This window comes from Melanotaenia boesemani, chromosome 1 (assembly GCF_017639745.1).
Source record: "Melanotaenia boesemani isolate fMelBoe1 chromosome 1, fMelBoe1.pri, whole genome shotgun sequence".
Taxonomy (NCBI): Eukaryota; Metazoa; Chordata; class Actinopteri; order Atheriniformes; family Melanotaeniidae; genus Melanotaenia; species Melanotaenia boesemani.
Window position 1 is genome coordinate 17467657 of NC_055682.1, and position 144179 is coordinate 17611835.

The 144179-nt window shown below is 39.5% G+C and overlaps 7 protein-coding genes across 10 annotated transcripts; 2 read left to right on the plus strand and 5 right to left on the minus strand.

Moving 5' to 3' along the window:
- The first annotated feature begins 427 nt into the window (after window positions 1-427).
- Window positions 428-21938, plus strand: cmtm4 (CKLF-like MARVEL transmembrane domain containing 4). Its single transcript, XM_041992226.1, has 4 exons — window positions 428-1127; window positions 12207-12383; window positions 21182-21280; window positions 21536-21938. Exons 1-4 carry the CDS (start codon window positions 942-944, stop codon window positions 21698-21700), a joined length of 627 nt encoding a protein of 208 aa, XP_041848160.1. The 5' UTR covers window positions 428-941; the 3' UTR covers window positions 21701-21938.
- A 2915-nt stretch (window positions 21939-24853) lies between these two features.
- On the minus strand, window positions 24854-32985 carry cmtm3 (CKLF-like MARVEL transmembrane domain containing 3). The gene is made up of 5 exons (XM_041991028.1): window positions 32690-32985; window positions 29500-29655; window positions 29294-29389; window positions 29015-29132; window positions 24854-26377 (listed from the first exon to the last, which is right to left on the minus strand). The coding sequence occupies exons 1-5, from the start codon at window positions 32804-32806 to the stop codon at window positions 26349-26351; spliced, it is 516 nt and encodes a 171-aa protein (XP_041846962.1). The 5' UTR covers window positions 32807-32985; the 3' UTR covers window positions 24854-26348.
- Window positions 32986-33052: 67 nt separating this feature from the next.
- LOC121643562 (proteolipid protein 2) lies at window positions 33053-35053 on the minus strand. Its single transcript, XM_041991040.1, has 4 exons — window positions 34851-35053; window positions 34335-34490; window positions 34155-34250; window positions 33053-33821 (listed from the first exon to the last, which is right to left on the minus strand). The coding sequence occupies exons 1-4, from the start codon at window positions 34938-34940 to the stop codon at window positions 33705-33707; spliced, it is 459 nt and encodes a 152-aa protein (XP_041846974.1). The 5' UTR covers window positions 34941-35053; the 3' UTR covers window positions 33053-33704.
- Window positions 35054-35550: 497 nt separating this feature from the next.
- On the minus strand, window positions 35551-58742 carry galns (galactosamine (N-acetyl)-6-sulfatase). The gene is made up of 14 exons (XM_041987366.1): window positions 58400-58742; window positions 58107-58230; window positions 56620-56694; window positions 56368-56470; window positions 55416-55559; window positions 54607-54673; window positions 52855-52982; window positions 52622-52761; window positions 52399-52502; window positions 49253-49395; window positions 48081-48183; window positions 42191-42312; window positions 38588-38705; window positions 35551-36657 (listed from the first exon to the last, which is right to left on the minus strand). Exons 1-14 carry the CDS (start codon window positions 58511-58513, stop codon window positions 36571-36573), a joined length of 1572 nt encoding a protein of 523 aa, XP_041843300.1. The 5' UTR covers window positions 58514-58742; the 3' UTR covers window positions 35551-36570.
- Window positions 58743-58952: 210 nt separating this feature from the next.
- Window positions 58953-61707, plus strand: trappc2l (trafficking protein particle complex subunit 2L). Its single transcript, XM_041980635.1, has 5 exons — window positions 58953-59022; window positions 59291-59463; window positions 59824-59911; window positions 61385-61464; window positions 61543-61707. Exons 1-5 carry the CDS (start codon window positions 58990-58992, stop codon window positions 61586-61588), a joined length of 420 nt encoding a protein of 139 aa, XP_041836569.1. The 5' UTR covers window positions 58953-58989; the 3' UTR covers window positions 61589-61707.
- Window position 61708: 1 nt separating this feature from the next.
- pabpn1l (PABPN1 like, cytoplasmic) lies at window positions 61709-66743 on the minus strand. Its single transcript, XM_041980623.1, has 6 exons — window positions 66459-66743; window positions 65719-65845; window positions 65107-65174; window positions 64900-65006; window positions 64706-64793; window positions 61709-62361 (listed from the first exon to the last, which is right to left on the minus strand). The coding sequence occupies exons 1-6, from the start codon at window positions 66528-66530 to the stop codon at window positions 62035-62037; spliced, it is 789 nt and encodes a 262-aa protein (XP_041836557.1). The 5' UTR covers window positions 66531-66743; the 3' UTR covers window positions 61709-62034.
- A 1203-nt stretch (window positions 66744-67946) lies between these two features.
- On the minus strand, window positions 67947-110420 carry cbfa2t3 (CBFA2/RUNX1 partner transcriptional co-repressor 3). Of its 4 annotated transcripts, none has more exons than XM_041980596.1 (12): window positions 109491-110420; window positions 85652-85807; window positions 83651-83892; window positions 83369-83458; window positions 81592-81773; window positions 79591-79874; window positions 78801-78883; window positions 77438-77720; window positions 76943-77011; window positions 76209-76262; window positions 74314-74504; window positions 67947-73303 (listed from the first exon to the last, which is right to left on the minus strand). In XM_041980596.1, exons 1-12 carry the CDS (start codon window positions 109693-109695, stop codon window positions 72917-72919), a joined length of 2226 nt encoding a protein of 741 aa, XP_041836530.1. In that variant the 5' UTR covers window positions 109696-110420; the 3' UTR covers window positions 67947-72916. The 4 variants fall into 4 exon arrangements, with proteins under 4 accessions (XP_041836530.1, XP_041836538.1, XP_041836521.1 ...); XM_041980604.1 differs by having other exon boundaries at window positions 77585-77720; window positions 78801-78886; XM_041980587.1 differs by having other exon boundaries at window positions 78801-78886.
- Window positions 110421-144179: the final 33759 nt, after the last annotated feature.

Genomic DNA, 144179 nt, shown 5'->3' on the forward strand with positions numbered 1-144179 from the left:
GCGATGGACCAGGAAGTTTAGTTCACTGGCAAAAACTAAGCCAAACCCTGGATTTGGCAGATTTAACTGATCTTTGCCGACTTTATTAGTATGAAGAATTTAGTTAAAAACATACAGGAAAAAAAGAGCATTTCGAACATATTTTCCTGGTAGTTGTCTTTCCAGAGGTTAAAACTTTTATCGCGTAAAAAACCTAACAAAAATAATAGCCACATGCATACGAATAATAAACTTTTTTGTGATCTAACGGATGACAAAGTATATATGAAGAACACCGACAGCTCAAAACAAAGAAGATCCAGAAAATGCAACTGAGCTCGGTTCTGTCGGCGTGGTTCCGGCTGGATTCATTTTACAGGCTGTTTGGGAATAAAACAGACTCCTTCTCAAGAATGTGCAGTTTTTAAAGGGGCGGGGACAAGCCTGCTTTCCATCCACACAGAGGGAAGCGGTGGCTAAAGGCTGCCTTACTGTACGCTGCTGTAATTAAGTTTACGGACAACAAGGACCTCTGGACTGTTCCAGGCGGCAATAGGTGGATGGTTTTCCAGTCGCATAGACGAGTCGCACAGACCAACAGACGTTTTGTGGCCTAAAAAAACAAGAATCGTAATGAAAGGTAAAGAGACACGAGGAATCGAACAAGTGACCCATCGAACATACAGCAATCAGAAGTGGAAGAGCGGCAAAACAGCAGATAGCAGGCTTATTTTCAACTTGGTCATGTTTGAGAGCATCGCCCGCTGCTGTTTCACCGTGGGGCGGCTATGAGAAGTGGACTGCCTGGGTCGTTTTCTCCGTCCACTTTACAGCCTGCAGGAAACAAAGTGTGCTTTCCGTCACGTTACCTGCGCATTTAAAGTAAATTCTGGTGCGTTGTCAGCGTGCGTTTTATATGCTGTAGTACTTGGTAGTGAAAGAGTCCAGCTTCTCCCGAAATCATGAGGACCACCGAGGAGACGGAGGGCTTTGACGGCGAGGCCTCCAACACTTCCATGATCTCCGGGGCCAGCAGTCCCTATCAGCCCACCACGGAGCCCGTTCATTCCCGGAACGTTTTGGGAGGAATGAGGTGCGACTTGGAGTACCTCAGGTCGTACTTTGGGATTTTAAAGGTGGTCGAAGTGGTAAGTGTAAGCGCATATTACTGCAATGTTGAAAGACACGCGTCTGTATTGGAGTAGACAAAGTAAAGCAAACTACAGCGCACAGTTGGGTTGTGCAAACCATGGAGATGATCAATAACATCAATTAAATATATCTGTTTCTAGGAAAGACGTAAAAAAGCTGTAATCATGAGAAGCATTAGCTTATTTATTATTCATATGTAATAAACCCAAAGAAAAAAGTGTCCTATATGTCATATAAAGACAAAGAGGTGAGGATATAAAGCATCAGCCCTCACAACTTAGTCTTTACACACATTACCAACCTTTTAACTGGCTTCAACAAACTGGGGTAGTATTTCATGATCTAGTTGTTCTGACTGTGCTTTCTGGTGTAGGATATTGTGATATAATGTGCTAATATTTCATTGGTTTAGGTTTTTTTCAGAATTATGCAGCTTTTTACCATTCCAGTCCTTAGATATGCCTAATTACTATGGATGCATCCACTAAAGCAGCTGCTGATACCTGTATATTTGTGAAGGGCATAAAGTTGTGCCTGGAAAACACGTTTTAAATCCGTATATGCCTACCAGATGTCTCAACAGGGAAAAAATCAACAACAAGGCAAAATGAAGGCTCCCAAAGATCTGATAACTCACCAGAGGAGGAAATATCTGTTAAGCTTTGGCTATTTCTCTTCTTCTGGTGCCAAATACACTCAACACGGAACTACACACTCATACACATGAAATGGTGTGTATCCCCAACAGGAAACGTGGGGTAGTAATTACCTCTGTCAGTGTTTATGGAAAATGAAAGCAACATAAAAAAATCTAAACGGTTGCTCTAGCCTTCAGTGCTCTGCTTTTAAAACTTGCTTTGCTTTAGAAAAAGTTTATAAAGGCTGTTAGAACTGGTTTGTTGCTCAGTCAGGCGCAGTCTGCCTGAGCTGCTGCACACACCTGTGATGTTTACCTCTGTGCATGTGGGAAGGAAGGATAGGTAGCCATCTGTCATCAGCGTGGGAGATGTTTGAAGCAGGCTGCTACTAAGATTCATATTTGCAGCCATTATATTTGCAGTAAATGCTAAAATATTGTGTTAGATTTGGGACTCAATGGCACAACAAATGATCATTTTATTTCCCTGCTTCACCACAGATAAATGTGATTAGAAATTCTATTCTTATAGTCCATCTGTAGTTCATCTTCATTTTTTAAATGTAATTACCCAGACATCCTCATTAAATTCATAGAGTATGATTCTCCTACAGCATCACATGATGTGGGCCCACAAGTAGAGCGGGTTAGCATTTAAAGTGGTTCATTCTTGTGTCACCAGAAGTAGTAATTCAACATTTTTTGGTACTGAATTACTACTAATTAAACATATTTCTCATTGAACAATATCAGGCAGAGTCCGTCAGTTTTTAGTGTTGTCTTGACTCAAGCAGCAACACATGTAGCAAACCAAACAAATCAAACTGGATTTGGTAAAGGATTTATTTGACAGAAGATCTAATCCTTGGAATGTTAAACAAAGCAATACTATTGTCATCGTCATGGAGACATTTTGCTCAGTATCAATAGGTTTAATACCTGGTTAACCCTGGATTCAAAACTAACACCAATACTTCCAAATGCAGAATATATTAAATGATGTATAACCCTGGAATAACCCATCCCTGTTCCTGGAACTTTCTAAATATTTCTAGGTAAATACTCTTAATGTGATGGCCATGGTAGAGCTCCATAAATAGATTGAATAAGCATTATCTTATATCCTATTACTAAACTTTTGTTTATACTGTCTCATTCATGTCAATGGTTTGTTCTGCTCTGATAGTGATTTTCCAGTTGAGATAGTCATATTTCTTCCCTGCAGACAAGGAGAGGACCAATGAAAGTCATCCAAGCTTACGCTCAGTATCTCAGAGGAGACTACAAGGCTTCCTGCCAGACTTTAATAGCTCCACTGGCTTTTATTTTTACTGCTCTGTCCTCTCATTATTTCAGTATCAGCCAGCCAAGGCAGTGTGATGACAATGTAGAACTAATAAGTAACAAACCAGAGCTGACGGCATGCAATGTGTTATAAAAGTACCTAATGTACCTCAGTCTTTGCATAAACACTCTCATTTATATGACAGGGTTAATGGAAAGTTGTTCCGGAGCTGAAAAGGCGGTTTTCATGCGTCGTTAATAAATAATCTTTGCACAGTTTTCAATTGTTAGAATTAATGATTACAGTTGGTGCAAATTGACTGACAATATATGTTGCATTGTTCAACAAGCCTTTTTACCCACATAGTGGAATAAAGGGTGTTGTTTAATAACTTGGATGTAAAAACATTTGATTTGTCAGTCATGTCATGTCAGTTTTGCAGATAATCACTGAAAGTGTTATGTGGTTTAGTGCTTCACCATCTGTCTTTCATGGACTACTTCCTAATGGCTTTTTTTTTTTTTTAGAACAAATGTTTATTATATTATGTCTACACCCAGGCTTTGTTTGCACAAGTTGTTTGAAGCCATTTTGACATTTGCAGTGACCCATGATTACAAACAATCCTGTGTTACCTGATATAAGCTAAAGTGTCACCTTGGATTATAAAATTTATCTGTGTCCTGAACAATTTTGGATAAATAACAAAAGCAATATGAGGAACGAGTCAGTCTCTCTAATGTTTTCTTTCCCTCTTAGAAGGGATGCGTTTCAAGAAAAACAAAGTTTGATTGATTATTTCTTTCCTAACTTAAAATTTGTTTTAAGAGTGTCTACATATATGCCAAACGTTAATTCATTTTTTTTTCTTTGTTTCTTTAATCAAACTTTTTAGACATTGCTGGGTTTATCCAGTAAATCAAATACTACAGCAGCTCATTATAAAGGAATATTTTATATACTTATTTATTTATTTAGGGTTTTTGGGCCCTGATGGTCTTTATTTAAAAGTTGCTTGACAGGAAAGGGTCATAAACTGAGACTTGACTCCAGGCCAACTGGGTCATTGAACTTCAGCCTTTGCATGATGCTCTATTAGTTGACCTACTTTTATCAAAAATTTTAATTTTGATGTGTTTAAAATGACTTTTTTCTAGGTAAAAGAAATAAAACATGATGACTGAAATCAATATTGCAGTCTGCTACTTGCATTTGCAGGCTAATGCTTGGTTTGTAGTTCTCGGTTAAGTCCATTCAGAGCTTATTAACACAACTACGTAAGTGGCTACATAAGCCATCATGAGCATTTATTCATGTGTGACAATGTCTGTGTGGTCTGCAGTCAGATCCCAAAGCACTCCCTGGCAATGGGCTTTCTATGCTTCAAACAAACAAATAGAAAGTCTAATTTGGGATGTAACACAAGTACTGAACTGCATTTTTATTAAAATTCACAGCTACATACAAGAGAAGTATAATGTCAGAGGGGATGATGTGTGCAATAATTAAACTGACTGAGCTTATACACAGATTGGGAGAGCTTTGAAACAAGTTAAATGGTGTATAGCTGCATGAGCCATTATGAAGAAACCAGCCTTTTTGCATTTTTGTTTCACAAAGGCAAATTTGAGCAAAGCTGTTGTATTTCAACCAGACGATAGCCGTGTAACTGTTAGATTTCTTGAAAGTTGCATGTAAGGCCATAGAGTTACTGCAAAGGGCACATGGTTGCAACGTCTGCCCCTCGATCGTTTGTTTAAGCCTCAGTGTAAAAATCTTTTATCTGGCCAGCACAATAGCTAACTGTCAATTACAACTCATCAAACTTATTCGAATTTTTAAAAAGACTGAAATCAGTAAAACCCTGAAAACCTGATGTTTAATATTAATATTTCTTTGCAGAACTTTTTTTATTTTAGCTTCTTTGTTACTTTTCCAGCGTCTAAACAGTGTGGCAACAAAACAGAGAAACAGATGCAGATTGGTCTGCAAGTTTGAAGCATTCATTTATTTACAAGTAGAATCTTATAACACCACGTTAGAAGTGACTTTGGTAATGGATCTTTTTTGTTTTCTAAATTTAATGTTAACTGTTATCTGCACCTGCCAGTGTTGTTGCTTGGTTAGCTTTGGTTTAGTCTGGCTCCAACTCCGGTCCTCGTGAGCTACTGTCCTGCAGGTTTTAGATGTCTCCTACAACAACACACCTCTGCACAAGCATGTTAATGACCCAGTGATTTGAATCAGGTGTGTTGCATCAGGGTATAATCCAAAACGTGCAGGACTGTAGCTCACGAGGACCGGAGTTGGAGATCCCTGGGCTAGAAAGTTGATCAGAATTTTTAAATGTAACAGTGAAGATTAGAAACAAAGAAGGGGAAAGGAAATAGACCCTACAGACTGTAAAATTTACAGTGTATTTACACTGATACTGTATGTTCAACCTTAAGTGGACCCTGGTCCACTTCCACAGATAGTCCGGTCCATTTGGAGCAGTGTGAACGTACTTTTGGACTCTGGTCCGCTTGAAAACCAGGGGTCTTGGTCCTCTTGCATGTAAGCATCACAAGTGACCTTTGGTTGGGGGATTAATAAAAACGTATGACTCAACGTACCGCAACATGTTAGATATCTCATTGTCTCTCCTGCTGCTCATACTGGCCAGATTCTTGTGAAGACTGAATTAGGTTTTAACATCAAAGTAAAAACAGAAACTGAATACAGTTATTGTCACTACATTGTTTACTTGTGGTGAACAAGCAGTTTTCAGCCCTGGCCAATCAATAAGCCCGATTTTCTTCTTGGTCAGTGATTGTTTTGGGGGCCACCTCCCCCCAGCAAGCAGCTGTTGTAACTTTATTGTTGTTGCAGTGTTAAAGCAAACAAAACCAAACAAAGGTGTGAAAATGTTCAGAATTCTCCATCCAATGAAACCGAGTCCTCCGGACTATCCTGGTTTGAATGCACCCTTCCCTAACTCTATGGTACTGCAGTTAATGAAATCAACTTAAATTCATATAACTCTATCTACTGTGTGTAAGATCAGCTAATTACCAAGCCAGTGTTGCGTTGAAATCTGTTTCTCCACAAAATCTGACTACCTTTTTGGCTTACATAATAAAGTAAACCAAGTATAGGGCTTTAAAATGCATACATTGTAATCAGTGGGGGTTATAAGACACTGAAGTATTAATAAATGATTTATATAATCTTGGAACTCAGTGGATGGATACATTCAACAATTTGTTGTGTTGAGCAGAAATAGAATAAGATTTTAAGAGGATGATATTAGAGGTTGTGCTGGACGTTAGCATGCTGGGTCCCAGCATACGTACAACAGTCTTGACTGCAATATCACATAAACAAACCATATTATCCCATATTAACCGTGGCCTCAACCTGAGATTAATTTTACATTTTCCAGAAAGAAGTTGACATAAAAAGCGTAAATAGTTATATATATTTATTTAAAAAAAACTGTGATAGAACCCAAGATGAGGAGAGCTAAGTGCTAATGGACTTACTGTGTAGTTGTGTCAGGCTGGAGCACTAAAATGCATCAGCACACTGGCTTTTACACAACCAGTCATTCGTTAGATGAATGTGCTGCTCCTGGCCCCCCATGGATCAGAAGCTACCCCCAGCAGGCTGTAACCTGAGCGAGGTATGTCTGTCCTGACGGCAGGTTTGCAGTGTTAGCCTCATGTCCCTCTACACGCCAACATCAATATTTTTGATCCTATCAAACTTGCTTTGTCTCCCATCAAGCTGTCGGCCTTCATGATGAAAAAGAGCTCATGTTAAACTGTACTTCCCTCCTCTTTTTTCTTTTTTTTTTCTTTTTTCTTTTTAGAAAAGAAATATTATTTTAACATTATAGTAATGATGTCTTTTCTGGTGATGTTGGGAAATTAAGCTAGCAGATGCTTCCAAATGTCAGCACACACTTCCTCCCCTGAGAGAAGTGCCACATGCTTCATTCTCATGTGGTTGAAGCGTTACTTATTCAGAGCTTGAAGCGACTTCTAAAAACAACAAAGATCTTCTGCTTGCACATAAGGAGACATGCATGCTGTTGTGTATGTGCAAAAACATACCTAACTTGCCTTTTGGGTAGAAATTTAACCCTCATTCAGGTTAAATTTTTCCACCTCATAGATGACTGTGGGCTCCTGCTGAGGCGTAATTTTGGGTATGTTTTTTTTTTGCATGCGGTTCTATAAAAGTGCAGCATATAATGTTGTGTAGCCTCCACAACCAGTCCTCTTTTCTCCTTGAATTCTCTATCCACAGCAGATGGCGCATAGGAAGTGGATCAGAGTCCAATATGCCTTTAAAGACAACTATTAGTGTGTTAAATCCCAAAGATTAGAATGTGCCAGCATGTAGGTGTGGTAAGAGAAAGAGTGTACATGTGCATGGCTATGCATGTGCACGCACAAGGAACAGGTTGCATAGGGTTGAAGGTTGACATAAAATCATCACTTACAAGATTATCCAGCAAGGTGCTTGTGATCCCCCACCTCCTCCTCTATGACTGCCTAACACCTGCTACACAGGGACCTTGTGGAAGCAATATGCTTTCCTCTAGAGACATGACATCATCTTTCAGCTCAAACAGCCCTCCGTTTCTCCTTGGGTGTAACCCTTTTTAGATATGTTGCAGCCACAGACCGACTGCTGTCCAACTACACTATCTAATAAGGCCTGAACAGCTGTGCTATGAAACCTTTGTCCTAATGATAGCTGGATCAGGAGGTTTGCTTTCTCTTCTCTTTGTTTTAAAGTGTCTTAATGGGGCTGCGGGACATACTGTATTCTTGTATTTTTATTTGTGGGCCAAAGATTTGCATGAATGGACAGTAGTCTCTTATAAAAAAAGGAGTTTTTCTCCACTCAGGCTTAATTAGTGCCAGTCACAAGACAATACTTCATTTGTTAGAAACAGAGCACACCCTGCTCATTAAAACAGATTGTGGGGTTGTCTTTTGAGCTGCTGAGAGCAAGAGGAGTGGAGGATGGGTCTTTTGTTTGGGTTTATTCAGCAGTGTCAACCAATGAGATGAAAACAGCTAAGTGTGAGATGGATGTATTTATTGGGTTTTACTGATGAATGCAAGTGTTATAGTATAAGTATATAAACTAGTGATGTGTTGATATGTTGGTATCAGATGATATTTAGCTTGTTAAAGGGTGAGAATCTCAGCAAATCACGTTTCAAGGGCTGCAATCAAATTATGAAATGATTAGTGATGCATCTTAATTCATCTTTTATTTCTGGGACTTATTTTTTACTCTATTTATAACAATCTTTTAAAACAAATGTGGCTAGTTGACTAGCGTTTGACTAGAGTTTTTAATTCACTTCCCTCTTTCCAAGTTGGATTCAAGCTTTGACTTCACTTGCTCGATGATCCTTTGTTTTAGCAACTACAACTGGGTGTTTTTCATCTTTTCCTGTCCAAAATATGACATTTGGTGTCTCATGTTTGTCTTGTTTCACAAATTAAAGTGCTTCAGGATAGTTGCTCCTTATTTTGTCCATAAGTTATATGCTAGTTCAGAGCTTTAGACAGAACTCCTCCTGAAAGGCTAAAAAAATAATTTACAAATGTTCCATCTTCAGAAAAAGTGTTACTGGAAAAGGTAAAGCTACTCACCAAGTTTTGGAATATTTGCCAAAGTTTGCAGTGAGTTGACAAAGACTGAAGCATCTAAGTCAGTTTTTGTCTTTTCCTCTTCAAAGATGGACCTTTTGTTATTTATAACCAATCTGCTTCGTTGCATTAACTGACTGTGAAAGTCATTGCTCTTCTTACACCTGCTATAAATGGAGCCCACTTTACACACACTGATGCACAGAAAGGATAAAAAAAACAACAAAAGAACAATAGCTGACAGTTTTTACTACATCTCCATTTTAATAGCTCCTTGATTATAGCTGTGCATGCAGAGCAGATGTGCAAAGGTCATTTTATATGGAAGCAAAACATTTGCAACAACAAACTGAGGAGTGTTTTTGAGTTTGGATGTTACAACTAGGGAGAATAAATAAAATGACATAGCATTAGGTCACATTTTTGTTTTTTGTTGAACACTTGGCACACAGCTCGGCCTTAGTCCACAGCTTTGATGCTTCAGAGTTTGTATTTTGCTTATGATTTGAGCAGCTATGTGATTGTTTCTCTAATGCTCAGTCTTCTCTTATTAACAACCAAAAATTTAAAGTTAGGGTAACCTAACCACATCTTATTCCTGTGCAATTCCCTCATCAGACTTGCCTTATGGCAGACAGGAAAATGTTATTGTCTGGGTTTAATTTAGATAAGAAAGTTGTCAGTGAAACTTGATGTAAGTTTAAATGTAAACACAGTTCGGCCAAGACTGAATTGGCTGTTTTGCCTGGAATAATCATTTTTAATATAACCTGTTCATTCTGCAACAGAGGAAGGAGGGGCTTCCTTCTTCAAGCTGACAAGAAACATTAAAACCTTATGAACCAGTTCCTTTTTTAAAAGACATCACCTTACCATAATCAGCTTTGCCAATAACTTTAAGAAGTGTATAAAAACAATTAGTGTCTTCACAGAGCAGAGCTTTACCACATAGCCCTGAAGGTTCATGAACGGTACGTGGCAAAGTAAGACATTTTTAAACCTGCTTGGATAAAGCTGCCATTAATCAGTCATCTGTTCAAAGAGCATATGACTAGTTAGCACTTATTAAAAACTGCAGTCCCATTCAGCATTTTTAAAATGTCTAGTGAATGAAATTGATTTTCCCAATAATGTTCATTAAGTCTGAAACAAAAAAATAAATCCAGGCAAACACAAAGTTTCTGATCTCATACAACACAATATTTTTATCTGTTTCATTCCACAGAGCTACTAATAACTCCTGGTTCTGGTCAAAGTAAGAGAAGCCTTAGATTTAACCTTCAACAAGCGTTTCTGTTAGCTGCAGGCCATTATTTAAGGTTCTTTGGACCATTCTTGCTCACAGACCTGCTTCATCTTAGGCATTTGTGCAGGGTCTGTGATAGCTCACTTGATGTCACTCTGCATTCTCATTATTGACTCTAAAAGATTGATTTTCCTCAACCCCTTTCCCACTGAAAACAATATAAACACCTACTAACATTTGCTGGTTATTTATTGAATCTGGCTCCAGTCAGTAGTTATAGAACCACGATTAGCAGAACACATTCTACACTGAGTACTGTGATGGACTGGTGACCTGTCCAGGGTTTACCCTGCCTATTGCCTAGTACCTGCTGGGATAGACTCTAGTCTCCCACGACCCTGCATTGGAATAGGCGAGTATAGAAAATGGTGGGATGTGTGATACACCTGGGCCAGCAAGAGTGAGACCACCCTTGCAATGAATTTTAAAACCACACATTTTGCATTTCAGAGCATCCTTCTCATGTAGATGCTCTAAGGTCATATGTATCAGAAACCACAGCCTGTAGGGTAATCAGAAACATCTTTCTTGTAATAGCCTTTATGGTTGCCCCTTGGACCAATAAATTAAAATAATGGTACCATCATATATCACAATTGAAATGATATTAGTCCTTTTTAACATTTAATTAGATGTTTAGATGTTTAGATGATAATGATGGTCATTCTGCTGCATTAGCTGTTTTTTTCTGAGCTTCAACTGGCAGCTACTGTGACATAATCCTCTAAGATGACAATGGAGACAAATAGTCCTAGCTCATAGGCAGGGTAGCAGCTCCTAACCATAATGCTCCCTCCGTTGTGCCCCTGCACTAGGAAGAGGATTTCATGTTGGTGTGTTTTTTTACTTTCTTTTCATCAGTTGAGAAATTATTTTCCCAGTAATGTTGTGGGGTGTCTAGGATCAAAACAGTGATCAAAAAAGTTTACAGTGATGTTTTGTACATCAGCTTCCTGTGTACATATTCACTGATTCTTTAGGTAGTTGAGTAATTTGGAGTTTTTTCCCTCTTTAACCATGTTCAACACTCTGCTTTGCTTTGACTGATAGAAAAAAATAGGCACCATACTTCGTTTGTCAGTACTGTATTCTGAGAAACATCTTTTTTTTTTATTTATATTGCAGCCATTGTTGTCTCTATAAAAAACCTTGCTCAATTCAGCACAGTTTTCTTGCTTGTGCTATGTGTATACACCTGATTATTGTATGTAGAAAACAAATGCAGATGATTCAAACTTGCTTTTTTCCTCTGCTGTACTTTGATGAGCTCAGTGGAAGCTGTAACAAATACTTTCAATATCACTTCACTGGCATTCCTCCATTCTTCAGAGAAAATATGTGATGTGTCAACAAAAAGCATTTTTTTCCATCTATTAATCTTTCCTATTTGGGTTATGATTACATACCATTTGCTCTTTTTATGTCTGTGCAGCACAAGATTTAGTTCATGTGAAATTACACAAACAGATCACATTAATCGTCTGGATACTTTGATGTAATTTGTTCAGTTAAAACTGGACCTTGCATCTTGCATGAACATCTCAATGGCAGAAGAACACCTCAAAAGCAGAATTCCTCCCATACTGTGGTTTGTTGATGGATGTTGGCTGAAGGCAAGCGTCATCACAGACTGCCAAGAGCAGGACTCATAAAGAGGGCTCATGGCCTCCGGTCTATTCACAGGACAATTACTTTGTAATCTGGGAAGTTTGGAATTTCACCACACTCACAGAGAATTGCAGAAGTGGCTTATTTACACTGACCTATTTGCTTCAGAGCAGTTAAACCACGGAGCAGTTTTTATATTATGATTTTATTTTCTAAAAACAAGAAAAAGACTAAAAGTGTGGTGGAACCTTGTTTACATAATCCAAAAATCTGAATTAAGTTAATTTATCAGACATTATCTAAAAAAGATTATATTGCAAACAGAAATAAGTCCAGCATGTTGAGAGTTAGACTGATCTGACTGATCACTTGGACTGGCCTGATTTGAATAATGAGCTCCTCTCCTGGATAATGTATGCCATTTGCTCATGTTGACCTACTTTTCCAGCCAAGAGAGATGATTCACTAATCAAGCTGATTATGTAACTTTTCTGGCAAACGCTGTACTACACAGTACACTCAATATGTCCTACTTTTCACACTCAAACCTTGTTTGTCTTGTCATTTTCCCTCCCACTCCAGGTGCTGTCACTCATTGGATTCATCTGCATTGAGACCATCATGATGTGCTCTCCCTGTGGAGGGGTCTACTTCTTTGAATTTGTCAGCTGCAGTTCCTTTGTGGTGACAGGAGTTCTCCTCCTGATCTTCAGTCTCAACCTCCACACCAAGGTTCCCCAGATCAATTGGAACCTCACGGTATGTACAAGGAGGTTAACAATCATGTGGAAAAAGCAAGGAAACCTTTTGAAACTTAAGATTTTATGAATGTATGAATGAATTTATTGTCATTGCACAACAGTTACATCAGCAATCATTGGCAGTGAAATTCTTAGATCCCAGGCTCTCCTAACAATACTGAAAAGAATATAAACCACAATAAAAATAGTCAAACACAAAAAGCAAGAATACTACAAATAAGTTATACAGTAAAATATATAATAAGCAATAAGAAGGTGCTATTATTTAAAGGTGGCGTTGCTCCTGAGAACATTTAGAAGTCTTATGGCCTGCGGTATAAAGCTTTCCCTGAACCTGGTGGTACGGGCTTGAATGCTGCAACTCGACTGGACGGACCGCTGTTAATTGGTCCGGGTCACTGGTGCGTGACACTTCAATTTCTGTCTATAGGAAGACAGCAGCAGAACTGAGGTGTGATCAGATTTCCCAAAAGGAGAGCGAGGGAGGACCTTATACGTGTTTGCGTAAGGGGTGTAAACATGATCGAGTGTGTTCTTGCCACAACAGCTGATGTGTTGGTGGTATCTCGGCCGGACTTTCCTCAGTTTGGTGCTGTTAAAATCCCCGGCTACAATAAACGCAGCCTAGAAATGCTATGCATTGTTCTTCACCTGAGGTTGTGTTTACCTCATTTTAAAGGTCCCATATTATGCAAAATTCCCTTTTTAATGGTTTTGGAACAGTCATACTGGTCCCCCCGCATGTGTAGGAGACCCGTAAGTGTGAAACTCTTTCAGGCGCTCTCTCTCCCCCCTGCTCCACCTCTAGGGAAGTAAGCGCTGAATTGAGCGAGTTTGAAAGCCTGTACGTTAAGACGTCATAAGGGACAATAACCACTCCCCACAGAGCGATGGACCCGCTTACCGGCTCTCAAAGCCCGCCCTCTAAAAATCACCTAGCGCCCAGTGTTTATCCTTTTCGGCAACCCTCGTTAGCGGACATGGCTAAGCGACAGAAGCACTGTTCTGTTTGTGGCTGCATAAATGAACACGAAAACGTTTTTTTACTTCCATCCACTGAACCCACGAGGACTGAGTGGATTAATTTTATTTTTGGAGGAAATGTACCCGGAAAACTTCCAAAGGTTTTGCATGTCTGTGGCCAGCATTTCAAAGAGGACTGTTTCCACAACATGGGGGCATGGAAAGCAGGCTTCGCCAACCGTTTGAAGCTGAAGCCAGGTTCAATACCAACTGTCCGTGACACAGCTGGAGAGGTAAGAGCTGGCAGTTATTTTATCGTTTCGGCCTTATTAGTCTGATAGCTTGAAAATATATTAGCACTGTTGTAAATGTAGCCAAGTCACTGTTTCTACTGTTTGAATCCGGTGCCATTGTGCATCAGATTGATGAGCGTAGCTAGCTGTGTTCTCCGTGCGTCGCGGTTTGGGTCGGTAATGGGGGCTTCAGGAATGGGTTCCGGTGTTCCGGCGTTTGTTTATCCTTCACTACGCTGTAATCAGCGTCTAGTTACCGCTAAGGCCTAACCTGTCAATCACCTCATGACGGGCGATGCGATGGGCGGAGCCAACAGCTGAGCTGCTCCACCAGGGTTCCGCCCACCATAAACGGCACATTTCTGAAGCTGCTAAAAAGAGGGAGGTGAAGAGAAGCCGCTGCACTCAAACTGAGGGTCGATTTGTCCATACCATGGCGGAAATATTTCATTTAGATATTAATGAATGGTCTCAGATTGGGAATAAAGTGTATAATATGGGACCTTTAAGACCTGGTGGGTTTATCATATCACATACTGATATGTAAAACATTAAAATTGAAAGAGAGTCTACACCACGCCTCAACGATGCAAGCTTTAGGTGAGTTATTGAAGTTGAGGTAAGGAGGATGTGGAGTAGGCATCTAGGGTGGTGTAATGACAACCCCGTGAGGGAGACTCAGAATGGGGGTGCCATCTCGGTTCTTCTGATTACCAGTTTTATGGACCCCCCCCCCCTCCAGATGGTACCTGAAAAGAAAGGTAAAAATGGAGAGGAAAAAAAGGAATGAGTGAGGCCAATACAAACGGGAGATGTAGAGGCAGGTGAGGAAAGAAAGAAAAAGAAGGCGATAGACAGAAGGACAAAGATAGATGGAAGGTGGAGGAAGAGATAAGGAAAACGAAAGGGGGTAAGGAACAGAGAGGAGGGATGGAAAGATAAGTAGAGATGAAAGACAGAGAATGGATGCAATAGTGAAGGCAAAATGGAAAATGTCAAGAACAGGGAACGAGAAAGTCAAGTAAGTATAACAAAACTTGCCAAGTGATTAAATGTGTGGTTGAGGCATGGCCCCGCTCCCGAACCCAAGTTAAGTTAACTTTGTTTGATGTATGTTTAGCTCCCTTTAAACATTGCAAGTTTCCAGTGATCTGATAGCTAATGTGTCAATTTTAAACCCTGGTAAGCACCCTGGTCCCCTAAAGCTGAGGTGTATACACAGTATTTAAACACAGCACTAATTCGTATGGCTTCAGTCACATTAATAGATAAGCATACACACAAATGATGGTTTATGATCTACTTTTCAGAGGAATTCAATGAGTGTATTATAAAGTAAATCAATGACTGCTCAGTTCAAACCTTCCTACCCCATGGTTTCTACTTACAAGGTTTAACACCAAAGTGGTTGGTTTCCCAGCACTTGTGAATATGCAAAAGTTGTGCTGAACATTCTCCACCCATACTTAGCCTAATGTTTTCTAGAGTGAACACAACTATACTGACTATTTTTGTTATTGCAAGAACAACGAGGCATTGACAAGTTGAAACTGTCAAGTTTAAACTAACATGTTGAGAAAGGATATTTCTGACTGGCTCTTTTAAGGTTATTATAAATATGTCAGACAAGTGGCATGTTTTGTTATGAAACCTCTTGCATCATACCTCATGTGATACGCTGTTCAATGTTGTGTAAATAAAAAGTGTTGTATTTGCATGGTGTCTCTCTCCATCACTATCTTGGGAATGTCTAAATGAAACCTAAAGCAACAAAAAATAAACCCCTGTCTAAATTAATAAATGCTGGTGCTTTAATAGATTCAAACCATATATTTTCCATAACTTCTGTCTGAGAATGCCTTTAGATAAATCTTGTTTTAGCTAAATAACTGAATTCTGCTATCTTGATATTTAGCTAAACAGTGTGTTATATTATCTGTGACTAGCCAACTCACTGATAATTGGAGGTTTGCTAGGAAAGGATTTCTCAGGTTTGAAGAGATCAACGTCACCAAAGTGTTTTTAATTATGAAAATACTTGTGTGCTATGAATAAATCAACATTTAGCTGTTTAAGTTAGCAAAACAGGTACATTTAAGAAAACTTCTCAGTCAGTCACAGTCAGCATCTTCAACAAGTTTCAGCGTAGCTCTATCTTCTACCTTCTTGGCATAAACTAAACTGCTCAAGTTCTGCCTAAACCTCTGTTAAAAAAAGCATTGGGTGGTAGTCTTGCATTCAGTATAACGGTAAAGCTTAACTCAGACTCATCATGGTGAGTGTGGAACTGTTTGGAAGAGCACATAGTTTCAGGATGTGCTTTGTCAGCTGTAAGCTGGTGGGTGTTCTCCAGCAGATGCTGGCTGGCTTCCTGTGCTTGCCTACACGGCTTTACACCAATGTGAGCTTGTTTATGTGCACATCTGTATTTTTTACAGGCAGGATTAGCAAAAATGTCTTCAACCAAATTTCCATGAACCATACAGCTCACAGTGCACATCACAGCAAAGCAGCGAGTTTCTAGCCAGAGGTCTGAATCCAACCACAGCGATCAGATTACTGTATGGTTTTTTTCTTGGTACAGGACTGCACCTCAAACATGAAGGGAAGGTGGGCCTCTGGCTTCTACTTTTGGCAGCACAACACCAAATGAAAACTTTTAATACTCTTGGAGATGCCAGAGTCAATTAAAAAGTGCTGATTTGGGAACTTTTAGTGGATATTTACAGTAGGATATAGAATATGAAATCTTTCTGTTTATTCTCTACTGAGCCATCTCAAAATTATTTGCATCTTACATAAATTACAATTTAATTTGTGTATTGTGTGCTTAAGCTTAAGATCCTGACTACAAGATGAAACTTCACTGAGCTGTAGTTTGGCTCACTGGATTTGATGCAATTTTTATGGACAAACTTAATCATATTTTATAAAACTATTGAATGAAGCCAGTCCCTGCTCTTCTGTTTTTACTTTTAATTGCAACCCATAGGTGCTTCTCTCCATATTCTGTAACTTTTGCTCTCATTCCAAGCTGTAGCTTACAAGCCAACAATGCTTGCTTGCGTTCCACAATATTGCCCCAACATCATGCTGTGCGAGTCTATCAAGTTCAAAGCTGCTCCAGTCACGCTGGGCCCCTGGTAAATTCACCACGAGTACACATTTCAGAGTGTTAACCAACAGTTAACCCTTCTGCTGACTTCCTCTGTTCCCCAGCTACAGACTGTGGACTGACACTGACGGTTACACAGCATGTAGGGAGTTGTTGAAGAAGAAAGGTTTTCAATCAAAGGGACAGTGTGCAACAGTTACTGACATCTAGTGGTCAAATTAGAGATAGCAACCATCTTAAATGTCAAGCACCAACCATTAACAGTTTCATCCATATTGGTTGGTGAAGTAACCTTTAGAAGAGAAAACAAACAACTTCAACAACACTACATACATTTATTTTTCATCATTGATTTCCATCTGGGTAAAGCTGCACCACTTTATTATCGGTTTCTGCCTTCTCTTATCCTAAATGTAGTTGTCCTTTTTTCTTTAAATTAAATGAAGTCAAGTTATGCCCCATTACCTGCTTTTTCTTATACATACTTTTCTCTACATATTAAATATGATCTTTCATTTCTCAAATATGTTCCATAAAACCTGAAACAGCATCTTTATTTGCTGTTTTCTCCATTTCTACACCCTCTGAACTTAACTTTCATCTATGTGCCCATTAAATTGACATAAATGGTTCGTTCTAATGTTATAAGAAGTTTCTTTCTCATAGATCTTTATTATTGTTACACACTTTAACTTTAAAAGATAACATATAAAGTCTTTAAATGGGCCACAAAAAAGAAGAAAGAAAAAGCTATAATAGAACAAACATCAGGTCCATATAAACAGCCATCCAATACATTAAGTTGTTTTACAACATTTCGATAGCAGTAAAGAGGACATCAAAATACACATACAGTATGCACATTGTTTCTTTTAAAGACTGTTTCTGTTGGATATGCTCAGTGCTTAGTGTTGTGGTTATTATCAGCTTCAGTCATTAATCTATCATCAATCCAAACCAGAGACCACTTAAGTTAAGTTTTATTTACTTCATCCAGAAGTGAAATCCAATATCTTTCTTGGTTTAGACAGCTTAAGTTTGCCACCCAAGTAGACAAAGGACACTAAATACTCAGTTGCTCTGTTTGTCTCTCGGAGAACCTGGCATATGTTAAAGTCAGAGAAAATGTTTTATGCCTGTATGAAGCTCAGAGGCCCTCTGTGGCTTGCTGCAACTGTCGACAGAATAGATTTTATTGTGAGTGTTGTGCCTCAGCCTTTCGGGTTTCCATAGTTACACTTCAATGAGTATCTCCACTTTCAAACTTGAGAGCACAGCAGAAACATAGAATAACATACAGCGACACAGAACTGCTAACAAGCAGTGCAGAAGAAATAGCCAGCCTTTTTTCTGCGCAAGCAAGAAGTATACACTCAAAATAGTTGGTGAGGCTGATTTAGCAAAGAAAGATGCCCACGGTGGCTTACGTGGGTGCTGCACCTTGAGTGTAACCTTTCATCTCATGTAGAAAACGTCCATGTGACATGAAGTTGTGTACAGGAGGTTCTGTAACGACGTTGAAACACTCAAAGGTTTGTTGTGACTTCACAGACTGGTCTACAAAATTGATCAGTAGTTAACATGCACAGTCTTCCTCTGTTCGTTCAATAAATTATGCTTCTTATTTTCTGATGTTTTAATGTCTGTGTAAAACACTTTGAATCATCCTGACATTCAGTTGTGCTATACAAATAAACCTGCCTTGTCTATGGAACATCTCCTTCATGGAGTCACCCAACAGCTACTGTCATAACTACATGTCCTGTATTTATCTGCATGCACATCTGCAGCTCAGCATAACCAGACTTAGAGTGGTCGATATTAAGGCTTTGAGTCTATTTTTATTAGTTGTATAAATTTGTTTGGCCTTACACTTTCTTTATTTGCTCTGATTACAATTTAATTGATGATAAATGTCGGATGGTATTTTTTTTGTCATGTTTGAACTGAAATATTTTTTCTCTCCTATTGCACGTGTTGTTGCATAATAAGCAAATTAACTATGAGTATCTTTCATATTTTTTTCAAATGTATTGATGGTTCAAACTTGAATTATGAGCTCTGAAGTTCCAGAAATCAAATGGTTTTAAAAGCAGAGCCACTTATTGCTATAAACAGTTTGAGAGAGGATAAATGATTTTTTTTTTTGTAATAAGCCAGCATGCCAGTGGTTTGGTTCAGCATGTGCTTGTGTTATTTAGGGTTTATGATGGCCTAGTTAAAATGGGATTTGTGGTAGAAAGTAAAGTGGAAAGGCTGAGGGTCATCTGAATTCCCTGTGGAGCTGACCCGACTGGATCCTGAGAGATCCTGGAATCAGAAAGTTGTGCTGAAGCATTTGTGCTAATGAAAAAAGGTCACTGGAAGGTTAATTTATAAAAGACAGTTTCCTGCTTAACCAGTTAGGCAAGAGTGATGGGAGTGTACGTGCAATGTGACCAATGTTTGTTGTGTGTTGAGACTCTGTAATGAGGTTGGTCAAAGGTTACTATCATAACTCTTGTGTAGATCAACTGTGCCAGTTAGCATGTGGTAATATGGTTCCATATTGATTACTGATTAAACAGCTGAACCGGTGGAATATTATCAGACTTTTCTTGCCCTGCTGAGTCGTGTGCTTCATTTGTTCTGCATGCTTGCACTTGTGTGTAACTGTATGTCTGGTCAGTGTTTGTGACTTCCCCATTGTATGTGCCCAGTGTGTCATATGAGAGACCATGTCTGCAATGATTACAATCATGCGTCTGATCACGGGGGCCGTGCCGGGCAGTTCACTGTTAACCCTTTCCCCATCGTCAGAAAGGAGAGTAAAACATGAGAGGGGGGTGTCTCTTTCATTCTCCTGCTCATGCATAAAAAGGTGGGGGATGGAGTTTGTGTGTACAGGGAGTGTATGTGTTTGTGTGTAATATGAGGTGCTCTTTGAATTCAAGTGTGTGTTGTTTTGGCCTTATTTCCCCCTGTGGTTTTACAGTGAAGCACCAGGATGCAGGCTGGCTGCTTAGAAGAGTGGAAACCAAACTCTTTATTTGTTCAGTAAGGAGGAACATTATCCAGGATGTATTTCTGAGGCAGATAGGAGTTTGAACTGTGTCAACAGGCCACAAATATTTTTGAATATGAGGAGATCTGCAGCAGCGTCAGCAGCCATCCTTACAGCTCCACTGTACTAATTTGAGCCATCTATTTTAATAAAGAAATACTCAAATGTCCTTACTTTCATACTTTCAATGATGTGTTTTAGAGTTACAAACATTTCATACGGGAGGAAAAGTGTTTGGTGTGAACTTAGAAGGCAGTTGTTGCAATTATGTTGCTTTAACTGGATTTAGTTGAATCAGTTTAGGAATACATATTTTTCATATATTTAGATAGTGTTGTTATTGCCCAAGCTTTTGTGAGGTAATACAACCATGAAGTCTTTCAGTAGGTTTTTATCCAGGTCAAGAAATGTAAACAACCCTAAATAGCAATACAAATTGAATCTTTAGCAATATGGTCCAAAACAAAAAAATAGAACAATGATCCTCACTCCCTATCATCATAGGCATCAAATGGAGACAAAGGAATATAATGAAAACAACACATGCCTGATCAGAAGTCAAGTCTCTTATGATCCATGGCCATTGTTTTTAATTTTGGTTTTAGTTGTTTTAGATTTCTGCCTTTAACTGGTAATGTTGCCTGTGTTTTAACTGATTATTCTTATAATCTGGTTTGTATTACTTCCTGTTTTATTTTGTAGAGCCTGTTCTTTTGTTGCTTTGGTTTTTTTTCCATCACCTGGTTTCTGTTAGCTTGTTATTAGTTCCCTCAGCATATATACCCCTTGGTTTCTCTTGTTTTTTGCCAGGTCCTCTTCATTGTTTTCCCCATTGTCACCCCTTGCATTCCCGGTTATCATTAGTCTGCTTCTTAGTTTTGGTTTCTTGCTTTTTCTACTCTTGTCATGTTATTCTATTATCCTGCCTGTGCAGTACCTTTTGTTTTCTTCAATCAGTTCTTACATCCTCCTGCCTCTTCACACTGCAGTTGGGTCCTTCATCCTCCACACACACTAACCGTGATGCTAAACAAGACAGTAAACATGGAGGAAAACAGAAAGAAAATATAAATGGATAAATTGACTTTAAATGTGGACCACTACTGAGACCACAGAGCCAAAAGGATGCATTACATGGGACATAACTTCACAAATATGGTGAATGTAGCTACTGTATATTTAATTCATGTCGTGAAAAATAAAAAGTAAATTTAGAACTGACTAGTTTTAAATGTATCCACATATAAAACAGACTTAGTAGTTGTGTACTAATGCATGATTTACCTCTAACAGCATTATAGTCCGTTTATTTTTCTACTATTACCTGCTATTATGCCCCTGAGCATCTATGTTGACTTACATATTTTTGTTTCTTTCTGCAGGACCTGGTTAACACTGCTGCAAGCACCTTGTTCTTTTTCTTGTCTTCTCTTGTACTGGCCTGCATCAACCACAACACTGGAGCTGAAATAGGAGCAGTGGTGCGTAATCAGAACCAACCGGCCATGTTTGTGTCTCTTTTTGCTCTCCAGTTGCATTGCCAAAAACAAAACAGATTAATTCTATCTAGTTTATGTATACTGATTTGTTTATAGCAACAGCAAATTTTACAACATCAGCCTTGAAAAATTACCACTGTTCAAGTTCAGGACTGAGTATTCACGGAGCATTAAGTTTCTGTTTGCCATTCAAATTCAGACATTGTTATTGTGCTTCCTGTTTCCACATGTATGCAGATCTTTGGCTTCCTGGTGACAGGTGTGTACAGCTTAAACACCTTCCTGGCGGTACGGAGGTGGCGCCGTGGCAGCGGGTGTCAGGGGGCAGCCCAGACCAGCGAATACATTCGAGCACGCACAGCATCTCGTGGAGAGATGGAGGCACGGCCAGAGCTGGCATGAGAGCTCAGACAATCAGACAGACTTAGAGAAAGTCACACTATAGGCAGCTGACTAAGATGGAAGATTGACTTCTGCAGCTTTGCCACCTAATTAAGTTTCATTCCACAGGCAGAGATGAGCTCCGTGACTTTGTTTAGCAGTTCGCTGTGAAAGGATGGGTCCGATTGAAGGTGTGCTTTGTAAATTCTTTTTAAACCATTATGAAGTACGACTTCTATGAAGAACCACAAAAGCAAAAGAAGAAGACTGACTTTGCTCCAGTTGTGCTTCAGCTCTTGTTCTGGGGTCTGTGTTGACTTGTTTAAAAGTTTGACTTTCACTATGAATGAAGCTTAGTTTGAATAGAAGGTCAACTATTGTACAGTTTGCTTATATCATGCCGGTGTCTGTGAAGTCTGTGGTAATGAATGTGATTGTGGATCCACAACATGCAGTAACCTGCACAACACACATCCCATCACTTTAACTATTTTACAGCCTTCGGCTCCTGCCTGTGAAAAAGGTTGATGATAGATTTTAAACCTGCTAACATGAAAATGATTTTTCTGTTGGTTTTATAACCTGACCTCAAGCCACTATTGAAACATTAGCTGTCAGCAGTCATACAGTAGCATGAAAGGGTCATTCCTAACTGCGAAACAGATGGGAAATAACGATGTGAAATATTTTGTTGCACATCCAATGAGTTTGATACAAAAAAATCCCAATAATTGACTCCATCTGTTTTGGCTCAGGTTGTGCACAGGCAATCCAAAATATTATATTTTCCAAAGTCTTAGCTTGATTTTGTCATAAGGTTTTGTGAAAGCTCCTTAGTTCTAGGGATGTTGTTTGATCCCATTGACACAAAGCAAAGATGGCCAAATGTTGCTGCTCAACATAGAGAACACTAAATTCATACAGGTGTAGAATGCCTGTCTAAAGACTATTAGTCTGAGTCTATTTAGATGTGAAAAAACACTAAAATTCCACAAAATCAGTGTCAGTTTTTTTGCAGGGTTGGGGGGGGGGGGGGGGCAGTATAGAGACAGCAAACAGTCCACATTGCTTCACTTTTCCAGAAACAATAATTCTGCAAGCAGCTTAAGGGGCTCCAAGTTGTCACTTTTTGTTTTGGGCTAAAATTCAGCAATTGCTGAAGCTTTCAACCTTAACACTCACATGTATGTGATTCTACATCAGCTCCCTTTAATAACTAATGCAATGCTTCTTCAGTTCCACTTACGGGCCTCCCCTGAAATTTTGGGAAGGTTTCTTCTCTCTTTGAAAGCCACTGTTTAAAATATTATGACACTTTAACCCATAAGAGCCCGACGTGACATATTTGTCACATACATTTTCTGAGACATTTTGCTTCAATTTATGGTATAAACTTTGCTCAAAATCCTGTTGAACACAATCTGATACTCGTCTTCTGTCCCAGAAAACAGCAGCAGAAAACCATATAATAATATTTTTAATATATCACATGGTAATACATGATAGATACCCCCCCCCCCCCAAAAAAATGTAAATTTTTTTGTTACGTTTTTTGAAAGGGCCAAATAAAGACCTCATATTTAAAAAAAAAATGGACTTTTCATACCACTTTTTTCATGGGTCGGGCCTTAACGTGTTAAAGTCTTTGTTCTTAAATGAGTGTTTTAAGTCAACACTATAAGGTAGTGTATCAACAATAAAATAACTGGTACCTTGTTGCCTTTGCACATATCCCAGGCTTCAAATAAGACAAATTAAAGATTCATGTCAAACCAAACATTAATGTAATAGTTGAGACCAGTGACCTTGGCCTACATCAGGGATGCCCAAGTCCGGTCCTCGAGATCTACCATCCTGCAACTTTTACGTGCAACCCTTCTCCCACACACCTAAATCAAATGTCATCTGCATGTCATTCAGCTGTGCAGAGGCCTGGAAACGAGCCAGGCATTTGATTCAGGTGTGTTGGAGAAGGGTTGCATCTAAAAGTTGCAGGATGGAAGATTTCGAGGACCGGATTTGGGCACCCCTTGCCTACATACTTTAACTCAGGTATTGACACTCCTTCCCCTCTTTAATTCTTAGAAAACATCTAAAATTAAATCACAGGATGCCTCGACCTGAATGCTGTTATTTCCTAATGCCTTCTTAATTATCAGTCATGGCAGTGTTGTGGTAGAAAATGAAAAATAATGTAATGAGAGAAAGTGGAGATGGTGAGCTGTAAACATGATCCAGTTTTCATTACACTTTGTTTAATTAAAATGTTCGGACTTGCATCAGGAGTATATATTACCACACAGCTTATATATTTTAATCACTCTATCATTCCACATTGCAGATATTTTACGGCTGAAGAGTTCAGAACTGATTTATTTTTTCTTTATTGTTTTTTATGTTTGTCCAGATTACTTGTAGCTAACAGGAAGATAAATTTGGAGAAGGATAAAGAAGGACACTTAATTTCTGGTGTTTTACATTATACTAATATATCGAATCAAACACTCAACACCTCATACCTCAGGAGGCTTTGGTAAATTTTCCTCTTTGCATGGTCTAAAAACGACTCCATGGCCCCACCTCCTGGTCTTCATATAAAAGATTTTTTTTTTGCTTAAATGCACAGCTAGATAATGACAGTTGTGTGTAAGAAGGAAGGGCCAGAAATGTGTTTGACTGTTAATTAAAATAAAATATAAATGCTCTATGGCTTTGGACATTTCTCATGTTTTATTTGAAATGTTTGCTCTTTCTCTTGGGTTTGTGGACTGAAGCAGTTGTATAAACAGACAATCAAATTTCTATTTATACCTTTGATTAATGGGTTTCTTTTTGAGTGATGCTATAAATATTTGTACAACAACAAATTCATATAAGTGAATAATTCTTTTTTTGTTAGAAATTCATCATATATTTGTGGAAAAACTACCAAGCTGCAACTTTTTCTCTCTGTACAAATTTGTTCTACAATATGTTATTAAGAATTTGTATTTATGAGATAAAACAAAGAAAACAGTGTCCGGGTTGTGCACTTCAATTTGATTTTGATTCAGTGTGCTTTTGATTATGAAGCCACAAGTGTTAAAAACATGGAACCATGTTTGGTTGCGTTTTTGTATTGAAACTATTTGAAATGAGTTTTGAGTGATGGTTTAAATAAAGTGACACTATTGGAAACAATTTTTTATTGAAACATCTTTGCACAAAAGGCCAAGAACAGCAGGAGAAAAAAAAATCCACATGCAAGAGTCTCATGTATTAAATGGTGCTTCTTAGGGTAAATAGATCACATAAATGTCCAAAATAGCTTTTTGTTCGTTTTTTTAATTCATGAAAACTTCATATTTCTTTGGTTGTTTTTTATGTTTTGCATTGCAGATCCATCAACATAAAGTTGTTAGCAGATACAGATCTGATCACCTTTGTTAAATCCAGTTTCTAAACCAGACCCTCTCAGATATTTCTACCTATAAATGCACTAGTTACTGAGAATGGCTGAAATTCAACATTCCAAATAATATCAACTAACTCCAATATTCGGTGTTGCTGTGACAATCATGTAGTCCAGTACATGTCACATAAACAGTCACTGAGGCGCTCTAGTGCAACAAAGTGGCAGTGGATGAACTAGAGGATCAAACATGTACAAACGGTCTGTCCACCAAAAACAAAACAATCAAGTTTATTCACACAGTTTAGATTGTCCTCACAGGATTGCTGACTAAATTAGCATTAGTATATTGTTGAGGCAGAGTACATGCAGCAAAATGAAACAAGCATAGAGAATCTCTCAAATTTTAGTTCAAAAGAAAAAGTTCTGTTGCATAAATTCATAAAATTCTTAAACATGTTTCTGAAAATTAAACAATGTCACACTGTGGAGGCATCTCACCAGACTTAAAAGGTTCAATTTAATAGACAATAAGCAAACATTATTCTCAGCTTATTAAAAAAAACAAACAAACAAAAAAAAAACAGACAGGTTGTAACCAGCCAACCAATTTCTCTTCTATACATAAAAATACTGCAACTGTATAAATGAAGGTCCTCGTGTCTTTTTGATTTGCACATCTTTGTTTAGTAAATCTTAATTATCAGTGCACTGGTTAATATTTATTCATTTAGGCCATTCATTTAGGGTTCTAATTGGCTGACACAGTCACAATAAATCTAAAAAATCTATATTAGTTATTATTTCAGAATTGGACATGTTCTCCCTCAGATTAATCAAACAGCCTCTAATAACTGAAACAAGGATTTCACAGCTTCACAATAGTATCAGATCATTTGGTAAAAACCTTAATCGTTCCATCAACCTAGGAGAAGAAGTGGATAAGACCCAGGAAATGAGTTTGAGAAGAAAAAAAAAGTTAAGATCAGAAACAGAAGATCAACAGTTTAAACTGGCACCACACGATTTATGTCAGAGCTGTGTAACAAAACAAACATATTCAGTTAAAACTCCCCCTTTTAATCTTAATTTCTGCAGCTACAGATGAAAACATGTAACTGGTGTGACCTTGTTGTGATTTAAGCCACACACAGTTTAAATGCAGCATTACTGAATGATGAAACACTTGCAGGTCTTTAAAGACGGCAGCTCAGCAGTGTTGACTTTTCCTCCAAGGGTTCAGACAAACCACACCTGCTGGTGAGGATCCCTGTGGTTTCAATCCGAGTCTGAGTCTGAAAAGTCTTCTAGAAAAGAAAAAAGCAGAAACACATCAATTGTGTGCTCTGTGTTTGTGCTTTCTGTGGAACAGTTACATTAATAAGTGAAACTTTGACATGGCCACAGCTCATTACAAGAGGACAACAAATGAATAAAACACAACACATTTGAAATTTGGATCAAGTAATAACATTGCAAAGGAAATTAAACAGATTTTGTTTTATTCAAATTTCATAGAATTAATCTTTGACATAAATACCATTCTTGAAATATGGAGTGGAAGACATTTGGCATAGCTCAGGTGTTTGCATTCATGAGGAAGAACTCCAAATATTAAAAAGAGACAAGAGTGTAAAAATGAAGATAATTTAACCAATGATTACGTATTTTGGACTTAGTAATGCCACAGAGTATGCTGTATCATAAATTGCACGTGTGGCATTAATAATAAAGCATAATAAAGTTCAGTTATAAACATATAAACCTGGCTTTACACACGTACTTGTGTGGAAAATGCAGCTGCTCTGTAACAAATATGCACTAATAGAGCTAGTAAATTTGTAACAAACTGATGAAAAGATACTCATAGGATGTGTCATGATCATGGGATATGTTTGGGTTTGTGTTAAGTTCTGTTATGATCATGTTTGTGTCATGTTTTAGTTGTCATGATTATGGTTTATAGTTTTGGTTTTTGTCAAGTTTAGTTTGTTAAGATCATAGTTTTTAGTTTTGTCTCATTTAGTTCAGTTTCCTGTTTGTAGCCTCCCTCATGTGCTCAGTTTTCTTTTCCTGGGTTGTTATTTCACTTGGTTTGATTTCTCATTCACTTCACCTGCTCCTAATTACTCCCTCTGTGTATATATGCCCCATTGTTTTCAGTTGTCTTTGTCAGATCCTTATGGTTTACTCCCTGTCGTATGTGGTTCACGGTCCTGAGTTTGAGGAAATAAAACTTTGTCACCTGCAATGTTCAGCAGACGGTATAATAACCCTGTTTGAATACTTCAGCCTTGAGGCTGCTAAACGCCTCCAGACTGCAGTGGACCCAGACCCAATATTCCCCGAGCCTCCTCCTACAAAATCCAGAAGGAGGAGGTCGTACAGGCGCCAGGGGCGGCGGCCCCCCGTGAGCATAACCTCGAGCAAACTGGTGGGACAGAGCCACTGAAATATCCAGAGAGGTCGCCATTCTGGGGATCCAGACTGGCGATAAGCCCTACGCCGCTTGGGTGGGCCATGTCTTGGGTGTCGCCACCAGCTCCAAGGTTCACGTCTCGGGTGATGCAACCACCTCCATGGTCCATGTCACGGGTAACACCACCGGCTCCAAGGTCCACACCTTAAGTGACACCACCAGTTCTAAGGTTCACGTCTCAGGCATTGCCACCAACTCCAATGTCCACGTCTTTGGTGACGCCACCAGCTCCAAGGTTCACATCTCGGGCATCGCTACTACCTCCAAGGTCCACGCCTCCAGTGTCGACACTGACTCCCTGCCCAGCTCTTCAGCATCGCACACTGGCACCCAGGTCCTGCCCAGCTCTTCAGCGTCCCTTACCAGTACCCAGGTCCTGCCCAGCTCTTCAGCGTCCCTTACCAGTACCCAGGTCCTGCCCAGCTCTTCAGCGTCCCACGCCAGTGCTCAGGTCTTCTCCCCTGTGCTGACACTAGCTCCACAGTCCATATCTCCAGCTCGAGTCCACGTTCCAGAGGGGGTCCCGGGATAGGACGCTCCTTACCCAGCTCAAGTCCATGTTCCCGAGGGGGTCCCGGGATTGGACGCTCCTCACCCAGCTCGAGTTTATGTTCCCAAGGGGGTCCCAGGATGGGACGTTCCTCACCCAGCTCGAATCCATGTTCACGAGGGGGTCTCAGGTCGAGACACTCCTCCCCTGCTCCTGGTTCCTGCTCCCGAGGAAGTCTTGCTTTTCCTTCGCTGCCCCTGGTCTACGCCGCCAAGGAAATCGCTCATCCTCCACTGCTTCTGATCTACGCCGCGGAGGAGATCACTCCTCTTCTGCTTCTGGTGGCTCATCATAATGTGGATACTGACCACTCCAGAAATCTAGTCTGCTCAGCCTCCTAAGCTCTGGGCTGTGCAGCCGCTACTCCAAAGCCTGCTGTTGGCTCAGTTTCAGGGCGGACCCCCTGAACCAACCTTACTGTCTACGCGGCCTCCAGGCCACCCCTTTGAACCACGTCTGCTGTCTACGCGGCCTCTGGGCCACCCCCCTGAACCACGTCTGCTGTTTGCGCAGCCTCCAGGCCGCCCCGCCCCTGAACCAACTTTACTGTCTACGCGGCCTCCAGGCCACCCCCTTGAACCACTCATGCTGTATGCGCACCTTCCAGGCCACCCTCCTGAACTTTGTTGCCCGGACTGTTTTGCTTTGGGCTGGCAGAGTACTGTTTATTCTAACTTGTGCACGTGTGGTTGCGTGAAAATGCAAGAACAGTCCTAAATGTTTTACTAACAAATAGATCATCATGCATCATTTCCGTCATTTTGGCATGAAATGTTTATGAATGAATGAATGAATAAATGAATGAATGAATGAATGAATGAATGAATCCTTTTATTGCTTTTGCACACAATGAAATTCCAGTGTCTGTCCTTAATAAACAACTTATCATATTGCTTCATTTTTTTGTGCTGTTACCTCGTTGGCCTGATGGTTCCTCATTGGACTCTCCTCCTTGTTTTAGGAAAGTGGCCAGCTCATTAAATATTAGATAAAAATCTAAAGCGAACACAATGGTGGCAACAAACCCAAATATCTGTGGAAAGAGAGATAGATATTTGATGAGAATACAGTGAAGAACTGTTGCAGAAATAACTGGTGAAGCTGTTGAACTGTGAGCCAAGTCTTTTCCATGAACTTAAAAACACATTTATGGTTGTGTTGACTATGATGTGACAGTTTCTAAGTTAACTTTACCCCAGCGGCCTTAGAGGAACCATCCGGGTATTTGGACACTGCCATTATGGAGATGATGAAAAAGATAATGGAGGCAGTCACACATCTCATGAAGTCCTTTGGGATTAGAGACATAATAAATTGTATTTAGCTGTTTTTTTTTTGTTTTTTTTTTTGTTATATACAAGAACATGCTGCTGTAACTTTAATAGGAAAACTCTTCTCACCGTAAGAGGCCAGCAGTAGCCTTTAAATCTCTCATTGAATTTGGTGGAGTAGGCAAACAACAAGAAGAGAGCAGCCAGAAACTCCAGCAGGGGAACAGTCACAAAGGCTGCAGCAATAGATGCCGCAAAACACACAAACGATATGAAGGAAAGAGCCTAAAAAGACAGGTAAGCAGAAAAAAAACAAGTTTATGTCTGGTCAATGTTTCAGACTAAAACCTGTTTTACATGTATGTGATCTATGACAAAGTTGGCTTGAATTTAGAGGCACATTTACATTTGTAAAATTTATCTTCCATTTTCTTCCCTCAAAATAATGTTATACTGCCTCACCGTAAGTCTACAGGCTCACTTCCTGTGACGAGATTCTGCTATTCGTGTTTATTCACACATTTTTGTGCAATGAACACACACAAACACACTTGTGCAAACACCCAGCAACACAAAACTGTAATAATGAAAGATGTGCAGTTAATCGCTATGCAAGTAGGTTGAATCTGTCCTTTCTTTGAAGCCCTCCATTAGAGAAGGTGGACACACCACTTTAGAGCAAATGAAAACAAGTCCAGACCCTGTAATCTCACACAACCCGCCCATCTTGTTTTGTCTCAGTGTCTCTGAGGGGAAGAATTCCCTTTGAATTAACCCAAACTGCTGCAGCTGCTCTTCTGTACAAATGTTGCTACTGAGCAGCAGTCTGAAGATGAGCTGTGACACTTATAAGATAAATTACTAAAACTTTTCTCTGAAACTCTGAATGCATTATCCCATATTTTTTATGAGCAGCAATGGAAAAAGAGAAGGACTAGATACATTTTCTTGTGGACAAGTAAATAAATGTTAATTCTGCTAACATCATTAACGGTCCTAATGAATTATATCAACAAATAAATAGACCATTCATTTATTTCCAATACCTGCTTAGCTGCTACGGACAAGGTACGGTGTCACACCAGTGTTCAAAAAGTCCAAAATATTCAATTTATAATTATATCCAAGTGTGTGAACACTGAATCAGAGTTGAAAATGTTTTTTTTTTCCTGCTCAATTAATTAATTGACAAGTCATTGACATTTGTCTTGAGGTGTTTGGATCATGTGTTCAGTCACGTGAACAGATGTAGGGAAATTTTCTGTGAGAGTGTAGCAAATGTTTTAAACCTTGAGGTTAGATAAAAAAAAATTACATTATGAGCTGGAAATCTAGACAATCCTCACTGTTTTAGTTTATATCACTCAGGAAAGAGGCGACACACTTTATAAACATTTAACACTCACACTGTTCTTTTTTTTAACTGTTTTTTTGGCCTCACGACTAACAGAGAAAATGTGGGTGGATATAATACTGCCTGTAAGCTTTCAGTTGTAACAAGATAACTAAACAGCATGGAAACAGATCATTCAGGTGAGAAGAACTTCTCAGCAAATACAAGGAAGTCCCTCACATGTATTCATTACAATCTGCACAACTCCAGAGTTGTTCAGTTTTCATGTAGCCTACAGGTGTGAACTTTTTGTAACTGAATTTTGGTATGTTTTTACAGTTAGTATCATATAAAATCTGTAAATTAGCATAAAAATGCTAATTTACACTTGCCACATGTACATCATGAAGACCAGACAGACATCCTCATTTCAAACGTGTCCATTTCTAAATGAATCCTTGAATGTCAAATGTATTTTTTCAATAACTTTTTTTTTATTTTTTTGTTATTCTCCTTTGGCAAGAGGGGGTCTTTGCTTTACATTAGATGCCATGTCTCACAGATGTCAACTTTTATTTTTCCCTTATCTGTAACAGGTGTGTATATTATGCACTTTAACCCACGTGTGGGGGAAACTATGGAAATTTTTAACACTGACAAAAATAGGTTATACTAACCCAAAGTCATGCAATTAAAAAAATAGATAATAAAAAATTAAGCATATTTTTTTTAAAAAAAAAGACATCAGGAAACATTTATTAATCCAATAATTTTCTATAACTGTGTGTGCCTATCCCAGCTGTCACTTGGACAAGAGGCAGCATGGCATAAATATGTTTTTTCAAATTATGTGTCCATGCATATGAACTGATGATTAAATGATTAGATTGCAGCAAATACAGACAGAAGCTGCTTATGATGTACAGATAAATCTTTGAAAGCTTATAATCATCTAAAATTTAAACAAGTAAAAAATAAAGAAAAAAATATTTCAGAAAGTTATTATACAGTATATCCTTTTTCTTCTTTTTTGTAGCAAACTCCATCATGGTGAATGTGTCTTTGCTTCTTCTCCACATACAGGAGACCTTACTGAGCATTGGCAGTGAGTATCCTCACGCCAGCAGTTGGATGAATTGAACAGGGTTACAATTACTTCCAGAATCCCCCACATGTCAGGACACACTAAAACAGATTTGCCCTTTAAAGGGTGTGTTACAGAAGGCCTTTGACCAGAGTCACACTGTGGCTGCACAAGATGCTTTGTTGTTTGTGTGTGTGTGTGTGTGTGTGTGTGTGTGTGTGTGTGTGTGTGTGTGTGTGTGTGTGTGTTAGCAGGGGGATGTGGCAATCTGCATTCACACTCTGAGGATGAGCTCCAGGCTTCATGTTTTAGCAACAAGAGACTGATATGTCTGAGAGGAAGATGACTGCTCTGTCACATGACACAAGTGTGTGGGATCACACTGCACTCTGAGCACAGTCTCTGCAACAAGACCCTTCCTGCTTGTACGACCATGATGCTGATGACCCCCACCCCTTCCATCTCTACCCAAGGCCCCCACCCCACCACTCAACACAGTTCCTGGTTTGTTGAAATCAACTTAAACTATCAATAAAAACTGCTACAAACTTGAACATTTGCAGTACGACTTGTCTGTACGTTCATCCAACAGCCTGAACACTCCGTTATTCTTGCTTGCCTGTTTAGAAATTCGTAATTTAATCTAGATTTTTAAACCTTTACACCAAAGTGGCTATAAATTCACTCTGCCCCCTTTTCAGTATACAGGGTGACAAAATGAACTCAAACAGAAAGCGATCGCTCAAAAAAGGACTGCTGGTCTTCCCTCCCCAAAGCAATGTGAGGCTGTACCAATAAAGACAAGTATCCAAAAACCAGCGAGCTCTGAAGTTTGCGCACATTGAGATGAAACAGCAATATCCTACACATTTGCTGGTATGACCGCTCTGGTCATTTCTTACCACTTCACCAATAAGCAGCATTCCTTTCCTGGAGGTGGCGAACTCTTTGCTCGGAAGAAAAGAGAGCAGGACAGCCTGACGCGGCTCGGTCGAGTCTGGAGTCTCGATGTCGCCCATTGTTGGAAGATTTACTCTCCTCAAACTTTTGATAGCCCTACGTTCAGCGGATCCAAGGCAATGCAAAACAACAAGAAAAAAAGAGGACTATATAGGCTATGTGGAGGCGTGAAGCTTCTTGGAGGTGGAAACGGAAACAATGACAGCGCGGAAACGCAGCTCCAAAAAAGCGCAACATCTGCTTTCTCCAGATGTGAAATGTGATGCCCCCAGCTGCACGCAAAAGCACTCCAGCTCATATCACAAAACAAAGAATATCTTTATTGATTTTTCGCAGTTTGCCTAGCAACAGCATCTGAAAGGGATATTTGAGAGAAAAAATAAAAATAAATAAAAAAAACTTGGGACGGGCTAAATCCAACAATGATCTGACATTTAATCATCTACTGTTCACATAAGCCTCTTCAGAAATGCTCTTTATGAACTACTGGTTGTCAAGAAGTCATTATAAAGTAAAGGAAACAGGGAAAAATATGTTTTATTATATAATAACTGGTGTGACAATTAGTGGCCACAGGTGTTATGGAGTAATAAATCCTATCTAGAGCCCAAACCTTAACATTATTGAAGCACTGTGGGATCCCCTTGACAGAGAAAAGAACAAGTCAGCCAGCATCCACAGGGGAGCATTAAAATGTCCTACAAGACACCTGAAGAACTACTCCTGAAAACTACACAATAAATTAGAAATGCAAAACTTTTGCTTTATGTATGTAAAAAAAACAAAAAACAAAAAAAAAACAATGTTTTTGGACACTGTACCAAATCTTAAATATGCACAGAGAGTTCAAGCTATCAAGGAGCAGAAAATTTTCAATGTATGCAAAACTATTGCTAAATATTGCATAGTAGAAGCATTTATTAATGGGATTATTTATCTGTAAGCTGTTTTAGTTAATTAACTTCTTTCATCAACTTGATTCTGGACTTCATTTCTTGGTTTGTTGAATGTGATGTTCTTGAAAAGAGTGAAGCTGTCCACACACAGCAGCCCAACAGAGATAAAACACACTATCTGTAAATACAGAGCAGAATAAATACATTATTTCACATCACATGTCAACACATCCAGTCCTGCTGTTGGTGGAAAATAAAATCTTTTTATATTGTGTGGAAACATTCCTCTGTGGGGGGGAAATTCAAGTTCAAGTTACATTTTCAGTGTGTAGGTTAGGTTTAGGGTTAGTCTCCAGGAAATTAATGTCTGAATGAAGCAGTCAATAAAATATCAAGAGGAAGCACGTCTGTGTCTACATGTACAATGAGAGGCCAAATCCTCAAGAAGGCTTCAAATTGGGCCGTTACACATGTACAGAGATAAAAAAAAAAAAAAGATAATATTTCTCACCCCTCCAACCAGTGCGCCTGTGACAGGATGTGAAGTCAAAGCCATCAGACTCAAGACAGTAAAGTAAACTGCTGCAAATATTGAATTGAAAAAATCCTGAAGAGATAGAAAAGAAACAAACTTAATAACAAATTTAATAAACACAGAAATTTCATTGCAACATCATAACAAAGCACTCACAATGAGAGGCCAAAAGAGGAAAGTCAGCCTTTTGTTGAGTTTCAAGAGGTATAGCAACAGCAGAAGTGAAGTGATCAGAAACTCCAGCACTGTGGCTACAGTGTACTTTGGTGTGGATGCTGCGGCAAAACACACAAAGGCAACAAGCAGAGTCACCTAAAGCAGGAAACAGGGAGTAAAACAAATACATAAGCAAAGACATTTTCACCAAACTGTGAAAAGAGGTTGTCTTCCTTCATGCAACACACTGCACACTTCAGTTCAGGTCTCAAACTGAGTTCTTGCTTTAGCATCTGAAAATAATTTTGTTAATGCTGCTCTACTATCAACAGAGATGTTAAAATGTATAACACTGTAAACTAAACTACACATTCTTATAATGCTGCTTTACTGCCACACATACTATTCCTCTTCCTCTTTTTTAACAAGTGCAGTGCAGTTTCAGTGCATCTTAGCTGCTTCCGATCTGCAGTAATATGACAAATGTTCCTTTAGAATGAAATAAATATATCTCACCAGCTCTGCTATTTTCACAACACCCCTCTTGGATTTGAGGAAAGCACAGTCAAAGTCCATGGTTGCAGTTTTGTTTTCATTCTCTGCCATGATGCGTGATTTCTTTAGAAAAAGTCAGTTGGGTCTATTTCCTGAAACACGCAATTTCCTTGAGCTGTAAAGGAAATGACTGTTACCAAGAATATTCACAGACTTTTTACACTAGCACAAACTATTTCTGTGCACAAACTGACAGCTGCCAGTGAGGGTATGTGTTGGTTTAGTATCTCAACTCTGGGCTTCTGAGTATAGTATATGAATTTTAGCATTTCTAGAGTCTTTAGCATGTCCTACCTTACTGTGCAGAAATCCATGGTTCAGCAAAAAGGTCAAACAGGTTATTTTTACAACTGCATTGCTTTTTAAATGAGTTAAGAGCCAGATAGCCCATATAAATGACACCTTCTAAAAGAGGCTCTAGATATTAGGAAATTCTGAACTGCTTATTACAACTAAAGAAGTCATCTAGTGTACAAAACTCTGCAACATTTATAAAAAAAAAACAACCAGTGATTTTCTTTTCATCAGCAGTTGTTTATTTAGGATGATCCTGCATTATAAGGTTTTAATCACTGCTGGAAATAAGAAAAACCTGCTTTCAGCAAAATCACAAGTGTGACTGTTTCTTCAGCATTATTGGCCATTTAACTTTGCACAGATGTCAAATTTGGGGATTTTATTGCCTCTTAATAACATGTAAACAGCTTGGGCAGACAAATATCACCCATATACAAGTTAAAAGTGACTGCACATAAAGACAGCGTTACAACAGCAGATGCTCTCATCCCAGCTCACGTTCCCACATTACTGAAAAATCCAACACTTTAGGATCTTCTTTGCATCACCTTGCTTTGTGTAACATAATTAGAGAACACTCCTTATTTGTTTGAATGTTCCTAAACAAAGCTGCATCTCATCTGGAAGCTTCTGGCAGAATCATTTTTCACCACCCTTCTTGGTAAAATTGGAGTTTACTTGAATGGCACATGTCTTGCCACATATCAAACTTTATTGGCTCACATATTTCAGGGCTAAGGGAGGCATTTCCAAAACACTGATATTCTCCTTTGTAAGCAGCTGTTTAGAGTTGCTGTTCTTTGTTAACATCTGAGGCCTTGGTGAGTTCAAAGAAAAACTTTGAACTTTTAGCACCACTGAATCAATCATGTAAGTGGGTGTATATCTATTTAAACACTGTCAAACTGATGCAACAAATTTATGTTTTTATTTAAATTAAAATTGAATGTGCAACCACAGTCCCACAAAAACAATATTTCAAAGAAATCCCTCTGAGCTTGTTACTGCTCTGACATTCATGCCAATGATAAACATGAGCTAACTTTTCTTCTTTTAGCTCCCAAAACATAATAAAACTCAATTTGATATGAAACATATATTTTGCAGAACCAAAGCTACATAATGTAACTTTTTATATTTTTTCACAGTACAGTGAGAATAAATACATAATAGAAGGTCAAATTTGTATTGATTTTAAGGATGTACATGTATCACTATGTCTACAAAACTGTTATGATGTCATACCAGTCCAGTTCCCTTAGTTTGATCCTTAATATTGTATACAAACGAATAAAAAGATTTTTTTTAAAAATGGGTTGTTGTTTTATAGTAAGGCACATTTTCAGGTTTTTCTGCCCTCTTCTTGACTTGTGTATTTCTGCTCTTAGTGTGGCCAGTCACATTTCCAGGGATTAGACTTCGGCCCTTTCAGACATTTTCCCAATTTCTCGCAGCCAGCAGGGGCCCAGTTCTGTAAAATAATATAAAAATCAAAGATATAATTGTCATTAGGATTATGTGTTTCTGTTTTGCTGGAATTCAGGTGTTACATTTGTTTAATTCAGTTTAGCTATTTAATGTAATTCATTACAGTCATGCTTTCAGAATGACCCTCAGTCAGAATATTTATGATAAAATTATTGAACTTTTCTCTTTTTACAAAAAAAACTTTACAAAAGGTAAAAATATCCAAGAAACTAAACCTTTATTAGCAGACAGTTCTGTGCAAAAGTCTAAAGCAGACAACAAATTTTTATACATTTCAATGAAAACAGGAAACACCTGAAGAAATTTACTGAAACACATGCAAGCACAACTAGAACTAAAGTGCATAAATATGACCAAAAAAATATTTTTAACCATTTTATGAGCCTTAAAGTCAATATTTGCAATGGTCACCTTGATCTTTCAAACATAGATATTTTAACAAACTTTCTTGTAATTGCTTCACATAGTCTTAAAAAATGACTCTCCAGGCTTCTTGAAGGACATTTTAAAGCTGTTTTTTTGGATATTGGACGCTTTTATTTCTGTTTTCCGTCAATACGATCCCACACTGCTTCAGTAATGTTGAGGTCTGGGCTCTGTGGAGGATTCGTCACTTCTGACATGTTGCTGCTGACATTTTTTAGTTCAATTCTTTATTAATTTGGATGACCTCAGGCTTTTTCTCTCTGTTTCGATTCCTCAAGAATGGTTTCTTCACAGTCATCCTTCCATGAAGACCTTTTTGTTGAGGCTTCAGTAACCTGTACACAGCTCAACTGAAGTTTTTCAGGTTTTCTGTCAGATCTGAACTGTTTTTCCCATTTATTAATATTGCTAGGACCTTGTTTAGGATTTTGTTTATCTGCTGTAGATAGCTTTATAGACCTGCCACTTCTTCTTTTGCTTTCTAGTTTCCTCATATTTAGTTAGGAATCAGCATGCATGCCATGCAAAGATATTCAAGGTTTTTATCTTATGTAAAATTCCTTTGAGAATCATCTTGCAGCTGCAAAAACAGTTAAATTACTGTTAAACTATGCTTATCTTTGGACCTTTTCAAATATGCAACTAATGAAATAGTAACAAATTATTATACAACAGACTGCCATTAACAAAGTGCCTAAAGATACAATTTGAGATAAAGTCTTTGCTGAGCTGTTTATGTGGAGACACAACACAGGTTTCCTCCTTGAGTTAAGCATCTTTGTTCTGCTCAAATTGTTCTTATATTACTGAACAACTGCTCAAACCCACTGTAACAAAAAAGTCTTGCTCCTTTCGAAGCAAAATATAAAGAAAATGAGGAGTCACTAAAGACAGTGCAGAAATATTATTTCATTCTGACCCTCCTTAAACCTGTATTTAACTTATTGACCACAAGGAGGCAGTGCTGCACCACAGATAATGTGAAGCAAAGCCATTAGCTGTCTTTGGTGCATGCAGAGGAGGACACACATTACCTCAGTTTTCTTAACAAAAACACTGATGCGCAACCACAGAAAAGATCCTAAATGAGCTGATGACTTCTTCAAATATGACGAAGCAAGTTAGTAAACAAACAATTCTACAACTACTTTTCCATCCATAGTAAAAAAAAAAAATTATTTCTTTTGGATAAGCTTCAATGTCTCATATTGATTAAATAACTAGGTGTCATACATATTGAAGCACACCAGGTAATTTTAAAGGTTGCATAATAAAAGACTGAAAAAAATGTCTTTTTATGGACATTGAGTGGTGCTGAGCTAAAAAAAAAAAGTGCTCTATGAAGACTACACCTGTCAACACCACTAGACCCACTTGAGTTAGCTGCAGCATACACCAAAGCTTAAATGTACAGAAAAAATTATTTAACAAAATCATAAATCAGTTTAAAGTAAAAGATATATTTGTTTGAGTAACGTGAATCTCACCATCACCGCCATGTCACACATGTTGAGCTGCGGCATGCCAGGTACCAAAGTATCTTTATGATGCTGCACGACTGCAGAGAACCTGATCAGAGCATCCTGGTACTCCCTACTCAAAACCCTACAAATACACACAAAATAAAGACAAGATATACATGCTTGCAAATTGGCTTAAAATGATCCAATATGTGTCAAAACAGCTTTTCAAACTTTTTAACTTTTGTCAGAATATTTTTGACACTAACAATAATATTTTTATGCTAAATATTACAGAAACACAGATAACTTAAACAATGTTATAAAACACATGAACCCAAAATTAATTTTTAAAGGACTCATTTGCCACACACATTTAGACAGTACCGTTTTTCTATTTCTATCTCTGATTCATGACAATGCCTTCTGCAAGGCTGCTTTGTTTTGTTTTATTTGTTGTTGTTTTTTTTATTGTGTACTACAAATGATGAAACCTAAAACACACACAATGAAAAAGCTTAACTCATTGTATCATTGTGGGAAAATGCTGTAGCATCAAAGAACAGAAACATTAACACAGTCTGGCCACCTCTGGTGAAACACAATCAGCAAAGTGAACTATGTCACCCCCATCACATCCCCTGTCTCTCAATTACTGCTGGCGGACACCAGTGAGCCTGTGCACCTCTGCGCATTATTATATTCAGAGTGTAAAACACAGGGGCCCTTAAGGCTTTCAAAGGAACGCTGCTCTCAATAGAACCTGTAGGGTTAATGGGCTGTGTGTGTGTGTTGGGGGGAGTGGGCGTCTGGTGGCGTGACACAGGGATAGACAAATATCAGCAGTGCAATTACACCCCTGATACATTCGCCGGCAGCACCTGTGTCAGCCTTCCATCCATCCCTCCATTGCAAAGCCAACCCTCTGATTGGCCTCTGGGGAACATGTGCATGTGTGTGAGGTGAAGTGTCAATTAGAGTAATAACCTCAGGCCCTGTCCAGCTCACCCCTACCCTCCCTCTTAGATCTCCCACAGGGCAGCAAGGCTTCCTCCATCAGCCCAGCACCTGCTCCTTTTCTTGATACTCACTCTTTACTTCCCCTACAATTACTTGACTGGTAGTGAGCTGACTACAATTAATCTCTCTGCTTGTGTGCCACATTTATCATAATGGATTGTGATCTGTGCTAACACAGAGAGAGGGAAAAAAGACTGGTTAAATATCAGACATTTAGATTAAATTACTTCAAGTTATCTACAGATCGCAAAGTCTGCTTTCGCTTGGTCTCGATCAGCATGAGGGATATTTCATTCTCTTCCAATCTGTGCCTGCAACTGATTGTTGCAATTCATTTTGTGATGAAGAGGCTTAACAGGAATAAATGTGAGGGAGATTGATCAGACTGCTGTAAGTATTCAATTTCTGCACGCAAGTGTGCAAACAAAGCATACAATGCACTGAGAAAGTTTTATGAAAAAAGTTTTCTGCTGTTTTGTTTATGCACTGAAAACCTTACAGAGCAGACCTCTAAATCAAAAACTAATAATATCACTTGTTTATGCCCCCTCTGCAAACAACTAATGAAAAGCTCACAGTCAGCACTGCTCATTATCATGATTATAACCCTTAGCTTACTTGTGTAGAGGCAAAATCTGGAATAATAAGCAGGCTCTATGCAAATGGAGTCTTTTGATTTATAATGTATGGCACCCAGGGGGGATGGGGGCATTGCTCAGGTGTGTCACCACTCTGATTACTGATTCATAACACTATTGCTGGAACACACACACATTTCCAAACAAGCACACAGTAGCATAAGGTGGGGGAATTGAGGAGACAATCAAATACATCTGTCCTGCCCACCCCTCCCCTTCACCATCTTCTCCACCCTGGTGGAAATTGAGCACTTCAGTGAGGACTATTGATTGGAGATGCAGGGAGCATGGTGGCAAGCAGCAGATGAGGCCAGACTGTGCAGGGCTGCCTGCAGTGTCAGGGCTGAGACTTCACTGTGGATGAGCAGGGAGCTCTGGGGACATGAGCTGAGGTGGGTGGTGAGAAAGTGGGATGTGTTAATCTCAGGGCATAAGGTCACAAAAATAGGCAGTTACTTCACTGTGTTAGGTAGCTGCAGACGTAGTCAGTGTCTGTCACTTACCCTGGACAGATGGAGCACATACATAGGGCTTTATATGCTCCACCTCCATTGTACCAGCCACATTAACCTATGCAAAAATCTTTTCTTAGATTGCATAAAAAAAACATTTTTTTCTTTACTAAACTGGTGATTGTGTGTGTGTGCGTGTGTGTCCTTTGCTATATCATAGGTTGCGACAGTAGTGAAGGTATGTGTGCAGACAGGCCCTACATCATCTTAAGTGGCTCTTTAGGTGGTGACAGAGATTAATGATGGCTAGGCAGCCAGTCCAGCTGGGGGACCTAAGAGTACACGGACAAAACGCACAAGTGAACACACAGATAGGTTTAAACAGGGTGGAGGAGAGCAGTCCCAGTGGATGCAGAGGGACATCTGCTGAGAGAACCAGGCAAAAGTTAGACAAAAGTTTGGAGACAACAGAGAACTTAAAGTGCAGAAAAGGACAAATAGAAGGAAGAGAGAGAATAAACAATAAAGAAAACATTCAGATTGCAGGAGGCGGTAACCTTGGAGACAAACTCACGCACCCCTCACTGCAGGAGTAAAAAATAAGTGGTCTGTGTGTGTGTGTACACGTGCAGCACTCAGTACAACACATGGCTGCATATTGATTGGTTCTTGCCTTTTTTTATTTTTCCGAGTGAATAGCACAGCTAAGAGGTGGGCAAATGAAAAACAACATAAATGTTTTATCATTCAATCTCACTGCAGGACTGAAAGGAGTTAGAGCTGGACGCAAAGGAATGGATGAGACCACAGCAAGAATGTAAAAAACAGCAGCAGAAGACAGAAAAGAAAGGTCAGTGTAGGAGGTTTTATGCCAGGGGGGAACCAGAGAGCACAAACACAATATTCTTTCACCCAAGTGTTCTGAGATTATTTTAATGTATTAGTCATGGTGTCAGGCTGTGCCGTTTCTTTTTACAAAATCAAGCTAACGGCCTATAATAAAAGTACATAGTAAGAAAATAAAAAACGCCCATGCAACCTTATTCAGTAACTGTCTGAACTGTCAGTTCATCCTTGGCTGTGTGTGCTTCCTCTGGCAACACTCTCCCCTCAGTGATTCTTAACTCTCATTGGAGCTGAGGCAGAGACACACAAACCACATTAAACAGCAGTCGCTCTCAATTTAGACCTAAACAATTCATTTCGCAATTTTAACCTGCAAGCAGTCCGCCGTAGAAGGGTTGAGGGCCAGATAGCGATCTTTAAGGAGCTGTTTGCAATCACAAAGAGGAGGGTGTAATGATGCACGCTCCAGCTGAGAGGATCAATCCACCACCTTCTTTTTCTGCATTGATCTTATACACATTCTGCACTATGGGCAAACAATCTTCCTAATCTCAAGCCTTTCCTCTTTATTTCTCAGATTTTTTCTGGCTGACACCATTCTTCTTCCTTACTCATTCCTGTCCACAATAATTCTTCTGAAGATCCGCTTATATTTAATCTTCAATGCAACTAACCTGAGTGGGAACTTTTCTCCTGGGTCCCGCCCCAGGTGGAAAATGATTGGCTGTTGAGTGTGCTCTCTCTGATCATGAGTAGTCACACCGGGAACTTCTTGACCAGGACAGAAGTTTATACCCTGTAGATGGAAAAACAAACATTAAACTTATTTTTAATGACTAGACACTCATGATACACACTACTTAAACTCACTTTTAATCCTGTGAAAAATGAAGATCAATAAATTGGTTTAAATTAGGACACTGATGTGATGCATTAGGGGTTATAATGATGATTTTATATCTGCAAGAAGATGAGCTGCTGTGCTGACAAAACAGAAAATAAAAAAAACAAAACAAACAAAAATAAGGTCATTTTAGTTGCCCGGCAGAGCAACTCTTTTAATGATGGATGACAAAAAACAGCCAATCTCCCCATCTTGCTTAACCAGCTGTGCACAAACTCACAGGGCAGGAGTTACATCCCATTTTACACCCACCTGTAACTGTTTTTACCCCACTAATTAAAGGACACTCAGTTGCTTTATGTACAGTCACAATTTACTGCACTGAAATGTGTTCAGAGGCATCCATGCAAACATCTAATAATGTAGATGTTATACATACAAAAACCATAACATCCAAAAACCATAAAAGACACTTGATCTTAATCAAGTCTTGAGTAATACTGAATTGAATTGAATCAAACTGATTAGTTTTTACTGGCTACTTAACTGCCATCCTTATCGCAGTATACACACGTGGCAGCACAACCGCATTATTCAACAAAATTTGGTCAAAATTCTCCAATATTCCTGCTGTGTCTTCAACCTAGTCCATTTCATTTACCTGTGACCTCAAATTCATCATGATGATCAAGGAAAAAAAATGTTTAAACTTCCTATGTCTAACTTTTTGTTTTGCTCCTGCACTGCATCTTCACCTCCCGTTGATGTGGACTCTTTTATTCTAGGCTTTGCAAGTTAAATCAGTTGCTCCTATGCACACATTAGCAATTTGCCTTTTCTTTACCCTTGGCATGGTAACTCGAAGAGTTGAATAGATCTTAAAAACTGCCATGAGTACCAGTAGCAATCATTCCACCAGTTCAATTTTAAAACCAGCCAACAAAAATGTCACAAAAAACTATTCATGTTGCATTCTAGGAAAATATGTACCATTAGCATTCACTAAAATTGACTGTTTTGAAAGCCACATCAATAACTGATAGAATATGTGTATGTGTAAAAATGGAGGAATCCACAAAATTAGCTTCTTCTCTCCATGTTTCTGAGTCATCCAGTTCTTACATGCCTGATGCAGCATGTGTTCTTTAAAACACGGATCACCAGTTAGCTTGAAATCTGTGAACTTTCGGGTCACTGCATTTTGCTTGTATTCTGGTCCAAGAATAATCTTTAACAGAAAAGAGCAGCGCTGTCCTGTTTTGGCTACATAACTTCCAGAAATGTAAAACGAAGGTCAGCCTCTGTCGACACAACAACGCTGCACAACATCTCAGGTCAGTCCTGCAGGGAAGAGAAACAAAGATTTGTTTGGACTTTTGTGCTCCACACAGATGAAACATAAAAACTAAAAAGTAAAGTGGAAAAAAATAATTTTTGGTCTGTATTTGATTGTTTTAGATGAAATACATACAAACACAGGCTTTCCCATGTTTACTATAAACTGCAATGGACTCTGCAGAGATGTGCGCGTTTAGATTTCTGCTTTCAGCTACCTGTTACCCTGAGCTGAATGCTGATTGTGGCTTGGTCTATATGCATATTGTCTCCCAATCTGTTGTGTTATTCATGCAGATTCTGCTGGTGCATCGCAAAGGGTTTCAAGTCCCTCAAACAACAGAGGACTTTTCCTGCATCATCTTCATCTCCTTCCTACTGCTTCTTGACTCCATTCTCAGGCGGCTGGCAGTGATCACAACCTGATTGAGTCACGCTCTCTCCTCCAAAACCCCCTGGAGATCTGCCCCCTCCTTCATTGCACGTACACAAACACACACTTTTTGATGAGTGCAGCTAATATTGAAAAGCATTCATCTGTAAGGTACTGTAGCTGCCCCCCTCTGAGATCACTCATCTGGGCACCTCAAAATACATACAGGAGAGAAAGAAAGCGGGAGAGCGAGGATTGATACCCCCCATCCTGCAGAGCTTCCACTGATCCAGACTTGTCCTGTCTTTTGAAGCCAATAGCTTAGAAATGCAGAATAGATTGAAAAAAAAAATCTCATCCCACAGGAGCAGCATGAAAAGCCTGCTGTGTGTATCTCTCTGACTCTGTCTCTTGTGTCCAAGATATTACAGCAAGAACTTCATATCTCACATGACATTAACAGTAGGGATGCAGCAGGCAGCTTTCACACTGGAGCACAGCAGTAGTCACAAGATAAGATGTAGGACCATTCAGCAGTGGGAGGGGGATTTTGGAATACTCTGTCAACTTTGGAAGATAAAAAAAAGATGATTTTAAAGTTATATTACCAATATTATGACATATATATAATGTAATTTATTGTTTTATTGTGATTATGTGTTGATTATGTGTTGATGCCTTTTACTATTTCTAAATATCTGTAATATCTTTGTTTTATGTAAAGCACTTTGAATTGTCCTGTACATGAAATGTGCTATACAAATAAACTGCCTTGCCTATAAAATAATTTATCCAGCCTAAACCAGCCTTTTTCTTTTTTTTTTAAAAAAAAGAAAAAGATAAAAAAAACAAACAAAAAAAAAAAAAACATTTGAGTTGCAGAACTTTCTGTTTTCTTTCTTCCATCCCAATTAATTATATCACAACCCCTCAAATTTATCTTGTGGCCACTGTAGTAAAGAATTATGAGGATACACAGCCCGGCTTTATAAACCAGATGAATTAGTTCCAAATCAGTGAACAGTGAAATGGAGCTACAACAGTGGAAGTACATTTCCTGTAAAACTGGAAAATGATTAATAATAGTTTCAAATTTCTAAAAAGACAGGAGGAATATTTTTCACATCACACTTGTTGTAGCCTTTATGACCTGAACCAGCTCCTAAAGTAAACCAATCCTGTTTGCAGACTCCGGTTTTTTGTCATTTTAACGAAACGTTCACCTCAGACCATTATTCTGAAAACAGCGAGATGACAGGAAACAATATGTATAATGTAGGTCAAACATCAAATAGATTAAAAAAGATAATATTTTTAATGTCACTTCAGTAGAAATTCAAAGGTATGGTGTTTTCAATGGCATTTTTTTTTCTAAGTAAAGTCTCTGACTACTTCCTGTACTAGTGTGGGTCACTTGCTAAATGTTGATTGGTTCTACAGGATCTCTGTGCAGGTATACACATTTGCCCTGATTTCAAATGTTCTGGTTCAGTCAAAGAGTAGAAAGTGCTGCACAATGCACAGAAGTTTACTTCTTGACAACTTTAGCAACAAAATTGAAGCCTAAAAATATATATCCACCACAGGACTATCAGGATTTTCAGAAACAAGTTATTTTTCACTTTGAACTCGTCACCTTATGAACATTCACAAGGTTCAAAAAGCCAGCATTGATGTCGCTCCTCTTCCTCTGCAGCATGGCTTACTCAGCAGCCAGAGTCATGATCATTTATATTTTGGATTATTACAGCACTATGCTACCTGAATTTGAGCAGAACCATTTAAGCCTGTCAAATTTCTCATTTCCTTCATGGTTAAGCTGCATGAACAGAGCTAAGACAGCACCAACTATTAACCTGTAATTTTATTCTTCTTCACATACAGAAATCTTCCCTTGTTTATTTTTCAATAACAAAAAAGAGTCAAATTTTACTCAGATCAACCACATTGTAACAAATGACAGGTGAAGGTAACACCATTAATTATGTCATTACATTGCTATGCTCTACAAGTAAACTTCAGGTCATGGCATCGTTGTGAGTAGAACTTGTACATGTGAGGAGTAATTGGACTAAAGGCACCAATCTAAATGTTACTGCAGACTGAGCCCCACCTGGAGTAAATGGCCTGCCCCAGCAGGACAATTCACCACACCACACTGCAAAACTCCATTGGAACAGCTCAAAGAAAGAACAAACAAAACAAAAACAAAAGGTGTTAACCCAGATTTTAAGCCAACTGAAAATCTGCAGGCACAAATTTCAAACAACAAAGGCACAGCACCGATAGGCTCGACCGCCACACACTACAGGACACACCTAGAGGTCCCACCAGCGATGAATGACTTAAAATTAGCATTCTTTTTCTCTAATGGCACTGAATGGTGGTGTGTTTATCGACAGAGAACATGCATTGATGAATTGTGCAGAAGTCATTAAACTTAGATCATTTACACACCAAACAATGGTGCAACTACCGTATATCTATAGAATATAGATAGAAATATGGAGAGATTGGCTGTTATTTGTCATCCAAATTATCTATAGAAAACTATAATATTATATATATTATATTATGACAGAAATATAATCACAATAAAGTTAAACATAAGGTTACAGCAACTACTTTCCCACAGCTGACAACGACATATAAACTATCAAAAAGTGAAGTACTTCAACAAAGTGGGAAAAGAGAGATATAAAGGAGTGATTGAGGCTGAATCTGAAGCCAGAGGAGAGCATCTGTAATGTTAGTTGAAATTTTGTTTTGGCCTTGCCACAGACAGCTGTGCCTTTATCAGCTCCATGTCACACACTGCCACTGAATATGATTTTATCTGAGGTGGTGGTATCACACATGATTTTGACACGCAGCTGCAGTCATGTTTTCAATTTTCTGTTGCTATTTCCCCTTTTTGAAGTGGCTCTCCTTTACCTCCTGAAGAAGTTAGTTTGGATTCATGTGATGTTTAGAGACTGGTGTTTGTCAATTAAGCCCCTACTGGCTAATATGCTTTAGTTGCTGTATAAAAGTGTTGAGTTGCACATAGTAAGATGAGACAAGAGGGATGCAGGGTGCAGACTGAAAAGAACGCTTGCAAACATGGATATATGCATGTGATGAACTGCTTGGACCATCTTGCAGTGGAGCATAGTGCTGACTCATTACTTTATTGGTACCAGAGTCCACTCACACAAAACAGTTTAAGGGTTCAGAAATAATGACACACTGGAGATTTAACTTTCCCTTGTAGAAATTCAACAGTAGCTCCCTGAAACACACACAAATATGCACCTCTGAACGGGGAACTGAATGCGTGTGTTTTCTCTCGTGCTTTCTTTCTCTCTACCGTGTTCACATGCATACACCGATCGATAGGCAACTCACAGGCAATCAGATGCCATTATTTGTGAAGTTCCACTTCAGTTCACATGAGTTGATAAAGGAGGCTACTATTGATTCAGCTGCCTTGAAGGAGAGAGCAATTTAAGCGACCGATGGGGCATAAAACAAACTGGATCACAGGAAAAGCACAGCTGTGGAAGGGAGGACGGGAGGACATATTTTTATGGACAGAGATACAGACAGAAGAAGGAAAAAAAGCACCATAGTCTCTTGCTTCTCAGGTGTCACATTTCATGTTTCTCCTGATACATTTAATCTACGCTGAGTTGATGTAATTACGGCCAAGCTCTGTGATGCCAAAAGAACAAGCAGGGGATGGCAATATGCAAATGGAGGGGAATTTCCACCGGAGTTTGAACAAACAAGTCAACTCGTTGATGAATGATGCAAGTTCGCTCATGTGGGGGTTCTCCATTAATATTCATTACACTCTGATGTACACAGCAGTCAACTGATGAGCCATTTTGAAGATAAACACCAACAGCAACCAAAGTGTTTGTGGGTTTGAGTAACATTAAGAAAGACAAAGGAGTAGGTTGTGGCAGGCAAAAAAAGAACTGAGAAGACAGAGAAGGGACAGGTTTGAGGCGTCAAAAGGGAGCCTTACATTTTTTAGCTCCTCCCATGAGTTGCTCCAGGTCCAGTAGTGTGCCTTGTACTGTCCCAACCTCACAGCCATCAGCTCATTCCCACGGTAATAGAATATCGGTCTGTCAAAGCAGTGAAGTAGTAGAAATAATGATCAGATTCCATATCCACCAAACTGGACATTTAAAAAAGATATTTTTTTCACATTACTTATAAAAAAAGTAAATCACACAAATCATGGTAAAGCTGACCCCATAACAGAAAGCAATGTTAACTGTTCAGCTGTCTTCATTTTTGCATACATTTGTTCATAAATAAGAAAACTGTAATAAAATGAAAATTCAAACTACTTTAATTCTGCTCATGCATTGACTGTTTTCACAGACAGATGCAAAAAGATGAGACTTTGGAGCTTGTGCAGCATACCGTGGCCAATTTAAATCTAGCTGAGCACATACATGTAGAAGCTATTTGACCTCTTATCACATTATCTGGGTATATAAATCTAGTTTTGAAAGTCCCAGTTTGGTCAGAATAATACATTTACATAGATTTTAAAAGTCTGGTTTTGGTTTGGCTGACAATCACTTTATTTATTTTTTTCAGTGTCATGTAAACATGTTGATTGTAATCCATCCAACATTTTTCAAGAAGAGATGTATTTCTCAAAACCCAAACATGGTGAGAGATTCAAATACAGTTGTTTCCCTAGTTGCTGTACCTTATATATTACTCTGACCACACATCTAATATTTCAAATAACATGCATAAACAACAAACAACACCACAACACAAACAACCAGGCTCAGCTGGCATTGTTGCCACCTGGTCCTTGCTAACAAACTCTTCCCCCAAGGCCTGGCTCCAGAGATGGGTCCCTGTCTCCCTCTCCAGGGTAGTGTTACAGTTCTATTTATCCCTTTATACATGGAGTGTTAATTGATCATATTTGGGTGGAACATCCCCCCACAGACCTGTTTCTCAACGTAGACTGTTCTATGAGCTCTCGATAAAATAGCCCTGAGTATCATATGTAAACCTGCTGCTCTTCCACAAGGAGAGGAGTCAGCTGAGGAGGATTGGACAGTTGATAAGGATGTCTCCTGGGCTTTACCAGGCATGCCCAACTGAGGAGCAACTGGGGATCCCACAAGAGAGGCTAGAGGAAGTAAAACTGGTGTTTAAGCTCACCTGTTTTGGAGTGTGTGTGAGCGGCTGAACAAGACTGGAGTTAGGTCCAGTCCATCTAGGGTTCTGTTATCAGGAAGGCTGATCCCAGCCAGGGCCAAACTGGTGGTGAACAGATCCATGACAGTGGCAGGCTGGAAACTCACCTACAAAAAGGTGATGGGATAAAAAAAATGTAACCATTGGTAAAAGACACTATTTCATGCAACTAAAATAAGTTAAGAAGAAATGACGTCTATGCACTGTCTCTTAAATTTACAAAAATATCCTCTTCATAACAGACAGCACTCACAAACATGGTGCAGTCCATCTCTACCACAGGTTTTACCACTTGATGGCTTACCTCTTGTGAATTGGGTTAACATGGTATCAATGCACAGGGATGATAGGATGCTTACATGTGCATTTTGACTGTATACACAGGAAGAAGAGACACATTTCTTCAGTCTCCTCTCTAATCTCTGCATGCAGGTTTCTATCAAAACTTCAAAATGCCTTTTCGTCCCTAAATTAGTTTTTTCTTTCTTTTTTCCCCTCCTTTTGTGGGCGGAAAGGGAAAAAGGAGGAGAGGAAGTGGGAATAGGACACGGCCCGGGCAAGCAGACTGCTGAAGCTGGAGAAAGCTGGTGTTTTATCTCCTTCTCCCAGTCGCAGTGAAAAGCTTTATTTTATTTATAAACTTTGAACTATTTTCAGATAAAATGCCATTTTTTCGCTGTCATCCTTGATCTTCCGTTCCATTCTCTCCTGAGCGAGCCTTAGAGGGAGACGGCACACTCACAATCAGATAGCGCTATCAGGCCTCTGCAGCTGCACCGCCATGTGCCGCTGTGCTCCTATCGGCGGCCGACACACACACAGATGCACACACACTCTCCTAAGCACTGAAATGAATTCCCTTTTCTTCTGTATCCACAGAACTAGCCACAGAAAGGCTCTGCAATGCGTTCCATGATCTATCTGCACATCCAGACACTCTTTCTCTCTCATACGCACAAACACTAACAGATTCTGTCTTTACACCATTTTTCTTTCTTTTTTTTAAGTTCCCATCAGACAAACTATTAAAGAAGACAGGACAAAAGCAAAAGAGGACAAGAAGCACTGACATTTACTTAATAATAACTTGAATGACCAAAAACCCAAACTTTCAAACTCAGATTGCCCTGACAGAAAACTTTATCGAATGAGTTGCCTTCTTTTTATGTCCCTCTTGTATTAGATCTGCCCTCTTCTGCAGTCTGCATTCAATGTATTTTTTTTTTCATTGTGCTTTGTTCCTTCCCTTTTTTGTCTGACTCATCATGCTCTATAGCATTGCACTCTCTTTCTCTAATTTCTTTCCATGTTGCGGTGTTGGTTATCTGAGGATGCAAAGCTTCCTTCCCATCTCTTCCACTCTGCTTGTGTGTCTGCCGCTGATAACCCAACAAAAACGATTGTTATGCTCAACAATGCTGTGGGCCTGACAGCCCACCCACCTCCCCATCTTTGTTCCTACAGCCACTGCCACCCATCATCCTGGCTCCCTCAACACCCGCCTCAGGCACTGGGAGAACGCTGAATCTGCATCTGTTTCAGAATGGCCATGCTCTGTCATTCCAGTACACCTCCCTCTATCCCCCTAGGTATAAGTATCTAATTGTCATCAGCTGCTTGCACCCTCACACAAGTCTCAGACTCAGAAACAGAAGATTTGCCTCCTCAGCTTGTTACTGAGATGAATCTGTGTTCAGCCTCTACATTAAACCTGTTGAAATCCCTTTTTCACAAAGGCTTGTATAGTTATTATATGGCTCCAGCATTTGGTTCCAAGAGCTTACAGAGCTTTTGAATACACTGATCAACAGAGATTTCAAAAGGCTGAAATAAGAAAGGGGGCAAACTTGTGTCTGGTTTTCCCTCCCTTCCAAGCAGCATACAGTGATAAATCCAGAGCTATAGAGTACAGTAGCTTCAACAAAGCAGCTTTGACCTCACAGCCCCTGATAGCTTAAGCAAAGCTCTGCAGACCATTTTTTCAGAGCAAAGGCACAACTGTATTTCCAAACCCACACACATGTGTTTTTTTGTGGCAGAAATAACCATAAAGTTATCTATCATACCGGCAACATATTATTCATACAAAATCATGTACATGCTTCCAGAGGCACATAACTCAGGTGCAGCAAAACTCTGCAAACCCCAACACATTCCTTTCCTGTGCTCTGCTCCTTTTTCTCATTCTTACACAAGCCATCTCTTTAACTTCTTTCCTTGCTTCCTTCCCTGCAAACCCCCCTCCCTCCCGACCCCCTCCTGTTCCTTTATCCTGAGCGCCTGGCATATTCAGATACTGAAGTCCTCATTACGGCTCAATCCAACCTCAGCAAACACACAAACAGATTAGCCGCTTAAGACGCTCCCAATCCCCTTCTCCCTCGCTACTCTGCTGCGCTATCAGGCCCTAGCACAACCCTGTGAGATGAGCCAGGGGCAAGGCTTACTGCAGACTGCAGCCTCCGCTCGCTCCTCCACAAAATCCCTCTGCGTCACAGCCCCGTGTCACAGCTGCCCCTAATACAATTAAAAGTCATTTGCAGAACGCACAGGCTTAGGGGATCACGGTGTGGGTGGGGGGTTAAATTGGGGAACGGGATAGAAAAAATAGAGAGTTGGGGCATTAATTCTAACCAAAAAATATTTGAGGAAACAGTGGAAAAAGAGCCTACATGCTTTGTGGATGAAATCACACAGTTCTGTCCGTAAAGTTTAGAAAATTCAATCACTGGATAGAAGATGAACATAATCAAGATTAAATGAGCCAGTGGATCCGAGTTTGCACATGTAAAGAGAGAAATAAAACACTAATTAAACAAAAAACAACAATAATTTGAATGAGAGGATTAGTGAAATAATTATTCCTTTACTCTCAACCTGATTTACAATACAGCATACTGCCTGCAGCTTTTCAGTGTTTTAGCTTCTAGTACAATCAGACAAAGGCAGAACATCAGGGAGGAACAATGCTCACAATAAAAAAATGTTTCTACATTCTCACTCTAAGACTAGACTACTCTCAGGAGAAAATACGACAGATTTAGGGAATGATCGTCTTGTAGTTTTTTTAGGGGGTTAATTTGATGGAAGCACCAACAGTCTGTTCTTACTGTGCCCTCTCTGATGTGTCCAGGCCACCAAGCAATGGCAGGCTCCCTCATGCCCCCCTCAAAGGTGGTCTCCTTCCCACAGAGGAAAGGCCCATTGCTGCCAGCTGAGGAATCAGAGCCACAAAAACAAATTCATCCATGTATCACAGGACACACACAAACAAGACAGGAATTGTTCTGGTAAGTGTAACGTATGGCTAGACAACGAGGGTTTAGTCCCTGCCTTCATTTGGACCAGATGTTAGAGCTGCTCCATTGTCTGAGGTAAAGAAAACAAAAGTGTTGTTTTCAATGCCCAGACTCTGCAGCCATGACAAGATCCGACCAACGCTGTAGTCCAGCTCCATCACTGCATCTCCATAACTGCAACACAAATGCAATCGCAATTTAGACCTTATGATTGTGTATGAATGTATATCAATAACAGAGTAAGTGGGGGCGGGAGATATAATCTACCGGCCTCGTTGACTCTTCCCTAAGAAACGTTTGGAGGCATAGACAGGAGCATGAGTAGCATCGGCTGCCCAGTAGAGAAAGAAGGGCTTCCGGGCTTTTGTCTGACGCAGTATGAAGTCAAGACCTTCCTGCAGAAGTGGGAGAGGATGTTACGTCATTGTAAGTACAGATGTTTAACATGGCTTTTTTTCAGTGCTGCTGTCAAACTCGTAACAACTTTGGATTTATAACAAGCTTATAATTGTCCATCACGTTTCTTCTGGCAGGAGATGAAAAAAAAATAAAAATAAAACAAATGATGGTAACAAATTGTGTTATTGATTACTTTTCTTGGTAATGACAAGGCCTTTACTTGCATGCATAACAATCATTTCAATAGTTAACAAGTTTTTTTATACAGTTCTTCCTGAGCTTTTAGACTATCCCTCTTTAACAACAATTTCCAGGCCTTTGAGTTTGGAAGATTTTTTCTGGGTTAAGGCCTGGTCTTTCGCTGGAAAACTCTATTAATGACTTCTGTTGTTATGTGTCATATCAGTGACTTGATGGAAGGTTCCATGTCTTAAGGTACACCTTCCCCTCCAATGAAGTAAATATAGATACTTCAAGGGAAACTGTATAAGGGTGGTCCTTTGTTAAAAATAATTTAGATTAAGAAGAACATTTTATCACATTTTATCACATCAAAAATGGTGGAATAGGATAAAAGTTGAATTATTTAGAAAAAGAAAAATATATTTCATCAGGCAGAATAAGAACTATTCTACTTTAGGTGCACCATCCCTTCTGATATGCATGGTAATGGGAAGGTAATGCACTTTTATTTCAGCCTCTGGACTAGAACACCACCTTGATCTAAATTATATCAGGAGAAAACACGACTGTATTGAGATACTGGAGGAAAACATGAGGCAGTCAATACAAAAACTTGGCCTTGAGTAGCATTAAACTATTCACTAAGACAGAAATTCTTAACATGCAGCTAAAGTTTTCAGGAAATGGTTAACAATGAATTACATCAACATTTTGAAGAGGCCCAGACTTAAACCCCATGCAAAAATTCAAAACTTAGACGATGGCATTCAAACAGAGATTTCAGCACTCACACTGATCTTATGGTTGCCTGTTAGAAGAGATGCCAAATCGTGGAATATCTGCCTCTTTTTTACTTGTTTAAGTCAGTTGCAATTAAATTACGCTATTTACCAAAATAAAATTTAGAACAAACCTGTTTGGCATGGGTGTCAATAATTGTTGGCTTAACTGTAGAACTGGATAGAGAATTAGCAACATAAACTCCAGTTATTTACACAAGTTGTCATGTAAGACTGAATTCATTTGACATATTTACTGTACATTTAATAATATATATAATAATCTTCTACAGTTATTTGAAAATAGTTCATTAAAATTACATTAATTAATTTTGGGTTGTGTATACCACTTGTGAACAGTCAGTAATGAGTAAACAGGGTTCAGGGTGCTCTCTCTTTGGTAGTCCAGATGTTTTCTCACAAGACAAGCTAATGCTTTAAGTCACTCAGGAAGGGATGAAACTGCTAGCTTTTAGCTTTAGCTCACTCGTCAAGAAAACCTCTGATTCTGCAGACATAGTGCTCTGACCACTGTCTCTCACAGGTAAAACACTGAGGACACATCAGCATTTCTTACAACCCAACATTTATATATATATTTATATACATTAACAAAACACAAATACAAGCTGGACATAAGAGGTGATGCTTCACTTGCCATCAAGTAGAGCTGTGTGAGGTTTGACTCTCCAGTACTTCTGTTAATCTTAAACTCCTCGTAGTATCTGGAAAACAGATGTTGACATTAAAAACTACAGTTAACCATCATGTCATCTAAATCACTGCTCGGACCACACCAAATCAGCTCTCTCTCTTTTTTTTTTTTACAGCATGAAATGGGTCTTACTTGATGATCAGGACTTTCAATTGACTGAAAATACTGAAGACAATTTTATTAAGACAATGGAAGTAAATTTCCTGCTTGTTGACTGTGTTTGAAGAGAATATAGGTGAAAAACATATGTGGGAAGTCTCTGCAAAGCTGAGCAGAGGGAACTGTTATGAGGTGCTGTTGAAGCATGGAAGCGGTGAGCAGAGAAGCAGTGACAGAAATTTCTTTCTTACGCTTCACTTCCTCCAGGTGTCCTCACACACAGTCAACGCAACCTGCTGTCTCTTGAGGACATGTGTGTCTCTTTGTATGTGTGTCTATGTGTCTGAGTGTGTGTGTGTGTATGTCTAGGGCTCAGGTATGCAGTGCTGATTAAACCCACGGCTAAGCGAAAAACACGCCCGGCTGCCAGTTCCAATGACCCTGAATACACATATGGCTGTTTTGGGGAAAACAAATAGGCGGAAAATGGAATACACAAGCCCAGCTGGTACAGAGGAGGAAGATGGAGGGGCGGGGTTAAACTCAACTCATCTTAAGGAGCAGAAAGACAAACTATACAACTCGTGGGGAAAGATTTTTATAGCATTCCAGTCTCTGTTTCAGTGTGATGAGTGTCATGTGCGTGGTGCTACCTCCCAAGCATTTCTGAGTTGTTGTAGACAGGGATGTTGGGTCTGATGCTGTTGTTATAAGGGCCAAAGTGGCAGTTTGGGGCACCAAACCATTCATCAAAGCCACGTTCCAGAGGAAGGTACTGAGGTCTGTGGCCCAAATGCCTGATGTGTAAAAAAAAAAAAAAAAAAAAAAGGTGTACTCAAACACATTATACACGCATCAAAACTTCCTTGATATATATATACAGTTTTTTTCAAAGTTCCACATAGTTATTCTTACTATTAATGATTTATCATATAGTTCCTATTATTTCAGAAAGGTGTGTTTAGGTCTGCATAATCATCTTCATTCACATGTATGGAAAATTTTACATCAATGTCGTAAATGTCTCACTGCTTTTTTTGAGTTTTTGACCTTTTAATCAACTTTTAGCACTCCTGTCTTCTACTGTGGATCTGGCATATCAACCACGTGTAGGTTTTCTGGAGAAACTCTACAAGACAGATCCAGTAAATGGTTGATATTCTGTATAATGATTAGATGAATTATTCAATTTGTTCTATTTTTTAATTGATTTATTTCTATTTTTGAATTGATTTATTTCCACAATTTCACACACACAAAATGGATATTGCTCCTACTAAGTTACATTGTGAAAAAAGACTCCCTCAGAAGCTTGAAGCTTAGAAAACCCTAAAGCAGTGTGTTAAGAATAAACCAAGAAGATAAATAAATCATAAATCGCAAATGTTTATATGATAATCTTAATAATGTTAATATGATTCATTTTCATGATCACACATCTCAAAGTACATCATGTAATTTAAGTTTGATATTGATATATTGCCTATCATTATCACTATTGACTAGCTATACATAGAAGTATCATTTAAATATTTACAACAACGTATTGTTAGTGTGACTACTGATGATCATAAACCAGTCAATAGTCAAAATTGCAATGCTCACCATTTGCCAACTATCTTGCTCACATAACCTTTTTTCTTCAGCATTTCAGGCAGCAAAATCTCATCCTTGGATATTCCTCCTACTATCTCCTGGGGGGTATACGCTGCCAAAGAAAAAAAAAAGAAATAAATGAAATAATGACAAACATTTTGACATAATCATTTTACATTTGAAACAAAGTGGTGAGACATCTGCAGGAAAGTGTTTGTAGCTGTATGATCTGTGAAGTAAGAAATATAAAGGGAAGTGTACCATTTCTGGCGTGGCCATTAGTGGTGTAGAAACCATTTCTGACAGGCAGTCTCCCAGTGAGAAGTGCAGCTCTAGCTGTGAACAAACAAACAAACAAACAAACAAACAAACAAATACATAAATAAATAAACTAAGCATTTAATGCTTTTTAAATGTTCCTTTGTAAAATACAAATAAACTGAGTGAGATCTCCTCTTCATCCCCCAATACCCCCCAGTATGGAGACTGCATTGGAGATTACAATTTTTCCACTTTCCAAATCATATAACACTTGACTCAGTTGGCAGAATTCTTAAAGAGCCAAATTCAGCAGCTACAAGGTCTGCCACAAGGAGTCATATTTCCATTTTATGCAGCCGTATTAGATTTTGCTAAGCTTTTTTTTTGTCTTCTCCAGAGATTTTAAAATCATTTCAACATGTTGCTATCACATAAAAAAAGAGTATACACTCTTGTACTTCCAAGTTTCTAATGAATCAGGAGACAATAAGAAGTTATCTGGTCTTTACTGGTTTTCAAAATGTAGAAGAGAGTGAGAGGAACATTATGTCTGTACTTATATTGTGTAATATAATAAATTTCAGAGTTGTTTTCTGCAAAAGCCTTTCCCCAAGGCGATGCCAACAATATCCTGCACAGATTACGAAAGTATAGCTAGTGTAAGGGTGCTTTACTGGCCATTTTAAATATGTCCCCAAAAGAAAACATATAACATTCATAATGTCAAAATGAAATTATGACATCAAAAAGAGGCTCCAAAATGTTTACCATCAGAAAAGCTACCAAGTGGAAATAAGAAAGCATTACAATTTTTGAATCAGCAGCAGTGTTGATGAAAGACAATGTGATGAAACTCAGTGGTAAACATCTCCTGTCCCAGTTTCAGAAACAAGTCTAAACATGTACTGTAATAAAACAACCAATTTCCTGCATTTTTAAAATGTTTTATTTGTGAACAAATTGAAATGTATGGTTTGTAAATCACTGCATTCTAGATTAATTTTGTCTTACAAGTTCTACATGTTATTTTTTAATCAAGACTCAAATCTGGCTGTTCAGCTCAGTTGTGCACACCAATATGAAACTGTATCTCGACACTTCCATCAAAAGAAAGGAAAAGAGTTTTATGACTTGACTATCCAGCATGTTTCAGAGTTTATCTGGAGGATTTTGAGATCTTTTCATGGTGTAATGATGAGCAAACCCAACTCTGAGTCTATAGTACTTCACAGTAATGTTTGCTTTGATCTTAGAACAATTATGTTTGAATTTGGCACCAACTGTTTGGCATGATGTAACATTTGAATAAAGCTATATTAAATTAAAGGCACCGTGTATGTTTAAACCTTTACAATATAAGTGGGCTGTTGTTTCAACATTATATTAATGAAGCAATCAGGAAATAAGCATGCATGCAGGAAATTTTATCTAACAAAAGGGGAATTGTTGAGTCAGGTTCTGTTTCATAACATTTTCTGCACACTCACATGGGGAACAAAGTGGGTTGGCAGTGTAGAAGTTTGGAAATAACATGCCCTGGGCTGCCATCGCATCCAGATTGGGGGTCTCTCTAGAGGGCTGGCCAAACACCCCCAAGTCCCCCCAGCCCATCTGAAAAAGTTGAAAACATTAAGATCAACTTAAGGTGTCTACAAGATGTAACTTTATGAGATAAGCTGTAGCCACTCGGCAGATCATGAGACATCAATGTATAGATGCGGTATTCACAGATGATGTAAAGAACAGAAGAAATGCAAACAAAAACAGACTAGTAACTTACGTCATCCATAAGCACGATGATAATGTTTGGAGATGAAAAATTGGTCGACTTCTCTCTCAAAGCACAACATATTTCAATACTAAAGAAAGTTAGAATTAGAGCGGACACTTGCATTGCTGGGCTGTAGTCATATGAGCACCAACTTCAAGGGACTTTGGCTTCGTGTCCTTCAGCATAGGACTTACGTAGACAAGGAGGAAAATTTAAGAAAGTTTACTCAATTTGACTATATAACTGATATAACTTTAGATTTGCTTTACTGTTGTCTCATTGTCAAATCATTAGAATGCATAAAGTCCTATATTTGAGATAACTTCCTTGTTTTGTGTTGTATTCACTGACTGTTGATAAGTTATGTGACATTGATTTCGAAATCAGTCAGCAAAAAAAGATTAACTGAAAAAGTCTATATTTAGAAATAAATGAACACTTAAGTTTCTAGAAAATTGTATGAACGATAAAGCTAAAAAAAAATGTCTATAATGTAAACCGGGCACTGGAATCGTGTCCTCTTAACACACAATTTTCCATGGGTACTTGAATGGAACGCGTCACGTGACAGAAGCTGACAGCTCAGGAAAAATACTAACATGGCGGTGTGCATAGCAGTGATCGCAAAGGAGGTATTTGTAGCTTTTAAACGTTTCAGATTTCCCCCCATTGTCTGTTTTATAACAACAGTAGGTTTTTCGTTATTCCTGTAATTGTTTCTAGATAAGTGGCAGCTTTCTATGTGTAATATAAGGTCCAGCTGGTTAAAATACTCCGACAGAGCTAATATTAGCATAAATGTTGTCACATTTTTATGGACGTTTTGTGCACACTGATCCAAAATTATGCTTTTACCAGATTTGTTTTAACGTGTGAATATTATTTTATGTATTTCCCCAGAATTACCCCCTGTATATCCGCAGTGTGCCCTCTCAAAATGAGCTTAAGTTTCACTATACAGTGCACACCTCACTGGATGTGGTGGAGGAGAAGATCTCAGCGGTGGGCAAATCCTTGGGAGATCAGAGAGAGTTGTACCTGGGTCTGCTTTACCCAACTGAAGACTATAAAGTGTATCCTTTTAGTTTAATTGGTTAAAGCTGGGAAACCTCAGAACACAAGTAATTTATGCGCAGCACTCACTCTTACCATTGCTGAAGTTAAGCTGTGATCAGGTATTAAGTTAAAATTATATACCTCTGTAACATAGATTTGCATTTTGTATTCTAAAAAGGAAATGGTGTCGTAGTTGGTGGAACTTCAATCTCCTACTATAAAATGTCCCCTATAGGGAAGGAAATTCATTATCAGCAGCTGTGGTTGAGGGTATAGTGTTGAATCACCACAGTTCTTTGAGTGGTCAACAAGGCAGTAAAAGTACTGTACAAATTTAATACCAAGGACCTTTCATATATCCTTGACTAGAAAAATAGATATGGATATGTAACCAACTCCAAGGTGAAATTTGTAATCGTTGTGGACTCATCAAATACATCATTGCGGGATAATGAAATAAGAAGTGTAAGTTAAGTCTGTAACCTGTCTATACATGTTCAGAGTCCAGTGAGCTGACTCTTCCTAATTATATTTTGTATGGCCGCTCATCTGCACTTCTCAAAGCTTAAGCTCAGTTACAAATTAATATAGCAGTTAGGTTTTATTGCAAGTGTAATTATCTTTTCTTAGAGAAAAAATAATACACTCAATGGGGTTTGCAGATATTAAGAGTATAAGATTTTAATTGATCCCTCAATGGGGAAATTTACATGGACACACAACAAGTAGAAAAAGGGTGGGGGTAGACAATCGAAACAACAATCACAGTAATAGTTACTATATACATATTCTACAGAGATGTTATACTAAGAAAAAAAACAGTTATTTTCATAGAGTGGTGGGAAGCAATGGGGTGATGTGGGAGTTAGACAGGATGGTGGGATTGACAGGAACTGAATTGTACATTGGGTGTTATATGGAGCTGTTATGTAGTCGGATGGCTGTAGGAAGGAATGATCTGCGATAGCGTTCCTTCCTGCACTGGGGTGTAGCAACCTTGCACTGAAGGAGCTGTTTAGAGCCACAACAGCAGGATGCCTTGGGTGGGAGTTGTCCATGATGGATGTTAGCTTGACCAACATCCGCCTGTCTGCCACCTCCTTCATGAAGTCTAGTGAGCAGCCAAAGACAGATCCAGCTCTCTTAACCTGTTTTTTAAGTCTCTTCCTATCTCTGTCTGTGCAGCTTCCTTCCCAGTACACATGGCATAGAAGGCCGCAGAGGCCTCAGAAAATGTCTGGAGCAGAGCTCCATGTAGACTGAAGGAAGGACCTTAGCCTTCTCAGCAGGTGGAGGCGACTCAGGCCCTTCCTATATCTAGGGTCTCTTGATGTTGCACATAATCCTCTACTGATTTCAACTGAGGGTCATCAAGTTGTTGTCCAAATTATAAGGCAGTCATACTAGATTCATTTAATTTTCAGAGATATTTATCATTTTTCCATCTCCGTCTTTGATCCCATTTAAATCTTTAGATCCACTAAGACATGTGGGTTTTACCTTATTTTCAGTCACTTCAATTCCATTTAGTTCTGTAGAAACAGAAAACCCTAAATCAAAGATTGGGTCCTTTTCATTGCTTCACATCTTTAAACTGTTCATATTTTACAAACACCAATGTGGTCTCATTGTTACTAAAAACACAAAGAACTTTATATTTGATTGCTATTACTTTGTTCTAACACATTTGGTAGTAGAGCAGTGAAAGCTGTTTATTTTTGAGTAAACCATTTTCATTGTCTTTTAGGTTACCCGTAAAATGAGACAACTGTTTTAAACAAGTTTTCCTGCTATCATTTTATAATTTTGCCATAGATTAAATCTCTTACTATGCACACTTCAATCAGGGCTGTCAAGTTTCCAGTTCTTAAAAAAGTATTTGTCTGGTACGATGATTTGAGTAATTCAGGTTAGTAACTTGCATTTGGTCTCTTACAGATGTTCAGAAAATTGCACAACTCTTTCACTGATGTAATGTGCAACCCATTCCACAATCCTGGGGACCCCATCCAGTCCAAGTAAGAGTCTCTCTGTTTCTACTCTTTTTTTTTTTTTTTTTAGCACTTTAAGCATTTAACTTTTATCCAATTATTCAGGGCCTTCAATGGGATCGTTTCTGGAATGATGATTCAAACTGGCTGACGTCCTTCTTCCTGCCCTTCTGTTTAGCATCCACTGTACATTCACCCTGTAGTCTTGTTTACATGTTGTTTTGATTATTGAACTGTAAAATTGAGAGTAAACTTGGTCTTTGCATATGACTATATGTGTTATTTTACTTTTATTTATGCACATAGCAAAAGAACTTAAGTTACACACAGGTAGGGTTTATATATTACAGGCAGCAACACAAAACATTCCCATCAACTTGTAAAAACAGATGCAACTGCATAACAATGTAAGAACTGTCCCATGCATTCACAGCAACATAAGCGTATGTAACAGCGGGGACCCCAGTCTGCTTTTGTCACTTCTCACCTATGAATGACTGATGCAGGAGTTAGTTCTGTACATCACAATACTTGAAAGTATTTGCCTTTTAAAAATCACACCCATCCACCCACATATCAAGTAGGCCGGGAGTAGTGCTAACGTTGTTGAGGGTAGTGTTGTCCACTTGACACTGCCCCCAGCTCCTCTGATGGAGGTGTTATGAGAAGCAGACACGGGTAACGCTTCGGTGTTTGTTCATGGTAGTCCATGTGTCCCTGTCTCTTTCCCACTGACGCTCCTCCGTAATAGGGGTGTGGCGTTTGGTGTTGCGGTCTTGTCGACTGGTACCGGAATCTGCCTCGAGAGCTGTTTTGGTATCTGGGAGGACGGTAACCACGGCCTCTGCCTCTGGAGTGGCCGCCTCTGTGTCCTCCCCTGTCTGTGGTGCTGATGCCTGGCATGTTGGTTCTCTTAGGCAATACCTGAAAGCCAGAAAAAAAAATTCTTTTTACTCTTCCAATTAAAGATGACAAAATAAGTACTGTTTACCATTTGGAGCAAAACAATGTTTGACTCATCTTAGGACTCATTTTCTCTCATGTCTGCATACTATTCCACAAAGAAAAGTTTTCTTAATTAATCTGGGATGAACATCATTCCAGATCAGTGTGTTTTAAGATATTCAAGATGTCTTAAGTCCATCAGTGCTGAACTTAATTCAGTGAACAGAGCCAACTGCTGTTTTTCCAAGTCTCAGCTGATTGTCAAAGTGGAAACTATGGCCCTTAGGTGCAGGGGACTGTGAAGCAAGATTTTATCAAACATTAAATATTTTTCAGTAGCATTTCAGATGTCCAGAAGCAATACTGACTACATTACCTTTTTAAACTGATTAGGTTTGGAAATACCAACAGATAGGGCTGCTTGATTATGGGAAAAATGATAATCACGATTTTTTTGATTGAAATTGTGTCCCGTCGGAAGCCCCCGTGTGCACGTCTGCAGGAAAGAGCGCAACATTTCACATGTACGAATGTCACCTGTCGCTTGGCTGGAGGAGGGCAGCGATTTTGGCCTCACCGCGCAAGTTCGTCGCCTCCCGTGTGTCCAGTTTGCGACGCGTGCTGAAGAAAACTAAAGCAGTCGGGGCTGTGGGAGGAGTCTGCACCGCAGAGCTGCAAAACAGCCTTCCAAACCAAACAGACTTCCCTAGATCTGACCACTCAGGCAAACTGATGATGTGCTATAAGTGTTTGTTTAAAATGTAAGGTTGATATCTCAAAAATAAGGTAGAATATTTTTAGAGATGCACAGATCCTTAATAACTAATAAAAACAAAACAGTCGTCATAAATTAGCAATAACTACTAATTTTTCTTTGTATTGAAGGTCCAGGAGAAGGTTGAGAGAAGCACGGTGTATGAGAATAACTAGATAGCCTGAGTGTGCTTCAGACCAACTGTGGTCTGCAGTATCGACTCACAGGAATCGTTTCTGCTGAACTTCTGATCATAGAAGCTGCTGTTCACTCTGGCTGGAACATCTTCATGGTGCAGAATACAAAAAACTTTGTACATTCTAAATCTACAAACGGGACTGTGCTAGTTGCAAATGTTTAAAATGTTACACACAGTTATTTTATAAGCATTAGTGAAGGCATGACTAACACTAACGGTGAGCTGTGAAAGAAGCCCGTCACGAACAAGCTGCAGCATAGGAGCAAAACAACCCAAACTAAAGATTGCCACATCCTCCTTCACCTTCATGTGAGTGGCATTGTCACGCACGATTACAGCATTTTAGTTAGCAGATTTTCCTTGTCAGATAAGAGACTGACAGATAAGAATGATGAATTAGAGCAACTTTTCTGTGGGCTAATCACTTCAGTTTTCATATTGTCTGCTGGAAGTTTACCGCTCCACTAGAATGCTTCAAGAGCGTCTGCTGCACTTTTTTCCCCCCTCTTCCTTAGCTGAACAATTTTTAACCTGAAAGCCTTGGCCATACACATATTTAAGGTGTGTTTTGCTTTTTTTTTTTTATGTTTCCAGACTAAAATATATTCAAATTAGTGACCTACTAAATGAGCAAAAACAGATTATTTTCTATCAGACGTGTAGGTGCCGGTGTTTCATAACGCTTAAATGAAATCATATATAATTATATTTGTATGTATGTATGTATGTATGTATGTATGTATGTATGTATGTATGTATGTAGATGATTCTAAGAAATATTTCATGAACTGATTCTGCATCAACATATTTTGGTAGGTTTAAACCTGCATAATACTCAACTTGTAAACATAGAACCAGAAAGGTGCCTCCTTGGATCGGTGGGGTGTATCTGGGAATTCACACGATATTCGATCCGTGATACACATCAAAATCAGAGCCCGATACAGATGGTGGATCAGATCAGTCCCAGTTCTTAATATTTTTACAAAGCAGTCAATTATCCATGAATTAGCTACAAGTTGTCTTATAAGCTCAAACTAACCATTTCTCTAAGTCAAACCAGGAAAAACAATAGAATAGCAGCAGTGTCCCCATGGTTCAATTCTAATGATCAATGTGTGCCCCTCCAGTTGCTTTAAGTCAGTGTAGAACAAAAAAATAAATAAAATTACACTTTAAAGATTATATATTTAGTTCCAGTACATCAAGTCATCCAATTTTATTAAACCAGTTCTTGTAGTATAAAGTATGATGCTGCTCAAAACTCCACCTCTTAGTCCTATAAACTGCATTTGCACAACCCATTAAAATTTGATCAATGGCAAATTTGACAGACTGCCATGATCATTTCAGTGTGTAGTAAACTTTACCTTGAGGACTCTTCCTCTGAACAACGTCTCGTGTAAACCAATAGCACTCTGCACAGAGTCTCGATCAGAAAATTCAATGTAAGCAAAGCTGGAGAAGACAAGGAAGAATAGATTATAATTAAACGTGGCTGTTTACAGTTGTGAGCAGTGGTTTAATTTTGACAGGTAGTGAAAATGATAAGTTATACACCCACCCTTTAGGGTGACCGGAGAACCTATCACACAGGATGGTAACTCTGTTGACAGGACCACAGCCATTGAAATGGATCTCCAACTCGTCTGCAGTAGCTCCATAATCCACCTAAGGTTTGTTCAATGGCATATCAGAACATAGTTGGTTGGTTAGTTAAATAAATTAATAATTACGACAAGTATAATGAAAGAAGATACACAAGCCTTACATTTCCCACATAGACCGATCTGTTGTCTGCATCTATCCTCTCTTCAGGAGTCATATTATAGAAGGGTCCTGTGGTGGAAACAAAAAACAAACTACACAATGCTTGCAATATAAAGTTGCAACATGCAATATAAAGAATTTGTCTACACAGGGATGCCCTACAGGTGAAAGGACTATATTAATGTTCAAAAACAACATATGAAATTTGGCCCCCACTAACTGCATCTCAGTCTCAAATAAAGAAAAAGGAGGAAGGAATGAGGAGATGCACAGAGGCATAAAATAGCCAGAGGCAGAAAAGGACACTTCTGGTTTACTGGGTCTCACGGCTCCGTCTCACTGGGCAGTGATCAGGCACATGTGAACAATGCTGCGACTATAGTGAAGTGACCCAGGTGTTAGCCAGATGGTGAAAAGCCATTGCCTCACCTGCCCAGAGGCTGGAATACTACACACCTGACTTTTGTGTGTGTGTGTGTGTGTATGGGAGACGGGGGATATGTGGTAGGGGGCCTGTGCCCCAGTCCTGAGAGCAGAATCAGTAACTTTCTGCACACCAATTGAGCACAACAAGAAACAACTTTGCAGATCAGACTGCAAGCCTTGCTCTCACCAGGCCGAGGGCTGTTGGTCATAAGCTGCATCTCTTCTGCAGCACACCTCTCATCTTCCTCCTTCAGTCTCTCAGTCTCTTCTTCCATCTCCAGCTCCTGGACCCTGGCCTTGATGGCCATCAGCTCCTGACACAAGAATGGAAACCAACACTTGAGCCCAATATGGCCAAAGAATCAGGGCAAGTTTTAGGGTATTAAAAATGGGTCATGTGGACGAGTGTCTCCAACATTAAAACACGAATTCCAGGAATTCCTTCAGCTGAATGTTTATTTTCAAAACAATTGCAGAAATGCATTACATTTTAAATCTCGTAAATTCACAGCTACATAAAAACGAATTAAATATTTGGGACTAATGGACTCGTTTTGTGGCTAATATTTACTGAATCTTAATAAACATACACTAAAGACCAGAAGGTGGTTCGGACGGAGCTGTGGCATTTTTCAGCAACCCTATAATCTGACCAAAATGTAAGGCGTTTGCTTCCACACCTTATAGCTTTTACAGGAAGTAAATATTTTTATAATCCACACTATTGTTGCGGTCACCGCACCCGACTGGCCCACAACTGGATTTATATGGGGGTATAGGAGAATGTGGCTAGCAGATGTAGCTATCTCGGTTAACAATCAACAGCAGTCCGGTGCGTGGGGCTAGCGTAACTATTCTCATTACACACGCGTTCCAACAAACGTGTCAGCAACCTTTAGGTTCACCACAGACACAATGATGACTCACCGGGTCCTCGGTGAACTGCTCACCGATGCTCTCACCCTCTAGATAGCGGTACTCCATATGATTTTCCGCCATGCTAGCTGCTAAGACTTAGCATCTGCAAAGCCAACCGCTGCTTGCCAAACCCGCTACGAAAAAAAAAAAATCTCTCACCGGAAGGAAACGGTTTGGTAGTGAATGGACACTACACCCGACGGCATATGAGGTAAGCTAATAGATATCACCTGCGCACGAGATTCATGACGCGCTGGACTGATTGGCACAGCGGAGGGCATGTGAGAGTGGTGATGTATGGATGAGAAAAGGGATGGGGTGGAAAGCGTCTTGCAATCAGGGGCGTATCGGAAAAAAATGTGGTGGGGGACTAAAATGAATAATTATTTAGCTATTTACAATTAAAACAAACTAATATGAATGTTTTATAACAACAATAATAAATGGAACTATCAATATTAACTCAAATATAAGTGGTGAAATCATACAATAATGAAAATCAATGCAGGCTATAAATGTGTTGGTAAAATTAACTAAACTTGCTGTGGGAAGTGGCAAATGTAGCTTGTGTGTTTCTGGAGTGACCGTTTTGGTGCAGCACTAGCTTTTGATCAGTCTCATACACGTTAGAGAAAGTGAAGTCCCCTTCAATCTGGACTCATCAGACCACATGACCTTCTTCCATTCCTCCAGAGTCCAATCGTATGCTCCCTAGCAAACTGAAGTATCGTTTTTTGGTTAGTGTCACTGTTTAGTGGTTTTCTTATGGCCACACAGCTGTTCAGTCCCAATCCCTTGATTTCCCTTTTCATTGTGCAAGTGTAAATGCTCTTTCCATATGCCTAAGTTGTGCTGTTGTTTTTCTTCGATTTGATTTCACCAAACATTTATTGATCACCGATCACCATCATTCAATATTTTTTTCTGATCACATTTCTTCCTCGAAGATGATGATTGCCCACTATCCTTCCAGTTTTTAATAATGCATTGTACAGTTCTTAACCCAATTTTGGTAATTTCTGCAGAGATGTTTTCTCTGCTTGATGCATGCCAATAATTTGACCCATCTCTTCCACAACCATGGTTGTTTAAGAAATGAGAAGCTACTTATTGCATCAGCTGGGGTTAAATAACTTGTTGCCAGCTGAAAGATATTCGCTCATCCGGTAATTTTCCACTAGAAGGTTCTTATTTGGCTAGTTAAATCCAGATGACTTTCTTTTTTTTTTTTTTTAATTTAGCCAGACAGTGTATTTTGGAGGGGTCTGGCTGTAGGGCTCCACTGTAGAGCTCTGCAGCCAGACTGTCTTGGAGTATTTAGCAGCCTTGAATTCCTAAGAAATACATAATTTGTTTTGATACAAAAAGAAAGATAATAATGAATTTATATAACAACTTTATGACTCAGCTGAACAACAGAGGGAGATGTTTCCTTCTGGGACATGTAGTTTCAGAATATGCTTTCATTTAAAAGAGAAAAACAAAAAGAGGGATGGATATGTTATTTTTTGTTTTAATTACACAGTTACATTGTTCAACACAGACAATAACCTGAATTAGAATGTTTTACAGCTTCACACATCCAACAGAGCGAACAGTTAAAAGAGCGGTATTAGCAACAGGGAGGAAAGCATGCAAGAAATAAATACAAATCAGAATTGAATTCTTCTGGCACAGTTTACTTCATCTAAAAATGGCAACAGGACTGTTGAAAGAGGGAAATTAAACAAAAAGGGAAAGATCTTCAGAGCGCCAACCTTTCCTACAGAAACATGATTTCTTTGTAATAATGTATTGCACAATACAGTATAGAATGCTTCCCTACACATATTAAACCATAAACTTTTTTTCAGTTTATGTTAAGGTTAAAAACAAGACCATCCTGAGCCACGGCTTATGGTAAAACAAGTGCTGTATCCACTGTTTGCCACCTTAGCTTTCTAGTCATCGGTGCCTGTTTCACAGGAAGGACGTGTCACTATCACATCAGATGAGCTTTGAAACTTCACTAGCAGACTTACTGGTTGGGACAGAGAGAGGCAAATGCCATCCTGCTAATATTTGTCTTCACTAAACACGTGTTTTGCTCATATTAGGTACACAGTTTAGCAAATATAAATTGGCTGATGTAAAGTTTTAGGAGACCCTTGGATGGTTTTTACAACAGCAGAGCCCTTATGTGTTTGCCATCTATAACATCTGAACAGAGAAAAGTAAATGATGCTACACAGCACAAATTGCAAGCAGAACATTGTATCCTGCCAACAAATGATTCCAAGAGGGAGAATCTCAGTGAAGGGCAGTTTGCTCTTTCCTCTACAGCTTGTTTTTTTTCTATGTAGGATTGCCGCCCCTTATCCCACACAATCAAGCTGAAACTCTCTACTACTGGGACATAACAAAAAGCCCTTCACAAACATAAAGAAGAAAGTTGCAGCTTTTGGTTGTATTTTGGTCATTTATAAACGGTCTACTGGGTTTGGTTTTGTTTATCTGAGGGCTTACTTGCAGACAAGGAGGTACACACAAAGCATTCAGTGTTGAATGGAGCTGTCATCACAATCCTGTTTTGATGTGGATGTTATAAACCAACATGGCACTTGACTGCACAAAGCTCCTGCTACATTTTATGAATCAATGTGCCACTATTGTCCATCTGGGATGTTTCATTAAAGCTCTGAAGGTTTCAAGTATTTTGTACAGAGACATAAAGAAAAATTATATGTTTTTTTTTTTTTTTTTTTTTTTATATACAAAAAGCAAACTCATCATCCACACACAAACACACACTCAACATGCATTCATTTTTTCCTCTGCAAGGCTTTGTAACTGTAAAAACACGCAGTCAGGCTTTTTCAAAGAGGATGCTTTTGTTGTTTATAGAGAAGCACAACTCAATATGTAGTCAACAAGCGCTTTGATTGCTTGAGTGAGAATTCTACACATGTGAAACTCAAGCAGTTTGTTGAGTGTGCTTTTCACTCCTTGACTCTGAGTATATGTATGTCAGACACTTTGGTTAACTGTTGTAGTGGAGCTCTAACCTTATTACTTGCAGCCTGTTAATACACGCCATGTCAGAGCCTACAATGGCAAATTAGGAGTACTTTGGTCTGTGCTTTTATTGGTTTTGGACAACAAATGGCACATCATGGTTGATTCTGTGTTTAGTTTGGTAACATACAGGACTGACTGTGTGTTTATTAATGAATTTCAGCAGTACCAGTTTGTTTAGCGGGATCACAAAGTTTGTAGTCTGGAGAATTAATAGATTTTCCACATCACGAGTAATGACAATTCCTTTCAGATTCATATGATCACTTATGAATGTGAGTGTGTGTCCATGTCTGTTCTCAGCCCAGCTTTTTAAAGTCCAGGTCAGCCTCTCCTGGTGGTTAGCTGTATGCTCACAGGAGGTAGCTAGTGTGAAGGGAGAGGGGGAAGGGAGGCTGTGGTTGTGAGGAGTGGTCTGGTGGTGGAGAAAAAAATAGACATCAGGGAGGGAAAGGAGCACATTACACAAAAAGGCTGAAGTCAACACTAACACGGTAACTATAACACACATACATAAATGCCACGCACAGATGCAGGAGTACCTTGCAGCTTATCTTGTTTGGATTGCAGTTATCAAATAGTCAAGAAGGAAGAAAATCTATTTTTGATTAAACAGCATGTTTTTTTCTGTTTGGTCCAAGTGTGAATGAAAGCCAACAAGATACAGTTGACAATGGTCAGTATAAAATGCATTAAATCAGTTTAATACCCTTAGCTGTTGATAATTATATAGGGAAAACTGAAGGAAACTGACAGAGGTAATGCCACTCTCCTGACTTGGAAACAAAAATCTTTCCCAGTTCTGTAGCTTAAGCTCAAATTGTATCTTTAGAAATAAACAATCAGATAAAAATCAATATTATTTCAAAATGTGTTGTTAGCTTAACACTGGTGTATCACTTCACCCTACGTCTTCCTACAGTAAAGGCTTGTCCTGCACCATTGATGGTGGTGTGGGGGGTAACGCTCTTAACCACACACACATAACACACACACACACACACACACACACACACACACACACTGTTAACAACCAAGAGAGAGGATCACTATAGACACTAGAGAGGCTTTTGAGCTAACATGGTGGTCAAAAGGTAAACAGAACAGGTTTAACAATTCCTAAATGTGATGTGAAATAATTAATTTCAGAAAGCCATCACTTTAACCCTGTTTTACTACAGACTACTCTGGGCCTTCCTATCAACAGCAGACTAAAACACACACTGTTAAGTCCCCTCCTGCAGCATGGAGTTACTTTACCTCTGTTACTGACAGTCTCCTCCACTCAGGATCACATGACACTTTGATTTGAGTAAAAATTGAAAAAGCATTTAACGTGCATGAGTGAAACAATTTGAGAAACAAATGTACTGTGAGAAAGTCATATTCTGGACATTAAACTTTAAAGGTTTTTGTTATTTGGCAAACACATTTTTGGACCTTTTTAAATACTATGTACATTCACATTAAGTTACTGATGTTACTTTAAATATATCTATATGTATCTATATTATATGACACCCTATGGGCAGTTGCTGAGGTTCCATTCAGTAGCTGAATTCTCTTCATATTGCACCTCCGTCCTCTCACTGTCTTACAATGCGAGCAACACAAAATATTCTACAAGAGGGGTTTGATCTCATTAATATAGATACAACAAATCAAACATAAGTACAATGTGGGGCTTCTTTTCATAAACAAGCATCTTTGCTCTGTCTTCACTGCTCAGCCCAAACTCAAAGGAGGAAAAAGAATAGCAACAAACCCAAAACAAAAGTCCATCTTTCTGGTTATACACAAGGGCAGCACATGTGGACATCAGCAACAAGAGACATTATTGAAAAAATGAAAAGAGGAACAATATCTACAAGCAGGTTCAACCCTCCCCATCTGACTGCTTTGTGGCTCTGTCCAAAGCAGGCTGGGCAGACTTGAGTCAAGTAATTGGGGAAGAGCATAGAAGGGAGGAGTGGGGTGAGGGGAGGTAGAAAGAGAGAAGAACAAAGTTTACACCGCCCTCTTCTAGGCTCTTGTGTCTGTCATGCTTTGGAAAAGGAGGAAGTGAATGTAAAGGTAAGAGCTATTCCTTGAAATATCTCCTCATTGATAACTTTAAAAATAACGACTTACAAAGTTTCCCATATGTCTCCATAGTATGCAATGCCCTCTCGGACAATGTCTTCGACCTTGCATTGAGGTGTTTTTGCAGCTCCTTAGCCTTAAATGTATCTTCATCTCCTCTGAGGCTGTGTAGCGTTCCTTTTCCTCTTTTTTGTCCTCTCTATCATTCACAAAAGAACCACACTGTGGCAGGGTTTCCATCAATTTCATCAAGTCTTTCTTATAGGTAAGTTCACAGCATTGTCCATTTTCACTAGTCTGGGCCATCACTGAGGAGCTGCTGTGGTTTCATCCGGACTGCAGGAGGCAGTTTTTTTAACGCTGGACTATGGGTCCCGCTCTGCAGCTCCTCCGCAGCCTGCTCCTCTTAGGGCTGGCTTATCTGCTGAGGAGGTGATGTTGCTTTGCGTTTGGTTATGAGTGCTTCTCTTTATCGCTTACTTACTCACTTTGGCAGTGTAATACAAAGGTTTGGATCATGTTATTTTTTTCATCTTTGAATTCATTTGGGTTCATAATGGTGCAGAGAGGTGAGTCCGGTGTAGATTTTCTTGGCTCGCTAGCAAGGTAGTTAGCAGTTTAAAATTTATTTATTTTCATATCATCAGCATGGTCATCACTATTATTCTTTATTTAGAATATTTGGACTTTTCTTTATTTTCCCTTAAAGCCAGAAAGAAACCTTTAATAAATACTAAGCTGTGTTTCTGAGGAACAAATCACGTTACAAGTTTTACCCCTTCCCTTGTACGTTTGAAAATGAAAGTTATGCTCCTTGCCTGTCTGTTAGTGCACATCTCAGGGCTGGTTACTGTTCTTTCTTTGATGCTGAAATAAAGGGAAATCCAATCCAAGTGCTTATCAGCTTGTCATCTTCCATCAATGCTGCCTTATCACAGCCCTTATCTTTTGTCCTTAGATGGACAATATTTAACATGCTTTCATTACTGAAGGCGCATCTTCAAGTCAAGCCTCATGTTCTCAGCAAACACATCTGATATGTTTCTATGACAGAGATAGGAGACACTGCAACAGTCATGCTTTACACTACATTGAACCCCTGGCTGGAATCTTTGTATTGGTGGCTTCAGTTATTAAAGAGACAGGAAAAAGTAATATATGATGGGAGAAGGAGAAAACCCATCTGTCATCAGAAGAGTGTGATTAGAGGGAAAGGGGGAAATAGGGGAGAAGAAAAGGGAGCAGTGTGCGATGAAGATTCCTCAGTTCGGTTTTGTGTGGAGTGTGGGCACTGTCACTTTAGTAGGCTGGGTAGGGACAAGGGTCAGATGTCAGCGAGAAGTGGCATCCAGTAGGGCGGGGGTGGCTGGAGTTGTGGAGCGAGAGGCACTGCTAGAACTGCTCTCTTTGGGGCTGGCGGACACACTTCCACTGCCAGCACCTCCCGCAATACTGCTCTGGACTGCAAGGGACAGGGGTCCTGGAGGAGTGCTCTCAGAGTGGGTTGGGGGTGCACTGGAGGATGCTGATGAGGCTGAAGAGGAGGAGGAGGGGGTGCCTAGAGGGACACTGCTGCCCCCTGGCAGCCCCTGTAGGCTTTGACCACAGACATGGTGGTGCTTCTCCCAGTCTTTGTGTTGGCAGAAGGAGCCACAGTAGCGAGCTGTGTTGCAGCCGCTGCACGTCTCGCTGGCTTTCCTGCCACAGTTCCAGCAGCTCTGTTGAGACAGTAATGAGAGAGTGGATGGATAAAAATAAGTCTCCTTTGTATCCCAGGGCCGTTATTTTTGTTTGTTTGTTTTTTATTAATGTAAACATGTTAACACTTAAATGAATCATTTTAAAACAAAAGTTTATGTGTTTAAATTTAACCTTTTTTTCGTACAGTTTGCACAGAGATCTTGGTGCAAGCCAACTGGTTTGTGTTACCAGCAGGTGGTGGTCAACTGCTCTGTAATGGTCTGAGCCTGGTACTCTGCTCCAGCCATATGGACCTTTCTGCATATATTTATAAAGAAAGCTAGGGTCTATACTAAGAAGTAAGTTCAACATAACTAGGATCTTTTTATGATTTGGCTTTAACAGATTAAATCAAGTACTGTTAGGATGCAGGTTATCAACCCAGTAAGTTTACTAAAGTTTCATGACTCAGGCATTGAGTGCCAGTTGGTAGCAATGAAGATTAAACATAGACATGTCATTAAAACTTATACTTTTTTATTGGAAGTGTTGACATCAAATCTTAAGATTCACTGGGTAAAAATGTTTTTCTTTTTTTTCTTTTTTTTTTTTGTATTCTAGTCATTTTGAATAAATTGTCCAAAACATTTAATTTCCTGGATGTTTTGGAACATGGACATGCACAGACGCAGCCCGGTAAAGAGGCAGAGTATGAAGCAGAATGAAAATTATAAGAATTTTTTTGCTTCTTTGCAAAAACTTATAAGATCAACTAGCGCAGGCTTTAGCTTTTTAATTAGTCTGGGTTCCATTTAAGCGCTTTCCCCTCTCGAAAAGTATGGTTCTGTTTATCAGAGAAAGATAAAGAGTGGATGAAGGAGAGAAGAGAAGCTTATATTAGCTGACTGGTCATTAGGTGGTGCTTCAACACTATCCTAAACAATGGTGTGTTGTATGGGTTGAAGAGGGCTTCCAGTGTTTGAGTGCCTGAATGAAGGATTAAGTCAGAGACAAAATTTGGACGAGGAGGGGGGGGTCTAATACTCACTTCAGTGGAGTCTTCCTGCTGGTTGATGACCGTTAGTGCATCCTCAGAGGCTTGCCTCTTGGCCTCTGCCAGTGCCCTTTCCATTTTAGAGCGTTCAGCAGAAATCATTTCATGAGCCTTCCTCTCAGCGTCAGACACAGCCTTCTGCAGCTCTGACATGGCCTGTCGCTTCACCTCATTCACTGCTTCTTCTAAGAAAAAAAGAGAACGGGACAAAAGGGCGTTAGGGGTTTCGGCTTTCATCCCATCCTGCCTGTTCTCTCATCATTTCTCAACACCCTTTCAGCTTCCATCCTGTTGTAACTCAGCAAGCAGATGTACATCATTCAAGATTTAAAACTTTCTGCCAGAAAAGTGAAAGAGCCAGACTTAAGTAATTAATCCAAACGTGTCTGGTCACAATAATTTTCACTGCTGACAGCAGCAGATGTCAGCTACTTGGAAGTTCATCCAACACTCTGAGATTTAATGTTGTGATTACTGTCATCTTGTCTCGAGAATAATTTTAACAGCGATTGTTTGACAGTTTTCAGGGAAGAGCAAATTATTCTTGCAGCAGTTGGCTCTTGTATCACCCCTGCAGGACATGTTCCAGAGGAGATGTTATCTTGGGGTCCTCTAAATACAAGCAGATGAAGTGAATATTTTTTTAGACCAGGCAGGTGTGCAGACTCTTTTCCAGATGACAGAATAAAACAGAGACTTTCTTTTCAGTTTGACAGTTTTCTTTACCATCTTTTATTACTGGCTTCAAAGTGTACAAGAAATGTAAAGTACTCAATTTCTTTCAGAACAGCCTGAAAAATAGAACGCCAAATATACAGCAGACTTTTTATTAATAAAATGATGTTGTGGGACGGCGAGGTTGCTAAATATGAATTCCTCATCTTCTTCTATCCATCAAACAGGCAAGAAGAACAACAGCAGCATTTTTAAAGATTAAACGATACTTCTCACTCTTCCTGCATCTCCTCCAGATGTGTCAAGCAGACACGGGTGCCGTGTGAAGACACAAATAACACGCATATAAGAGGACTGCCAGGTGCATTAGACCAACCAAGTAGGAGGAGAGCCTAATACCGTTCTCTCCACTGCTCTCCATTTCCTCCACTCCATGTTTGTTTGAGAGGAAACTCATAAATAACTGTCACTTTTCCTTGCCGCTCCACTCCAGCTGTTTCAAACTACTGTGAAAAAAGATAGGCAGTGGGGGAACATTATCCACATCCTGCTGTGTACATGCACATTGCTGTATGCTCATGTATGTCTGTGTGAACTTGTGCGCATGCCTGTGCTTGACTCCTATGTTTATATCCCAAAAAAAAAATAAGTTGGTATTCTGTCAATCCTGTAAACACAGTCACACTTCTCAGGGCTTTCTGTCATGCTGTCTCTACTTTCACACTTTATTTCTGCTCTGACTTACACACATCCTTTTCTCTTTCTTCTCTCCCTTGCAAACACTATCTGCATTATTCCATGCTTCTCAATTATCTGGCCTAATGCATGCACCAGTAAGATTAGTTTGCAAATTTAATTAATTCTTATCAAGGAGACTGCATAGCAGATGCTGGGGCAATTAGCACTTAATGGAAAACACGGGGGCAGCAATATTAACGTTTTAATTCCACAGGGATTTGGCAAGTCCCTGAGACGTGATATTTCTGTCTACTTTTTTCATACTTCAGATCTTAGTTCTCTGAAATGCTGCCATCTCTCAACCTGAAGCAGACCAGAGAATACGTGTCTGGTTTCATTAAAAAAGCAAGAGGTGCTGAAACTGCATGAGGCATTCTACCTGGCTGCTAAGATAGAAGGTGACGCTTACAAATAAATTAATATATATGCACACAAAAACTAGAGGTGAGATGTTAAGAGTGAGATGTGTTACTCACCCTGCTTGTTTTGGAGGTGCTTTAGGGCTGGGGAGAGCGGGATGCTTGTAGTACCTGTATGAAAAACAACTGCAATTAAAAGAGCCTTTTTTTGCTGGTGAAAATGCAGCACAGTATTTTGCCGACAGCAGCAGCATCTTTCCTCTGCAGGGTATTAGAGTATGAGTGCAACATAATAGTGCTGGGACTGAGGTGGAACAAGGGCTGAATCTGACGACTCTTGAGATGGGCTCTATCTAGCATATGCCGTAAACATGAAGGCCCATGCAATGCAGCACTCCCACCTGCTTTCCTGTGGCTACAAAAGAGCCAAAAACAGTAACAGCAGTCAATTTTTTAAAATGGTTTATATAATTTCTTTAAGTTTATGAGTGATATACAAAAAAAGGTTTAGAAATTTGACAGTATGGATTTCTCAGGAAAATAGAGTGCAGTTAATCTTCATTCTGTGTTGTACTGCGCTGCTGTGGTCCAATATAGGACCGGTGACTGCATTTTCACTGCAGCTTTAACTGCAGTGGCCTTTCATAGTGGTGACAGATGGAGGGCATTTAGCCCTAATGACACAGAGGGCCTCCAGTCCTCTGGCTTGATGGACCTACGGCTGTAAGGCCTCTGTTCTGCCTGTCTCAGTAGCCAGGGTGAGGGCCATGAAGAGTGATGAAGTGTGTGCTGTTAGTCTGTGTGTGGTGAGTCATGAAGACAATAGAGGGAAGAGGATGCCCTGCTCTTACCAGCTTTCCTCCAGATTTCTTCAGGCAGGTATCCTGAGGGAGGCCTGTGTAAGAAGTCTCTGTGGATTTCTGAAACACATGCAGGTACGCACACAGAGAATAAAGTTCTTGAATGCATGTTCACACATTCATTCAAATCAGTTTTCAATTCTTTTTGTGGGACCAAAAAATCATGATGTATTTGACAACAATAGTAAACAGGCTGTCAACAACATTTTCAGCAACTTCTGGGAAAAATGCAAGTGTTAAAAGTTAATGTTAATAATGATTAGCATGCTGTCAACAAGGATGCATACAGTTGGTTAGGAAACTAGGATTTGGATTGCCTCACGTAAGCTAAAATTTGCAATTGCGCTAATAAAAAAACAAACAAACAAACTGTCAGACTTTTTGCTACTAAATTGACCCATTAAGGCTGTTTCAGCATTTCAAATGAGCCCTACCTTGCTGTAAGTGTTTTGCTTTGCCAAATATACCCTGTGTGTGTTTGTCTACCTGTCTGTCTGCCTGTCTGCCTTTCAGCAGCCGAGGAAGTTCCTATGGGCAGTGACTCGCTGCTGCTAGCTGTGTTGGAGGAGGAGTTGTGGTGAGGAGGAGGAAGAGTAGTAGGAGGAGGAAGGCAGTGCTGTCCGTTGCTCCCACCTTTTTTCATCTCCTCCACGTCGCTGTAGCGCCGAATCCAGTGATTCATCTCCTCCCGGTCGGCCTCCTGGCAGCGACGCAGCACCGTCAGAGAGCGCCGTGTCTTTTCTACCATGTCCATGATGCAGTTCAGGAGCTGTGAAGGCAAAACATGGAGAATGGGCTTACTTAAAAGTCATAAATGAGCAAGAGAAGAAGTTATAGAAAATAACTATTTTGACAACAGTATATCTATAAATGAATACATAAAGGTCACAAGATTAATTGTTATACAGGAAAGCATGGGATTATAAAGTATGCTAGCTTAATCCATCTAATACACATAACCATCTAACTAGCAGACATGTTTGCTAGCAGGTGACTACATGTTACCGTGTCTGCCTATCTGTTCATGGATTGTGTGCCTGTCAGTGAATTTCAATGACTAAGACCATTGCAACAAAGATAATGTAACAGCTGGCCTGTTGATGAAAAGGTTGAGCCAATTCCTTCCACCCCTCTGCTCAGTTCCCTGCCAACTCAACAGATTTCCTGTCTTTTTTTCCCTCCGGTGTAAACAGTGTCACTTTCTTTCCACAGAGCTCTGTCTCCCCAGACCCGGCAAGGTCTGCTAAATGGGTTTAGCATGGTTGACATTCAATCCATATCATTATTCCCATTCATCTTCTCCCCCCTTCTCTGCCTGTGCTTTCTTCCCTATGTCTCTCCACCAACTCCCGCCCTTCAGAGTTGGCTATATTTATTTCAGCAAAGTGTTTCTAATTTGGCACAAGTCCAGGCCTGGCCAGTTCTCTCCATGACTGCAGCTCTTGTCTCAGCTGCTCTACCCAGCTGGAGCAGCTCTCTGCTGGGGCTGAGCTCCATCTGGGGCTCTGTTTCTAGCTAACACTCTGTGTGTGTGCTTGTGTGCATAGTTTACATGATTTTTCTCTTCATAGAGTTGGGGACTAGGTGTCCAGATAGGTGTCTGTCAGTTGTTAATTCACCACCCTGACACAGACCTCCTGAGGTCAGCTGTCCGTCAACTGCCAACTCAGCTGGGACAGAGGCTGTTCTATCTGTCAACAGTTCCTGTTGATGTCATCTGCTTGCCATCTTTAGCTCTAACACTAACTTTAATCACCTGCTGACCTCTTCACTCTTTTTTCCACAGTGGTAATATTAAAGAAACAAGGGAGTGGCCATCAGTAAGCACAGTTTCCATGTTAATGCATACATTATCAAGGTGTTTCCATTCTTCTGCCCATTCTCGATCTGTAAGACGGTGGTCAATCACCTCCTCTTGACGGGCTCCGTGCACTGCTGCAATAAAAAGAACAATAAATAAATAAATACATAAATGAAATAAATAAATAAATAAATAGATGGATAGATAGATAGAAAACAAAAACAAACATGCAACATCTTTGTTAGACACTTAATAAACATATGTAAATAAAAACATGTAATACAGACTGCAGACTTGTTTTTTCTGCACATGTTAACCGATTGCTGAACACAATTATGTGAAACAAAATCAGTCTGCTATAGATAAGCTATACTGTATAATGCTTTGGAATACATTGCATATTTGCATAATACTATTGATTCACAACATCATGATACACATACCAGTTAAAGTCCTGTGTAAATTAACTTAAAGATCACCATTCAGCATTTAATCCACTAAAAAAAGTATATTTTTTCTTTACAGTTTCTTAACCAAATAAGAGGTCATGGATATGCTACAGCCTCATAATTAATAAGAGAAAAATGTGATTTAGAATTAATCTCAGATAGAAACATACATGGTGCCCAGTTGGCCACATGGGCATGTATAGCTGTGGTCTTTATATAGAAGCATTTCCTCAAGGATTATCTTATGGACTGACAGCTGGCCTTTGTTCTCACATACATCCCACTTATACTTACACAAGTTCACTTATTCTTGACCTTTTAACTTTATGCCATGTGGCCATAGATCAATAGATTTATCAGACCACATGAAGACTCTGCAGCTGCCCTACCTGACTGCCGGTGCCTGTCTCTTGCGTCACGGTGTTCATTATGCCTGTAAGCGTCTCTGAACTGGTGTGCCAGTGCCATGTCCTCTAAGCGATAGTGCTGGGGTCCCACTTGGGGGTTGGGTGGATGGGGAAGGCCATTGGGAGGGTGTGTGGGGAGACCGTTGGGAGGCGGGTGAGCAGGGAGACCAGTGCTGGGGCTGAAGCGTTGACTGGGGCTGATGGTGCAGGGCCTCTTGGCCAGGTGCTCCGGGTGCAACCCATCTCTCTCTGAGCTGTCTTTGGTCCTAAAGAGGTACACATGGTGGTGAGCTAAAATATGGCTGTTAAAACTCTCAGCTGCAGGTAAAATATGGTTATGTGGCTTTATATAACATAACTTGTGGAGGTAACCAGGCAAAATATAATATGAGCATCTCACAAATTTGTAGCATTCTGTCTGAAAAAGCAGACAGCTACCAAGCACTGCACTGTGATGACCAAGACGTTACAAGGATATACACTTCAGTTTTGGAAAACAAGCCGTTTTAAAGATTAAAATGTCTTTAAAATCATATTGAAATCTCTGCTGTAAAAACAAGCTCAACATTCAAAATTCACAGAATACAGCATATAGTATGGTAACTTTTCATGTTTGTGAAGCTCAAGCAAGGAACACAAACATGTTTTTTTATGTTATTCTAAGTTCAATAACTCCCATATGGTGTGTATACCAACACACAGTGTAATCACACACACATGAATGAGAGCTGCTTGTTGTTCAGTTACAGTAAGGCACTGCTTCTCCAAAGCTTTCACACAGCTGTACACCATATGTATCAAACAAACCAAGTCCAACTGTACACCCTGCATCTCTAGCTCTTAATCTGAATATCCCTCTGCCTACTCTTAGATTGCTAGTATTTCTCCCTCCCACCCTGCTCTTGGGCTTAAGGGGCAATGGGGGCTGAAGCCTGAGTATTTGACAGATGTTTAGTCGCACTCATTTGTGTTTGTGTAGCTTACATGAGTGTGTGCGTGTGTGTTGGTGTGTGGGGGAGAGGTTGAGTTTTAAAGCCATCTGGACAGTTTAAATGGGAGTGTTGATATTAATCTGTTTAGCTGGATGGCAATAGCCAGGCATTCAGATGGAAATCACTCTTTATCATCACAGGTATCAAAAGCAAATAAAGGTATTGCTACAGCCATCATGCTACATCATGTACATGATGTGTGTTTGTGTGTGCTCACCCTCTGTGTTCCATGTATATATTTGTGCTATATTTGTGGTTCTAATAGCCAACAAATCAGACAAATAACTGGCACAAAGTTGGCTGTGTACCCCCCTTCCCTGCTCCCTCTCTCCACTGAATCGACATGCTGTGAAGTGGGAGTGCACATCCAGCTTTAACACCTGGTCTAGTCCGATCCAAACCACCACCAAATGCCTCCCAACACCCTGCTCAAGATGTGTTCATTGCTATGGTCAGCTCATTACCAACTGGACACATCCCTAACATATGGGCAGCTGCTGGGGGGGCCAGTAGGTCAGACAGGCGGAGGGAGGAAAATGAATTTAAAAAGTTATCATTAAAAAGGAGGGAAAAAATGAAGAAAGGATGTGTTCTATTTTGCTTAATTAGAGTGCAGAGGTGAAATATGTGGGACAAGAGTAAAGAAAAGCTCTGTTACTCTTCCAGCCAGTCTCTTGTAGGGTTAATGAAATCTACTCTCCTTCACAACTTGCTCTCTTTTCAGCACTCTGTGTTTTACCCCTTAATCTCGCTTCTTCTTTTCCTACTCTTCATTATCTCCTTCCTCCCTCCCAGACAGCTGGCAGAAGCAGCCTGGCATCAGCACTGTCCAGACTTCTGCCTCCTGCATGGAGGATTATAGCTTCCCCTTGTCACTTGGCATTCCGAAAAACTCTAAAACATTTCATTAACAATAGTCTATGTAAGAGTCTGTCATTGCATGTTGACATCTAAAGTCTGTATTTTCTTTTGTTCAACAGAGAGATGCTACCTGTCAGGAGTCCTTCTCTTGCCATGCTCATTCATCTCAAGCAGAATCTCAGAGGAGTCGAGGGGCGAGTTGGCGCTGGCATCCAGGAGAAGCTGCTCGTGTTGAGCCAGGTACTGAGCTGGAGTCTGTTTGGCCATCCTGGCACAGTGGAGCAATTCTCTTTGTAGCAGGGGCAGGTTTGCCTTCAGTAGTGAAAAGACAGAGACAGACACCTCTGCTTAGAAAAGTAATAAGTTGTAGCAAGAAGGATATAGATTTATTGAACCAATGTTAACATTGAGAAGAGAGTCAAGTGGACAAGAGGAGAGCTAGAAACTCATAGTACAACACTAGATAGATGGGGTGAGAGTGAAATAATGCCAGATTAGACTGAGGGGAAAAAAAGAGTGATAGATGAAGAGACAGGATGAGATAAGACAGGTCCCTTGACACATTCCTTTACCATGTGTCTTACTCTCTCTGGGGTGTGCAGTTGTGTGTATTATATCTGTGTGTGTGTGTATGTGTGTGTAACAGTGCTGTCAAATAACTCTCTTAGACCTGTCTGGTTGATATAACACAGCTATAGCTGCAATGTCCCAGATGTGGAGGATCATCACACGCCAGGAGGTCTGACACGCTCACACACACATTCACACATACCATTTTAACCACATATTTACATGCACATCCTACTACTGTCTACATTTAATATGGTAGCTAGGAGTGACAGCTGGTTTATAATCCAAGATATATGAATATGTTTTAAACTATGACAAGGTTTCCTCTCCCATCTCTTTTCAACCTTTCATGGTTTGTGACGATTAAGAGATATTAGCCACACACACAAAATCATTGTCCTAAACACTTGCCTTTAGGACAGAGATGAAAAGTAGCTAAATACATTTAATCAAGTTAGTGTATCAAAGTACAATTAGTTTACTAAATTATTTCCAATTTATGACACTTTACAATACTTTTACTCCCATTTAAATTTGGAATTTTACTTCTAATTATGGTTACTCATTTTTAAAATGGACGTGAATTAATTTTTATTTAAAGTTTGAATTAAAAGGAAAACCAAGTCTTGATAATTTATTTATAAAACCTTACTTAGGTTTTCATTTATTTCTTAGAAGAGTGTTTCTAATTTATTTTAAAGCAACCATTTTCCTGGGTGATGAGGTGTTGCAGTTTGGGAACACAAACTCACCCATTTAAGTCTGGGCTAAACTTTGCATGAGCAATTTTAACAAATTGAGAGGAACTATTAATTACAGGTTTCAGGAACCAATTACTATGGCTGTTATATTTCTCCCAAATGTGGCTTAAATTCAGACCATTTCTATGAAGTCCACAAAATGCTATATGTGGCTTGGCTATACATCTTTTTTAATATTACTGTGTCATATATTCACCACATATGCTACTTTTGTTCTTCTGCTATTGCTGGCTAAACCCTTTTTGTGTGCTGGTACTATATAAATGGTAATCTCAAGCCACATGCTGTAAGTTTAGGCTACTTTAATATCTACCATCCACAGATAATTTACCAGCACGATTCTTAGATCCTGCTTCAGTAGGTTTTTTATGCTCAAAATTTATTATAAATTGGATTTAGGCCAATTATCATAATTTATTCCAAGTAAACATTTTTTCATAGAGGCCCGAGTATTATCAGTAAGCAACTTTTTGTGATCTGAGCACTTCTTCTGACCATGCAGCTACCTCCTTAGCCTGAAAAAGGTAAACATCAAGTTTGATTTGTTATATATAAAATCTGCAAAAAGCTATTTACCTTTAGGAAAGGAATGACAAAAGGCCTAAGGGGAAAGTTGGTAGCCTCGTGAAGTTTGGAGTGAAATTCCTCAATGGTGAGAGTAGAGTTCTGCCCAAGACAACAAAAAGTGTTTGACCAAGAGAGAACACAAGAGAAAGAAATAATGCTCTATGAAATCACCAAAATTAGAAAAAGCTGAAGTAAAATATCCTAACAAAATAATCATAGACAGTATGTTAATTTGTAGCAAAATACTGTAAAGACATTGGTCTGCTGCGAGGAAAGATTATAACAACATACCACCAATCCCAACACAAGGCTGCGAACTCTCTCTCCAATCTCTGGTGATATGTCATTGCCAAACTGCTGCAGCGTGGTCAAGAAGCGCTTGAGCTTGCAGAGCTGTCGGGCACCACAAGCTGGCGGAAGCTGTTGGTTGGACAGCGAGGCCGTTGAGGACATGGCCGGCCCGTTGCTAAAGCCGTTGGGAGTGGACGGAGCACCGTTTAATGATGTAGGAGAGTGGCTGCTCCCGTTCAACACTGCAGATAAACAGACAGAAGGATGAAACAGTGTGAATTGGGTCAGTAGTTTTGGAGTGGCCTGGAGGGCATCTGGCAGTTCCAGGGATATGATGAGGGCAGTGGCCATTATATCTTCCTGACAGAGGACTGTGTGGTCAAGATGAAATGTAAGGAGTGCGCACAACACTCAAATTTTATGCTTAAAGTAACTGAAGTGATGCAATCTTATGGTAGTTTCTGAATTCAGCAAGTGTGTTTGCGGTAACTTCAGCTGTCTCACAAGTGCTACCAATTGACCTCTCTCAAGCCCTTCCATCTCCCCCAAATCAATCTATTCCACCCTGCTTCTCACTCACTCAGTAGGACACAGCTATAAGAGGAACTTGTTAAAGAGGAGCCAAAAATAGTTGCATGGCCTATGTTACTTTTATTCCAGTAGCAGGTGTGTAGCTAAATCTGGCCCTGCACATGTCCGCCAGCTGAAAGTAGATTTGCAGCTTTAGGGTTCAGAATAGACACAGTTTTCATACACATTTATAATCACTCACATTTTTTTCTTAATGCAGGCACAAACAAACTCGTAAATACACAGAAGCTCACACAAACAGGATTTTGAGCTCGACCCTGAAATGCTTTCCTTCAGTCTTCTCCCCTACATATATCTGTGCACATGCATGTGTGCTGGAATAACTACTAAAAGAGTAAAATGTGAGTTTTTCTGTTTGCGTGAAATCTGTGATGCATCATCTTTATAAAATATTTAAGCAGGACTCTATAGAGAAACACTGTTGATTATGACACTACACCTAGTCTTCATACTTGAATAAAGCCTATATACTATTTAGTTCTCCACTGTTCTAGTTCCTGAGATTCCTCTCAGGCATGCTTGTTGCTCTAATCCATGGGTTGAGGGCCTGAACACATATGGACTAACCCATGTGATCCTCAACAGGCAGCACTTGTGTTCTGGTTTTAGGGAGAGGGAGAGCTGCACTGCTGACCGACCGCCACGACAGGTGAGACAACATGGCCTGTCATTGCTATATAGGGAAGAAAGTCTACACACTACAACGCCGTCCTGGCTGATGTCCCCTCTACCATTGACCAGCTGATCAACAACGGAGACACACACATGCAAACACAATGCCACAGCTACACTCACACATGCACCCCAAGACACTTGTCCCACCAGCAAGGGCACTTTTCACACTAAAAGACACACACATGCCTGCAGAGACACACACCTGACACACATGTGATTACAACATTTGTTCACCAGAAGAAGGAAGAAACACATATTTGGAATTCCCCTCTCTTTCTGTAGGCACACCGAGTGTCAGTTGAGCTTAGAGGAACAAATGGCTGTGATGCTCATTGTGGACAGCTCCTATTTACTGAACAGGGTTGTTTATTTCCGATCAAATGACGAGAGGTATTATTTGCAAGCAGCTGATCCCATTTACGGCACTTTTTGAAATTATATCCAATGCTTTATATAAAATGAGGACATAGAGCTGCTTCTTCAATGGGTTTTTGATACAGCATGCCTTTCTCACTGTTTTTTGTCCCACCTGCTCTGTTAACCGCTTGCCGACATGACACTTCAGGAAAGCATATATCTCACAGCACCAAGTAGCTGTGGGTTACTCACAGTGCAGCCTGATAATTTATGGCAAAGCGTTTGGACTTTTGACAATACTAGCTGTAAATACATCTATTTCACAGTTTAAAGATGACTTAAGGTGTTATTTTTCTTCAGAATATAAAGGAACCTTACTTGATTTACTGGTAGTTGGGGTGAATGAGGCATTGCGACTCGTTGCTTGGCTGACTGCCGGGGGTGGAGGAGGCATAGTGGGTGGGGTGGACCTGGGCTGGGTTTTCACATCCGCAGGTGAATCTGGCATTTTTCCAACCTTCTGCACTCTGCTACCTGCATTATAAAAGGAAAGAAAAAAAATATATAAAAGAAGGAACTGTTATCAAGATGAAGCTCCAGCTTAGAGAGAGAGAAAAAAAAACATACTTTCAAAGAGAAGACAGCTGGTTAAAGAAGAGAGCACTGACATTTTCACCTGGGAGCCATCGATTGTTTCCTTAAACCAAAAGCCCTGTGTATAGAACTAAAACAAATCAATGCAGAGAGTGGAAATGAATCCAAACTTGTATTGTCTTTCTTGTTAGAGATTCATGGGGCCTGGGAGACATACAGTAACACCTGCTCTCTCGCTCAGCTGCTGCTGACTGAGATCCCCCCACCCCTACTCTTCACTCTTGCTCTCTCCTTCACACACATACACAACTCATGTAGCAATGACATCCCAATCAGAGCCCCCATCCCCACCACCACCACACTGTAACCTCCAACTCCCAGCCCCACACATTCATAGACGCACACACACCTCCCCGCCTGTCCCTTCTCGTTCTCCAACTCAGACAGCCGGCTTGACAGCCACTGACAAGTGCAGCTGGATCTGCTGCTGTCCATCACTGCACACTGGCTTTCAGCACAACTCTGTGCTCCAACCAGAAGCTTCACTGTTCTCTGCCAGACACACTGCCAGCACCAAACAAGGCAAGGCCAAGCAAGAAACATGAGAAAAACATGTTGGAGGAAGTGCCACAACCACCAGAATGTGCAAGGAATGCTGTCTTATATTATGTTTTAGTGGCAAAGGATAGTCAACCATTGTCAATCACAAAACTGCATGCACTAAATAAGACTTTATCTATCTATCTATGGAGGGTCTCCCTATGTGTCTTTCTGACAGTGCAGCTGCTGGAACTAGATCCTTCTGCAATGAAAACCTGAGCTGAGGGTGTGATGACTTTTTCAACCTGTGAGAATTTAACTTTTAGGGCTCTGTATTAGTGGAACCTTCACAGGCTGCAAGAAATGTGCACCATCCAACAACAAACAATGGTTTAATATATCACAGAGTTTGTGCATCAGTACAGACATGTCCCTTTCTGTTTTAGTGCTGAACTCTTGTATTGTAGAAATATAGAAGATTCTTATGGAGTAGGTAGAGAGCCCTCTTTACCAAAGCAGAGGTAAACATTGTTGGACATGATGTGATATTTAATGATTCTCACAGCGAAACACTAAGAACAACATATCTTATTTATTATTTTTTTATGCACTGGTTAATATTGAGATATTTTTTGGTATTTGGTCTCCATTACATGTATTGTTTAAAAATTTTGCAAAACCAAAGTACACATTTAGGTATTTAGTCATTTGAACATTTATGTGACTTTTTAGAAAACTTAATTCAGAAACAAATACTTTAATATGGCACAACCACAAAATTATGCTTTCCCATAAAAAGATAAGTTTACAATGTCATACTCTTAGAAAAGAATTTCCACTTCTCAGAATTTTAAGAGAGTTTCATTTGAAAATTTATTATTTAAGAAACTTCATTTAAAAGAAATAGAAAAAAAGAATTTAGTTTTTCCTTTGCATGTCTGACATCATGTCTCATTTTCCTTTTAGTTTTTGAAGGATACAAAAAGATATCCAAAATAGATAAGTAGTATTCAATATTTAGTTTCTTTCACTGGAATTGTGGGCAGATTAGTTCATGTTTATCTAGATGCTTTGTTATTTGAAATTGGCAAAACAAGGGCGATACCAATAAATTAAATTTGAATTCTATTATTATTTTTTTTCAAAATCCTAATTCTGCAGCTTCGTACACAGAATGGTCCTGTCATGATATTCCACTTGGTTGCTTGTTTTAATCTCTTTTACTTCTACTAATAAAAAAGATAACAGAAACCCTAGCCACAATTCTCTTGAAGCAAATTATCCCAAGACCTGACCTTTGTGCATGCCCTGGATTTAAATCCTGTGTTTGGCTGTAAATGTATTGTGGTCATCGACTATTATATTAAATCGCTATCACATAATGTGTTTTTCATTTCATGCTACTTCTACAAAACCCTTGCGTCAGTTGGCCTCAGTACTTGGTGTAAGCCTATTTCTGAGAGCTCATAGAAGCGTTCAACAGCTGGTGTCTGTATTTAAAGAGCACCACACTGGAGTGTGCTGTACGAGGGCCATTGACACAGTGATCCTCAAGAACACGAGGGGCACTCTGCTGTTTGCCCTGTGCCAGACGCTCTGAACATAAACACACAAGACAGAGGCGGCTGATAAAAATAGATGCAACCGTTCTCTTCTATAGGGCTCTAAATGCTTAAACAAACTCGCTCTGAGTTCCCGGGCTGATTCCAGGTTGGAAGTTACAGTACAGCTCCTCTTGCAACCTAAATGAAAAATACGTTATTAATCCCAGAGGGAAACTGCAAATTCTCTTTCTTTCAAGCAGAAAATACTGTACAAAATTTCTTCATAATAATGACCAGTTACACTATAATTTCTGACTTTACAGGTATACTTAAGCTAACAAAAACTGGACCCAAGTTTGGTTAAAAAGGGGAAAGGATGAGAGGAAAGCCGAGGAGAGAAGACGAGAAGGATAAGGGGACCATCATGTCTGTCTGCTCCCACCGTGGGATTACAAACAGCTGTTTAATCTGACCAGCTACAGAGATGGGGCACACACATACACACCATGCTCTGGATTTTACTTTAATACATTAGGAAGTCTGCTCGGTCTGCAGCCCCATCTGTGACCATCTGTGCTCCCATTGTGTTTTGTGTTGAAGGACAAAACATTTATACCAGAAGTATAAATAGAGAGACTACTATCACTTCTAGCATCTGAACCATGCTCCTGTCTGCAAGCCGCTTCTCCGCTCCACATCTGAATCTCTGAGATGAGCAATTCTAAAACCAATACAGCTGAAACTAGATCTGCTCAGTTAAGTTACTGTCTGTTCAGTATAATACCAAATATCATGTTGAAAATAAAACAGCATGAATCAGTCATTACCTACCTTGCTGCTGCAGCCTTGCCTGTTTGTCTGTTTCTCAGACTCTCTGAACAGCTGTATGTCTGTTCGTTTGACGTAATCAGGGCTAAAAGATTGCTCACCAAAGAAACAGTCTGCAGTCTGCGTTCTAAAAATGTTCTCTGTCTTCTACTCTCCCCTTGTGCCATGATGAAACAAGATGCAAAACAATTCACTGCTAGACACACAAAACCACATAAAGCATGCTGTACAACTGCACATGCACACTTCAGTGGTTTGTCTAACTTTCTAAAGTCATTTTGGTGTCTCATTAAATATTTAAGTGCATATGCTGTCATTAAAGCCCTTTAAAACAAACATGTGCACAAATAATACTACCATGTAATGACAGCACATTAGATGGCCATTCAGGTGCTGGTAGTGCACTTTTAACTCATTCTACATAGACATCTGCATGTCGACTGTATGAACTGTATATAAAAATGCGTGTGCATTTGTGCTTCCACTAGAAATACAGCTGCAACTTATTAGCTCTGGCTAACCACTGCAGAACAGTCCCCCTAAATCCCTCCCGTCTATTCATTCTCTCATGCTCCACAGAGACTCTTGTCAGTGACCACATAGGCCTAAAACTCTCCCTCTGTCTCTTGCTCCCTCCCTCCCACTGTAATTCCCCCAGTCTCCAGGAATGCTGTTGTTTTTAATTTCTCCCAGCTGCTCTGGCTGGCTGCCCAGCCGCCTGCCTTTCCACATCTGTTCCCTATCAGGCCGCTGTGGAGTCCACACAAACAGAGCCTGAGCCTCTGGCCCCCAGCCCCCCCACCAGCCTTTTATATCAAAACATTTAGGATTTTAACCCTGTGCCCTGGACATAATACGTAGGGATACAGCACTGTCCACTTTTACCTACTAAATCACCATTTTTAAAAAAAGACATCATTAGCACAAAACTAATGAGTCAACTTACAACAAACAAGAGCAAAACAAGCTTGTTTTCTATCTGTGTGCCAACAAGTTTGGTATTTTGAACTTGCCTTGTTGTCAGCGTGAACTTGTGTTCCATCACAGGTAAGATGGGAATATGCGTGTGGATATATTTATGTCAGCACAGAGGCTGCTTCTGCAGAAAGATCTCAGACTCCACTTCATCTTGAGCTGATTTAGAGTTCAGAAACTTTAAAGCCTTCCCTAATGACAGGGTGGGAGACCAGCACAGTGCATGCAAACACATATACACACAGTTGTAGTTTTGTCTTTGTGAGTAGTCTCATTGACATGCTTTCCCTTGTCCCAACACAAGTCTAATTCTAACTTAAACAGCTGCAGCAGCCCTTAAAAGGCATTACTAAAAGTTGGAAAAAGTTAGTCTGTCTTCTCTTTCCAGAAATGTCCACACTCCTGTGGACTCAAACTCAAATTCTTCCTCATACACACAAATACCAGACAACAAACAGATGTGTTCACACATGCTCGCAAGTATCCAGAATTCATGTGCTCATGCTGCAAACACAAACACACATTTTCCTCTATGTTACTTTAGAATCTCTGTGATAGTACACATGCAGTGCCGGCTGAACAAACATGTCAAACAAAAAACAAACAGGGGAAAGGAAGGACTTTTCGGGTCATCAGTTCTTCCTAATAAGCACAGAAAAAAGCCATCCTGTCTTTGATCAGATTACAAGAAATAAAGTGTAACTAGTCACCAGCCTTTTTAAGTCAAAACCACCCATATTTCCTTTTAATAGTTAAACTGGCAAGACAGGCAGGAATAATTTGAGGACAAGTAAGAAGTGAAGATGAATCAAAGACAATTTATCCAGGGCCAGAGGTGCTAAGGTTGTTGGAGTTGTATTTCTGTCTCTCTGAGCTGCAGGGATCCCGTCATACTGAGCTTATATCTGTGAGAGCTGTTGATGTAATTGTATTGAAGTTCTAGCGACCATCTGTTCTCCGTTGGGAGGGCCTGGCTCCTCTCGTCGGCAGTGAAGTGGTTATGTGCAGCATATCACTGCTGCCGACGTGTTCACAGAGAAAACTTCCTTTTCAGATTTTCCCAACGGCTGCTAAAAAAAAAAACAGATGCTAGACTGGAGAAGTTTCTGCCTACCTCCCGCCTCCTTCTCTCCTCCCTCTCCATCTTCTGTCCTTTTACATCTCCTCTCATAGTGCTCCCTCCTCCTCCTCACTCTCCCCCATCCTTCTACATTGCTAATCATTTATTATGCTCTTTTCATCCACCTCTCCTCCTGTGACTCCCTCCCTCATTCCCCCTACCATCCATCCATCCTCGCCTCTTTCTTTCTCTCCAGCCACTAAACCTAGAGCCATTCCTAAATAAAGGAAAGTATTTGTGACATTTGGCTGAGGCAGGCTGTGCCAAGAACAACTCCCTGGCTAGCCAGACACATCTGGAGTGTGTTAGGCCTGCACTGGGCACTGGCTATCCCACCACACATAGATTCACAGAAAATATTCCCAATCATTGGACCCAGAGGAAACATACAAACTAAACTGCAAAGCTTGTTGTCATGTCACACCGAAATCTGTAATTCTCGACAGACAACCTGGCAGCTGCATACCCAAATTCTCTGCTGTACTTGTCAGTGTATTGTTTACACTACCTCAGCAGCAATAGACTAATATGCCCTTATATGCGTAATAGTGCAAGAGCACAGCAACTTGCTTGTATTCTGTGTATGCAAGTGAACTACATTTGAGTTCATGCTTGAGCTTTTTTGGTTCAGCATGTGTCTCTCTGTGTGTGTGGCTCCAGGGTCCCTGTGTGAGAGGAGCTGAACACCTGAACATCAATAACTGTCATGTGGGCCACCTGGGACCCCACAGCCAGCTTGCACCACGGGCACACAGCCATCACCAGCACAGCTGCCACAAAGAGGGGAGGGAGTGAGGGTAAAGACAGACACAGAGAGCAGAGATATGGGGGAGGAGGTGAGAGAGAAACACACACACCTAAGGAAGTGAGTGTCTGTGTGTGTGCATCTGGGGATGGATTGCAAAGACAGACAGACACGAGTAGAGAGGGGAATGTACATGTAGCGTCTGCTCTGAATGAAAACTCTTCTTTGTTCCCACTCTTTTACACCTTCTTTTCCTAATCCTGTCAGCTGGGTGTCTAATTTTGCCAGCTGAGAGCTCAGCCTCGGGCTGTCATAAACTAACATTTGATCAGACTTTCTGTTGTGTTTCTTTTCTGATGAGCACAGAAATTAGACTACATCAGTCATGACATAAATCACTTTGACATCCAGTGCCTTGTTGATACAGTGGTATGAGATACAGTTCTGCAGAAGCCTATAACTGTTATGGTGGCATGAATGGACAGCAAGGAAGTGAAAGAAGGTAGATTGTAATTAATTATGACCAAAGTCAGAGTACTGACCAAGCATGAAAGGTTACACAAAAATATTTGGTTCTGAGACATGTAGCAGAACTTCTGGAATAATGTAAAAGTGTATGCCTCTTCTGAACCAGTACTGGTGTAGGAGGCAGAAAGTGAACGGCTGTTCAGCTAAGTTTGGATGTCTTCACGCATATGCATCTCAGGCTTCAACTGTCTCCATTCTCATTGACTTTGTGTGGGGGGCCAGCCAATCAAACTGTGACAGATTGTATGTCTAATCTCATGTCACAAAAGGCCCGCCCACCATGATGTGTAAAGACATTACGCTCATATGAAGCCTACTACTTCCACCTGTGAAACAGTAATAACCATAATGCATTTCAGTAATTGGTGCTAAATTTGAAAATGTAATTGGTTTGAATGCCTTTTGCCACATAAAGTGTTTTTAACTGTTTTTCAACTTTTCCTTTTTTTTGTCATTACAGTGATGTGTTAATCTGCTCAAAGTGTTAACATTTTTATTTTTTTGTTACATGGTAAAATACAGTTGCATGAATGAAAAAATATATTTCGATTAGAATAAAGCAAACTTTTTTAAAAAGAAAAATGCCTGCGCATATTTGCAGTGAGCACATTTACATTAATAGGCTTCCCAATCCAAACACCTGGAGCCTCAACTAATGCCTATTAGCTCATCAGGCTTTTAATTACTCTGTTAATTGCGTACAGGCAGCATGAAGGGCAGCCTGGGAATAGGACAAGGGGGCCTCCTGAGGACCCAGCCTGACAAGCCTGACAAACAAAGAAGAGGTTTTCTACCAACAGCAGCCACAACAGAGCAGCTCTGGAGGCTGTGAGAAGAAATAAAACAGGAGACTATGACTCCAAGTGCAGCTTCTGCAGCTCTGCTGTACCGAGTGATATCACCTCCTGCTCTGATAAGTTAGGCCTGGAGGTCGAGGCTGGGGAAGGAGGAGATGTAGGAAAAAAAGCTGGATGGGGGGGGGGCATTACGGAGAGTTATGCATACATCTGTGAGCATCGACTCCACATCTGGATTAGTTCATATTGGTCACAGGAGAGAGGGGGGCTGGGTTGGGCTGGGGTGGCTGTGAGGAGCTAGCGTGGGAATGACATGTGGGCTTATTGTATTTGTGGGAGAGTTAGGCTGGAGTCTCCACAGAATGACCTGTCTGTCACAGAGCTCTGCCATAACACAAACATCCTCTTAACTGTACAAACTGGACACACACACTCATGCAAATGGGACTAGGAGCAGCTGACATGAGAAAGGATTGGGAAAGTCTGTTTACTTTATTTTCAAGTTACGTGGCATTTACTCTTCATTCTAATAAAAATTTTTTATTGATCTTTTCAACGTGGCTGCCATGTCTTCCTCACAGAAGTGTCGTTCCTCCATTTCTTCCAGGAACAGTGTTTGAGGAGGTGTGTCCAGAGGAACAGTGGCCGGCGATGGCTTCCTGTGTGACAGGTGTGGGATGGAGGCCTGACAGCTGCTGTCCTGTTCTCTATTTCCCTCCCTGTATTCCTCTCTCCTGTTTCTCCCTCTTTCTAGCCAGCTGCAGCAGAGAGCAGCTCTGTTTGTTCTTACGTCACTGCTGCTGTCTGCTGATTTATGGAGCACAAAAGACTTAGATTTGACCCTGGCAACATGCACTCACATCACAGCAAATGCAGCATCTCTGTCTTTCCTTGTCGTAGACCCTGAGTCTTTGCTTGTGTGAGTGGTAAAGGGAATGTGTGAAATGCTTTGTGCGGCGGTAAAACCTGACATTGAGCTGTCGCTTACAGCTAAAATAGGAAAACAAACAGGAGATTAGTCATTCTCCAGCTTGATGTCTTGTATTTCATTTCATTCTGTGTTAAATGTCCGCTCAGTCACTATGGAGCTGTCAGCGCTGACAAAACTGTCTGCAGCCTGAACTGCTCCCCAGCCTGCCAGCACTCTCATACCTCTTCATTTGGCCCACAGGCATAGTAACAAAAGCGCCTGACATTAGCCAGGCAGGGGTAGGGTGTTGTGTATTATCCTTCAGGACCCCATAGTTTTACACACACACACACACACACAAACACAAACTACTGAGAAAGAGAATATGTGGCGGAGAGGGGGAGCATTCATGTGACACGTAGCGAGGAGCTCTGACAGTTTCTCCATTTAGCCTACAGCAAGCTCATGCTGGAAGCTGCAGAAATAAATACCAGCTACTCCTCTGGGACACGAGCCGACTACAGGACGCCGCCACCAAAACAGAGTGAGTGAATGAAGAAAGAAAGCGACTGCTGTGTCAATAACGTGCTGATTATCTGAGCTAATTGGCAAATTGATATGACCTGCTGTCATGTCATAGTCAAGGAAAGTGTACTGCAAACAATGGTGCAATAAAGGAACAAATATTTGGTCATTTTATCATTTAAATTAAGTTTTATATTTATGACTTAATGACTGTTTGATGGCAGATGTAGTAGAAAATTTTGTTTTAAATTATTCGTTTTTGGGGGTCTTTTTCATTTTTAATCTTTTTTTTTTATCACAGATAGAGTCTTTCACTGCTTCTATTTCTTTCTGTTATAAGGATTTTTTCTGTCGCCAAGTGCTGTTTAAAGAGAATCAATAGGTTTCTGTCACATCTGATGACTTACATTGTAATTTGATATTTTCATTTGAAAACATTATCATTTGTTTCCAAGTCAAATGTTCCAAGTCGAGCCAACTTTATTTATAAAGCACTTTATGACAGCAGCCACTGAACAAAGTGCTGAACATAAAATAAGTAAAAACAACAAAATATTAAATAATAAAAGACAAGACAATAAAATCATTAAAACAATAATTCCAACAAGCAGAAAATCAGTCTTAGTTCTTTAACCTTTGACTTTCAGAAAATACTTATGCTAAATTAAAAACAAATTAGTTCAACCTCAGAAGACAGTTGTTATCTCACGGCTGTCTCATAATCTAGTTTCAAAGCTCACAAAGTGCCTTAATGGGTCAAAGATCCACTTATTTGTCTCATTTCACATTTTTTTAACTCATTTGCCCACACTTTGTTTAAATGCATGTACAAGGCCATGTGCTTTTAATTTAATATTTCTTTTTGTCTGATTTTTGTCTTTTTATGTAATTCTGTAGTGTCACAAGGCACCGTTTGGAAGTTCTCTACAATCATTCTTCAGCCTTGGTTTTATTTAATTTTTTTTATTTTTATGGTAGCTACTGTGTCCAGAATATTTAATCAGTCAACTTCACAGACTTCATTGATTGAAGCTGGAAACAGGGAGAGTAATGAGATGACAGATCCGTCTGATATCAAGCAAATGCAACCATTTACATTATTTAGAGGTGCAGCACATTGTGAGGGGTCCAAATCAATACACCACAAACCTGAGATTTATGTCAAAAAGTGGCAGTTTACAAAGATTAAAATAAATAAATAAATAAATAGATGGTTTTTAAACATAATCTATTATTCCTGTTTATCTGAATGTCTACAGTTCTATGAGTAAAGGTCTCCATACTGACAGCTCAGGTCTGAGTATATTACTGATGGGATGATCTTTGTTTATGAAAGCCTGAGTAGAAACCATCAAGCACACCATCTTCCCAGTGCTGAGGCTGGTAATTATGAAATGCCCAGCAATAACTTACCCCTCAAAGTGATCACTGCTCTTTAAGAGATCAGGAAAATGTACAACCTTGCCAGTCTCCAGGCATCAAACACCTTTGTCCAGCTAATAAATATCCAAGCAAACCAGTACTTTACACGGGTATTACATTTATGTTGAAGGGCAGATTATGTCTGTATGTGTTTATGTGTGTATGTAGAGAGGCAGAGGAAGGAAGACTGGAGCCAAGATTAAGGTCTGTGCGACAAACTGGTAACAAAACGGCACTCAGTGGCTCAGTTTCCCATTTGAAGAGACGGAACCATCTGTGTGGCAAAGGATCTGTTTCCAGAAGATAACGACATTTTTAATTTCACAAATACTGTATGGAGACAAAGAGAGCAAATGCGAGGGACATGCCTTCCTTTCCACTCTATGTGCACACTCCTTCATTGCAGCACTTCCCCAGACATCCAGAGAGGACCTCTTGTAGCAGTTTGTGTTCTTTTTGTGCTTGTTTACTCCTCGCCTGTGATAAAGGCATCTGCGTAGGGCAAAGGGAAAGGGAGGGAGTCATTTTATCTAGTACCGGTGGTGATGTGAACTTCCCAATTTCTCTGTTGGCCTGTCCTCTTGGCTTGATTACAACAGGGCTCAATGCTACTGTAGATTAGCCCAGCTGTTTCCTTGTCTGACTCTGATCTGAACACACTTCCTACCATGAAGGAGGCAGGGTGGGAGGTAAGAAGGTGCAGCAAGAAGGGTGAAATAAGAATGAAAAGATGGTCAAAAGGGGGTCAGAGGTCAGTGGGCATGTGAAGAAGTAAAAGGTGAGCAGGATGTGAATTTGTCACAAGACATGGAAGAGAGGAAAGGAAGTGTGTTTTTCTTGCTTGTAGCCTACAGCAATTTATGTGTTGTGACATTTGTTTGCAGCCATTCATGTTGTGACATTTGTTTGCAGCCATTCACGACTGAGCGCTTATGCAAGCTGGAAATCTGCCTCCTTTAAAAAAATGCATGCTCAAGAGAGTAATATGTCAGTGATGCATATATGTTGATGAATTTAGGTAAGAGGAAAAGTCTATTCAACAAATTTATCACATAAATGCTCCAAGTAATTCAAGCATTTCCCCTCATCTAGACTTGAAATCTGAAGAAAAAGCACCTGATTATTCCACTGACTAAAGAAATGCTGAGTGTGTGCACTGTGTTTTACAATTTGTGTAAATATGTTAAAGAGAACAAGTAAAAGAGTTATATTTCTAACACACAACTGGTGGTTTTTCATGGCCTCCACCCTCTGCTCAGCTCCCACGCTGTGGCGTCAGCAGACCGACCATCCAGCGAGTGTGTTTCTCATTCCATCAGATGTTGGGAAGCTGCTTGTTTCTCGACTCTGCTCTCTGACATTCTCCATCTCCCCAGAGAGGCTGGGCAGCCTTGTCACAGTAATATCAAACACATGTGGAGCAGACCAGGGTAAAAAAAGTCCAACACACACACACACATCAGACAAAATAAGAAGCAGCAGACACCTACAACCACACAGATTTTCTCAGGTTAACTCCACATAGCACACATCATTCACCAGGATAGTCACACCAGGAGTTGCTGCCATGTAAAAACAAAGCACACAAATTCATTAGTACTGCAAACGACTGCTAGAGGATTTATTTCCCTGGAAGTAGAAATAACAAAGAAAAACCAACATAGTTATTCTTTATATTTCTCCGCTATATCTTTTGTTTTAAAGATCAGAGAACATCCCCACCACCACAGCTTGTTCCACAAATAAGAAGAAAATTTAAAGTTTATCTTCATAAACAACAACTGTGCTGTACTTACACCTGAAGCATATTTAAAAACCTCTGGTCTGGGTAAATCTGTATTCTTTTTATTAATAACAGTATTAATTACCTGTAAAGATTATGTAAACAAAAAGCTGTAATTAGTGAGGAAGTGATTCACACATAAGGACACTAAAAGAAAGAGACTACACATGAGCTGTGCAAATTTGTCTCAATATGTCTGTATATTTGGGTAAGGAGTTCTCAGCTCATATATGTTAGAAACAGTAAGAGAAAGATGGCCTAATAAGAAACACTCCCCCCTCCCCCACCCCACTACCAATCAACACTCAACACACACAGAGATGGCAGCCAGCAAGGGGGTGCGTATTTTATTCATTTTATTATCAAAGGGCAAAGGCACCCCCCTCATTCCCCAGTCAACATATGTGTTTAACATATGAAGAGTGGCTGTGAGTAAATCTCTTCTAATGAGCCCAAAAAAATCAAACGTGACACCAGATATATCTGTTTGTTGACTTTCAAAGACAAAGACACGTAAACACAAGCGCAAACAGGCCTGATCCGCTGGCTTGTGTCCGCTACTTAACTGGCCTTGTTTGTGATGGCCCAGGTGTCTGTGTTGTGCTGACCACCTGACCGGCTTGCTGTGTGCTCGCAGCTCCTGCCCACCCAAGGCCATCTGCTCTGCTCATTAATTAGGAGACAGCCAGTTTCACCTGCACTGCCCGCATTTAGATCACAATAATTACCACACACAAAGCACGCTCAACAAGCCCACGCAATCACACAGCAAACACGTTGAGCTGTGTCCAGATCCTGCAGCATCATGAAGAGGAGCTTTTCGCTTTTGCTTGATATAACACAGATACTGTTGGAGGGAAATAATCAAAAGTGCTCAACTTTTAGCTATCTTGATTTCCTCCAGAGCAGTGCAAAAAAAATGCTGTTACAACAGTTGTGATGCAACTGAGATAGTTGCAATAAGGCAATATATAATTGTCATTAGACAGCAGACACTCTCCACTGGTTTAGGGCTTTGCTAGATGCTGTGTCCTCAGAAGAAAACATGTTCTACTGCCCAAGCCAAGCCTTGTGGTATGTTTCCTGTATATAAAAAGAGAAGACATCCAAACCAAGCACCTGTGGTGGATGGGAAATGAATAAACACTCAAGCTGGGGTCATAATGAATGGCCTGCCTTTTAAAAGAGCTACTTAGTGATGAAGTGGGGACATCTGCCTTCACAGGCAGAAGGCCCTGCGGATCAGTTGGAAGGAGAGAGGAAGAGATGCTTGCTTGGTGGTGATGTTGGAATATATCGTGTGGTGAGGCAGGGTGTCTGCACTGCGGTTTCACCTCTGAAACCTCCCATCCATTGTTCAAGACTATTATCAACTGTTAAATTATTCAGATGATATTTTACCAGGGCCAATTATACAGGGCTGTGTCCTGCAGAGAAAATGGAAAAGTGTTTTACTGTTGCACTCACAAGCAGAGGAGTTTGATGCTGAGGCTGTTCAAGTAGTGTGGTGGAAACATTTGGTTGTTTTCTTCTTGGAGTTGTTATTAATCTTCCATTATATTTAAGTTATATATTTTGTTTATTTCTTTTGGTTATCACACATTTCCTTTTATAAACTTCCTCTAACTTTGTCCTTCATGCTGTCATCATACTAATACACACCCTGCGCTCACAAGGAAGAACTGAGCTTTCCGTTTCTCAGTTCTTTTCACACAAAAGCAGACACTGATAAAGCACTATCAAACAAAAAGGTGGAGAAGCTATTTGAGGCACCATGCAGTTCAACTCAAGTTAAATGACTACATTCATCCCTTCACACCCATCACCTTCATCCGGGTGTAGATGGACACTAAAATCACAGAGAACAGATTTGATGTCATCACTTTGTCTCAGTATCCTTTGATGTGGAGAACAATCTGCTGGGGCAAACAACTCATCACCCCTCTTTTGTTTCCCACTTTTAGCTCCTTTAATGGGCTTCCGATACTTCAGTTGCTAAAATGTACAAATGAAAAAAGGTGTGCATTCTAAAATATTTCAAATGCGGTTTTTTTGTGCATTCATGTCTTATTAGAGGCAGAGAAATCTTATCTTTATATCAGTTGGGCAACTAAATAATGATAAATCTGCAATTTGACATTTAGAGATGGTTTAGTTTAACTAAACATTCCAAATCACCTGAAGACAGGACAATATATAACACCATGATAATAAATTAGGTTTTAAAACAGAAACCATTTGAAAGGAAAAAATGATGTTTTTATGCAGTAACCTATAAATAATGTAACATAAAAAAGTGACAAAATGTTAAAACATTTTCCCAATCCAGGATTATTAAACATGTAAAACTCTTCTAAATTTCTAAGTTCTTGTTAGTCCCGGGTGAAATTAAAAACAACTAATTAAAATAAAATAAATAAAGGTGTATATGTGTTTGTGAGTGGTGGTAGGGGGGTGGTACTTACTTGGTGAAGGTCGAGGTCAATCTGAGGTAAAGGTAGCGGTGATAATCCACACCAAATAGTTTCTAAACCTCTTTTTATATCGTCTCAATCCTCATCGTTTGATTATAAAAACAAGTAAACAAAAATAACATAAAATGATTAAAGCATTAGATCTGTTATTCCTTTTTTTCTGTCTTTGATTTATCGAGAAAAAAACAAAAATAGCAGAGTTTTGACGCACATAAAATAACTTTCCTTTGGGTGTTGAATCAGGGTCCAGGTTTAATAAATTAGGCTGTGAGGTATTTATCTTCTCAGTTTTGTCGGAAAATAGAGCAAACAAAACCAAAGTCAGGGCTCTTCGATCCTTACGCAAACAGATGTCTTTGGTTTTGCAGTCTTGGGTTTATGTTTTAAAGCAAGCGGATTCTTGTGTTATATTCAGAACTTATCCCAGTCATGTAAATCCGCTCTTCTGCACATTTTAACCATCCCAGGTGAAAGAGACAATACGGTGCAATGTCAGTTGCAAAAAAGAAAAAGAAAAAGGAAAGAAACGAAAAAAGGCGTCCTTTCTGTTATCGTTTTAGAAGAAAACCAAACTATTGATTGGTTAGGCTCCTTAATGCTACTGTAAGTCCTCAAATCCTCGCCACGTAAAACCAAACAGTTAGGATGCGGATCCTCCGGGCTGTGGCGTGCGTCTGTATCCTTCCGGTGGTAACTTTAAAACCGTCTTCTTTTAAGTTCGCAGTTAAGCCGCAGTCCGTGGTGTCAGGAGGAAGTTCTCTTACATCCGAAAATATTAACCTTCTTCCTTGTTTCTTCACAGCCTGTGGTGAGGCTGCTCCACCTTCACGTTTCTAGGTTCTGTACTCGTCCTCCTCCGACGCGCCGATCCTCCGCAGAGCTGTGCTCAGATGGCTGTTCTATTAAAATTCACTTCTCCAAAAGAAACAAAAGAAAAACATCACACTAAGTGAAGCCTCTCTGCAGCCTTCTCTAGCCGTCAATTCACAATTTGAGGGATTTTCGGACTTGTTTTGTCCTCGGTAATGACTGGAGCTGGCGAGCCCACTGTGCGCAGTAACCGCGGCGCTCTCCTCCTCCTCCTCTGTGTCCTCTCTGTAGCCTTCTGTCTGCGTTTAAACACCATCTGGAGCTCCTAACCTCTCTCTCTCTCTCTCTCTCTCTCTCTCTCTCTCTCTCTCTCTCGGGTACCATCAGAAGCAAGAGCAGCCAGCTTTTGTACAGGAATCCTTTCTGAAAAAGATTCAGAGCCAACCCCATATTTATGAAAATCTATCAAATTAGGCTGGGTATTCTACAATATATCATAAAACCTTAGCAGCACAACTAGTCGAGGAACTTTATATTTCAATAAAAAACTTATTTGTGGGTAACACACACGCACACACACGCGCGCGCGCGCGCACGCACACACAAATCCCCAGTATAATTCAGGCTAATATATGGCGTAGGCCTACATGTTATACATAAAACAAACTGCACCCGACTGTTTCAGGTGAAAATAAACAGCTTCAATCAAAGAGCAACGTGAGCTGAAGGGAACTCGGTTGTTTTACTGTCTGCCTGTAGGGGCCGCTGTTTCCTCACACGAGGACGAGCACGATAACAGGGACTGCAACACTGCACACTTATTTGCTTTATTTAACATTTTAACAACGTCTTTCTAAGAGCTGAGGGAGTGCAAAAGAACATGTTTGTTAGCATGTGAACACACACCAGTAAATAACGTATATCCTGTAAAATCTTTTAAGTGTTCAATTGCTCTAAACAGTGAGGATGTCTGATGTGAAGAAGGACAGATGGAAGACGTGTCTTGTGTAGTAAATATTACTCCTATCAACGCTAATAATAGGCCTTTGTTTTGTGCATACACATGCTCCTGATTTGCTTGTTTTAACTGCATGGGCAAGATTAATATTCACATTTTATTGTTTCTTGTTTTATTAACTGCTACATTTTAATCTTTTAAGATGAACATCTTATGAGGGACAGATTTCACTGCAAACTCAAATAACAAAAACTAAATCAGTTTTGATTATTTTGTCAAGTTTTCTGCTTAATGAATAAGAAAAAGCCAAAATGGAGTGTAAAATGTTTCCAGAGGTGAGAGAATCTCTCCAAATTGCTGACTTTTCTGGGACTTTTAAAGTAACTAAAGTTGTTTAGAGAAAAATGACAGTAAATATTTACTCATTAGATACAGTGGTGGACTTTTTCTTAAAAGTATATTCTAACATTTTTTTGTATATAGATAGATAGATAGATAGATAGATAGATAGATAGATAGATAGATAGATAGATAGATAGATAGATAGATAGATAGATAGATAGATAGATAGATAGATAGAATAGAATTTTTGCTGTTTCATTTGCTGTAATATTCATAACATTATAATGCAGCGAAAAAGAAAAACAAATAAATTATCCGGGCAAACAGAAATCACAAAAAGAGACAGCGAAAAGGGCAGGTACAGTACATCTGCTGCCTCTATAGTGAGAATCCTCCACCTGTCCACACTGGTCTGTTAGTCCCTTTGCCCAACCCACCTGTCCTCTCTCTCACACACACACACACCCACTCAGACACACACACAGAGCCATGTAGGGGGACAGAAGACAAAGCTGACACCCTCCTGACCCCACCTGTCTCTACAAAACAAACAGAACCAGCGTGTAAAGTACACACAGACAGCTGCTGAGCCCCGAGACCAGTCACACCAGCCTTTCCAACAGTGAACACAAACGCTGCCTTCATATTGAGGCGCAAGGTGTTGGAAAAAATTCTCCAGCATTGATTAAATAATTTTGAAAACATGTAATGCAAGGGGAAGCCCCAGTGCTCTTTTACTGGAGCCTAACAATTTAATGCTAATCAGTAGTTAGAAATGACTGCAGGTAATCTAAGGTCCAGATGTTCTTGCTCAATTTATAATATCTGATTTAGTATAAAGCTAGTGTTGTTAATGTGACAAAACACACACAGCGATGGGAATATGCAACCAGTATCCTTGTAAACTGATGCAAGAGGCTATGTAGCAGGGCCATACCTTAACTAAGCAGTTAAATATAATTGGAAATTCTACTGTGCCCTACAAAATGTGTTGTCCACTTAAAACATTCTTCAGGAACATGTGTAGTGTTAGTTATCATTATGTCACCTATGGTGCTGGGTGCCGTAAGAAAGCCTAAAAAACATGTTTTGTTGACTTTATATGGCAAAATCCTGGAAGTGCCCAGCTCTCAACCCATGTATTGCTCTGTATAGGCGTGTCTCCTTCGTATCTAAATGTAGGTTCCTCATTATGCAGAATACTGAACATGGTCAACACATGTGTGTCTGCATGGCCTTGACTAATGGAAAGGCTGGCAATGACGGTTGCATCCAAAGAAGGGATTCCTGTCAAGGTGACAGCTCCAAGATTGACAGGATGCTATTCTCTGAGGGAAGGGAGCCGGTCAACCTGTCAGCCTCCCTGTTTGACAGCCTCTCACTCCTCTTAATTTGGCCTTTTGTCAAGTGGTCACCAGGTTAGCTTTGACGCTCCATGTGGCCAGGATGATAAACTGCACAATGAAACACACACACACACGCACACGCACACACACACACACACACACACACACACACACACACACACACACACACACACACACACACACACACACACACACACAAGGTAGGAACTCTCCTTGATGAACTCTCTGTACCATAATACTGTGACTGGAAGTCCCTTTGATGGCATTAATGACAAAGACAGCTTTGTCTCACCTTCCTTTCACTATTCTATCTCTGTCACCTCACAAACACCCCTTCCCTGCTTTGGACTCTATTATGCTGACAGTATCTCCTGGATGGTTGAGCACACATTGAGATACAATAACTGAATTTGCTCATTGTGCGGCTATGTAAATGACTATTTCTCCCTCTTTCTGTGTATATGCGACTCAGAGTAAAAGCCATAGAGAAAAAGAGAAGTTTGCAGCATTTCCTCCACTCACACATTGTAAATCCTTTCCTATAGTGGCAGTCACAGGGTAGTGTGTTGAAAGGAGATAAGGCCCTGAGCCGACTGAAAGGAACGCCAGACCCATTGTGTCCCTGCGCTCTTCTCTCCTCTACTATCCTTTCCTCACTCGTGGAGATTCAAGACATCACACTCTTATGAAGCTATTAATAATGTAACCGTTTAAAAGTAAATCTTACACCACCAAGTAAAAAGAAAAAAACAAACAAAAACAAACAAAAAACAAACAAAAAACAAACAAAAAAACAAAACAAAAAAAAAAAACCACACAAACAAAACTTTAAAAACACAAACCTCTTTTGTATTGATTGTGACACTTTTGGTCAAAACTTTGTCTGTGTTGAGACATTTCCCTCTGTGTCACATGCACCCTGTAGTGCTAATGTTAAGAGTTTTGTAATTTAAGCTGTGTTCATAGATAGTGTGCTTAAGAGGATGTTGATTTCTCACTTTCTTTGTTAACATCTCTTATATGTACATGTCCTTGAGCTGCTCTCTTATATCATTAAAGAGGGTGAGACAGAAAGAGAGTTTCTCTGCGATATGGTGTAGTGTAACGGATCATTGACCCACCCACTCAAGCACACATGCTGGAATGCTGCTTTTACAAATTGCAACCTTTGGACCCCCTGACATTTTGTTTGAAATTGAGCATTAAAGTGTCAGCTGTTTGAATCATTCAGACATGATGGGAATTCAAAATTCATGCTCTTGGACATAATAATGTCTTCTGAGAAACTCTGCTTCAAGTATTACCACATAGACATATTGCATTATGTTAGATATTCCAGCATGTCCAGCATGGCTGTAAAATTCTCCGTTCTATGTATTTTTCAAATATTGAAACATTGCAACGTGTGAATTGTGTAATTTTCTTAAATATTTCATGTACTTAAGGGTTTTAATGTCTCAGCCAAAAGAAACATTGCCTCATAGCCCATCTGTTATTTACTGAAAACTGAGCATCTGCAGTTATTGAGGACAAATGGATGCAATATTTTACCTTTATCCTTTTGTTATATGTATACATCCGTAGTCCTACTGAATATGTACTTTGTTAAAAAAAATGGTTGTGCGGGAAGATTTCAGGATCATGTTACACATTGGCACAAACTTTATCATGAGAAGAGGTGGATCAGAATTGAAGTGCAGGAATCTGTATGTTGGCCAGACAAGGTGACTGTGAACAAGCCCTGACCACAAGGTGATATCTGAACAACACAAGCAGTAACTGACAGAGAAGGAAGCAGTACCAGATTACATCAAGTGTTAACTCAAGAACAGGATATGCAGCCTGAGCACAGACAGAAACTGAAAAATCATGCATACACATACTATATATATATATATATATATATATATATATATATATATATATATATATATATATGTATATATATATATATATATATATATACACACACACACACACACACACACACATATATATTTACACACATTCATTCATTGTCTGTACTGCTTACTCCTTTATGGGTTGCAGATAAGCTGGAGCCTATTCCAGCATTTAGCAGGTGAGAGGCAGGGTACTACTTGGACAGGTCACCAGTCCATCACAGGGCCAACACAAAAAGAGACAAACAACTATTCACACACACACACACACTCACTCCTAGGGAGAATTTAGAGAGACCAATTAACCTAATATGCATGTCTTTGGACGGTGGGAGGAAGCCTGAAACCCCGAAGAGAACCTACACATACATGGGGAGAACATACAAACTCCACACAGAAAGGCCACCGCGCCCCAGGGTCGAACCTTCCCCCAGCCGAGGCTCAAACCAGCGACCTTGCTGTGAGCTCTCCAAATCAGTAAAAAAAAATCTTAAATTGCACTCTGAATTAAACTGGAAGCCAGTGCAGTTCCATCAAGACTGGAGTCACATGAGAGAACTTGGAGGATTTTGTCAGAAGGCTGGCAGCAGCATTTTGAACAACTTGCAACTTTTCCAGTGATGTTTTACTAAGACAGGTGCTTAGTCCAATACAATGGACTATAGATCTGTATGCAGAAGTGGCTCCAATAGATACCCGGAGAAACATCAGACATCTCTGTTCAGATGAGTTCAGTCCTAGGAGCAGCTAAGATACTAAATAGGACCCTCAAATCCCCATGCCTCTGGTAGAGGATCCGAGCTCGAGATGAACAGCCACCCACCCCACACAGGGGAGATGAGGGGTGGGTAAGGGAAGAGTTTTTAATATATATGACACAAGAGACAGCATGTGTGTGTGTGTGTGTGTGTGTGTGTGTGGGCACGATGTGTGCGTGGTATGTGTATGTGTGTGCATGTGTGTGCAGACAGTTGGTGGTGCTTGCAGTGAAGATAGTGAGTAGAGGAGGTTGAGGCACTGTATCAAGTTGTGAACATCTGTTCCTCATAGAAACCACAAAGCTGGTGCTGAGGAAATAAAGAGGATAACAGCTCCCTCTCTCTCTGTCTGTCTCTCTCTCTCCCACACGCACACACACACATACATACATGCACACACACATCTCATCACTACCTTGTCTTTCCAAACACAGACATAACCCTCACCTTTCTGTATTCCATATATAGTCAGTATTAAATCCCAACTAGCATCATCAACAACATTATTCTTTTCCTTATTTTGATTACCTTTCAGATTTTTTTTTTTTGCACTTGTCTGGGTCACTGATCAAACTAATAAGCCACGGACCAGTAAAAAAGTGGTTGGCAGTATTTTGTTACAACAACAGCCTCATATTGTGCTGTTACTCTGTTATAATAAAGTCACTCATTGAAGTATCAGCTGAGAGTGATGAGGCAAAACTGCAAGACAAAAAGACTAAAAGATAAAATCATGCCTAGATGTATGGATCTGTTGTAAAAGCACAAAACCCACAGCACACTCAGCTAATCCAGCCCAAAGATAATATTTATGAGAACTGGACTTACTTTTGGGTTCTTGAAGTAGTTTCATTACTTTACTTACTTAGTGATTTGCTGGGGGTGGCAGGTATTTCACCTCTTCAGGGCTCATTATCACCACAAGAGTAATGGAACTCATTGACTCACATGTGTGTCATTGACCCACTAGGTCACATTTGGGTGATTAGGGTCATTTAGATATCATTCTGGTCATTTGCTCATTGTAGAAACACGTCAGATGAAGAAGTCATATGAATCAATGTTCAAATGGTTTTAAAACTGCCTTGGGGTGTGAATAAAGAAGGGATGCAGAGAATATTTCAGTGATAGTTGGTACCACTGGCAATACTGTCCTTGAGGTGAAGGTGAGCTGTATAGTCTTGTCCAGAGGATCATGCTGTGTGTGGGTTAGTTAGCCTCCCCAGTACAAAGACCTGGACTCTCCTTGCCACTTTGGATTGTATGTACATCATCTTGGATTTGAGTGATTTATCCTCAGGGCAAACCAAGTTTTGGCCTGTTGCTGGGCCCAAAATGTTACAACAACAATATTGTTGCATACCTTGGTTGGGAATAGTGTATGTTTTTGTCTTTCTGACGAACTTGACAAATGATAATTTTACAAATTGTAATGAATTTTCTCTTGGTGACAAGTAAAATGTTTCAAATTAATGGTAGCAAATTTAGCTACCAAAATTAGTAGCTTTTCTACAAGTCCATTTTGCATGAGTAATTGGGCTTGATTATGCATCACTCTGTTATCAACACAGGGAGAAGTTAAGCCCATATACTGCGGGGCCTGGTTTTATGGGAAAAAATGTAAAGAATATCCTATCCATATCTATAAAGGATTAGGACTGCCACCAAATTGTGAAGTCTATGATACAGCAGACATGAGCCAAGGCTTTGTTAGGGATTCTCTGCACCTTTACCATCAAAGTCCTTTGATTTAGTACTTGCTACTTTTCTTCCTCTCTGCATCGCCTTACTGGCTCTATCTGGGCCTGCTGTGAGGGTGTACTAGTGCTGGGTGGCAGTTCCTTATTGTAGAGTGTCTATGTGTGTGTGTGTGTGTTTATTTGAGAGAGAGAGAAAAAGAGTGAGAGAGCGAGAGAGTCTGTATGCTGTGTGCAAATGATAAGACCCAGGGAGAAGAGCCAGCATGCCGACATATTCTTGCTACCACAGTTATCGCCTGTCGCAGCTGTGCCTGAGCTCTGCGACATCTGCTCCCTCACAGGAAGCCTATGCTGTGGCTCACAACACCTCATACAAATACGCAAACACACATGTGCATATATGCACGAACTTTGCTGCTCATCCATGGAGTGTGAGCATACCGCTGGACTGTATACCCACACACATATACATACAGACATGTGACAAACAACTTGAGACAAAGGGACGTCTTCACAGTTGTAAATTGGACATTTTGATTTCCTTAGTGAATGCATGCGTGTGTGTGATGAATTGGTTTGAGCACCAACACCAGAGTTCTACTGGGTTTTTATCACAGAATTACAGGGGGTATGCTTATGACTAAGCCTAATTATAGAAGCCTTATCACTACAACGTTCACAAAGCTCATTACTGCCAAGAGACGGTACGCACTGCAGGTAATTCACTACGTTGGGTATTAGTCCTCACACCGGCTTACCGTTTCTACATATTTAGAGTCCATAAAATTAGTCTTTTAAAGTCTGATTGTTAATGCATCTCTCTCTTAAAACCTTTACTGATTTAACTCAGTTTTTCATTCTCACCTGAAGATACTGCTTTAGTGTTTTCAGTTCTTTATGAATCACTTACATTTCTTCTTTAACCTTAATTTTCCTTCTTTTCCTGGGAATTCAACTGTCTACAGAAAGCACACCTTAAAGTTTTATTGTCATGCACTGCGATGCACCCACATTGACCGTATTAAGTCATTGAAGCTGAACAGTGAAACCCCAGAGTCTACTGTTCCCTGTAGCTGTCTGGGGAAGCCCAGAGGAAGACCCCCACCCGATTTTCTAAAAACCCTCTTTCCCTTTCCTTTTCAGTGCCACAGGACCAATGTGCTGCACTGGTCTCCTTAGCAAAAATGACAACTTTATTTGTACTTGACAGCCCATATGAAGACATGATGATAAGAGCATGCTGTTGAAATGAACTTGGAGGTGAGTCCAGCCCTGATGTTGTGATTTAATGGTAGCTCTACCCTAAAGCTTGTGTTACACATAACCATGCTAGGCAAGAAATGTTATTTAGATGGGACATTCTAACCTTAAATCCTTTGCTTCAATTGTGAAATAACAGGTCTACTAGCAAGATGAAGAAACCTTACACTGACCTTATAACATGCGGTACAAAGTCAACACAAAGTGATTACCTGTCAATCACACACACTTAATGAGCAGACCTGACAGCTCCGGGACCTTCCATCATTCACCACCGATAACACACTGCCAAAGGATTTCATAAAACAGGTCCTGTAAGATGACAAGCTTTCCTACCTTCGCTGCATCTGTAATAGCTGCTGGCTGCCAGGTTGTAATCAAGACTTCTAGGCTGGTGTCTGTGGGCAGTGTGCTTCTCCCTCAGCTCTCGGTGGCTGATCAGTGTGACCGTGGGGACACGTGGAACAAATGAGGGATAAGAAGATGAAACGGTTCTAAGGCTGTTGCTTCCTTGGTGCTCCAAGTGGACCTCAGCAGACATGTTTGGATTTTCCAGATTTTCTAAAATGTCAAAGGTTTGGAGGCTTGCAAACGTTGAACCCACAAGTCCAAATGGGTCAACAGCAAAGCGATAGTCTGCCTAACATTAATATTAGCTCTAAATATTTAGGTTTCCTTGCTTGTGTTCACTATCAACAACTTTGATAAGCGTCTTCCTTGTTTTCCTTAAGATTTTGTCTCCTATTTTTACCTTTGAGCCCCTAATAGACAAATATATGACCTGATAAAATGCCTTGCAAGGAAAAGTTCCCAGCTGTACTTAGAGCTCCAATTAAAAAAATAAAAAGAAACAAGTACAGGTATTTCCTGTATATTCACGTCCTTCCTGAAGACTCTTATATTGGTTGTATTTTTCCTGAAATTTCCTGGTAGCTTATTTTGTATGTTTGTTTGTCCATCGTCTGGAAAAAAACTTTGGATTGATAAATTGTATAACAGCTGTACATTACTGTGATAGCCATGAGCAGTCTTTGTCCTAATCCTTTTTAGTAGGCCGCTTTAGGTGGACTTCTTGCATGTAAATCTTCTTTTCTTTCTTCATTTCTGTTGACCAGGTTCTCTGGATCTGTATCCTCTCCTTTCCAGCAAAGTATGCGTGCTGTAATCGAGAGCGGGTGTTGGTGGGTGAGTGTCAGTTGCAGGTCAGCTTGTCTCGTGGCTCTGACTGAGGGGTTGTGCTCTCATCTGAACCCTCCTCCTGACTGCTTGCTGCTGCAGCTCAAAAGAGAAGTGTGCGCCTGAATGCTACAGTTTGTGTGTTTTGTTTTCTGTGTTGCAGGTCTGCAGCCCCTAGGGAGGCCAGGCGGCAATGTTGCTTGCGGTGATAGCAGCAGACAACAGCAGGCAGCAGGACCCGGGCCTCCATGTGGGCTTCCTTTGTCAGGAACCAGCTGTGTCGGCCAGCAGCCACTTCTTCCCCTCCTGCATCCTCTGTTTAAAGGTGCCTCTCTTTTGCTTCTATGCACCTTGCCTGGTGGCTAAAATGAAGAATTCTGTCCTTTTTTTTGTTTTTTACCACTCAGTTGTCTCATCCTTTGGATTTGAGGGTGTGCAGCTTGTCTTTTCTTTTAACCCTACTTAATCTTTTTTTCCTTTTTTACAACAGTTCACAGTAAAGTGCAATAGAATGTTCACTGACTAAAATATAATGTCACAGTTAATTTGGTTAAATTAATAAAAATGATCACTTTTGCTAAACTGGTCAGAGAAGTTGAAAGCAGCAACACCTTTTTATTTATTTATTTATTTATTGCTGTAAAATTTTGTTTTCACAAAACACGACTTGTTTCTTGACCTGGTGTAATTTATAGATTTCATTGTATTTGATGGATTCAAGCAAAAAAGACAACTAAGTAAGTACTTGTTATTTATATGGGACTTTTCAAAAGCAGATGTCACAAAGTGCTTTATAATATGAAAAAAAACACACACAAACATACATACATTATATATATGTATATATATATATATATATATATATATATATATGGCTGCTCAAAGCGCTCTTACACTTCATATCATGTTCACTGATCCAGACAGCACTTCTGTTATATATTAAGTGCTTTGCTCTATCACACACATTCATTCCTTGATAGACACATCGTTTTGCCCATGGACACTGTGAAGGCTCCCCCCAACTACATGCCAATCCAACCATCGACTTTCAGGTTGGCAGGCGACTGCCCTTCCTCATGAGCTACAGTGGGCGAGAGATCCAAATTTTTGGACAACAACCTGAAATGCACAGTCGCCCATTGTTCTTAATCTTGAACGAGGGACAACCAACAAACAAGATCTCAGTCCTGCTGCTGTGGAAATGTCGTAGCAGAGCTTTGATATAAACAGGAGCTTGACCATGCAAGACTTTCAAAGTAAGAACCAAAATTTTAAATTGGACTCTGAGATCCGTCACACACCCCCAACCAGGTAAATGTGCTCCTCTTCACCTCAAAAACTGAAGCACACATTAAAGAGCCCAATCCTGGCCTCAAAACTCCTCACAAGTCAACCACAATCAAATAGTAGGTTGAGATAGAACTGGTGAGGTTGAAGGAGGCTCCATACTACAAAATATACAACACAATAGATTGTCTGTCAGTCTCCCAGTACCAGAGAAAAACCACAGGTCTTCAGTTTACAGGAATCAATGGAAGGAAAATTTAGACTGGTGATTTTATTGTTGTGGGTGGTTAGTCTTCTGTTTGAATTCATCATTCAAGCTGTGGGCTTTTCAGGAAACAATTATCCATAAAAAGCAATACCGCAAAACTGACCATAAACTGTCAGCTGCTGGTAAGCTACTGCTATTTTTAATTGTACTTAGAAGATGTGATTTAGAAAAGGTGAAAGGAAAAAAAAAAATCTACAAATGCCAAAAAGAAAAGTTTATATACTTAGTGTTTCATTGAAAACTTGGGAAAACGGGAACATTTCTGTGAATGGTGTCTGACCTGGCCAAGGTTGGAATTATGTGTGTTAACTTGTGGGTGGCACACATCACAGGATTCTTCAAATCTTCACAGATTTAGAAACCACACACTTGATGATAACAAAAGATAGATCGTACAAGATTTCTCTCATCTGATCTTATAGTGTGTGGTGCACACTACGGGGGACACCACACACTAACCAATGCTTCAGCAGAGTATCCAAATCTCACTTAGTCAAACAAGACTTCACTGTACACAAACAAGGCAGACGAACAGAAAGCAGCAATAATGGTTGTCTTCGGCATCCTATGAAAAAACACACAAAAAAAGAGAAACAACTTTGGAAAAAGTTTCTGCAAACTACCAGTGATGGAAATGACTGAGTTATAAATAACGGAGTTCAGTAACGAGTAATCTAACTCTTCCCATTATAAAGCCGTTACTGCCAAAAAATGTGGCGTATTACTATAATTGAATCTGTTTCTTCTCTTGATCTTTGGCTGAGGGGCATGTTTTTGTTTCTTTTTACTTCCTCTTCCATCAGTCAGCTCACGTCTTGATTGGCTTTTGTTTTGGTACATGTGACATTACACACTGTGTGTTCGGTTCATCTCGGAGCACCCACACACTACAGGATTTCTAGTCACAAAATATTAAACATGATCATTATCTACAATCTTTACTTCTGAAGCCTTCCAAGCGGAGCAGACTGGACAAAATCACTCTTAACACACCCCCCACAACAGGAAAATGAGACATTATATCATTTACAAACATCAGACAATCAAGCCTTTGCTGGCTTTGATCATAAGGGGGAGATCGGGGCAAAAATCTGCCCAATTCTCCTGTAGCGTGTACTCGCCTTACCTTGGCAAATGGAAGCTTACTGAAACTAATTTTCAACTGACTATTTCACAAGAAACAGGTGTCTCCATTTAACTGTATTTGAATGAGTTTGATTTGGAAAACCACTTAACATCTCCAAGTTAAATTTAATTCTAGAAACACAAAAGAACATTTTTATAGTTAGTTTAAGTCACTCAATTTCACTCTAATAAAATGCAGTGTCATGACTTTTTGGGGCGATTAGTAACAGACTGTCTCTTTCCTGCATTGCTGTAAACCATATGGGTTACAGCAAGTATTCTCTTCACAGTAGAGAAAAAGCATGCTGGCCTAATTTGGGATGAGACAAATGCAAACGCATTTCTGTCACACATTTAGAGTCAAAGAAGCCAAAGTAAACAATGCTAAGCCTGAACAGCTGAAAGTGGCTCTCACAGAAAACTCCTCCAGCAGTGTAGTCATCACCTTCTTGACCTCTGACCTCTAAGGACTCATTATACCCTAACGCTAACAGAGGGGCTTGTGCCGGTGTGACGACAATACTTCTCAATGCTCTACGCACAAACACGCACACGGCCACACGTTTTTGTTGGCGTAAGTAGTGTGCTGATGGGAGAAGTGAGAGGGGATGTGAGTACACAGATGTGCCAAGTGCCTGGCTGAAACCAACACACAGATGGTCATTAGCAGAGAGGAAGTGAGAGAAACTCATGTGGCTTTCTCAGTATTTGGGTGTGGATGGGACAGAGACAGAGAAGTGATTTCTCTATAAACCCACACTCTGCACAGCTTATGAAATTTAGGTGGTTTTTAAATTAGTTTTCATCTGTTAAACCATTGGAATTTCCCACATTTACATGGGGTTCATACAGAGGATATTTATTTGTTAAAGTATAACCAATATACATCTGTGCATAGTGTGTCTCATTTAGGAGCTGAATTCCCACTGTAGTTGATTTCATTTAGGCTTTTTTTAAAAAAAAAAAAAAAAAAACAGAAAAAAAATGAAACAACAGCTAAATCCAAACATATTACAGCTCTGTAAGAACATGAGAGGTGGTGGTTTGGGGTGGTAAATTTGTTGATCACATAAGTTACAGAAGCAAATAGCATATGTGAAACTGCAAAAAATAGGCACAGAGGAAGTTTTAGATAACTTGACGAAAATAGCAAAGAGTAGCTGAACTAATCACAGAAAAAAAAGTAAATTATTAAAAAAAGAAAAATGACTGAATTTGTGTCAAATCGTCAGTTTTTACCAATAATCAACCTGGAATAAAGTAGAATACAATTTCTCCAACAATATCTGATTTAATCTCAATTCTCGATATAAGCATGACATCAAGTTACTGTAAGATCCCCTGGAGCATTGTTTATCATATGGGAGGTTGTATATAGTATAGGAAAGAATAATTATCAATCCCTATCTTTACCATTTTAATATTAAATCATATTGCCGAAGAACTGTTGGCTGTTTATTTATTTTTGTCTATTACTCATGTATCCTAACCTCCTCTCACGATACACACCTGAAGATGTGCGCACACCCACACACATTTTTCTGTGTTACCTGTTATAGAAGCCTTTGCTCCGTTGCCCTCCTCCCCTTCCCTCCCTTCAGATGTTGGCAGGTATAAAATGAGTTTTTGGGAAGGGAGAGATAATGATTCTCCCATAATCACCAGAGGCCAGCTCTGGTTCTGGCAGGTGCTATCACAGTAGCGACCCAGTGGTCCCTTCTCCCTCGAGATAAGGTCAGGGGGATGATGGGAGGGAGGATGGTTGGAGGGAGGAGCAGAGGAGGAGAGGAGAACAGGGCAGAGGGGGGCAAAACGTGAGTTACAGGAGAGCAGCTAGCCTTGCCTTATCTCCCCCCAGCGGGTGCAGCTACTGGCTCCCAGATGCAGTGGGCTAGAGCAGCCGTGTCAGAAAGATCCCTCTATCAGCGACACACAGGCACCCCTCACCAAATACAAACCCAGCAGGAGGACACACCAGGACTTCATTACCTCTTTAAAACTCCAATCAGCATGCAGGAGGGAAGCAAAATAATCTTCAACTTTGTTGTTGTATCAAAAATCCAGAGGGAATGCATACAAATCTGTCATTCTTATATCCTAGCCTAGTTATTAATTATCTTACTGTAATACCAGCGCAGTTTCGCAACACTGATGAAACAAGTTTCACTATTGTATGAATGTAAACATGAGTTCCTTCAGCATGCTGGTCAGGCACAATGTAACTTTTCACCTTGTGCAGCAAAAGTAGGGCATGTGAAAGTCAGTGGTTGGGACGGCTGGCGTCTTGTGGCAAGAAGCAACCATATGGTGAAGCGTCTTGCCCGCCTGTGAGACACCTGGCCACCACTAACTGGCTGAACTCCTCAACCTTGCAGCCGTTGTTTTAGAATGTTAAGCCAATGTGTACTGCAGTGTTGTGCAACATTTAAAACCTGAAGAACACAATTATGCAACAGCTTGGAGCAAAAAGTGTTTGTTATAACTTTGAAGATAAAATCTGATTCATTTGCATCTTAGTCATATGCATTGTCACAGAGACACCCGGCTGTATTATCTTGTAAGACTACAATGATGGTGCTTGAAAGAGTAGTGCATGGAGCTGAGGCTATTTGTTGATTACATTATTAGTGGCAATGTCTTACACTGATGCCTCACACTAATTTGTTGAGGGGAATTTGTTTTCTTTTGCAAACTTCAAAGAGATTAACGAGAACAGCAGAATACAGTGTCTTCCAAAGGGAAGTCCCACAATGGTTTTGGCCCCCCACAAAAACCAGAAAAAAAAAACAAACTACAGAGTTGCAGTGTCCTTCTATCACAACTAGACAAATAAGTCAGTTGAGGCTTGTTCACCTTTTTCTCTCTGTGGTGTTTTTAGAATACACACCTGTTTGGCACAGACAGCGTCAGAGAAACCTACAGATCTTAACAGAACTCTATAAGTTAAACCGTCCCCATCTGTCACAGTCGAGCTCCACACAGATGCACATTGAGCGCCTCCTCTTTCTTATCCTTCTTACAGCACCGTTGGCACTCATTCAAGAACTGTCAAAGCACACCTGCTAAATTAAGCCCAGCCTGCTCACACAGACACGAGCCCAAGATATAAACAATGTACATGTTGGCCACAAATCCTGTTATATATTGGTGGCATTGTTTCTGATATGTGCTTTAAGATCTTTTTACTGGCCGATCGGCTGTGGACCAGCACAGTGTGTGTTTTATGATTTTCTTCAATTTTGATGCTTGATGCTTCTCTGATTGTAAACAATCGAGAGTTCATTAAAAGAAAATTAAACATTACATTTAAAATAGCAATAATCTGAAGGTAAAAAACAGGTTTATGGTGTCTCCGTCTAATATAAGCTCATAGTTTTCTTCCCCAAACATGTTGATACCTACCTCTCTTGACCCCCATACACCCAGTCTCTCCTCACTCTTGTGGCCTGTGGAATGTGCAGCCGCTGAGCTGCTCTAAATAGGTGCCGCTGTGAATTGGGGACAGATGGAAACGAAGGTTCCCTGCAGAGTGGTTCCCCTGCAGCTGTGCTGTGTACTGGGTGCCAGGGAGTGATGACAGCTCAGCAAGGGGGCACCCAGAGAAATAGAAGACAGCACCACCTCCATCTCACACACACTTGCAGGCTGTGCAAAGGTGTAAAGAGGAGGGGTGTTAGCTCCAATACCAGCCTCCAGGAATGTGAAAGTAGAGATTTAAGTGAGGAGACAAGCGATAGACAGCTATAGACTTTTCCACAGCTCTATGGCAACCAAACAAACAGACACACTGACGACTGAGTGTTGATTACCAACAAATGATATTCAAATAAGAAATCAAGGGAGATGTATAGCACTGGCCACTGTAGGCGTCTCTCATGACAGTTGCATTTATCTAAGTAAAACCCGCAAGCTAGTCTAAGATTTTTTGCATCTCCATGACATAATTTGACATACTTAGACATTTCAGGGAATATCTGATTCTTGGTGATAGCCAGATGGAGACTATTGATACTCTTTTATCTATCTGATGAATGTGAAACATTAATCAACAGAAACAGTTTCCTGTCAGCTTCAGTTTCTGTGTACAGGAAACAGAAGGAGAGATGGCCATGGGAGACAAGTTAATATCTGTCCCAAAACATTAAGATTATGTCAATTTTTAGTACTCTTAGTAAGGACATTCTTATTTTGCAGAATTCTTATCTCACCAATACTTGAAAAAAAGGCTGATATTTCTTTTTGTATTCAGTGTCTTTAACATTTGTGACCATACTTCTCTTGGTCCAAGAAACTTACACATGAAACAACTTTCTTAAAAAAAACAAAAAAAAACTTAATGAGCGTTTGTTCCTGTCAAAGAACTACATCATCAGTGTCAACATAGTTTTTAGTTTTTGTTCAACATAATGTCCAAATAGTTCTTTTTTGCATTTTTTCATTGACAAAAACATGTTGAGCGCCCTTCAGCCACAGGACTTGTCAGTTCTGTGTTGTGAATGTCAGCTTGCATTCATGTGTTCTGCTACTCATAAATGGATGAACTTTGTGACCATCTGCAGCAGCACCTCATGACAGCTGAAGGAGAAAACTAGTTTCTAATACTTTTCTAATACTAGCTTTTACATAGCTATATATATAAAAAAAATGTTAAAACACTGACATTCTGTAGTCAGAAAATCTGCACCCCAAAAACAAAAGACTTGAGAAACAAAACACACTAATATATCTGAAACATTCTAAAGAAAGATAAAATCTAATTTAAATGAAAAGACTTGAATACACCACTATAGCAATTAAAAGATTAAAATGCATAAAATAGAGATAGGCTACAATAATGGAATTAGAAAGGGAAAATACACTAGGATATTTAAAAGGTTAAACAAATCAAAGATGAAATGATGCTGAAAGAAATTCAAATACACTAAAAGAAATGACAAGACTACAAACACTTTTAAAAGACTAAGATACGCTCGAGGAAAGTAAAAGGTTAAAATTAATTTAAAGACAGACCACGATTCTCATGCAAGCCAAGAAATAAAAATGTGTTTTAAGAAGCGATTTTAAAGCTTCCAGGGTGGGGGCCAGTTTGATCTAGGTAAGAAGCACATTCCACTTTTTGGGTGCCAGTACTGAAAAAGCCCAGTCACCCACCACCAACTGAAATGGGATTTAATGTTAATAGCAAAAAAAAGGAAAGTCTGAAAGAAACAACCCACTTCCTAGGCAATCAAGATGAGCCCTGGAGATCAACGAGACTGGACAACTTTAAGTAGCCAAATGTAACTTCACCTGACAAATTTAAAAGGCCTGGCAAACACCACATTTTTACATCTGGCAGGCCTAAATAAAAATGCCAGGGTGTCACGTGGACTTATCCAGCAATGTAAGACTTGTGCCTGACCTTGTTGACTATACAGAACTTTTTAAAAATAGCTTAATTTTTATTTATTAATACCTGCAAACATTGGTACTATTGAACACAATTTTATATTTAAAAGATTAGTAAAGAACTGGTTTTGGGCCTTACTTGCTATTAAACAAGCAGACAAACAAAACTATGTAAATGCAGGAACCTCCCACCTGTTTCACTTAGAGTGGGGTCAGAGAAGGTCCTCTGGCTTATCATCAGTTTCTGATCTGTGCAGTCTCTTGAAAAGCATCTTCACAGTCACTGTTGATATACGATTTCAGAAGCATCAGAAAAAAAAAACCAAACCAAAACAACAAGGACAACAACAAAACAGACTATATGAATTCTTTGGTAGGTTTAACACAGGCAGATATTCTTCCTTCAAATGTTGGAGCCCTTAAACAATCACATTAGACAACATTAGACGAATACAGGGAGCTTTATTAAGCATTCAAAAGTTCATTACAACTGGAGGAGGGATCCAACCCGGGGAAGCCTTCCACAACCTGGGGCAGTTGATGCTTCCAGTCAGAGTGTAATCAGTGAAAACCCACACTAAAACGGTTTGCCAAACCAGTCCACTAAAACCCACATCACCCTCTTCAGGAGGCACTGCAAAAAGACACATGCAATTGTAAGGGAATTCATAAAACTGCCTGCTCACTTTGATGCAAACCCTCCCACACACATATCCCTCCCCAGGTAAGTAAAAATCCTGCAGATGTGCAAAAATATACAATCAATTTAAAAGGGAAAGTAGAGTTCAGAGTTCAGTAGAGACCTAACCACCCAGGGACAGGCTTAGTATCATGCCCAGGCAGAAACAACAAGATGAGCAGAACTGCGGCTACACTTGACTAAACGCTGGCCCTAACTACCGCCAGGAAGCAGCTGACCTCCCCCTCCTCATACAGAACAGCTAACCACCTATCTTGCTGTTTTCATCGCCAGCAGCTCTAAACAACTGCGACAGACACCCTCCCTCCAAGAGGTGCCACACGGTTTTGACAGGAAGCTCACACACCATACCTGCTTTTCCTCTCAGCCTTATCACCTCCTGATGATTTCCTCCTCTGTTAATTGAACACACCCGTGCTCAGTCTCTCTCTCTCTCTCTCTCTCTCTCTGCTGCAGGTACGTGGCTCAGTTCCACCCAGTCACATCACAATACTTTGTGTCCCCAGAGGGAATTTTATTTAAAATAGACTATTTTATTTCAATTTAATTCAAACATATGCAAATTGTGATACATCCTGTTGCCAATATTTTAGTAATAGAATCTGCTAATTACCTTGGAACTGTTGTCAATAAAAATGGAAAAATAGATCATTATCTCTGTCCCATTAAAAAAAAAAAAATAAAAATAACATTCAAAAAGAATTTCATTTCAATTTATTTATTTAGAATACTAGTCCAGATGTGATCCCCTGGCGATTACTTCTGCCTTACTAAATTTTTTTTGTGTATTGTTTTGCTGTTTTGCTGTTAATGAACCATGTGTTATGTTTTCTGAATTAAAGATTGTTCTAAAACATACTTTTTGATGTTTCACAGTCAGTACAGATGTAACAGTGCATGCTGTCATCTCCTAGTTTAAGCTGTGGTCAGTGGAGTCAGATTTACATCAGCCAGCCACTAAATCAAATCTGCTAGCTTGCGTAGGTCTCCTTTGTAGTACCAGAACAGTTCTGGGCATTTGGCACATGGACTCTGGAGGTCTTACAAGGGATCTGGTAACCAGAAGTGGGCAGTTAATACTTGTTTCTGGAAGGTTGTAAGGGGGAAATCAGTGGGGCCACATACTTGTTCAGGTGCATCCTAGAAACCATGATCAGATCGAGATCTATAAAGCCAACATTTTGGGTGTTTTTTTATCATATTTTGCAGACCTTTTCTTGGGTTGTTGAAGAGCTGATAAACAAAGAAATACATATTTTTTTATTTTACTAGATTTTTTTGACTAGGACTATAGAAACAGCCCACTGCCACTTAGTGGAGGAGAAGTATGCGCAAAGGTTGCAGACTGCAACTAACGGAAAATCCCCATTCCTTTTAAACTGTATTATAGAGAGGACAATGCCTGCTAATAGTGCAAAAGTACAGATGCAGAAGCAGTGTTTGAATCATCCACTCAGGGCTATGGTAGAAACGAGGCTCTGCAATAAGACAAACTGCAAAAACTGATGCACTGCAAATGTTTTTTATTTGATATGTGTGGTGTTAAAACATAAAAAAAAAAAAAAAATATGGCAGTGAGTGTCCTGGTAGAGTAAATCCAAAACAAATATCAAGAAATATAAGATTTATCTTTCACCAGATCATGCAAAAGACAAAAAAAGGGCATCACATGACACAGAAGCACTAAGTGCTTTGGTCAAGGTGTGGGCTTGTATGATTGCAAAACAGAGCGGGAGGTGTTCCAAATTTACCTGCAGTTAATTAGCTTTGTCAAGCTGACTGACATATTGTGTTCAGGGTCATGTATATTTCATTAGCAAAGGCCGCTTTTAAAGGTCAGTGTGGAATTTTGAACTGTAAAGACATCTGCTTTATTCATACCATATTATTGTACAACGTCCCAACACTTGGCTGCTTTGTACTTAGAGAACAATGTCGAGGAAGAGCAGGGTGAGATGTGTGAATGTTGGGGTGCTTCTTCTCATTAGAATTGTATTTTATACATAGACGGAGTCAAGGGAGAACTCTTATTTGATCTGCTTTGCATAAACCAATCCAATCTAACCCAGCATGTGAGAAAAAATCAATTAGATTCTCTGTAATTGGACTGACAGTGCACTCCAAAGTAGAACAGCGATCGATATTAAAGATGAAAAATGAAGCCAAAGGCCATCTCACTCCATTGATTTGCACTGAAAGGACGAGGGATCGAGATATTGCCACACAGGAATATGAGCCATTGAGCTCCATAATGCTGTTATTGTGTCAGTATTGAAACAGATAGCCTGCAAGTAAAGATGGTCTGACAGGACCAATTAAAGTCTGTTGATCTGGAAACAAAGCTGGGTCAAACTGCATTTGCAAATACTTGTATTTGTTTTTGTATTTTTCATTTTTTTCCCCCAGAATCCCATTAATCACATTGAAACACATTTTTAGAAAACTAAAATACAACTTTTTGCTCTAGTGAAATGTATCTACAGTTTGTGCAGTTAATGGAATCTGAGTAAAAGGATTCAAATAGATTTTTCCATAAGAAAAACAATATATATATATATATATATATATATATATATATATATATATATATATATATATATATATATATATATATATATATATATATATATATATATATATATATATTTATATCCTAATCACATTTCTCAGTTAATGGTTAAAACCTAGTGTGTATATGGCATGAATGTATTCAAGATTCAAGATTCAAGATTCTTCATTATACAAGTGCAGGACACAAGTACAACAAGATGTCTTCCAGTACAACCCGTCCACAGGATCAGGCAGACTGAGGCCGCAGCCACAGCGCGGCACACCTATATAGTATAGTAAGTATAAGTTGTTTATTGTAAACAAAAAGTCAGAAACTACAATTTCTTCCTCTGTTGTAGATTGAGTCAACATCAAGTCTGAATATCCAGCCTGAATTCAGAGTATTATAATTAACAAAATTAATTTTTAAAGCTTCATTTTAAGGAGACAGTACACATATAGATGTTTACGAGAAAATCTGATGGTGACCTTTTGGCAGCACAAAATAGAGCTCCTTTGTTCTATTTTACTGAACAACATGACAAAAAATGGAGAATAAATTGATCTGATTCAATCAGAATCAGATTAATTTATTCTCCTTTCTTCTGTCCTCCATTCACACACACTGGAGGCAACATGGGTTTAGTGTCTTGCCCAAGGACACTTTGACATGTTGACCAGGGAAGCCAGGGATTGAATTACTAAAACTCCAATATACAGTGGACTCTTTTTCGTCCAGCTGCTTAAAACTTTAACAGATCAATACATTACACAACAAAAACAAAATATTTTAGACCTACTTATTTGCCTGTTTTCTCTTTTTTTCAGTCCACAGAAATGTGTAATGTTAAGTTATAGAGTTTTAAATGTGTGTCAGTGATTGTGACCTCTCTCCCCACTGCTGCATAACAGAACTGTAATATTGCTCATGTTCCCCACACCTTGGCTCCAGAAGCTGGCAGATGGATAGACAGACAGATGTGTGCTAATCAGCAGACAGATGGACTGACCAACCATCAAAAGACAGGCAGATGTTCAGATAGTTAGACAGCTAAATTGAACTTCATTTTTTTGTTGTAGAGGACACAAAACATAAAAATAAACATATCTCGTAATATCCCAGGAGGTTATCCTACATGACGTTCATGACATTGGCTGTAAGTTGCGAAAAGGGGAAGAGGTAATCTCACTGGGTCTCATGAAATTGCATGTGTTACATGAGAGCCCCATGTAGAAAAAATGAGACACCACAAAAGGATTAAACAGGATTAAACATCACAAAAAGAAAAACAGGCACAGCTCAAAGCTTGCAGTTTTATACAGTATGTAGCAAAACTAAATATAGGAAATGAACCTTTCAATTGAATTTTATTTTTAAATTTTTCTCAGTATTTTTAACAATAAGGAAAGGTTTATTTTTTATATCAGTTGCACTTTCCACTAAAACTGCATGTTAGATTATTTAAAAACAGTTTCTTTCCCTTTTGTGTATTTAGTTTATATAATCCCGTATCATTTTGTATGTCATTATGATGGATTTTTACTTACTTTATATCATGTACAGTCAAGGGATGGCAGTTTTCCTTGTACCCTTCTGTTATTTACAGCTTTAAATGACATGCAAAAGAGTTGAAAATGTGTAAAACATCCACCATGTGACTGAAGTGGCACACTGTTTATAGGGATCCAGAAAGGCCATGGGATCTCATAGTCCATTAGTTCTCAGACAGGAAAAGCACCATCAATTGTCACATCCTTGCTTCCCCACAACCCACTCCTTTTGCTGTCCTCTCCTGCCTGCCACCTTATCAGGACTTTGGCAGACACTCTGATCATGGTTGTTCGGTGCTGCCCATGTGTTTGTTCGCTCCTTATCCCACCTTGTGGTATGGCATGTGCACAGAGTGCCTCAATCCCTGGAGCAGACCCTGCACGGAGGAGTGAGATTAAAGAAAAATTAAATCAAGAAGATTGCAGTCAGCAAGAAGGGGCTGTCATCATTCAAAGAATCTGAATGTCCTTCCCTTTAGAGAGAAGGCGGTTTTTTTTTCTTTTCTGCTACGTTGGGTCTTCACTTTTAGATGATACTAAAAGGGGACATAAAGTGCAAAATACTGATTAGTCAGACATAATGCAGAGTTTTTTTTTTCGTCCTGTCCAGCATCGTAGCAAGCAGTGATGGTCTGACTTTTGTGTTATGCCAAACAAATTTGCTTTGCCAAGGGGAGCTTTTTGGGTATAAGGCACCTCTTAATGATCAGATTTATTTTTTTATTTTTTTTTTATCTTATTTATTTATTTTAAATTATGGAATTTATTTAATCTTGCTGGACCTGACCAGAGGGGACAGAATAAAAGGAGAATAATGAAAAGTTAAAAGGAAAATAGAAAAGAGAGAGGAGACAAAAATACAACAAACAGAAGGCAATGACCCTTCAATTCAAAGTAACTCCAGACAATCAACTGCTACACCTGTACAGAAACAGAAGAGGAATGTCTACTGTAATAAAGCCCATTCGGTCAGGATGTATTATTAGAGGGATTATTTTTTCTATCCTACTGGCGAGAGCTCTGCTAATTTTTTTAAGATCTATCTTTATTAATGAAATTGGATGGTAACTGGATGGAAATGTAGGATCTTTTCCTGGTTTTAATAATGGAGTGACATCAGCTAAGTTCGTATTTTTTGGTTTTCCTTTATTTCTAATATAATATTGTATAAAGTGGATGCCGGCATTGTCTAAAATTATTTGTACAATTCTGTTGGATAACAATCTGGACCTGGGGCTTTATTGCTGGGAATATGCTGGAGAGCTTCAAAGAGTTCACAGACTAAAAGCGATGAATCCAAGGCCATTTTATTTTCATGTTTAAACTTCGGAAGATTGATGTTACGAAGAAACTGATCAATATTCTCATCTGTTGTGTGTAGTTGTGATTTATATAATGTTTTATAGAACGCTCTAAAAGTGTTATTTATCCTGTTAGGGTCGTGGCTGATATTTCATTCTGGATCTTTTACAGAGGAGAATTGAGAAGTGCAGTCTGTCTCTTATAAGGAAAATGATCAAAACACTCTCAGTTTGGAGAAGCAGAGTCAAATCATGACCATACAGCCAAGCTAAAACCTACTCAGATAGTGGCTGCTGGTGGTGGAAATCACAAATTTGATCATAATATAATATTATATTGTTACAACAGATAACATGCAAAAAATTAGTGATAAAATTTAAGTTGTTAATATGAAGCAAAAATGAACAGTTCCCCAGATCATTGAATTGATGTATTGATGTAGATCAATGTATATTTACATCCATAGTTGCCTTTAGAACAGTATATTCTTAACAATGTAACCCACATGCCCTACTCGGACATTTCTGTCCATTTTTTTCAACTTTTTTTTTCTTTTTACTATCGTGTCATGCTCTCTTTACATTTAGAACATGACTGAGCAAGTGGCCCAACTGTGCAAACTCTAACCTGACCTGACACTGCTAAAAATCAAAGAACAAACAAACAAAAAACTGCTACGTTGATTCTGTGTAGGCTCTGCAGCAAAACCTTCATTTACAGCTTAGATATAGACATTGTAGTTGATGTGTGCCCATTGACTGGCTGATAGTTAATTTATTTTTATTTAGATGTGTTGATCAGTGAATTTATACCTTAAAATTAAAATCAGATTCAACTAGTTTTTTTATGCATGAGCACATGGTCAACATGCTTTATACACTTACTTATGTCACATTTCTCTTTGGCACATAGACAAAGTACTTTAAAATACACATAAAATAATTCCATAAGGAATGTACACATTGTTGGTATTTTTGGTTTCCTGGAGTTAGGACTGCATTAAGTTGCTCCATAAGCTAGTCTTGTTAGGCTGAAGAAATACTTCTATCAGCTGTTAAAAACAAATCTGAGAAAAGTAGCTGTGCCACAGCTTGCTGGTAGAAAATGTCTGTTAGACATCTAACTACACCAAGATGAATTCCAGTCTTTCTCTGATGGCAAAGGTGTGCCATTTAATTCCATGGGCGCTTTAAGTGGCAGCTAAAACTAATTCTTTCCTTTAGTTTTTTTTACCTGGAGGTCATGATGTAGTTGAAGTTGGTGCACACAGCTGCTTGCTAATAGATTGCTAATGCTGAGTGACATCTTTAAAGGAATTTGCCCTTTGGGTCTTTCATCGTATCATGCATCTTTTGACTGAATCAAATTTAGTTGTGCGATTTCCTCATTATTATTCTTTATTGATTAATCTTACTCTTTATCTCTAAATACTTTTTCAGAAGTTAAAATGACAATTCTAAAATTCTGAAAAAAATATTGCAGACCTATTACTTTGCTCTTTTCCTTTATTAGATTGAGTCTAAGTACACACACAAACAAGTATTTTTACAAAAGAGGTCCTAGCACGTGAAAAACAAAAGACAAGACAAAAAAATGCTGAGGTCAAGTTCTGTTCTTGAGAGTTGCTGTATACCGTATGCAGTATTCTCCATCATACATTCTGATGCCATTGTTTCTTTTGGCTTGTAACCGTACATTTATATGCAAACCAGTATATCAGTAAACCAGATCAGCAGTATCATGGCTAAGTCAGGTACTGCCATGCAAACAAAGAGGAGATTAGTGCATATTTGTGATGTTACAATAAGGAGAAAGTGTTGCAAATGCTGATTTCAAAAGCCTAGAGCCTAGTTCAGATGAACATTACACTAGGAGTTAAGGAAAACATTATTGTGCATCATCCATATTTGTACAATGGACTCAGTTTGATTTAATTTTACTCTTTTTAGTTTAATTCAATTCAATTCAATTCAATTCAGTTCAATTCAGTTCAGTTCAGTTCAGTTCAGTTCAGTTCAATTCAATTCAATTAGATTAATGTAGATTAAATTTGATTTATATTATGTTCAGTTTTACCTGCATAACATCAATCACAAAAATAAGTGATCTCAAGGAACTTTTAAAAAATACAATCTAAATACAATCTGATTACAATCCAGTTCAATGCAATCTAATTCACTGTATAGACTCACTTTTTTTATTGTGTACTCTTTTATTGTGTACCTGGTAAGCTACCAGGGTGCCCTGATTTTTCTTGAGTGAAAATAGAAGTCTCTCTAGCATCTAAACATCTTTCAAGGATTCAGACTGATCAACAGAATTGTTAAAGGCAATCTGTCTTTAATACCTTGAAGTCTGTCATTGTACTGGTTCACTGAACCATTAATGCCTCAATCAAGCATAAAAAGTACTCAATGTGAAATGCTCATGCCAACTTATGAACTCTGTTTGCAACAGCAGCTCTCCTCCTCACCACCCAAACCTTCTTCGTACTTATTTTTTGTTGCTGACTCTACAACAACATGACTACACAGAACAGCTAGAAAAAGGAGCCCATTAACTGAGCAGCAGCTGTTTCTCCATGTTTGTATGACAGGATGAGTTCAGGAGCAGTGTTGACTGAGGATAACTCACATTTTGTTCAGAGCTCAACATAAATGATTGTGGTTACTTGTATAAAATGAAATAAATAAACATGTCAAGTTGCATTTACTCCCTCGCAGTGAAAATGCAACATGAGTCATAACAAAGACAACCTGTGTGATTAAAAAAACTAAAACTATCTGCTCAACATGTAAGATGAATGTCTGTGATTAATAAAACATGTTGATTTAAATTGTAATTGTTTAAAATGACTGAACACACAGCTACTTCCTGGTGAGGACAGTCTCTCATTCTGGATGGTATTAAGAAATTTGTCTCATTCGATGTGTAATATCTGTGTAAACCCACTCTTTGCAGTTCAGGCTTTTTGGCTGCCTGATGCTTGTCCAGAACTTTATGTCACAGTGAAGGTCAAAAGTAGAGGCGGGACAAAAAGGTATACTGCTAAGAGACAACCATTAAAAAAAGGGCAAGATAGGCACAGCCAAACAGAGAAAGAGAAAGAGGAAAAGATGAGAGACAGCAATGTGCCCTGTGGAGGGAGAGGAGGAGGCAGTGAGTAAATAGTCAGCGGCTCTAATAGGAATATCAAGCTAGTGAAAGGTAAACAGGCTTCTCCAGGCAGATACAAAGGGAATGTGGCGGCTTTGAGAGCGCTGGAGTGCCGGCACGCCACTGTGGCATAGCGATAAGGGCCCCAGGCCTGCCTGCATCCCAGAGATAAGGCCGAGCACTGGCATGTGTCGCCCCTGATCCCAATTTCACAGTCAATATTCATCCAGCCCGACAAACAAGCAACATTTAAGATAAAAAATAAATATAGAGTCCTTCTGCTATTACCTCCTGTTTATTAATCTGCACACAGCACCCACTGCCTTTTAAATAGTGGTAAACACCCAGTCCTCGCCTCCCCTCCTTCCCTCCCTCCATTGGACCCCCCTCTCTCCTCCTTCCAGGCACTCCACTCCACTCCCCCTTCCAGTCCTCTCTTCCTCATCTTCCCCCTGTCTTCCTGCACATCTGGGGATTTGCAAGGCTTCACTTATTCTTTTGAGATTGCCGCAGGCATGTATGCCTGTGTGTGTTTTTGCTCGTGCTTCAGTCTTGTTAGGTGAGGACACCTGTGCATGCACATGTATATTGTTCATAGATATCTGTCAGATATGAATTTGCACTCATGCGTATGTGCAACTACGTTGATTGCTGCAATACGTGTGTTGGTGTATAGTTGTGTTAAAGCAGTTTTGTATGCAGTGATTTTGTACTTGGATGTCAACATATAGAGTCAGACCCCAGCTGTGGGTTTGAATCTCTCAGTGTCTTCATCTTCATATGCCTCTTCCCACAGCTGGTCCCACACTACAACAAGAGTCAGTCTAACAAGTCACTAGCTCTGGTATGCAGCTAAATGTGTTCTTCAAATAAGTTAGCAGTTTTATAGCAAAGATTATTAATTTCTCATTGAGTAGTTTCACCTTGGAAGCCTGTTTAGTAAGAATGAAGAACCAAACTAAAAAGGACACAAATTCATAAAAACAAATCTGAATTGAGATTAATGAAACTGGCTTATGCTCCTGGAACTTTTCCAGCCAAATAAACAAGGTCAAATACAAGATTAAATAACTTACTGAGATTGATATTATTTTAATTTCTACAGCCGACTAGCCAGCTGGGTTCTGTGATAATCACAAAAAGGAACAAACCAAGAGTAAAGCTGAGCTACTTGGCCTACAGCTTGTTTTATTTCTTGTGCTGGACTAAAGCCCCTTTCCTCAGTCAGCTTCATTAAGTTTGTAACACATAACTGTGAGAAAAGGCAGCAGAGCAGAGAAATACAGCCTTACATAAGCCAGTATTGACACGGGTACATGACAGTCACATTAGTACATCTGGCACTGTAGTTTTCATTGTTAAAGAACATTACATTCAACCAGTTCCATTATTTGCTGGCAGCTGGACTATAATCATTCTTACCAGTGCTCTTTATTGCTCCCTGACCACCAATCTTCAGCTCCCCTATCATCCTCGCCATTACACCTGACCTGCTTCATCACAGCTCACTCATCCCCTCCTCCCTTCTATGTGGCCTTCTCCTGCCCTTCCTTTCTCTCTGTGGTACAGACCTGTTCATGCCTGGCCAGCTGGCCATATCCCTTTAAATCTGGCCTGGGCTGAGCCGCTGTCTCCTGGAGATTACTGCACACTCTCCTAGGCTCCACAGATGGGATAGACAGGCTGCCAACTGGCACAGGGACACCCACTATCCCCACTGGAAACTGGCCAACAGGCCTGGCTCTGTGCTTCACACTCTGCCCATTCACACTCTTCATAGTCAGAATTTTCTGCATGAGATTTTTCTCTTTCTTTCTGTTCTGTGCCATTTTCTTTTCTGGCACAGTGATACAAGAAGTCATAGGGCATAAGTAAAGCACCCACAGTTATGTATGCATCCAAAAAAACAGACAGTTTTATTTCAGATATTGAAGTATTCTTTGCAATTTTGGTATCAAACATCCCAGGTGATTTAATACACAGTTCCTTAAATGACCTTAAAAAACCCAGTCACCTAAGTATGGACAATTTAATAAGACAACTCAACCATAATTAAAAATCACATTCTTCAAGTACACTTGAATTAAATTACTTTAGAGTATTTTTCAACAGTACAGGTGTTTTACTTTTAAAAGGATATGCAAACCTCTTGAGACTGGAGATTGGAGGCACAGACCCAAGACATTTGGGCAAAGTCTCACTGCATCAGACATTGATGAATTTCTATTGGACTACTCTGCAATGGTTAAAAAAAAAAAAAAACAGACCCTGTAGGGGAACTCTGTGCAGTGACATTAAAAATGAACAGTTTCTGAGGAAAAGCTTCACTGTATGTGAAGGGTTTGGTGTGAGGATGGTTTGCATGTGCAAAACTCTACTGTTATAAATTCAAAAATAAATATATTAAAATATCTGTTTTTTAATTTACTGAATCCTTTTAAAGTATTAGCTGTTAAATAAAGTGGGCTAAAAGTAAAGGAAAAAACAGGAACAGGGTTTTTTAAGTATTATGACTTTATTGGAGGGGCACATGCTATTTGATTAATTTTATTGACATTTTACCTCTTGATAAAGACATGCTGTCTCTCTAGATCTTAGTCTGTAACTGTGTGCTTCAGACTGCATTGAGTTATTGTTCTATCAGCTGATATGTATAGAGTCCTTTATCAAGTAGAACATTTCCTAGTAGAACAAGTAGAAAGTCCTACAGAATGGAAATGTTCAAGCAGGCGCTCAGATTTTCTTTTTCTTCCTTTAACTGTCTCACACACAGATACACATCCAGCACATTCCCTCTTTATCTCCCTGGTCCCCAATTTTGGAGAGCAGTGAAAGGAGGGAGGTGAGGCTTATTGAAAGGTGTCACATGTGCAGATGCGATAAGGGTGCCAGGTAGAGATAACCAAGCCCCCTTCATCACTATGTAACACAGAGCCTGAGTTAAAGCAGAACACACACATACACCCACACACTCACATGTATTTAATGTTCCAGGATAGGACAAGTTCATTATCCCTGTGTGTGGTAGCTTGATAAGGCCTAGATTTCCTGAAATAGCTATGCTTTTGAGCTAAGTTCTTCCATTGCTGAATAAAAACAAATCATGAGGTAGAATATATATCATTATCTTCTCTCCTCAGTTCCATTGCAGGAGAAAATGATGGCTTTCTCCCAGAGGTAAACAGCTATCAGGAAATATGTCTTTTGATGTCTTGAGAACACGTTCTTGTACATAGTGTTAATGATGCCTGTTGTTCCTGCTTACGTGTACATCTTGTTATTTTTCCTTAGCTGGCTAAATTGCCTCAGTACAGTTTATGGATAATGTCTCAAGTTCACACAAATTTTAAAGAAGTTGGATTCCTAGCGTAGGTTGCTCTACATGGCATGTCCAAAGTTAACTGTTCATACAGTTCAACATCACAAAAAGACCCTAGCGAATAGAGAACAGGCAAAAAACTTTTCTCCCCATCTTTCTCCCACACCACCTGCTGAGCACTGAGATAATTACAGTGTGAGATTGCTGTGCCAGATTACTGCAACCCCGAGGACCCCTCCAGATGGACACACACTCACACATGCGCTACACACCCAAAAACACCTGGTATCTCATTTTAGATACCTTTCTTGCATCTGTAGCTCAATGTATTGACTACACAAGAATTGCATATGCGACAGACTTAAAAATCCTCATGACTGCTCACACTGTGCCTTACAGAGGGTGATACCTTGACAAGAATCAGCCTTACTACACCTATTGCTGGTGGGACTACAAGGTAAAGGGATTAAGTAAAAATTTGTGTGGCTGAGAAACTGCCTGCTGCTAGCAGATCAGTGTTAAAGTAAGATATACATTAGCTGTATTGGGTGCACAGGTTTCTCTTTGTTAAAGATGCCTGACCACTTTACACTTTGTCTGAAGACTTTACATTGGTATGCTTGGTTAGAATTGCATCAATACATTTTTTAAACCCACTTTTAGCATATTTTAAAAAAAACCTGATGGTCTGACCAAAATAAGCAGACCTTAGCTAAGACGTAGAGAGAATAAGCAAAACTTTTTTACCCATGGTTTACATGAATGTATAAAAAGGCCCTTTGAAGCAGAGATGTGGACTCTAGTCTGGGACTCGGACTCAAGCCACACTCAAGTCACATTTCCAGTGACTTGAGACTTCGTGATTTAAGACTTGTGAACAATCTTTTATTCTTTATGATTTTTTTAATCATCTCTTCGTCTGATCTCCTGTCCGCTGTCTGTGTTGTGTGCTGCCATTCCCCCACACATAACACAAACAGAGAGGCATCCACATGTGTAATCAATCAAAAAAATGGCAGCATCTGTTGCAGGATTGCTGTAACTTTTGGGTATTTTAATACTTAATAAACGGGACAAATAAAAGAGCAGCACACTACAATGTCTGTGGTATAAAAATCCATTATGCTGGATCCACCACTAATATGAAAGCTCAACGTTAACATGTTAGAAACACGCTTAGGGTCATTAGCACCACAGCAGTGTAAATGTTAGCTTGTTATTACCTTTGTACTAAAATAATGTCCTCCATCAGACTGAATGTGTTCAGAAGAAGAATGAGACATTTACTGAACAGTTTCCATAAACTGTGACTTTTCCATGATAATGTTAAACTGGGACTAAACTGGGATCAGACCCACTGTAAACTGTGCTGTTTTACTACATGTGTCACAAAAGAACAGGTGTTGCTAATTTAGGAATGTTAGGAACATTTATTGGACACACAAGTATTGGATCTAAATTAATTTGATTTTTTATTAATTTATTTTCAAATGTTTAAAATTCTCTCAAGAATCTCACTCAGTTATTTAAAATAAAAAATAAAATTTTGATGCACCGATGATGATCACTAAGTGTGGACCTCTTGAGCCACGTCCTGCAGGTTTTTACATATTTACCTGCTACGTCTCTGCCCTAAAGCAACAGTCTTTTCTGCTGATATTGTTGTGGGACATTTCACAGAAATAACCCAAAAGATGTGAAAGATGCCAAATTGTTAGAAAGCAAATGTAAGAGAAAAATGTGAAAATAGCATGCTACATCTTTATATAAACAATGACTCAGTCCTGATGAAATGTCTCACCTAAAACTGCAGCATCTAAGTAGATCACCATTTGCTATTTTCAGTCTTTACACCTGTGTTTAAGCGATGACACACCAGTGGTTAATCTGGTGAGTATGATGTTGTGTTCACTTATGAGGGCATGACCAAAACTAAAGCCTTGAAGTATGAAGATGCCTTTGAATTAATACCAGTGTTACTCAAAATATTTGTGAGGTAAGCTTGAAGGCTTAGAGGTTACTTTTAAGAATAAGCTAGTTAACACAAATATGACACTGCTGTCATCAACCAAGCCAGTCTCACGAAGGAACCTAAAATACACAATGAAGGCTTAAAAAATTGAACAATTACTAAATTTTTCCTACTTTTATCCCTAAATGGATTTACCATAATTTCTGATTCATCAACACACTGACTCCCTGCATTTGTGTGTTCTTATGTTTGGGTGGAATAAGAGGGTGGAAAGCATTTATACTCTTAAAGAAGTGAACAATACTATGTATCACACATTTCCTGGAGAGCCTGTGCTGCATCAGCTCGACAACAATAAAACAAGTGATCCATAAAATTGAGGTTTCTTATGCCAAGGTCCAGTGTTCAAAACATCTAAATTAATAGGAATAATCTAACACTAAGCACCAAGATGGCTGTTATTGTATGTCTAGAGGCATTTAGCTCTTGTATTGCTATAGTTAATTATAGCCATTATTAAAAAGATGGGAGCTCCAACATTGCCGACAACTTTACAATAAAATAGAAGAACAATGGAGTCAAAGCCAGGGCAAGATGGAACTGATAAGAGGGTGAGGTCTTTGTTTACTGACATGACAGTACATCACTTTGCATCACATGTGATGGACTGTCATTATGCTTCACATTCAACTGCACATCTCTCTTTACCATACTGTAGACGTCACATGATATCAGTGAAATGGAGAAGTTAACTTGAGGCACTGTGCCTCCTCTCTCCATATATGCGTCTCCTCCACCCCTCCTTTTTTTTTCAGCCTCACCTACCCTCCCCTCCTGCCATGTTTGCAAGAGCGAGGGCTTTGGAGGGTGGCACTCTGATGGCGTGAAGCCAGATGGCAGCCACAAGGCAGGCGACGTGGCGCAGAGCGACGAGGGCTGCACACGCACGTACACACCCATACACAATCACTCATTCACACTTTCTCTCCTTAATGAACTGCCATGAATTATTCATCACACACACGCACACAAACACGCGTCTCTCGCAGGGCACATACACAGCTCCTGTCAGCAACAGAAGGCTCTGCGACTTCTCTCTATTTTATTATCATTTCTCTAGGCATTTTCCTTGGTTGTAAAGGAATACCAGGTGGTGCTCGACCCCTCAAACTATCAACTCCTCCTCCTTCTTCCCTCCCATTTCCTCCTCATTGCACCCTGTCCCTCACTTTGTCTCTCCGGTTTCCCCTCTCTTCAGTTCCTCATGAGTGGGGTGTCTGCATACATGGGAAAGAGAAGGAACACAAACCAAGAAAAGAGCTTGGAGGACAATTTATCAAGATATCACAGAATAATTAACATGGTGAAAAAAAATTCTCTACATCTTCATCTTGTTTTATTTTTCTGACTTGTGTTTTATGACATTAGAAGTACAGACTCACTTGTCTTCTATTTACTTAGTAAGATGGCTTTCTTGTTAATCTACAAGGCCAGCCTTCACATTTAAGTGTGTTATTGAGTTGTGGTGGAAAGTGCTAAGAGGTCTTTAGCGATGCAACTGAAGGTGGCAAGTAAGTGACTTTTCATCCAGTTTGTTCACTTTGAAGGATGCCACAACAAAATGCTATTTCTGTAAACAGTCTAAAACCAAAAATGACAAGATGGAATGCCATCTCGCTTCACCTTTTAAACAAAGAAAGGGGGGAAAACTGAGGGTGGGGGCAAAGGGTGTAATGTGACAGTGACAGATATGACGGATGGATGGAAGAAAAGTTGACCTTGCTGTCAGGGAAGTTCAAGGTATGAAAAGGAGATGTGGAGGGGAAGGGGTGTATTTTACAGAAAGAGGGAGAAGCAGAGCTCTCTAGGGAGATGTGGGGGATGAGGAAGACTGATAAGGTGCATGGTACGTGGATGAGCGCATAGAGAGAGTGAAAGCTGCAGAGTGACAGAAGGAAAGGGACAGGCTGTGCTGATGTGGTAAAGGTCATCAGCCTCCCCTGTGAGGTTGAGTGGTATTTGAACCTCACTTCTGTGGTTACAATGTATATTCACTGTGACCAGTGTGTGTGTGTGTGTGTGTGTGTGTGTGTGTGTGTGTGTGTGTGTGTGTGCAGCTTTGTGCAACAGTGCTTGTTTGTCTGGCAGGGAACTCAGACCAGTGCTGGGTTTAATTGTCTGTAACAAAGAGCTGACTCTTTTTGGATCCATGGTTGTGCTGGGCATCATTTAGGAGACCACAATAGAAAACAACACAGGTATATTTCACACAGTACAGCACGAGGTGCTTGGGGACCTGAGGGCTTAGTGAGAAAGTAAAAAGGCTGGGAATTACACAGAGAAAGTGACTGAGGGGTATAAGATTGAAAAGAGCAGAAGATCCACCTAAAAAAATCTCTGCAGAATAAATCACTACCTTTCTTTATAAAAGAATATCCCAATTTTAAACTAAAGTTACTTATATGCCTGGATCAGTATTGGAAGGTCTCCACATAGCATCCTTTAAACCTTCTTCAGTGCTGTTTCCTCCAGCCTCTCCTTTACAATCCTAAAGGTTTTCAGGCCAACACTGATGTAAAATCCCTGCATCACACACTTGTTTTGCACCTGTGCTGAAAGTGGTCAACCTAGAATAAAGTATCTCCGCACCAGAATAGATAAATACATGTAATAAAGTGCAAAAATCAGCTTAACTGGCTGAATGAATTTTCCTTAGCAATGTTCAGAAGATTATGTTTGTCTGGAACACTGATGCCAGACACAGAGCACAGTAAAAGTGAAGTTTGTCCTCATTTTAAATCAGTTATGAGTATTTTCTCACTTAAAAGTAAACTGAGAGTAATAAATGGAAATATAGTAAATGTCATACATTTATGACCAAAAGTAATGTCTAATAACCGTTGGCGCACAGTTTAGAAGTAGATTAATAATTTGATCAGCTCACTGTGTAAAGTCTAATTTAGACATATTTGAAAGAAATGATCAACTAACAAATATAACAATAGATAAAAGAAAGATCTTTTAAGGTTCAGTTGTTAAGAAAAATCACACATTATTCTCTCCCCTCTGTGTTGTTCTTTTATATGTTCGGATTTTGAATTGCTGCTTGGATAAAATTTAAATTATTGAAGACAACATATTGGGCTGTAATAAAGTTAGTATTTGCTTTTCACTGACTGAACAATCAACTGAAAAAGTAGAAAAACAATGACTTTTTATTTTAGTAAAAATAAATGCAAATTGGGGACCTTTCCATTTATTAATATCTGTTTTAGATTACTGGGTAAAATCAATAACTTTATTTATAGATTGGTTAATCTTTTTCTGTTTTTTTTTTTTTTAATCTTTTTTGTGTGTGTGTGTCATCAGGATAGGGTTTTTGTTTGTCCTTATCAGACTTTGAGCATGCTTTGTTATACTCTTTATTAGCAAGGTGAATCCAAAGAGACAAGTTAAGTTGGATTAGTTTGTCTCATGGCTTCATGTATACCGTAGCAAACAATGACAGATAAAAACAAATGCTTTCCCAGCAGGGGGGAAAAAAAGATGTAGGTGATGTAACGAATAACAACAACAAAAAAAAAGTCTTCGTATGTAGGTTAATGTTTAATACCAACATGTTTTACATCTGAAAAATGAGCTCAATTATCAAAGTTTGCGGGTCAATTAAATTCCTTCTGAACCCTTTGAGAGAAAAGAAAAGTTTTTCTAATTCTGGGTTATGGTTTTTAATTTGTACCTTTATTTTAATGACTGACTTTCTGACTGAGCTCATGATGTGAAAACACAAAAGCCTGATTACAGAGTTAAGAGAACACCATTGTTCTGGGTGCTTTATTTCTGTGAAAATAAGTGTAACTAATTTTGAGAGACATGAAGAGGGTGACTTGTGTGTGTCCGCATGAGTGCATGTGTGTTTATCTAAGACAGAGAGACAAAGTGCAAAAGCAGCAGGAGGCCTGGAGAAGATGTTTATGGACGATGTGATTGAGATGAGGCGACGCAAGGAGGGAGGAATGAAAGGGTCACAGCCATTATCACGGGGCTTGCAGTTTTCTTTTGCCAACGATTCACTACTAATGCCTCATTTTCCTACCCCTCTGACTGATCGATCCTTGATCTCATTAGTTACATGTCTTCAAGATAGTGCAGGAAGCCTTAAAGACACTGATGGCCTCCTTGTTTCAGACCTCACAGGGAAATTCTCACCATCCCCACCTCTGCACTCACATATGAGCATGCATGTTATAGGTTGGTTACTGTGTGGGTAACAGAATAAGTTGCATCTTCTTTTGTACTTCAAATGTTTTTTTAAAGGATTGCAATTTATTGCACAATCCAAATCTGGAAAACTACTAATAGTCTCAAACAGAAATTTATCCTCCATCTTCCCTTTTCTCAGGAATTTCAGGCCAATAATAACTGATACCACCCATTCACAAAAAAATAATTACAGGAGCTATAAGCTATTTTAATCAATGTTGTGACATCTAGCAACTTTTAAAAGTTTTGACAAGCAAAAAATTAGGATTAGCTTACAACGAAAATGCTGTTTAAAAAAGGTCAGCACAGTATGAGGGAACTACAAATGTCCCCTCCCTTAGCAAAAGAAAAGCATGCCCTCCAGCCACACCAACCTCATTTGAATGTTTATAATGTGTGTCAATCATATGATCATAATCCAGGTACAACTGAGAAGCAAACTCATAATTAAAACAGAGTATAATAGTAACACTGGTATTCCAACAAAATATAGCTGCTCCTTCTCAACAACATTTTGATGAGCTAAAATAATATGGGTAAATATATTTCTATTTTCACACTGCATCATAAGGACAGCATGTTAAAATGTGTCTTGTGAGCCTTTCAAACAAATTCTTAGACTGACCTTCAGACAAATATGCCAAAGCAAATTATTCCAGAGCCTCTCAGTTTGTTTTCAATTTCCAAGTTATCAGCAGTTGCAGTCCAAAGTGCTTCTGGAGGCAGCGAGACAGAAAACCTTCTCTCATCCCAGGGCACCAGCCAATGCCATTTAATCAATGCCAGTAGCCTTTCAATAATACACACAAGGTGTATTTTGCAATTGAGTGCAGCGACATACCAAGAGCAAATTTCCTGCATCTTTGAAATTGAGTTTGAGACCACTCTGGGACAAATTTCTTCTGTTCTGTGTCTTCCGATCTCCCTTCCATAATAATAGATGAGGCTTAGCAATGAGGGGTGTGCCTGTATACCGTACTCCTCTGTATCACATCAAGACAGACCCATATTACATAATGGGGCTGTCTTGATGTCTTGAAGATGGTTATCTTAAACGCTGGCCAGAAAACCTGCATTTTTCCTGAGTGTGCACTAAGGCCTTATTCAGAAATACATGGACATTTTTGATAAATCGAAATTTTCTTCCAAAGTAAAGACATTCCTAAGTTTTTTTTAAAGTGCTCACATAGAGACAAGAAGAAACAATGACACAGACACAGATTGCTTTCTGATGAAGCCTTACCAGTCACCATGGGCTCATCCCTGATTTGTCACATTCCTCATGACATGTCCATCACAGCTATGCAACCCTTCCAAGCTCATTCACATGAATGGAGATTATTTAAGAAATTACTATAATTTATATTCAGTTTTAAAATTAAAATACTTAATTTTCCTGTTCCTCTAACATGTGTGGCAGTGTAGTTTAAGGTGACAGTTGTAAAGCTGAAGACCCTGGTTTGAGAGCTTTAAGGGGTTGGGGCCTCCCTCGCTTCATGTCTATCCTAAATAGCTATGTAATTGTGGAGCTGCTGGTCGTATGTTCCCTGCTGTGTGGAGACGAGAGCTTCACTGCTTCAGTCCTGACCTCTTGATCCCACCTTTCTTTCTCTATTTTTTTGCCATCTCTGCTGCTTTTTCTTTCTAATGCGCCATAATTTCTGCCCTTGTCATTCCTCTTTCTCATTGTGTCTCTCACATGCAAAGTGAAATATACTGCACGGATATGTTTCTATCTGTGGTAAATAATCAAATTTTCAGCCCAGCAGGGAGGGCGGACACATGCAGGGCTGCAGCTAGTCGGGAAGATTTGTTACCACACTGGAGTTTAGGGGCCAAGCAGGTGTCTTTTTTAAAGGCTTAACAGTGACATGAGATAAAGTGAGAACACACAAATGGCACACTGTAGTCACTGTCAGTGTGTGGGCAACCTCCATTGGTTATGCACAGATTAATGAGAAAAGTTCAATGAAGATGTAATATTAGTAATTTATTAATTTGTCTTCTGATCCAGTTTGATGGGATCTTTACTCACTTATCTATATAAATTTGGTGTATGTATCTTTGAAAGATAGAACTGACATGATGAGAGGCAGATTTGTGGTTTTATAATACTGGAGCACAGGATACTTTAGTATTTTTTTTTCTTGTCTAACAAAAAATCCTTCTGAGCCTGCAACAGAAATATTGTTTTTCTCTGCAAAGTTCAGAGGGATTTGAAATAAAACGCTATTAAAATTCATGTGTGCAGCTTGGCTTCACAGCAGCTGTTGACATAATTACAGAGAGAAAAAAGTGTGAAATTAATTTCAAATTTAATGTAAATTATAGTGATTGGCAGAGCTGCGCTAATCGCCATTCATGTACAAAGAAAATATGCATGCCTCAAGCTTGTGCCAGAGCATGGAGAGTAGCTCAGATAAATAGGCCATCAGAAAATGGACAGAAACAGACATGCACAAAAATAAATGTGAAATGTACAAAAAAAAGCACATTCATAAAGAAACCACAAAAGAAGAAACTACATCAAAGTGGAATTGATATTTCTCACAATGAAATAGTGCAAAATAACATATACAAAAAAAGTCTTCCTTCATTTGGGTGGGTGGCTGTTCATCTCAAGCTCGAGTTCTCTGGGACCTGACGGTTCTGTGAAGTATCTTTGTTCCAAGGATTGGGCTCTTCTGGAATGAGATGTTTGACGTTTCTCCAGGTATCTGTTGGAGCCAATTCTCCAGTGTGGGGGACATAGTCTCCCGTGCTCCAATGAAGACTGGTACTACTGTTGCCTTCACCTTCCAGGCTTTCTCCAGCTTATCCTTGAGTCTTTGGTATTTCTCCAGTTTCTTGTGGTCTTGTTTTTTTTCCTGATATTGCCATCGTTTGGGATGGTTACATTGATCACTATGGCTTTCCTCTGCTGCTTATCCATGATTACAATTTCTGGTTGGTTGCCACCACCATTTTGTCAGTCTGTACCAGGAAATCCCACAGGATCCTAGCGCTCTCATTCTCCACCACCTTAGGAGGTGTATTCCATTTTGACCCAGGGTTCTCCAGATGTTTCTGTACACTAAGCTGGCTACTTGGTTAAGCGTTCCATGTATTCTTTGCCTGCTAGTATCTCACCCTGCAGTGAGGTGCTGGATTTTTTCAGGGGCCTCTTTGCACAGCCTGCACCTATAGGGTCCTGCCTGGTGTGGTAGATCTGGGCATTGATGGCCTTGGGACTCAAGGTTTGCTCCTGTGCTGCCCGGATACTGTTGTTGCCACTGAGCTGACTTATCTGGTCTTGCCTTACTCATTGCAGATATTTGGCTGTTGCAGCTTTCCTTGTGGCCTTTTCATGATTGTCATTTGTCTGTGGTATTCCAAGATACTTGTAGCTCTCCTCAACATCTGATATTATCCCTTTTGGGAGAGCAACACCCTCTGTATGGACTACCTTCCCTCTCTTTATTACCATTTGGCTGCATTTCTCAAGACAGAAATACACTGATGTCCGTGTTGTAGATCCTGGTGCTGTATATGTGCATTCCATAATGTTCCAAAATGTTAACATGTAGTTTAGAAATATAATTGACTGTCCAGAATATAAGTAGTTGTTTTTCATCATGGCTGTGCAAAGTAACACAAATTGTGAATGTAACCAAAGCACTGTAAAACTATAATCTTTTTGCTGAAGGTTTGTCTTCATTTCATTCCAGGTTATTTCCTGCTGCTCCAACATCTTCGGTGCTACAGTTCAACTTCATCCCTCACAAAATGAAATCAAGTATTTTTCATTATTTCTCTCTAGTTGAAATTGGTTGCTTAAGTTTAACATTTGTAAAGATGCATTTCCATAGAGAAGGCAGAAAATTAAAAAGGTAGTTCACTGTCAAATACACAAGTGGATTCGATTTGGCTGTTTGTCACATTGTAGTAGGCCCATTTATAAGACTAAGGTGTTGGAGACAGGGTAGGCTTCTGCTCACCTTAAATACTCACTTACTGCATTGATGACTCCTGAACAAAAAATTGGAAAAGAATTAAAGAGCAGTTTAGATCCACACTTCGATACTAGATGCGGTCATCAACCAAATTACTCAACCCCCGTGCATGAGAAATCCAATGCGATTGAATAACTCAGTTGGCGACTGTAGCTCTCAGTCTTTAAACTAGTTTCTAACACATATAACATGTTTCCATGCAAATCAAAGTTTCTTCACTTAAACTTTAACTGTTGCATTAAGTGCTTTTTGCAACATTATTGTTTCACAGAAACGTGTAAATTATAACTATCTTACATGTATACATTTAGAGTTTTACATTGCTTTGTAAAAATCCTAACTTCACATCAATCTGGTCTATGCAGGTAAAAAAGACTTTGTTGTAATGAATAATTTCTTCATTCTCTAAATATATAAAAATAGAGGTGCTTATGTCATTGAAAAAAAAAAGTTTTTCTCAATTTTTGCCAGACTGTATGTGTACTTGATTTAATTGACAATAAAAATGTCAATAAATACATATAATGAACAAGTGTCTTTGAAATATTTTCAAAACATCTGCAGGCACATTTTATGCCGACATCTGCTTCAACGGCAGATAAACCCCCAACAACTCACAGATTCTGCCTTCTTGAGCAGGTCCGACTCATTGCACACATCAAACAACATCATCCTGTTTAGATGGTAAAATTAAAAAGCAGTTCTCACAACTGTTACAACTGTTGATTATCTTTCTTTTTTTTTTTGGCTGAAAAACACTCCCAGACTTCTCTTAAAAGAAAGCTGCAATGATGAAAATAATAATTTACTGTGCTATTTTGGCAGTCTGAGCAGCAATCAAATATATGCTGATTATTGGCAAGCGAATGACAAGAGTCACTAAATCCAAAATGGCTAAGATTTTTCTTTTTTCAATTCAACATCTAAATGTTGTATTTCAATACAAAATCTCTGGAAATCTTAAATTTTGATTTACAAAAATCTGTTGACAAAATGTTAAAACTGAGACTTGAATTAGAAACTGACATGTTTTTTTTTTTTTTTTTTTACTAAAATGGTGTTGATAAAATTTATAATCCTTGGCCAGGTTCCACCGTGGCCAGCTGTTACACATGGACCTCAAGAAGACAGGAGATAAGTTCAACAAACTTCATTTGATACCAGAGATAGGAAGAATGGTCTTACGTCTGGGAGGAAAACGGTGGAGCTAACAGATGAGCAGGTGCGGGTGTGACAGCTTTTCACTGGTCCATGTGTGGTCCATAAACACTTGGGCTGAATGTATTTACTGCCTGCAAGTGACAGTCAGGTCATAGGGTAAGTGACCAGTGTGTGTGTGTGTGTGTGTGTGTGTGTGTGGTCCATGTACAGTTTTAGTTTAGATTGACATCTGTTTACACACTAGCACTGACAGTTTTCTTTTTAAAATCCCTATAAATTCAATCAAGAAGTTTTCAAAGCTTGAAGGCAAAAATTTTGGTATAGGATAATTTTCAGTTTTAGTTAATGTAAGGTTTCAATGTATTCTCATTACCTGTTTGTAGAATATTGTTGCTAGGTATTTCTAGCAACACAAGGGATCAGTGCACCTGTCTGCACATTTGTTCATTCTGTCTATGGTTTTAGTCCAAAAAATTTTGACAGTGACAGCAAACTATAGATAGTATGTATTCATTTGATAAAGGTTATGAGATAAAAGTAACAATTTCTTGGTAAACTATGAAAGTTTAACTCTCTAGTAATGTCACTTTGTGTGTGAGTGTGTGTCAGTTCACTGCTAATATCCATCCACCCATTTATTTTCTTCCGCTTATCTAGTATCGGGTCAAAGTGGTGGCAACCAAAACAGACAAGCCCTGACTTTCTCTTTTTATCTGATCACTTCTTCCAACTCATCTGGCCACTTCTTCCAGTTCATCCGGGGTATCCAGAGGTGTTACGCTGTCACCCCAGCATGTTTTGGGTCTTTTCAGTGCAATAGGGTTTCATGTTTTAACAAACTGCATACGTATAGTTTTACTAGTATTGTTTTTCTTTCTTTTTTTTTTTTTTTATTACAGATGTAAATACAGAGGTGTATGCTGGATGCCTGTCACTCACACGTCATCCTGGCATCTGGAGTACACCCACCTCCATCTAAATTAAAACAAGGAGGGCAAAAGACATTTTCCAATTCAGCAGATGTGAGTCATTTCATCTTGTGATTCAAATGAGTTTGGTGTTTTGTGTGAACAGATGTCCATACCCCGCCTCCTTTATCAACATTAGCTGATTGGGTTTTAGCATGCAGCTTGCTGTGCCTCTGCCTCACAGGTACTAACACACTAATCTGCTTCTGCACAGCTGTGCAGCACAGTGGAGGAGGGAAGGGGAGGTGGGGTGGGGAGCAGAAGAGCAAGGGCAAAATGGAAAGATTGAGAAGGGCTGAGATGAGTTAAGAGAAAGAGATGAAAAGGATAGATAGAGGGAAGTATGGCGATAGGGAGAGCCAGAGGGGAGGCTACAAAAGAGAATGCTGGTGAGACTAAATGAGTAGATTGGGGAAAAACAGATGCTAATCTTTGAAAGATTACACGAAAAAGAAGGAAATGAAAAAATTCAAAAACAAACAATAATCCTGATAGTTGTGGAAGGCCAAAACCTTTCAGGCAGGAATACTGAGGGCTCAAAGTTTGCATGTGTGCATGAAACTGTGTGTGTTCTGAGGGCAGTGGCTCTCAGATAATCCCTCAGCAGCTTCTTGGCCTGTAACAGTTCACACAGAGAGCACCTGCAGCACAGCAAGGGTCACGCTGTGGCGACACTTTCTACTCCAATAGCATGTGTGTTTGCAGGTGTGTGTTACTTCATCATCATAATGCAGCTTTGTGTCCCCCCCAGCTATCTTAAACTCCACTCTCCTCTTCTACTCCTGTGAACTGAGATGTTAGATATCCGTGAGTGTGCATGTGATCCTGTAACAATGTGCATGGCTGT

Bases quoted from the DNA above. Each gene is read 5' to 3' on its own strand.
- cmtm4 (XM_041992226.1), top strand. From the start codon at position 942: ATGAGGACCACCGAGGAGACGGAGGGCTTTGACGGCGAGGCCTCCAAC. The intron at 1,128-12,206 runs GTAAGTGTAAGC...CTCCCACTCCAG, and splicing joins TTTTAAAGGTGGTCGAAGTG to GTGCTGTCACTCATTGGATT. The intron at 21,281-21,535 runs GTGCGTAATCAG...ACATGTATGCAG, and splicing joins GAGCTGAAATAGGAGCAGTG to ATCTTTGGCTTCCTGGTGAC.
- cmtm3 (XM_041991028.1), bottom strand. From the start codon at position 32,806: ATGGGCGACATCGAGACTCCAGACTCGACCGAGCCGCGTCAGGCTGTC. The intron at 29,656-32,689 runs GTAAGAAATGAC...CTGTCTTTTTAG, and splicing joins TGCTGCTTATTGGTGAAGTG to GCTCTTTCCTTCATATCGTT. The intron at 29,390-29,499 runs GTGAGAAGAGTT...CTAATCCCAAAG, and splicing joins GCTACTGCTGGCCTCTTACG to GACTTCATGAGATGTGTGAC.
- LOC121643562 (XM_041991040.1), bottom strand. From the start codon at position 34,940: ATGGCAGAGAATGAAAACAAAACTGCAACCATGGACTTTGACTGTGCT. The intron at 34,491-34,850 runs GTGAGATATATT...TTCCTGCTTTAG, and splicing joins TTGTGAAAATAGCAGAGCTG to GTGACTCTGCTTGTTGCCTT. The intron at 34,251-34,334 runs GTGAGTGCTTTG...CTATCTCTTCAG, and splicing joins TCCTCTTTTGGCCTCTCATT to GATTTTTTCAATTCAATATT.
- galns (XM_041987366.1), bottom strand. From the start codon at position 58,513: ATGCAAGTGTCCGCTCTAATTCTAACTTTCTTTAGTATTGAAATATGT. The intron at 58,231-58,399 runs GTAAGTTACTAG...CAACTTTTTCAG, and splicing joins TCATCGTGCTTATGGATGAC to ATGGGCTGGGGGGACTTGGG. The intron at 52,983-54,606 runs GCAAGTGAAGCA...CCACTTCTGCAG, and splicing joins TCACACAGCTCTACTTGATG to GAAGGTCTTGACTTCATACT.
- trappc2l (XM_041980635.1), top strand. From the start codon at position 58,990: ATGGCGGTGTGCATAGCAGTGATCGCAAAGGAG. The intron at 59,023-59,290 runs GTATTTGTAGCT...GTATTTCCCCAG, and splicing joins TAGCAGTGATCGCAAAGGAG to AATTACCCCCTGTATATCCG. The intron at 59,912-61,384 runs GTAAGTTAAGTC...GGTCTCTTACAG, and splicing joins GGGATAATGAAATAAGAAGT to ATGTTCAGAAAATTGCACAA.
- pabpn1l (XM_041980623.1), bottom strand. From the start codon at position 66,530: ATGGCGGAAAATCATATGGAGTACCGCTATCTAGAGGGTGAGAGCATC. The intron at 64,794-64,899 runs GTGGGTGTATAA...TGTCTTCTCCAG, and splicing joins TTCTCCGGTCACCCTAAAGG to CTTTGCTTACATTGAATTTT. The intron at 62,362-64,705 runs GTAAAGTTTACT...TCTGGCTTTCAG, and splicing joins TCAGAGGAAGAGTCCTCAAG to GTATTGCCTAAGAGAACCAA.
- cbfa2t3 (XM_041980587.1), bottom strand. From the start codon at position 109,695: ATGTCTGCTGAGGTCCACTTGGAGCACCAAGGAAGCAACAGCCTTAGA. The intron at 85,808-109,490 runs GTAGGAAAGCTT...TTTATAATGCAG, and splicing joins CTATTACAGATGCAGCGAAG to GTAGCAGAGTGCAGAAGGTT. The intron at 79,875-81,591 runs GTAGCATCTCTC...GTACCTCTTTAG, and splicing joins AAGAGAAGGACTCCTGACAG to GACCAAAGACAGCTCAGAGA.